The sequence below is a fragment of the Diadema antillarum genome, unplaced genomic scaffold (genome assembly GCF_040938485.1).
Source record: "Diadema antillarum isolate AM-2024a unplaced genomic scaffold, OU_Dant_1.0 scf00000015, whole genome shotgun sequence".
In the NCBI taxonomy this organism is placed as follows: Eukaryota; Metazoa; Echinodermata; class Echinoidea; order Diadematoida; family Diadematidae; genus Diadema; species Diadema antillarum.
In genome coordinates this window covers 1,306,348-1,442,062 of record NW_027270904.1, presented here as the reverse complement: position 1 = coordinate 1,442,062, position 135,715 = coordinate 1,306,348, and the positions used below count along the sequence as shown (strand labels likewise).

The 135,715-nt window shown below is 38.3% G+C and overlaps 4 protein-coding genes across 5 annotated transcripts; 3 read left to right on the top strand and 1 right to left on the bottom strand.

Moving 5' to 3' along the window:
• The first annotated feature begins 10,795 nt into the window (after positions 1–10,795).
• On the top strand, positions 10,796–34,179 carry LOC139723674 (uncharacterized). 2 transcript variants are annotated; one of them, XM_071634908.1, is made up of 15 exons: positions 10,796–10,889; positions 12,537–12,713; positions 13,353–13,541; positions 14,537–14,881; positions 17,754–17,850; positions 19,327–19,451; positions 25,451–25,585; positions 26,739–26,827; positions 27,776–27,875; positions 28,631–28,812; positions 30,256–30,334; positions 30,788–30,916; positions 31,464–31,591; positions 32,399–32,544; positions 33,157–34,179. In XM_071634908.1, exons 1-15 carry the CDS (start codon positions 10,869–10,871, stop codon positions 33,261–33,263), a joined length of 2,049 nt encoding a protein of 682 aa, XP_071491009.1. In that variant the 5' UTR covers positions 10,796–10,868; the 3' UTR covers positions 33,264–34,179. The 2 variants fall into 2 exon arrangements, with proteins under 2 accessions (XP_071491009.1, XP_071491003.1); XM_071634902.1 differs by having other exon boundaries at positions 13,350–13,541.
• Positions 34,180–42,102: 7,923 nt separating this feature from the next.
• LOC139723663 (uncharacterized) lies at positions 42,103–71,508 on the top strand. Its single transcript, XM_071634892.1, has 14 exons — positions 42,103–42,343; positions 43,797–43,961; positions 44,988–45,152; positions 46,398–46,610; positions 48,437–48,580; positions 50,744–50,843; positions 52,197–52,291; positions 53,109–53,246; positions 55,147–55,310; positions 56,252–56,330; positions 58,616–58,741; positions 64,145–64,278; positions 67,626–67,807; positions 70,938–71,508. Exons 1-14 carry the CDS (start codon positions 42,314–42,316, stop codon positions 71,018–71,020), a joined length of 1,818 nt encoding a protein of 605 aa, XP_071490993.1. The 5' UTR covers positions 42,103–42,313; the 3' UTR covers positions 71,021–71,508.
• A 4,752-nt stretch (positions 71,509–76,260) lies between these two features.
• Positions 76,261–104,002, bottom strand: LOC139724293 (importin subunit alpha-7-like). The gene is made up of 13 exons (XM_071635440.1): positions 103,991–104,002; positions 101,917–101,997; positions 96,783–96,879; positions 94,910–95,001; positions 94,155–94,286; positions 93,018–93,106; positions 92,103–92,202; positions 90,047–90,210; positions 89,224–89,302; positions 88,804–88,929; positions 87,460–87,587; positions 86,692–86,867; positions 76,261–85,782 (listed from the first exon to the last, which is right to left on the bottom strand). Exons 1-13 carry the CDS (start codon positions 104,000–104,002, stop codon positions 85,598–85,600), a joined length of 1,461 nt encoding a protein of 486 aa, XP_071491541.1. The 3' UTR covers positions 76,261–85,597.
• Positions 104,003–118,267: 14,265 nt separating this feature from the next.
• On the top strand, positions 118,268–130,086 carry LOC139723653 (centrosomal protein of 57 kDa-like). The gene is made up of 9 exons (XM_071634882.1): positions 118,268–118,376; positions 120,512–120,749; positions 121,193–121,372; positions 123,707–123,948; positions 124,749–124,826; positions 126,041–126,217; positions 127,082–127,305; positions 127,955–128,099; positions 129,645–130,086. Exons 1-9 carry the CDS (start codon positions 118,350–118,352, stop codon positions 129,903–129,905), a joined length of 1,572 nt encoding a protein of 523 aa, XP_071490983.1. The 5' UTR covers positions 118,268–118,349; the 3' UTR covers positions 129,906–130,086.
• The last annotated feature ends 5,629 nt before the right edge of the window (positions 130,087–135,715 follow it).

Below are 135,715 nucleotides of genomic sequence, written 5' to 3'. Positions count from 1 at the left end.
AGATTCATGTACTCATTTATGTTATTTATTTCACACTCTTCCCTGAAAGTTGTCTGTATTAAAACAGGTGTTTTTTCCCCTTTTGGATAGATCTATTTGACTTCGGAGACGTGATCTGCTTTGGTATAAAATAATCTAAGACGCACGCCTGTCCTTGTCTGTGTTCTGCCATTTTTCTGATACCCCTCTCAACCCTATGTCTTGCATCCCCCCCCTCCAATAATATTGTAAGAAGATGTGTGTTCGTGCTTTTTATTTTTCTCCCATTAAACAGGTCAAATTAAATTTCCAGTCAGTCCAGTTGTAAAAATCAATGATTTGTGGATATGATCATGTAATACATCTTCCCCATCTGACATATACTCGTTCAACATATTAGAAATTTGGAAGACAACATCACCTTAATTATATATATTCCTGCTGTTATCATTATCATTAGTAGTGTGTAGTACAATGTAGTTACCACTATTGCACATATTGGTATAGGAAGCAATAGGCCTATAGGCATATATACACTGTATATCTGTATACATGAAATAAAACAGAAATCGAGTTCATGCTAATCACCGACAATTTATTTCACCACACCAATTTTTGAGCGATTTGCAACAACACTTGAGAAAGAGCGAATCGCTCAAATATTTGTGTGCTGTAAATAAATTGTTGGTGATCAACATGAACTTGGTTCCTGTTTTACTTTCGATATCATGATATTCCTGCACCAACATGTAGACTACCCGGTACTCAATCAATCAATCAATATATATATATATATATATATATATATATATATACATATATATAATTATCTATGTATGTATATATATATATATATATATATATATATATATATAATATATATATATATATATATATATATATATATGTATTCACACACTCACACACACACACACACATTACAAACATGAACTCCTTTCAAGATTGTCTTCCCACAAAAAACAGGAAGTTAAGTTGGACAGAGTTAATTTTCCTGATTTTTTACAATTTATTTGACATTTATCAAGGTCAAAGTTGATTGCTGAGAATCAACCACGGTACAGTGATATACCATTTGCTTGAAGTACACGTACCATTATCATACCTAATACGGCGGCTATAATCACAGGCAGTACATGCGTCAGGAACATGTTATGCAAATGATAGGCAAGACCACCAGTGTCCCAAATTTGTGACAACTATTGTAATCACAAAAGCAAATGCATATTATATACATCTATAATGGACATGAACTAGGGCAACAACATAAAATTCATGAATAATGAACACTGTCTGGCAAGATTATCTAAGGCAATACATCAATATAGTGCACAATTTCACTTGCCCTTGATAGCTTCAAGCGTGATTCAAAAAGAAAATCCTAATGAGTGTAAAAACGCACTATGGTATAGTATGAAAACATATTGTGTTGATCCGCATGCACTATATTGCAATATAAATCTACGAATTATGGACACTGAAAAGAACACCAAAGGCATTCCTGGTAACAGTACTAAAGGCAATACATTTGTAAATGTAAGATTTCACTTGTACTTGTTAGCTCAGCATGATTCAAAATTAAATCCTTAGTAATGACTTTAACAAAAACTACCCCACACACTGTATAGTATGAAAATATAATTTGGTAACAACATGTAAGCAAAACAAGTATCACAGATATATACAACAAATATATATCACGAAAGCAAATGCCTGTATAATCAACTATCATGCAATATAGCAACAACATAAAATCCATAAATAATGAACACTGTCGGGCAAGAATATCAAATGCATTCTTGGCATAACTATATCAACTAAAGGCAATACATGAACATCTGTATAATGCAAGATTTTACACACACCCGTTTGCTTCAAACGAAATTCAAAGTGAAATCTAAAGAGTGTGAAAACATACTACACTGTATCTCAAAGTATGTACATGTAGGCAAAACAAGCGACTTAGTGTCACAAATATGACAACTACATGTCTTGTATATCATAAAAGCAAATGCATGTACAATCACTTAGCATACAATATGGCAGCAAAATAAAACCATGAATAATGGACACTGGCAAGAATTAAAAAAAAATATCAAAGGCAACACTGTATAATTCATGATTTCACTTGCACTTGTTCGCTTCAAGCGCAATTCAAAATGAAATCCTTATGAGTGTGAAAACATACTATGGTATAGTATGAAATGTTAACGTGGCAACAATATGTAGGCAAGACAAGTCTCGCAAATACATGTATGAAAAATATTGCATATTGCGAAAGGAATGTTTCATGAACATGCATTAAATTGGCAATGTGGCAACAACATAAAAATAAATCCATGAATAATGAGCACTGTCTGGCAAGAATATGAAAGGCATTCTTGGCAATGATAACAAAGGCAATACATTCATATACAAATGTAGTGCAAAATTGCACTTGCTCTTGTTAGGTTAAGCACCATTTAAAATGAAATCCTGCAATATAGTTTGAAAGAACAGAAGTGAATGTGATAAAAACCTAAAATGGCAATAGACCTCAAAACGCTTTATCCTGGCAAGGAAAGCGCATTATTTAGAAACAAGACACTAAACAGGTTACTCATCGCATTCTTCATCAGCGACCAGGATGCGATGTGATGGTAGATTAAAATCCGTTTCTGAAGCAGACATACACAGAAGGGTATATGTCTGCTCCTGGACGGACGGATTTCAAAACTAAAACTCAAATTTCAAACACCTAACATGCAAAATTAAAATTTGTTCTTCTGCATGTACCCTCATGAGATGCTGTGGAAAGTTGAATAAAGTTGGTACAGCATCTGCCCGCAGCCTTGTTATCTGGCCGGTGTGATCGAAGTACTTCTCTTCAAAGCGGTCAGAAGGTAGAGTATGGTTTGGGAATCCAGTGGTCTCTTCTCATGTTCACAATCCATCTTTGGCGAAGAGCAACACCCCTTCTTGGAAATCTAGGATTTTTAACACACAGAGAACATATGATACATGTGGAAATTATTACCATATCAGAATTGTATAGACCTCATATTCATAATCATAAAACATGTGTACCTACAATACAACTATGGCAAGCATGATGATGATTGCATGCATGGACATGGTCCATGGAAAGCTCCTGATGATACTAGAGTACACAGTCAGTCTAGACAATCTAGTATCTAAAACGACTGTAGTGTTGTCACTGACACTGACCCACCACTAGTAGTGTGACTCTAGCTAGACAAGAATAAATCGACGTGTAAAGTTTACACCTAAGCTCAAATTTACATATAAATAGATAGTACTTTTTTCATGTACAAAGCTGCTTGCCCCAACACACAACGTACAGAGTGTATAGCCCCAGGGCCTAAATTAGGCCTACTTGATCTTTTTTATTTTGCATATTTTGGTAGTTGGTGGTAAACAGATATGTCGACGGCAAACACAAAATCCAGTGTCTGGGACTACCTTTGCTACTGCGCTCACAAGAAAGCCAACATACGACCGATCCGCCTAATTGTAACGTTACTTGGGAAATTAATTACTTGTTATTCTCATCTTGGCTTGGTGTCAAACTTACCTGTTTCCAAATCTTTTGTCAAGTGATTTGTGCAGTTTACAGCCGCACAATACGGCATTTTAATGCCTCGCTCAGGGTCTCGGAACGTCAGAAAAACACGTTGCAACATGCAGTCACTGTATGTGGATGGCGTCTGCTGGGATTTGCACGCAAAAAAGTTCCGCTAAGCAAAATGGCGGACGTCACGTGACAATGAGTCGAGCGACGGCGACAAAACGGGTGGCGAGTGATTCTTCTATGTGTAAGAGTTCTGTGGGCTGCCTCCTCACTGGACTACGCCCTCTTGTGGTATAATCTCTTTGGACAGCTCCCCACCGCGGCCGCGCCGGGCAGCCGCGCTGGGCGACCTCGCTCGGCTCGCGTGCCGACTGTACGCGTTACAATCTGTACATACCACGCGAATTTCAGCGGTCCGAGCCGCATATACATGGTCATTGTAGCACAACACTGATTGACGGAATCGCGAAGCTTGGAAGTGGAACAGAGCTGTTACCATTTTCAATCCATAGATCTGTTTTGTGACATGAAGTTCATTATCCGGTCATCAACATGGTTAAGTCGGGTGCTTAGTAAGGTACCAAGGGCCTTTATAGGCCCAAGTCGGGGTCTAAGGCTCACTAGTCTATTGGACTAGGTGTTAAAACAACAACAACAACAACAACAACAACAACAACAACAAGAACAACAACAACAACAAAACAAGCATATGACACATGCACATTTCATCTTTAGGTCTAGCAGCTAAAACAATCTGAGTGTCTCTGTTAAAATCTAAATTAGATCTAAACTTGTCATTACCAGTAATACAAAATATTGGGTTTTTTTTTTTTTTGTTACAAAATACAAGGTCACGAAAGTGTTATCAAACAAGACTATTCATCACTTTCACCATTCATATATTTATTTTTTTTTATTACCAAATCTGGTGTAACAAAAGGAGAATCTTTTTTTTTCGGGGGGGGGGGGGGGAGGTACTTCTCCATAGCTTACAACACGCACTTTACCAACCACTACAACAACCAACACATGCAATCTACAATCAACGTCATTGTATTAAGATTTGTTTCTCATTTGGAGGACAGTCAGACTAATGCCAAAACTCCCATTTCCTTATATTTATTCTTCTTCCTCCATTATCACTTTTTGTACATGGTTACAGCAAGTGGGTAAAACAAACAAACAAGCGTGCATATCAATAATATGGAGTTTTCCACGCTTGCATCCACATAATATCATTATGGCTGTGGAAGGGAAATGATAACAAAAACGCACATGGACCTTTCTTTCTGAATATTTTTCACCATATCACTGCAATTGTGACATGTTTTGTGTGTGTGTGTGTGTGTGTCTTTTTTTAAAGAAAATGGGGTTTCGAGTGAACCGCATGAGATTCATGCATCCTTTAGCAGAGTATATCCCTGCATTGGTTCCTGACCAGATTTGGGGGTCTTACGATGATTTCCGTCGCAAGGAGGCTCTGCTAGCACTAAAACGAGCACATGAACCCCCCATTTTTACAATTCTTCTGCATTAAGTAACCCTTCTTCTACAATTTGATAAAGTTTCGTAAAATTGACATGGGTTTTGAATGTACAGCATGACAATCACGAACCCCACCTATAATCAGGACACCCATGAGAGGTTTATAACCAGATTTTGGGGTCCGGTGAGGTGATTTCTATCATCTGGGGATGCTACCAGCACAAACATTAGGACATGAACCCCCACTTTTTATTGTTTTTCTGGAATCAGTAAGCCTTCTTCTATAATTTGGCAAAGTTTCGTGAAAATGACATGGGTTTTGAATGAACAGCTAGCATAAGTTTTATAAACCCACTTGTCGGGGTATCCCTGCATAGGTTCTTGACCAGATTTGGGGGACTTACGATGATATATGTCGCATGGGGGCGCTGCTAGCACAAAAACGAGCACATGAACCCCAACTTTCAATTATTTTTCTGGAATTAGTAAGCCTTCGTCTACAATTTGGTCAAGTTTGGTGAAATTGACATGGGTTTTGAATGAACAGCATAAGCCTAATGAACTCATCTTGTCAGGGCATCCCTGCATAGGTTCCTGACCAGATTTTGGGGACTTACGATGATATGTGTCGCATGAGGGCGCTGCTAGCACAAAAACGAGCACATGAACCCCCACTTTTAATTATTTTTCTGGAATAAGTAAGTCTTCTTCTACAATTTGGTGAAGTTTCGTGAAATTGACATGGGTTTTGAATGTACAGCATGAGATTTATGAACCCACCCTGTCAGGGCGACCCTTATGTTCCTGACCAGATTTGGGGGTCTTACGTTGGTATTAGTATGTCGCATGGGGGCGCTGCTAGCACAAAAACGAGCACATGAACCCCCACTTTTCATGGTTTTTCTGGAATAATTAAGCCTTTTTCTACAATTTGGTGCAGTTTCGTGAAATTGACATGGGTTTTGAATGTACAGCATGAGATTTATGAACCCACCCTGCCAGGGCGTCCATGCGTAGGTTACTGACCAGATTTTGGGGTCGTACTATAGTATATGTCGCATGGGGGCGCTGCTAGCACAAAAACGAGCACATGAACCCCCACTTTTGATTGTTTTTCTGGAATAAGTAAGCCTCTGTCTACAATTTGGTAAAGTTTCGTGAAATTGACATGGGTTTTGAATGTACAGCATAAGTTTTATGAACGTTGTCCTTTTGCTCACCCCTAACAGAAAACGTCGATGAGAAGGATTTGAGAGATTTCGGTGTTTTCTGCCGCTTGAGGGCGCTGCTTGCTGAAGAATGAGAGTGTAAACCCTAACTTTAAAACCTTTTCCTCGTTTTGGGTACCCTTTTCTGCAATTCTTGCAAATTTGGAGAAAATAACGTGGATTTTGAAAGAATTATGGGGATTTACGTTTGTCATTGCAGATTTTGTTGCCAATCATGGTCTTGATCATGTAACGCTATCATTTTGGTACAGGACGGCAGATTAGTCATATTCTTCAAAGTCCCGTAGAAGAAAAACAAGCACATGAACCTATGGTTTTATTTACATATTTGGGCTTCGGATGGGTCAAGGTTACGGTATGGAAAGTTTCAAGAAAATGACATGGATTTCACTTTAACTGAGGAACGTCCTTAAAAGCATATAGATATAACTTCACCTCTTTCTTACACTAACCACGGAGCTCGCCATGCTTGATCTTCCTAACAAGGGGAGGGGGACAGGCAGAGAGATACAGATAGACAATGAATTACGTTTTCTGTCAGTTCGAGTCATGTGATCATGAGGATATATGCGTATAACGTATGCTTAGGTTCGTGAATATATTGTTTGTTTGTTTATTTATTTCAATATGATATTAAAAAAACACTATCAGCCTCAGGGCCGTTTTTCAGTGAGTCCGTATATGAGTTGACAGCATGTAAAACACCACAATATGATACAGAACAAAAGATAACATTCACATTACGAGAAAGAGCATATAAGCAACAAAAAGACTACAACAACAGAGACTAATTAAATTTTTGAAAAAAGTCATACAGATAAAAAAGAACATATTACAATATCATAGATTATGTTACGGTATACCAAATCATGAGAGTTGGCACAGCCGAAAAAGAAAAAATCTAGATAAGGCCTATTAAATAAAAAGAATAAAACTTGGATTATGCACATCTAAAGTTACCTGATTAAAACGGAGTTTGGAAGATGATGTGATCAAACTGATGTTTGACAAACATCGAATTTTTTAACGTAAACAATTGATATACGTGTTGAAAATCACTGATATTCAATTTAATTCAACAATGATGCATTACAACAATATATACACAAGCTAGCTGTTTATACCAACGGCATACGGTATTGTAGTGTGTTATGTCGTTATACAGTAATTCACTTCAGTATGGCGCCGCTGGGCATACACGCATAGTGTATACTGAGTATCAATTCAAACGATCATGCCGAGGAAGAAAATATTCTTGCTACCGAAGGCTTTTAGGATGAAATATCAATACATCTAAATATGCCTTTCACCACTTGTCACTCAAAATCCACGATGACCGAGAAAGAAAATAACAATGGTAACGTAAGCATAGAACATACAGTACGTTGTAGATAGTACATGCAGGGGGGGGGGGGTGGGAAGAGACCCTACCTCCCTGGTACATGTATACAGAGATAGACAGTCAACAATAGACATACTGAACTCTATGGTCGGGCGTTGTGGCGTGCGCCTGTAATCCAGCTACTTTGGAGGCAAGGGCGGGGATATGGCTCCGTCTACCTTCACGTCCAAGAGCACCGGCGGGTTCGAGTCCCGAGTGTCAGTGAACAATGTTGTGTGTAAGCATTCCGTCCCCTCTTGTACGAGGCAAAAACACTGTCCCTCGGATAGGACATAAAATGGAGGTCCCGTGTGTGAGAGAGTCACATCTCATGCACATAAAAGAACCCACTTCATTCATTCATCGCAGAGAGTAGGGTGCCAACCCAGTGAAGCAGTACCCCTACCCACCCTCACAAGACAACAGGCGAATGATGCCAACCCCTCGTGGTATGCCCCAGGTGACTAGCAATAGTCAGCAAACGGTATCAACCAGGTACATTGTGCCCCACACTTGAATGAATGACTAAACTCAATAAGTTGATGGCCATTGATGGCAGGGCTGTTGATCTAGAGATCTAAATCCACACAATCTCACCGTCGGTAAATAGCGTATGAAAGAGATGTTTGCCTAAATTTATGACATCAAGTACGTTTTCTACGAAATTCCATCTACCTACAAATAGCATCACGTACTTTCCCTGCAAATGTATAATCACAAATGGATCTCAGATAGAGCCGCAATTGTACAGCAGCGATCGTTTTTTGCAGCTGCGACACATTACCACCCAAATGTAGCTTGCTGCAGGTTGGGAACTGCCAAATAATATTATACATACCGTGTAGTGGATTGATGCTTTTGTATCTCACAGAAGTAGAATAACCCAGAATCGGCGGAGCGTTGAACCCACAGAACTCTATACACACAGAGTTCTGTGGTTGAACCAGGGAGGTGATCACTTCCCCTGGTTGAACCATGATGGCGCTAAACTCGTCATAGGTTTATTTCATGAATCCGAATTCACTGTCAATGAGCCGCAGGAATTTGTCCTTTCAATGTACTGTGGCTGCGTTTATAATCTTTCCCCTGTTTGAAACGGCTTTCAAAAGCCGGTTCCAAAGCCCGTTAGAAATGGCTTCGAAAATGTGTCAAATTCTCAACATAACGTAACCATCAGGTACAATCTTTAACGAATATGATATATTTATTATATAATGTATATATATATATATATATATATATATATATATAATATAATTATATATGAAGAGTTTGTTTGCAAAAACCGATAAGTCCATATTTGCCAAATGGAGATATTTGCGATTAAAGGTCAAGAAAAATAAAGAGAACAATAAGAAAATGTTTGCTTCTTTTGGCCATAACTTCAAAAATATACCTTTATAATGTAGTGACCAATATGTCATTTAAAAGGTATTATTTTGTACTTTATGACAGAGATCGTACTTCAAAATCTTGAAAAATGGACTTATCGGTTTTTGCAAACAAATCCTTCATATATATATATATATATATATAACACAAAATATCAAAGTTAATTTTTTAACATAAAACTGAATGTATAATGTGAATTGAACAATCAACACAAAAGCCCTAATGGTCAAATTGCATGTTTTTTTGAATAGTTCATCTCGACAAATTGATTCTCCCTCTCTCTCTCCCTCTCTCTCACACACACACACACACTCTCTCTCTATGTATATATATATATATATATATATATATATATATAATTATATCCTCTCGCTCAACCCTTTTCGATGAAATAATTAAAATGCATGCAACCATTTTCCTCACTATCTCGTTCGCAGTAACAGCTAAAATCGCGACCCACATACGGACATTAACAAAGACTAAAGACTAACAAGATGGTTAAAAGGATTAAACATGACTGTGTGTGTAAGTGCGTGATCTAAAGAAAGAAAATCAACCTTGGTTAATCAATTATTTAATAGTCCAATAGACGTTTCATATATAGCCGCGACCGTGAGAGAACAGGCATGGGCATGTCTACACACTGAGTCATATTGTGACGTAAACATCGACTCCGACCTCACATCGTATTTACCAGCAGGCGGTATATCCGCTCAGCAGCGACGAGGGGAGAGAGTGCACAAACTGAGTGCCCCGGTGAGTACATGTTAGTACGTGTGAGCGGCCTGTGCTTGCACAGTTATACGGGACACACCACTCGTTTACACGTGCCTCGGTGACTAGAGAAGGAGTGTTCGGCCATCTAAAATCTCACGTAAGTCCGATTATCACCATTATTGGCTTAATTTATTCTCATTTTTCCTCTGGAGCTTGAGGGATTGGGAAGCTTGACAAAAACAGATTTGAATCACGTTCATTTCCGTCAATTTCGCCCTGCAAACGGTGCAAAAAAGACAGAAAGAGATGGTCATATGGTGCTATACATTGGTTTCGTGTTTTACATAGTGTACCAGTACGTGTACCTAGCTCTCTATATTAATGTAGTCGAAATTAGCGTCCAATGAACAGCGAGGAATAGTTAGACTCCGCTCAAGCCGTAGTGTGGTAGTGTGGGCGTTGCAATGAAATGCTGTGAATCGTCCGTAGATAAATGAGATCAGTATAGACTTTCTGCCCAGACGGGTCTTCATCAGTGGCTCTGCAAACTTGTCAGTGACCGAATCGGTATGATTACCGCAGTCAAACCTGTCTAGTGGCCACCCGAGGGAGACGAAAAGAATTACCGCTATATAGACAGGTTGCTTTAGTCATGGAGGCAAGGAAGGAAATATTACCCCTGAATGACAAAGCGAGCCACAAATTGGAAAGCTGACGAGCTCAGTTGACATTATTTTGCTCCATAATTTTGCTCCTCCTAGCTCTTAGTCCGTTAAATCGTTACGTTCGCTTTGCAATATGGCTCAAAATGCCTTGTTCTCACAACACTCTTGATTCCACAGAAAATGGAACCAATTATTACCTATTTGGAATTATAGAACCTACAAAATTTATACATAAAACAGCAAGAAGACTGTACTAAATTTAGATCCACTGAAAAACTTCATTGTGCTGTTTTTTCTACAAATTACTTTAACATTTTGTGCATTTTCACTGTGTATTTTCTCGATTCAGGTGTCACGCACCACGCTCCGCACACCTGCCTATACCAACACGGAGAAAGACGGTTTATGTGGTGGAAAATATTAATATTACAATGACGAGAGCGAAGTCCAAGGTAAGCGAGCTTTGAATGCTGTCACGCAAGCAGGCACAGAAGCAATAAAATATATACATGGGTTATTGTGTGTATTTTCAGTTAATGCAGGCCTGCACATAGTATTCCCAGTGCAAGCTGTCATACCACACATTACTTTAACAAAATCCAGGACATTGGCAGCTGTGATGACTGCATACTGACAACAATCCTGCAAAATTAATAGGACTGTTGATATAGATTTGCGCAGAGGAAATTATGAATCGCAGAGGCAGACTTCGCGATTAATTTTCTGGTCATGGTGTTTATTTCTGCCGTTTGTACCGTGTGCCCTATAATACCGACACTGAGAGATTCATTACATCACGTCTCAGGACGCATATATTCGTCTGACCTTGCCATAGCGATACTATGATAATGTATGTACGTAAATGGTGTTTCCTTTTGATGGCGCATGATTATAATGTTCACATAATATTTGCCTTTAAAATTCTCTTTTGAGGGCACACATGATACATGCATACACAACTTGTGATTCTCATCGTTCAGTGTCGTATTGGCTATAGATTTCATCCTTCTCTCTCCCTTCTCTCTGATCCTTTGTTTTCCTCTTGTTTCTCACTTTTCCATAAATCCGTGGAAAGGAAATTAAACTATTTTACCACACTGGAATCGGTAGTTTTATACCTGACTTTTGATTACAGACTGGTTGTTATGTTCAGTAAAGGTCTGGCGATAACACTTCATAATATGATTCTCATTACAACAGCGATGTGTGAATTTTCTGTGCAAAGCGACACTCAAAGGGTTTTACGTCCACTCTGGAAGACCAAGGCAATGCTCTAATGAGTAGAGACTCGAATGAAGGGCCTCAAGATCTAGAGTCCATCATGAGGTTTATCCACCGAGGCACGAATTAAGGCTCATCAAATGTGATTGTGTATTACTGTATGAGTACCTGAACATGCAGAAAGGATTATAAAAAAACACAGCAAAACAAAACAAACCAAAGCAGTGATCTTGACTTGACCCAGGAGGGTAAGCTAGGACTTTATCCAGAGAGGGAATTACGGTGCAGTTATAGTGAATGCTGACACAAAGAAATCATACAAAGAATTAATAAGGAAGTCACATTATTCAGTCGTTTGAATTTGACAGAGGAGAGTAAGTCAAAACCACTATGGTCCACGTGTCTGCCACCCCCGTTCATGTACAGCTGTATATCTGTCTCCATCAGTATTTGGCGTGACGGAAAAAATATACTGACTAATCAGTGGCGGATCCAGAGGGGGGCGCAAGAGGCGCACGCCCCCCTTTATTTATCGTTAAAAACAAAAGAAATAAAAAGATAACAATGAAATGAAACCCGGAAGTGGCAACAGAAATTTTGATAGTCACGCCCCCCCCCCCCCTTTACAAAATTCCTGGATCCGCCCCTGCTAATGCTAGCTTGGACAAATCTATCTGTTGCTATCACATTTACTAATTGGCTTTGAGTGAAATTCAAGTGAGATCCGCTTCAGTATGTCTCAAGATGAGTGCTTTTCGAAACAGGTTTCTCGATATGTCAGCTATGTATTTCGTTGCCTTTACCAGGTACTCCAAAGAATATTTCTGATGAAAACACGAAGTTGTGACGTAAAAAGGATTCTTGATCTTATCTTTAAGGGTGCGAAAAGGGGTGGCGACAAGTCTCCCGCAGTTCAGCAGCGTCGAGCCACGAGAGGAAGAGCCATGGTACTACAGACAGCTTCGAGTAAAGCCAAGGCGCGAAACTCTGCAGTAACGAGCGGGAAGAAGATACAAACACCTCGAAAGAATCGACCACTGGCAGAATCGAGTACAGTAAGTGCATAAAGCATAGCTTAGCTAGACTTTTCAGAGCGTCACACGCTCTCACTAAATACAGTAAGCATCAATGCTTGGACATAAAAAATGGCTGTTCTTCTTGGATTCTGTTAAATTGTTACTATGTTAGCATACTTCGTGTCATTCAAAGCATCTATACGCCATAAGTGCGTAACGTTTTATCGTTTAAATGATGATAAACAGATGAATTTCAGTCTTTCGTCTGTTTGCTAATCCCTCCTTCTGACCTCTTCACTTTTTTTTTGTTCTCCTTTTCGTGTTCCCATACCATGTATTGTTTCTCCGCTTCTACTACCTCATTTTTCTTTGTCATTTTTTCTTAGCTATCCTCTTTGCTGTAACATGTCTAATTATTATATTTTAAATCTTTCTCCGCATCTCCCTCTCCTCTTCATCGTATTTATATAAATGATGATCATTTGAATATCATTATATCTTTTCTTGCTAAGTGTAGAATGAAATTAATGACAGTCCCAGTTATACAATAGAGTGTTGTAAAAGTACTGTTACGTTCATATAATTGATGTATACTTGTGGTTCTAATTGATATACCTCGGCTATTTTTTTTTAATTCATTCATGTTTTTCTTTCTGTCATCATCATAATCATAAGAAGACAGGTACTACTGAAAGATCGAAGAGATTGAAAGCCAAGCAGACGAAAATAGCAGTAAAGAAGAAGACAGTGGCGAAGACAGAGAAGAAACAAGCAACCAAACGGGTGGTGCTAAGAGGCATCGATCGCTTGAGAGAGCTGGAGAAATCCAAAGGGAAGAAAACAGCGAGTTCTCCAGATACGAGTAGTGTAGGTCCTGATTGCGTAACAGTACCACAGCTCCAAAGTAAATCGAACACAAAATAAGGCTTTGTTTCATTCTAACTTTTGTAAGCAAAGAGTTTATCATAGAACCGCGACAACTCCTGGGCGTAAGTACCAAAAGGATGATACTCCTGAGGCGGAGATAAGTATTATATGTACTCTTCTGTCTCCCCTCCCCCCCCCCCCCCCCAAAAAAAAAAAAAAATGAGAGAGAGAGAGAGAGAGAGAGAGAGAGAGAGATTAATAAAGCATCCGATGATAAATAATGGGGGAAATCATGCCATTTGACATGGGAATTTCTTTAAAAATCACAAATACTGTTTCTTTGTGAATGTGCTAATAAATCTAGCAAATTGAAATGTGTGATGCTTTATGCAGAGATAAGCCGATAGAAGGGAAATAGAAAACCTGTGCCATGACTGTCTAGTGCAACGGACATCTTATTCTCATAATTTATTCGACAAAAAAGTCAGTAAAGACAAATGCGAGATAAACGTAATATGTGAACTACTCTCTAAAAAAAATCGAGTGAAAATATTCACTCCTAAAAGAGTGAATACAAAAAAAAGTGAATTTTGAGTGAAAATGTTCATTTTCACTCGTTTTAGAGTGACCTCAGGGATCAATCCAAAATCTTCGAGTGATCCCTGAGGTCACTCCAAAATGAGTGAAAACGAAGAAAATGAACATTTTCACTCAAAATTCACTCCAATTTCACTCTAAATTCACTCTTTTTTGTATTCACTCTTTTAAGAGTGAATATTTTCACTCGATTTTTTTAGAGAGTACCTCTTACTTCTTCACAGTATGTTTTGAAGCATTTTCAACCACACATAAGGCATTTTCACTCTATCTCACGCTGCACAGCGTGGTACAAAGATATTGGAGAAATCATGCCATGTTTGAAGAGAGCAAAGAATTTGATATATATTTTCATTACTTTTAGTTTAAGTAATAATTTTTGTATAAAACACCAACAGATGGTCACCAGGCAAGTGCGGAAGCGGCTGGCGGAGGCCGCCGGACTGCCCAGCAAGAAGGCTCGTGGTGATGTCGACCATCACAGCACACGTCCTGTACAACTGGAGAGCAGTGACCCCGAGACGACGGTCACAAGTAACCAAACCGCTGCGAGAGAGACTAGGCAAAGAGGAGTCAGGTCACAAAAAGGAAAAGCCGTATCTGAGGGAAAACAAAGGACCAGTAGGTCCAGAAACAGTGCAGCGAAAACAAAAAGAGGAAAAACGGCTGGATCAAAGACTCGAACAACCAGAGGTTCTGGGGACGAGATTGAAAGCGAGACGGAGAGTGGAGTTGATTCAAAGGTAAACACAATGGTCGATAATTGTTCAAGTCTAGAAGAAATTATGGTTTTTGCAATATTCAGAGACACAATTTGCTACTCTTCGCTTGCTTGTTGTCTCGCCCACCGGAGGTGGAGGCGAGACTGGGATCCAAATGGCGTCCGTCCGTCGTCCGTCCGTCGTCCGTCCGTCGTCCGTCGTCCGTCCGTCGTCCGTCGTCCGTCACAAATGTTAAAGTTTACCTGCAAGACTCTCTTATGATGCATAACTTGGCAACTATTACAGCAATGGCAGCCACACTTGGGTGATAGAAGCACTAGGGGTATCTCCATGTTATGGTGTTGTCGACGGTCATGTGATGATGTCAAAGGTCATTTGAGGTCATATATTAAAGAGTATGTGCAAGACTCTCTTTTCTATGTTAAAGTTTACCTGCAAGACTCTCTTTTGACAAATAACTTCTCATAAGATGCTTGGATTACAACCTAACCATGGAGCTACTAACAGTTAGTAGCTCCATGACCTAACTTGGGTCATAGATGCACTGGGGGTGCCTTCATGTTATGGTGCCGTTGGAGGTCACAGGATAAGGTCAAAGGTCATTTGAGGTCATACGTTAAAGTTTACTTGCAAGACTCTCTTATCACACGTAACTCGACACATGTTGCTACAATGGCAATCAAACTTGGATGATGGATGCACTTGGGGTACCTTCATGTTATGGTGCTGTAAGAGGTCACATGATAAGGTCAAAGGTCATTTGAGGTCATACGTTAAAGTTTACTTGCAAGACTCTCTTATCACACGTAACTCAGCACATGTTGCTACAATGGCAATCAAACTAGGGTGATGGTAGATGTCTCTTGGGAAGTTGAAGGTAACTACAAGGTCAAAGGTCACAGACAGGGGTCAACGAACTTTTAGGGCCCAATGTTAAGTTTTTAGGGCCCATTTCGTTTATGGCTCACAACTTTTGATCCCTTTGTCCGTTTGTGACCAAACTTGGATGGAAGATGTCCCTTGGGAAGGTGAAGGTCGTCACAAGGTCAAACGTCACAGACAGGGGTCAACAAACATTTAGGGCCCAATGTTATGTTTTTAGGGCGCGTTTTGATTGTGGCTCATAACTTTTGATCCCTATGTCTGTTTGTGACCAAAGTTGGATGTTAGATGTCCCTTGGGGATTTAAAGGTCATCACAAGGTCAAAGGTCGCAGAAAGGGGTCAACAAATTTTTAGGGCCCAATGTTAAGTTTTTATGGCGTGTTTCGATTATGGCTTATTACTTTTGATCCCTTTGTCCGTTTGTGACCAAACTTGGATGGTAAATGTCCCTTGGGGTGTTGAAGGTCACCACAAGGTCAAAGGTCATAAACAGGTCAATTAACTTCTGGGAGTTATAAAAAATATTTATTCCTTGCACGCGAATGGGCGAGACACAATTTGGCACTTGCCTTGTATTTCATGGGAGTTTCTCTCCCACCTCCCCTAGTACGTATAGTTCGAAGGTGTGCTCTTTATTGCCTTCAAAAGGACACTTGCAATATTTAAGACTTGTGATGAATAATGGAATTGGAATGTGTTAACGATGTTAGGTTGGTCCTGTAACGAACCTCATTTTGCTCATAAAGTATGATGATATTAAGATGGAACGAGTTGGTGTGATTTATTAAGTTTAATTATCCCTGCAAGGAGTTGTTGTTGTTGCAACTGATGACAAGTCGCCCTTCATCCGCGTAAATAAATGAGGATTTTTTTTTTTGAAGTGTTTCAGTATAGCCGCTAGACATGATAGAAATAATCTTCGGCTTGCAGACATTGGTGGGAATCAAACCCGCGACCTCGTGATTGCTATGGATAGGCAGGTGTCATATCCATCCACTAGACTGATACCGTGCTTTTGCCCGACATTTAATTAGGTATGCCACGTATACGTATGCCCGGTACCCGTTTCTCCAAGGGATTAGAACCAGTGGCGGATCCAGAGGGGGGCGCAAGAGGCGCACGCCCCCCTTTAATCATTGTTAAAAACAAAAGAAATAAAAAGAAAAAAATGAAATGAAACCCGGAAGTGGCACCAGAAATATTAGATGCGCCCCCCTTTACAGAGTTCCTGGATCCGCAACTGAGAACCATCACTATCTATGAGAAAAACGACAAGATAGATGATTGCAATAACTGAATGACTATTGTAGAGACTTATTTTGAACCGAATTTATTTTCTCTGAGCTAAGTGAGCTCAGACAGATTTTATCTCTTCCCATACCATCCGCCATGTCATACCTCTTTCACAATGGTACACTCCACTCTCCTTCTATACCCACCAAGGCGCATCTCCATGTCCTACTAGTACCCGAGCCATGATTGTTAGAATTTCCATCCATTTCTCCTGATTAGTTTTATCGGAAATGAATATTTATTTGTGCAACCTTCCTTGTAACTGATTTACATAAAGGAGTCATTAATAGTAATTCACCCTCTGTTGAGATCCTGTGTTGAGTCTCTTGAATATTCAGATCCAGTGTTGACTTATTTGTATATTATGAATATTCATTGAATGGCAAGTGCCTTGATAAGATATGCAATAAAATTGCTGGGAAGAACAGTTCGCCAGCAGATCCCATACAAGCAAGACCATGTGTCAGCTGTGCCTTGACTACCACCAAGTTGTATACTGCCTCTAAGAATATGAGAGCGAACCCGGAGCCCTACACTATCAAGACACCTCTTCTACCTTTTTGAATCAACCACGTTCTGTCTTTCCCTACTCTTATACCTAATTGTTTCTCTATGAAGGTCAATATTGAACAATTGTTATTACCCACTTGAATTGCAACTGTTGAAATACTTGAAGTTCCCTCTACTCTTGTTTGTTCTTTTAAAAACGAAATTAGGCTGGTGCTTTAAGGAAACTCGTGGCAAGACTGGACACCAGAAGCAAGCAGAAGCAACTGGATGCGGCCAGAAACCTCAGAATACGCTACTGTCATGGTACCTCTTTTTTCACAAACTTCAAGATTTTGATGACGTCATGTAATGGAACTTATTTTTGTACAATACTATTCCATATGTGCATGATGAGCTGAATAGTCTGCTTTCTTTGCACTCCTTTTAACATCTACATGTTAACATAAAAAAAGCAGACATGTTTGCCTGTCTGTAGAAATCTCAAAAGTCTCTACATTAACCCTAACTTACCTGGGCTATTTAGCGAGCTTGAATTCCTGGGGGGGGGGGGGGGGGTGGCCTTATGCCCCCCCCCCCCCCCTTCAGATCTCGGCCGTTGATCGCGTGATCGCCCCAAAATTTTGCATGAACATAAAGCCGGATGTAATCTACAAGACCGTTAAGTTACATTTTCAAAAAATTTGCATTTTCTATTTGAAATTAATTAATTATGCAAATATATGCAAAAACCTAATTTTCGTCTGTAATTGGCTTATAAAAGCTTGTGGAATGCTGATTTTTGGTGTAAATATTCCTAGTGACATTCCAAACATTTGTGCTTAAAAGAACATTCAGTATCAAAATTAATTTCGTATGTTTTTTATTATTTTATCAGTTTCTTATGTATTTCTTTGTTTTTTCGAACTTTTGTTTTTGTTGTTTTTTTAGCAGAATTTGTGTTACACATTTTTTGAAGCATAATTATACTAGATTAAATTGATTTCAGCCATTAGAATTAAAAATATGAATCTTTATACGAATTAATTAAAAAAAAACACAATTTGTATTGACTGTGTACACAAAATCACGTTTTTGAGCAATATTGAGGTTGACGAAAATTTTTTGAAGAGGCGTGGCTTCGGAACGGTATGCCCGGGCGCGACAAATTTGTCTCAAAAGTTGCGCGAGACTTGAAAGTAAAAAGTCAGCGAGTGGCGCGGTCAAAAAATTTTGCGCGCCGGAATGGTCGTGGAATTCGTCGAGGGGGGGGGGGGGGCATGCCCCCCCCCTCCCCCCCGGGTAAGTTAGGGTTAAGTGATGACCCGGTAGAAACATTTCTCTGAAGAAAAAAAAAAGGTATAGATGTTCACCTTGTATGCAATGACTGGCGTGCACTCCTGTTATTGGGTCTTGGATATGTATACCGTCGATCCTCTCACAGCATGTCGTTTTCATATCATTTAATTTCTTTATTTGTCCAAAGTACGTCTAAAACATGGTGATATAATCAGTTCTCAGTTTGTAATTGACAGAGCGATTGGAAAACACGAAATCTGCATGAACATTACCTCTATTCATTCATCATTTTGATCATTTGATTAATTTCTATTACGTCAGTGGATATTTTAGTTTCACACGAACATTACCGATTGCAAACTCTTCCACCTAAATGCATAGACACGTATTTATAAATGAATACGATTAATGAGGAAAGGGCTGTCTTGCACGAATCAAGAATGATAAATTGTCAGAAATATTCATACTATGTATATGAATGTATTTTCTTTCTATTTCTCGAAGAGATAACATCAACTTATCACATCACAGGGTTCTACAACAAAATAACAGAACAACTGATTAAGCTGGGAGTCGTCCCCAAATTGGTCGAGATATTCCGAAAGGAAGATATGACATCGCAACTTCGAGTAAGTAAAGTCTTCCCTGGCCATGGATTATAGTCATCTGAAATATAAGATTTCATACAACTTCGTTTTCACTTTTGAAGGGTTGTGATTTATGTTTCCTTTCGTACTATTAATCCTTTCTGTGCCAGTGAGTGAAAGCTATGGTCACAAAGGTTCATACGTACAATGCGTTCGTACGAATGTCACTGTTCGTACGAATTCTGGAGTTCGTAGAGATTGGTAGATGGGTCACAGATTCTTTACGGCCTTCTTACGAATTTTGTACGAACGCTGTTTAATTCGCAAGAACAACTTAAGACCTTTTAGAGAAACGAATTGATTTGAAGTTATACAATGGCCCTAGAATTCGTACGTTTTTAGTAAGAATGCCTTGAGTTATTCTTTCGTCAGACTTACGGCCATCTTACGATTTCTTTTTGTCATAAAATGGTCGTACGTGCAACTCACGGCACTCCTCAAGTCTTTCGCAAGAAGAATCTACAATATTTTTTGGTATATTTTTTTGTCCAGTTGTTAAAAAGACGCTGCAGTGTCCTGTCGAAAATTCTGTGACAGTTGAAAGTTTTATACTTCAAGATGGCAGTAGTGCCAAGGAGACTACAACTGCACCTGCATCTGCAAGTAGCTTTCCCTCTATCACTCCTTCCTCGTTATCTCCCTCCTTTCTTTTCTTCCCCTTCCCCCTTTCCCCTTTGATTGCCTTCCCTTTTGGTCCCATATTTAAAAGAGATGCTTTCTGGTCGAACACCTAGAACAGAGTGAGGATTTGAACTCCGCGCGTTTGGCTTTATACCCCCTAAAACTCAGCAGTTGCACAAATTGTGTATACCTACGCCTTACGCGTCCCTTACAAACGCCTTACAAACTCGAAGACTTGTTCGTAATAACGCCGTACGAATCTCCGTTCGTCAGGCATTATTACGAAAGACGCAAGAGCCCTCTACGAACGACTTAAGGCGTTCTCACAATCATCGTAAGAATTTAAGGCTTCTAAAATTGTCTCTCGACCCTACAAAACCTTGCACAGTTCTTACGATGTTCGTACGACGTTTGTACGGCCGCCTTACGAAGAGAGGGTTTCGTACGAAGTTAAAAAAAATCTTGGACAAGACCATCGACCAGGCTACGAACTTACGAACGGTCTACGAACAGTCTACGAACGCTGGTTTCGTACGGCCTTCTTAAGAAGATCTTACGAAATTGTCTAAAAATCGTTCGTACAGCGTTCGTAGCAGTTAGTAGAGGCTACTATGTAATCCCGTGAGATTTTTGTGCCAAAATTGATTTTTTTGGCTAACTTTGTCAATTTGGGGGTGCTGAATCCAAAAAAGTTTAGTTCCATTTTTTCTGACCACGTCTTCAGCCGCCATTTTGAATTTCAAAATGGCCGCCATAGTAAACTGTAATTTTATCCATATCTCATTAAGTGAGTATTATAGAAGCTTCAAATTTGGTGCAAAGTGCATGGTTGTGATGTCAGACACTCTGGTATATCTTTTTCTGATATTGTGGATTGTTTTGATACAATTTGTAGGCTGCCATCTTGAATTTCAAAATGGCCGCCATAGCAAACAGTATTTTGAACCATATCTCATGCAGTGAGCATTGTAGAAGCTGCAAATTTGGTGCAAAATGCATGGTTGTGATGTCAGCCACTCTGATATATCATTTTCTGTTATTGTGGCTTGTTTTGATACAATTTCTGGGCTGCCATCTTGAAATTCAAAATGGCCGCCATAGCGTTTTTACCCATATCTCATGTTGCAATTATTGTAGGAGCATCAAATTCTCAGTAATAGACATGCTAGTGGTGTCCAACGTTCCAATACAGCTGTTTCCTATTGTCGATCATTAGATAGGCCACCATCTTGAAATTCAAGATGGTGGCCATAGAAAAACATATGATACTGTGCTAAGCGCCCTAGATAAATTTGCCAAAATTGTCTTAGTTAGACCGAATTCACTTTCAGGTCACGCAGAACGACAGCCATCTCTTAATTCAAAATGGCCGCCATAAATTCAGACTGTAAGGACGAGGTTCCAATGATGTCATCAAGCTATCCTGAGGGGCAAAAACTGTGTGTGTGTGTGGGGGGGGGGGGGGGGAGGGGAGGGGTCCCATACCATTTCCCATAAGTGTGGGCAAGCGTGTAAGCGTTACATCCCACGTCCCATAATAGCGCCAAGCGGGTATGTGATTCGCTTACACGTGATTTGTTTTTGCCTCTCAGGCAAAACATTATTTGGTTTCGTGGAACCTCGTCAATAGTTACATTCAATCCCAGTTATTAAATATTTGTACAAAAGTAAGCATTGATACAATTAAAGGTGATCTTCAAAAACTTGATGCTGCCTTGAGAGAATGAAGACAAACACGGAAAAGTCTCGCAATGTCAAGAAATGCCATGGTCACCCTACCAGGCATCCCATTCACAAGCTTGTTTGTTGACCACAAAATAAAACAACTCATCAGGGAGCTCATAATTGCTGGATGTATTTCTGGAATAACACAGAATGAATAAGGAATGCCAATGAGTAGGTTTTTCCTGATTGCCCTTGTGTGGGTCATCCTCAATTATCAAGACTTCCAAGATGCTTACTGCTGTACCGCCAATGACTCTAAAACCACCAAGGAGCAATAATAGCTCAGTTCTGTAGCACTTTGGATGCATAAGAATTCCTCAACAATTTAGAACTCCATCACACGAGGGTAATCTCAAAAAGTATCACTGCATTGAAACTGATGAACGTGGTGTTTGGCAACCAGGTATCGGAAACATTCAAGGAGGATATTCTAGAAAGAGATGAAAATGGATGTTTTCATGTTCTTTACTAAGAATTTGTATCTGAAAGAATTTAAAAAAAAATCTGTCTGGGATAATATGAGAAAGGCCAGTCATTCAGCTCTTGCAATTGAAATACACGATGTAAGATAGGATCAAAAGTCACTAAGCTTAAGAAGACCACTACCTTCTTATAACACTTCTACCGGTACAACAGTCTGATAGACCTGTCATTATCCAGTCATTACTGGAGGATACAATTATCGGAAGTTATAAGTTCTACCGTTCTATCAAGTAATTCCGCAATCACTCTTCATCTCACAATTTATGGCCTTCTCCTCATTCTGACTAACAAAGGTTCATTTTTCATACCCATGCCTTAGAAACCCACAAAACTGAGCCAAATAATCAGCCTGAAAGTTGAAATACTGATCAGTCAATTCCATCTGACACAGAACGGGGGAAAAAAAAAAAAAAAAGGTTCATCAAAGATGCCATGGGAGCTGTCACCCGTCACAATGAGGAAGCAGATATCCTCATTCCGTCGCATGTATTAAATGCTACTTCAAGAGCAACAGGGAATTTCAGAGATATTGATGATTATTACGTATAGACACTGACATTTTCATTCTCCTAATGGATCTTTGCTTTACTTTTAATACTGCATCGCGTGTTGTCTGCTCCATCACTGGAAAAGGGGAGATGATTAAGTACAATTGACAATGTTGAGAGATTATGTTCTGCAAATTGTTGCGAAAAACAAAGGTCTGCTTGGTCATGCCTTTTATGGCACAGGATGAAGTTGAAAATTTGAGGATGTCTCAAAGAGCAGATGGATCAAGAATTCTCTAAGCCTTGAATCATGCAGAATATCCAATGACACAGTCCATGCCTTCCAGAAGTTGGGCGTGGATGACTTCAACCTGGACAATCTCCCGCTTTGCTTTCGTAGAGTCTTGATACAACACATCCAGAGAACAAACCTTGTAAACCTTCAAAACCTAATTTGTGCCTCTACTTACTATACAGGGGAATTTAATATGGTACATTGTAGTTATTTCCAGCGGATATACATTAACTGTGCAATTAAATGCTTTGAGCTTCCTACACCAACGGTAGCCACATAATTCATTATCATGTTCATAATAATGACAAGAAATGCAGAAGTCATTGTTTCTGGAAGAATTTAGAACCAATTCTCCCCTGTGTACAGCCCTATATACAAGTGCTGTGACTTTAAGAACACATGCAGGGAATGAGCCTAGAAGACATTAACTAAAGTAAATTTCCAATAAATTTTCTAGTACACGGCTAATATTGTTTATTTAAGTTCTACAACCAAATCGTCTAAATGGAGGCATCTAGTCACCCAGACACAGTTATTGAGGCACTTTTGAAAGTCATTTGCTTTGACACCAGAATCACATGATTTCCCATTCACAAGTTTTACCCAAATGCAATGCTCTTAAAGGAATGTTTCCCATGGCAGCCATTTTGCATTTCAACATGGCAGTGTACCTACAGGAAGCAGTCCCTCCTATGCAATGATAACACTATTTATTGAAGTGATTGACTTACACATACAGGTCCTACATGAAAGTGCTCCAGCATGCTTGAGTTTGCAGGGTAAAGATCTTACAGTACCAAATATGGGTCGAAATCATCTTGAATTTCATGAGTGGCAGCCAATGCGAATAATCCATTATTACAGAATGTATATGATTATGTGTGTGTGTCTGTGTTTGTAAAATAATGTACAATATACACCACCATAAACATTGATATGCCTAAAAGTTGCTTGTCGACCACAGATATTAGCTGAAAAGCAGCCATTTTGAATGATAAAATGGCAGCCTCAAAAATGATCTGCAATCTTAGGGAGGGGATCAAAGTACATCTGAATGTTCAACATCATGAGCCCGGTTTATGCCCGAAATGTGAACTTTCTGTATTGTTTACAGCATGAAATACGGGTCGAAATATACATTCTGGTATGGCGGCCATTTTGAATTTCAAGATGGCCACCTATGATATCAAAATGGACCATCATTTCAGATAAAGATGTTTCAGAAAGTATGATAGCAAACGCATGCTCTTTGCCAAAGTTAGAACCTTACACAATGCATACAATATGAGATGTAGGCCCAATTACATTTGCTATGGTGGCCATTTTGAATTTCAAGATGGCCGCCAACCAAAATTATCCATCATTTAAAACAAATATGTATATATTAGCATATCTGACATCATAAGCATGCTTTTTGGCCCAAATTTATACTTTCCATAATGCTTACAACCTGAGATACAGGTAAAAGTGCATTTAGCTATGGCGGCCATTTTGAATTTCAAGATGGCAGCCCTCAAATTGTATCAAAACAATCTACAATATCAGGAAATGGTGTATCACAATGTCTGACATTATAAACATGCTCTTTGCATCAAATTTGAACCTTCCATGATGTGCACATTATGAGATCTGGGTCAAAATACAGTTTGCTATGGCGGCCATTTTGAAATTCAAAATGGCGGCTGAAGACGTGGTCGAAAAAAATGGAACCAAAGTTTTTTGGATTCAGCACCCCCAAATTGACCAAGTTAGCTAAAAAAATCAATTTTGGCACGAAAATCTCACGGGATCCAATATTTCGACATAGCAGACCGTACTAAGTTCGTAAAGGCATTTGTGACCGATCCTTATGATATGCACAAGTTTGCACACAAGCCTATGAATAGATAATTGAGCTGGCACTCAGTGGGTTTCTGGTATAGTCATCATCATCGTCATCGTCATTGTCGTCAACGAGTGATATTCTATTATGCATTTAATGATTTGAAATCGATATTGATAAGGTCAATCTCTTTTGAAACGCAAATTTCCTTGCATCTTATCATGGGCAAACAAGTCCTATCCTATGTTACGAAGTGTTGAAAGGAGTGAAGCATTTTGCATAATATGTCTGAAATGCACGAAAACTTGAAATCTCAAAGATTATTTGCGAACAATTTGTCATGTACATGTCTATGTTATCATTTTATACTATTTTACATTATATGAAATTACGCGAGGGAAAAGTTATGATTTTCGTCGATGTATGAAGACTCTGTCTACTTTTTTTTGCAATCTTTTCCTTTCAAAATTGACTACTAAATGCATGTTTATTATCATTTCAATGTTGTGATTTTGTTTTTCTCTTATTATGTTTAACCGTCTGTTAGTATGAGGCTTGCTGGATCCTCAATAATATTGCTGGAAGTATCTCGAGTCACACAAGAGAAATCTTCCAGGCCAACATCATGCCTGATTTGGTTGCCATGGCAAGCATAGAGGAAGATGATCCGGCAAGAGAGATTGTAAGTAAGAAGACGAATTAGGGAACTCCCATTTCTGTCTCTTCGAATGCATTATGCGAACATTACGCCAGACATGTTAACTATTTTGATCAAATGGACATGTTTTTTTTTTGTTAATTCTATCCTGTTTATGGAAAAATATATTTTGGGGTATACTTTATGCTCCTGTGGTGTTACAAAGAATAAGAAAAAATGTTTAGCAGTATCAAACTGTAACAGCACCCGTCATTAAGAAGGTGCGATTTTGAATAATATGGCTATGAATAATGTGAGATTAAATATTTTCGGAATTGTAGAAATTGATGGAATTGTTCCGTCGTTTATACGTCGAGAGAAGTGTTTTAAAATCAAATCGTTCTTGTTCTGAGCATCCTTTATCAGTCTAACGTTTGAAAGCAAAGAGGTCATTCATTCCGAAATAGTATGAAATCAAAAATTTCCACAGGCGTTTCTTATTATGAATGAAATTAACAAAATTGATGATTTGAAAATCGGTGCAATTTTCCTTGGATTATTTGACATTCAAATGTGAAACGCAAAATTGCTTCATTTTTTTTTTCACATGAAATTCATGTAACAAATGTGATGTTTTATTATAGACAATCTACATAACACACTTGCTCAGACACCTGTCACTGTACTCGAGCGCAGGCGGATCCAGCGGAGAGCGTACCGGGGCTCGTGCCCCTCTTTATTTCTTGTCAAAACAAATAAATAAAAATAAAAAATGGGGGGGGGGGGGTCGCGTGCGCCCCTTCAATTTTGTAAAGGCGCCTCCCCTTTACGGAATTCTTGGATCCGCGGAAAAGTAAGTTGCAGATAGAACTTAGATCCAGAGATAGAAGATTCTAGTTTGGAGTACAGTCAGGCGTGTAGATCGGAGGAGTGAAAGAATCTTATCCGAATATACGAATAGGTACCTTACTGCTAGGATACTAACACTTAGTCTTTTTTTCAGTAAAGAGATGTAATACTTGCTGAAGAGGCTGCCCTTGGTAAATTGGATTGTAGCTATCTTTTTATTGGTACCATCATAATTGTTATCATTAATGATACTTTTTCTGTTTTCGTCAAAGTCATCGCAAACATCATCAAAGTTATTTTCAGGCATGAAGAATCAATAAATCCATGATGATATCGCTGTTTTTTTCAGGCGCTAGCCACTCTAGGAAATCTATCTGGAGACTGTGCGACTTACAGAGATGCCGTTTTGGATTCAGGTATCGTTCCTCCGCTGATCAAGTAAGTGTCTATGTTAATGTTCGAGATGCCTGATAAGCAGGATTTTTTTTTTTTACGGTTTCCTTCCGACAGCATTAACATGCGAAACGGGTTACCATAGAAACAATGACGACAATCATGTGTCAATCACACAAACAAGGAGGTGAAAACAATCAGGGGGTGGAGTTTATCTTTCAGCGTGACAACATTTCGACATCATTCTCCAACGGATCAATTGATGAGTTTTTATCCTAGCTACAGTCATGTAATTTACATCAGACGCTAGTGTTGTCAACCTGCTGACATTATATGCAATAATTATGTTCTTGCAGTGATGGAATTAGCAGTTTGTCATCACGCTCATGCACATGACATAAGCTTGCTAAGAAGTTTCTGTAACAACGATTTACATGTGATGAAACTAAGCCAAACTGGCCTTTTTTTAATTTAAATCTTAACTTAAATCACACGTAATTCATATAGATCCAATAAGTAGGCCTATAGTGTTTTTATTTTGTTCCTCCCTTTCTCAAGTAAACTTGTACACAATCTGAATGAATCCATTTACAGCTGAAGGTACGTGTTGTACAATGTACACGTTTGACGCAATACATAATATAGAGTAATAAGTAATTTTGACAATTATGGCATTGACATGTTTCCAGTGGTGATGTTATGATGGATCAACGCCTATATTTACGTACACAGAGGTCTTATACCATGTTAAAACTGTATCGTTTTCGAAGCCGTGTAGCCTTTAGAGAACTAATCACTACGATCTCCTCATATATAGATGTATGTGTGTATACATATATTATGTGTGTGTATGTTTGTGCATGTAAATATATATCATTCATCAGATATTATGTATTATATATAATATCTGTCACCATTTATATAACTGTCTATATTATATTTAGACATACACAATGACATAATTATCATAATTATGTATATTTGATCACACAGTATCTTGAGAACATCAGTGAGAAACGGTACCTTAAATGACGCAACCGATCTAGTTGGAAATTTGGCGAGGGATCATGGGTCCACAGTCGATATACAGAAGGTATGAACAATAATTTGATATTCTGCTCTCTAACCTGTGCCGCCGAACCCTCCCCACCCCCCTCAACATATCGAAAGAGAAACCGAAAGAGTTCTCTACACTGTCCTGGTTGCCGTTTGAAAGACTTCGTAAAAGAGAAATACCACTTGTCCTGTGAAGAGCGGTTACTTACTATGAATTATATCATTGTGTCCATTACTTTATTTTCATTATGTCACCATTCATTAAAATGCAATGCCTCTGTCAAAGTGTCTGTCCCTGGATAAATGCAATGTTTTAATTCAAGCTCTTCAGTCTCCAAAGAGTATAGATCAGAACTTGTGGCGTTAACTTATAATACGAAGTGCCGCTATCATATGTGTTGTCAAATAGAGAATCACACAGCGAAATTTCGTATGAGGTTATGTAATTTGTTGTGCAGATACGGAAGTTAGAGGATCGGGAAACGCTTGTGTCAGATTGCCCCCCCCCCCCACCCCTCATAATGATCAAGCTTTATAGATTTCTCGTGACTCTTTTTCTATGTAATAATAATATTTACTTACGTTGTGTACATGTAGTATTTCAGGGGCGGATCCAGGAATTCCGTAAAGGGGAGGCGCCCTTACAAAATCAAAGGGGGCGCTTTAAAAAAAAATAATGATAAAAAGGGAGCGCGCGCCCGGTGCGACTCCCTCTAGATCCGCCATTGTATTTGTATTAGCACTAAATAGTTGATAGCAAACAATTTTCTCTGCTGGTTCTTCATTGTCCAGGTAACTCCACTTCTGGAACCACTGAAGAGACACCTGAATAAGGACGGCTGGATGTCCCACGCTAATTATTCGGCCTGTTGGGCCGTACAGCGCATTGCAAAGCAGACCTGTTCCAGCCACGTTGAAGATTTTTCCGAGAGAGGAGAGAACAGCATTTGCCAACTGCTCGTAAAGTTGTGCAGGTAAAAATAATGAGCAAGGCTAAAACTTAAGCTGCGGAATTGAACCCTCGGGACACTATACTAGAGCGATTGTTAGCAGCCGGTTGGTCAGATATATACGAGAAGACAAGCTATGTTGTAGGTGTTATTGGATTAATTGTGTACTGGAATAACGTAATATATTTTTGTATAAATATACAGTATTCAATATATATATATATATATATATATATATATATACATATATATATATATACAGTATATATATATATATACAGTATATATATATATATATATATATATACACACACAGTATATATATATATATATATATGTATATATATATACATTATATATATACAGTATATAATGTTCATCTTTTTTTTTGAACGTGTTGGACTTCGAATGTTTTTTATAAAAAGAAGGAGTCTCGAGTATGCCATTCGTAGTTCCAATAATGTTTTTATAAAAACTTTGTTGGAACTACAATGGTGTACTCGAGACTCCTTATTCTTATTATGTATATATATTTATATATATATATATATATATATGTGTGTGTGTGTGTGTGTGTGTGTGAGTGTATATATATGTATATATATATATAAAATTATCATATCATATCTTCTTCTACTAATCATAGACCTGAACATGCTGTTACTCTTTGCTGCCTGCAAGTGTGTATCATTCGTTAAAATGCATGTCAAATTTCACATATTTCTTTGTACATTCTGTTGAAAAAATGAGAATAAAGTTTTATTTCAATTACATTGATCTGAATTGAATAGCAAAGGTAATAATGGCAGAGAAAATTACTGCAAAGGGGAAGGAAAGGCAACATGTCTCAAATATCTTGACAGGTGCATGGGTACAGTCCAAACAATCAGTGCAACAACTGAAACTCCCTTTAGACCAAAGAAGACGCCAACGTTTAAAACAGACTTAGTATGGGGTGATGATGATGACGATGATGATGTTTACATGCTGATATCATTAATCTGAGATAAAGAGGCTTAGTTGGATATTACGAAAAAAGAAAAATCACGACGAATAGAGGAGATCTGAGAGGATTCAAAGAGAGAGGGTGATGATTTTCATTCTGCTGCCTCGCCTATCACAGATTTATGATATTCGGCCAGTCTAAAAAAGAGACATGTGACTGATTGATCGCATTCTGTTGATCTCTCTATTTCAAACCGTCAATGAAAATCATGAAGATGTTTTGAGATTCTGGATTAGCGTAGGACCATCAGATAAATAATATCAATAGGCATGTGGGAGATGATGGAGAGGTTTGTACAGATACATTTACGTTGACATTGACGTGGATAAAAGTGAGGAATATTATTATGAACCAAAATAACTGTCGAGTTAAACATATTTCACCCAAAAGAAAAAAAAATGATTATGTAAGTGCTCATTGTGTATTCATCGGTAGTCATGTTCATTCTAATTCTGTTGCAGGGAAGGTTCAAATAACGTTATTGCTGCAGCTGTAGCGGCTCTTGGAAGCATAGTCTCTGGCAATTCTGACAGAACACAGGTACGTTTCAGGTTTAAACAAAATCGCAGCGAAATTCACAAGTCTACTTTCTGAGCTGTGTATATGATGAATGTACTCCTTTTGGTTGATTACACAATGTTAGCTAAAATGAAAGATAAAGAGGCAATCTTATGGTCTCACAGTTAACAGACAATTCTTTGAATGTATTGTTCTGACTGAAGCTCTATGATTTGAAGCAAGGTGCGCTATACTCATATTCCTTTCTTTCACAAGATGCATACTAGTATCTTTTCCTGTAACTGATGAGAATAAACTGACATTTTTCTCTTTTATGCTCCTTAGCGGCCCTGTGGTGTCTTCATTTTTATCATCACCTTATTTGCGTGTCGATGGGTCACCTTATTAACGACATGACAATGATTAATTCTTTTTGAGTTATATACTGAAACTTACACAAATCATTATTTGCACTTTTTATTCATTTCGACAAAGGCGGTAATCGACGCAGGAGCTTTGGAAAAGTTCGGTCACATACTCGACAATAATGTGAATGAATTGATACTAGAGAAGACGTTGTTTGCTCTTTCTAATATAACAGCCGGGACTAAAGATCAACTGCAGGTACGTCAGCAGTGTTTAGTGTACGTTACGTAATACGATTCCGTGAGTCAAAGTGCTTCATATGGTATACACGTATATTATATCTTGGTATATTTATCTAATCTATATCATATATATATATATATGTATATATATATATATATATATATATATATATATATATATATATTATATATATAATAATAAATAGCATATATAATAATATATTTATTTACATAGGCTGCATAACAAACCACGTATTTAGTATATTAGCAGGTATATACATAATTATGGACAGAGAGAGGAGAGAGAGAGAGAAAGAGTCTGAGAGAGAGAGAGAGAGTGTGTGTGTGTGTGTGTGTGTGTGTGTGTGTGTGTGTTGTGTGTGATAGACAATTACTTATGAATACAGGGCATTGGTATTCCTAATTCTGCCTTCATGATCATGGGAAGACTCGAGAATGACCGCATGTATGATCACGTCTTTGCCTGGTCGTAAACAAAGGTTATTCCATTTTCAGAAATTTTCCGTGACTTTTCTATTTCACCTGCATACTACTATCACCAGGCCACGATCAAGAGCGAGATTATTCCGAAAGTTCTCGGAGTTCTACACGGGTTGGGATCCAAGTCGAAGAGGGAAGCTGTTCTTGTCCTTCAAAACTTCCTGTGGAATGGAGACGCCTCGCATGTTAGGTATAGGTTCCTGACTCCTATATAGTCAGGGAGGTGGTTACCTCCCTGATATTATAGTCAATACCATGCTGATTATATACGGACATTAATTGACATTGATTTTTCTCTGCGCCTGTTGCCAACATTATATTCCAACCACCAGAGGTTGAAAGAGAAAATTGATAAATCATCCATACATATACTGCCGATGCACAAAACAAAATTATTCTGTTTTACTTAGTTTCAAAATCATTTTCTCTGCTAAAGGGTGAATTTACTCCTTTCATGAGCCAACGCAAACATAGTTTTCTAGCATGAAAAGTCAAGATTCCCTATGAGGTACAATGTATTGAACGTAATCGCCTGTGATGCCTGTTTCAATTACTGTGGACAACATTGTACGCAATTACAATACTTTGTTCTAATGACCGTGTTACATGTATGAAAAAAAAAATGCAGAAATAAAATCAATCAAAACTGCATGTATAGCTTTTCAATTCAACATATTGTTTATAATCTTATGATGGTCAACAAAAAACAGATGTTTTAGGTGCAGTGGCGGATCCAGCAGAGGGGGCGCGACCGGCGCACACCCCAACCCCTTATTTTTCGTTAAAAACAAAAGAAATAAAAAGGAAAAAAAATGCAACCCGGAAGTGGCACCAGAAATATGTTAGTTGCGCCCCCCCCCCCCCCCTTTACAGAAGTCCTGGATCCGCCCCTGATGTGTGAGTGTATATGTGTGTGCGTGTTTGTCCTCGCGTGTTAGCCTGCAAATGTGGTTATATTCATTTTTGTCTCCTAACGATGCTCATTTTCCTTTTCAAGATACCTGATCGACATCGGAGCGATTGCTGCTATCGGTAATCTTCTGAGTCCGGGAGACACGTCGGTCTTGACGGACGCTCTACAGTGTATTCGCGCCATCATCAATCATCACCCGTCTTTCCGGAAAGACGTTTTGGACGCCGGAGGTACGTAAATCTGGCGATACAAATCCGCCTGTACAATGCAAAGTGCGTTCTTTCACTCGTTTTTTTTTCCCCTTTTCTTTTTGCTTTTGCTTTGATATATAACCTTTCGAGTCCATCTTGAATGTGATGCTGCAGTGCATGTGATCATTTGGGAGTGAATTAAGTGAAAATATTTGAAATAATCCTGAAATGCAACCACACTTTAAAGTATTCCAAAGTTTGGCAAAAGTAGAATATTTACTTTTCTATACCTATATAATTTTTCATATAATGTGACGTACATTAATATATATGGATGATGTGTGTGAACTTTTATAGATTTTTTACATTGCTAGTCATGAAGGGTTTTAACGTACTCCACGTACTGCATGTATATGTGTATATGATAATTTATCAAATAATTACAAAAATCAATAAAAAAAATGGTTTCATCTAAGATGCAATAATCTTATAATGTTAGACTGACAAGAAAATTATGAACAATATTTATCGTTTTGTTATAAGTATTTGTCTAACACTTGTGAATGATCCATTTGGCAAGATTTCCTTTTTATTTGATTGTACGTGTATTCTAAATTTGAAATCGCATCTTATGCTTTTTATTCTGTACAGTGGTCTTGAATCTGACAGCGTTACTCGAATCAAACGCTGTGGATTTCCTACGCCCTGAGATAACAAATTTGATATCGGATTGTGAGCGTGGGGAAAATGATAGCTGAAACGCACAAACGCACCAGGAACAAGACTTGCCTACCTGTTTATCAACGTTTTCATGACTATTTTTGTTCGTGTCATTCTACGTCGTTAAAGGGATAGTAGAGTATTGGTTGATGTAAGGATTCAACTTTTAACTTTTTGCAAGATTCTTAGAGAAACCACTTATGAAATGTTTGATTACATACAATTCCAAGAGCAATTCAAATATTATTAGATAAAATCGGTTTTGAAATGGCTGAGATATCCAAAAATATACTAAGACAAAGTGATCCAAATAAAAGGTGGGTCCCACCTTTTTCTAGGATCGCTTGTTTTGGAGACCTCAGCTATTTCAAAACCAATTTTCATCAAATAATCTTTGAATTCGTCTTAGAATTATAAAGTTTGTATGCTTTTCCATATTTCATAAGAGGTAATTTCTCATTATCTAAAAAAAAAAATCATCAAAAAACGTTGGAAACCTGAGGCCCCATCTCAACAGAAACTGTACCATCCCTTTACTTCAAGAATGGTATCTTCGTCAGGAATTCTATGAGGGTATAGTAAGCAAAACCAAAAAAAAAAAAAAATCTAGTGAACACTTTATACACCTGCTGCAGTTAGAGAGGGTCCCTGCTCTCTTTACCATAGACTATAGACCTGATTCTTCTTCTAAAGTGGTACATGGTACACGTGTTATTTTTCTGAAATAGACTCATACCTAGTAACGTATTTGTCAAAATGTATAGAATATTGTTTTCAACTACTGTGTCACATCCTACCGAAAAATAGCGAAAATTTCGATGCCTTTTTGTGAAGATGTAGAAATAACTTTCATGGCAAATGGAATGTGCATTATGTACAGTGCGTATCAAAAAAAAAACGCAACAAGATTTGATTTCAAATTTGTGACGATTGTGTTATTTTTACACCAAAGAGAGTAGCAACATCGTAAAACCACATATCTCCTCTTTCCAATGATATCTTATTCATTCATACACGGTCATGGATGGCTGAGTAATCATTCTTTTTTGACAATGGGTCAAATTGGACTTGGGACCAAGTTTAGACACTGCAAGAAACGATGCACCGTATCAGAAATTTAACTTAACAAATGGAATAATGAAATTAATGATCGCCACTTACCATTGCCTTCTTTCGAATATATCCTTTTAACATTGTTACGAATTTGCCCATGTAATCACTTAACAATGTGGTCTTCATGTTTTATGATCATGTATATGCGATCACACGTGCACGATCGCGAATGTTTGTAAACACCGCCGGTTATGTAATCCCCTTTTGAGTTATTCGTTTTGAACTGCAGCCTATGCACTTCGCCCAGCAATGCCCAGGTTGAGTTTAATGTTATGAATATATTAAGCTGGGCGTGCCTGACGGAATTTTCCATGTATGTAATAATGCTCATGTTAAAAATCCATTGCTCGCGTCAGTCGACAATCAGACTCCGGTTAGAGAGGACCGTTATAACTTTCTCAACGTCCCGTCCATGGTCTTGGGAGAAATTGCTCTCCCTGAGACAAGTATCCTGCGGACTGAGTTAAAGTGCTAAATAGCAGGATAATCCAGGAGATGCCAACCTGCTTCTAGCCCGTTTCCCTTCGACGACGACGGCGTCGATAGGTTTTCGTCGACTTGGCCAGGCGAACCACCAGGCGGTCTGGAGCCAACGCCCACCTGTGATTCCTGTGATTGCTACACGGCGACTAGTGGGAGCCACGCCGAGGTCGATCCAGGGCGTCGAGACTGTGTGAGTGGCAACGCGCACCTGGCAGCCAACGCCCTTCTACCCGGCGTAGTCGTGGAGCGGCAAGCTGTACCGAGATAGCGTCGCCCGCTGGTTCGACGACGTGCCCCGTGCATCGACGCGCTCTCGACGTGATAGCGTCTTGCGTCGCCTCCCCGTCACGTCGCAGATGAGTTGGGCCCCGACGTTGGTTCTGTTAGGGTAAAACCCTGGCCAGGTATTACATAATCTGTCTTTAAGTTATTTTTTGTTGAAACGATCCGATCTAACATTCAATTGTTATGGTTAATTTCGCTGTAATGTTTTGAACGATTATCATTATTCTGGTTGGAAACTGATTGTTAAGTAAATTCCTAATAAAGCTCCGGAAGATTTGTTCATTTCAATTCACTGTGACCGCCTTGCATTCATTTGTGTGAACTTGACCGTAACAACATTACATCCCATGCCCCTCAACATGGCCACCATTCCTTTCCACACAGAGATTAGCTCTTCTCTCCATCTCTCTCACAGCCCTGCGAATCATTGGGGCTTGGTGGCGTAGAGCTTCAAACTCATCAGTGATTCTCTGTCTCAGAGTTGCAATGTCAGGTGGAGGGGTAGTGAACACTTTGCTCTTGAGATAACCCCAAAGAAAAAAGTCACAACAAGTCAGATCCGGAGATCGTGGTGGCCACTCCACATCATGATAGACGGCAATGACCCGATTTCCAAATACCTCAGCCAATCTGTTTCTTACTGCAACTAGTCGATGAGCTGGTGCGCCATCCTGTGCCCACCATAGGCGTCTGAACACACCCCTTTGTTGCACAGGAAAATTTTCCATCAATTCAGGAATCACATCTTCATTTAAAATTTGTAAGTATGCATTTCCGTTCAAGTTGTTTTCAAAGAAGAAAGGCCCAAGGAGCAAACCGTTTCCACAGAGTCCAGCCCAGACATTCAGCTTTTCTCTACGAAAATCGACGTCAAAGTTAAATGCAGGGGGATTACCTTTAGGAGCATACTGGCGAACATTATGTGTTGTTACCTTTCCGTTCATCCAGAAGCTACTTTCGTCTCCAATGACAAAATTGCTTAGGAACCGGCCATCTGCTTGACACTGATCGATAAACCACTGGCAAAATTCTAGTCTTCGTGGCAGGTCTCCAGGCAGAAGTTTGTGCCTTGCATTCATTCGATACGGGTGCCATCCGAGGTCCAGTCTTGTGATCCGATTAAATGTTGCAGATGGAAGTCCCAATCCATTTCTTCTGGCACTGACATTTCTTGGATTCTGCTGAAGGAGATTTCTTACTGCATCAATGTTTTCCTCAGATCGTCCTGTTCGCTGCCTTCCAGAGTTTCTTCTGTTACGATTGAGGCTGGTCCCTGTAGCCTGGTACTTGGCCACATTTCGCAATATCGTGCTTCTGGGTGGAGGATCACGGTCAGGAAATCGTGCTCGAAATGCGTCTTGCACAATCCTTGAGTTCTGGGTGCGAGCATACTCACCACAAATACTCTCTGCTCTGTGGTCAACTGAGGCATGTTGGACACTGATGACAACTTAATGAGCAAATTACTAAACATGCTTGTTGCAGGGCTAGTGCCTATGAAAAGCAGATCACTGCAACAAATATTCAATATTGATTTTATGTAAATTCTCACCTGGACAGTCAAAAAAAAAAACAATGGAGCATCCAGATATTATATGTCTCACCTGTCTCAACATTCCACAAAAGAAAAAGAAAAAGGACAAGGAGAATTGAAAGTTCCTGCTGGTCTCACTAACTGAAACTTGGTCCCAAGTCCAATTTGACCCATTGTAAAAAAAGAATGATTACTCAGCCATCCATGCCCGTGTATGAATAAATAAGATATCTTTGGAAAGAGGAGATATGTGGTTTTACGATGTTGCTACTCACTTTGATGTAAAGTTAACACAATCTTCTCAAATTCGAATTTTAATCTTGTTGCGTTTTTTTTTTATACGCACCGTATATGCCAAGACCGTAGTGCTGGATATAGTAGCAAATATTGATTCCTGTTTTCAAGTGTTCAAGGTTGGAAGATAATAGGTTTGTGAGAGTTCGAAAGTACACTTTGAAAGAGTTGCATTGCAATAACTATACCATTTATGTAAAAAAAAAAAAATCTTTTAGTCGAGTGATATACCTTTATATTAAATATACATTGATATGTCATAGAATGAGATATAGCTAGATCAGATACATGAAAACAAACGTGTATATTACATACAAAGTAATATATTCACTCAACACCAAGAATTTCTTTTTTGTGTTAATAGTTCTCGATATATAATATAGATATAATTATGTTAGGTGTGTGCATGTAGCACACGTATTACAAGACCAAAACTCGAGCAGTTGCTTTTCTTCTTTCTTTTTTTTTGTCTGTGTGTGTGTTTGTCTTAAAGAGGCAAATTTGTTTATATAGAATTTGACGTGAGTGCTGTTTAACTTACAATTTCATAGGCAAGTATTTTGAAGTTCTAACTTTGCTCATGAAAACAGAAACATGTAAGAATTATCATAAATTTCCTTTCATAACGTTCCCATACTATGTTAATTGTGTTTATTGATTAATCTGTTTCTCTGTATGTACACATTGCATTAATATTGTTACAGCAAAAGTCATTTAAACAGTTTCATTGTCATTGTGATCACGTCACAAGAGAAAGAAAGTTTGAAGACTTCAGTATTTGATCTCAAAGTGAACTTGTTATTGCCAGTGCTGTATTTTATCCAACACATTATACCCTTGATGTTGACTCCTTCTTGTTCCAGGCAAAATACTGTGAACAAGAACTCCAGTGTAGGTATGCCTGGTGGACGGGTTTTTACATCATCTTTATGCTGGTACACAACAACAACAACAACAACAACAACAGCAACAAACAATCGAATAGCATCCCACTTCATTTACATCATACAATAATATACAGTTCAAGCATCAGCACATTGTCATCAATAATTACAAAAATGTCTCTTTCACCGTCTTTTTTTTCACATAAGGCTCGCTAAAAACCTTTTAGTGAATGTAATTATGCAGATGTACTGTACATACAAAATCAAGTGTCTTTTGATGAATAACCACAATTTTTACCGTACGATTTACTTTACTATATGCGACTTCCGTTATAACGAAGTCCTCGGAACCGACAGTATTCTTTCGTTCTATCGAAATTTCGTTCACAGAAGGGAATTTTGCGTTATAGACTTTGATCATAATGATTTTTGGGCCTGAATTATTACTACATTGTAACGAAATTTTGTTGAGATATAACCGTGTTCGTGTATATATAACGGGAGTGTACCTTTAACAACAATCGTCTTACGCAATATCCATTTTGCTAACTGTCGAGGATTGATTTTCATGTTATCTGTGTTAAAGATATGTGAAACATTATTGTCAACTTATGAAGTGTCAACATAGGCAGGAATTGTCGTATTTGATATCATTCTATATAAAACACACACACACACGCACACAGTTAAAACATAATTTCTATACGGTTGCCGTCAGTGAGGTAAAACATCTTGTGAAATAACTTATTTGGTTTCATAAAGTGTCCGACAGCTTTCATGTTGCGTGTGGAAGGGAAAAGGCAAGCTAATGAACAAGATCATCAATGTAAAGACTAACCTGTACATAGGCCCACTATTACTTTATTAATTTTGTCAGCTTGAAAGGTCAATACAGGATCAATAGTATGATTATGAACACGGGTACATGTTTGATGGATCAAAACAACTCCCATTTTCCAAGGTTCTAAGATTTTTCCTTTACTGTACAGTTATCTTGTTCTTTATCCAATGTGACCTTTAGAGTTTAGACATGTAAATTGTTTCAAATTGTCTACATATATTGTACATTAAAATCGTAGTAGCGCCACCGGTTATTGATAGACTAATATAAAGCTATTGATTATTATCATACAACCATTTTGATAAAGAGTGCTGTGTATAGTAATGCAACGGGGCAATATAAAACCAACTGCTACTCGAGTATCTGGTTATGCTGGTCCAGCTCCGTATTTTGGTGAAAGTTGGTATAATACCCAGCAGTTTCATGTTTTGTATTGACTGACGTTATTTTTCACTTCTCAATAAAATAGCGTTGTTAGAAAATTACTTTTGAAGTAAAGCCTAATACTGCTGTATGTTCTCTTTACTTTGATTCTGGAAACGTGAATAACCACACACACACACACACACACACACACACAAAATCACACACACACAGAGCAACAACAAACAAAATTTCATCTGGGTTGTAGACATCCTTAACATGCGTTTTTGCTATGTAGTCGTATTAACTTAAACAAACGCCAGCCAAGTCTTGAACATCAAAGCAAAAACTATAGATACGAAGACAGAAAAAAAAAATAAGTCAGACATGAGATTGATGGGCATACCTGATAAGTAGTACACACACATGTATATATATGTATATATATTATATATATATATATATATATATATATATATATTATATATATATATATATATATATATATATATATATATGAAGGGTTTGTTTGCAAAAACCGATAAGTCCGTTTTTGAAGATTTTGAAGTACGATCTCTGTCATAAAGCACAAAATAATACCTTTTAAATGATATATTGGTCACTACATCTAATAGCATATTTTTGAAGTTATGGTCAAAAGAAACAAAATTTTTATTATTATTCTCTTTATGTTTCTTGACTTTTAATCGCAAATATCTCCATTTGGCAAATATGGACTTGTCGGTTTTTGCAAACAAACTCTTCATATATATATTCATATAATATTATATAATTATATATATATATATACATACATAATATACTACGCGCATATCATGTAGTATCAGCCATTTACGAACTACATATTGAAAACTTTCGCCCTAATTCACGCAGAAAATCCGACGTAGCAGACGCTGGAGAAAGTGAGTGCGTGTGGGGCGAGTGGCTAGTCGACATGTTAATGGGGGTGGCCTGCAGCACCGTGCGTGGAGGGACATCATGTTCACATAATTTCACGCGTAGTGTGTTGTGTGTAGGCGGCAGAAATCGGGTTAAATCTACAGTTGAGATACAATCTAGGACCTTATCATTCCTTTGCAACATTATTTCAGTTGATTACCTGTGCACAACACGTGTTTATAAGCACCCGATTGCAGACAGCAGATGGCAAGCGACCGTTGCAACTACTTACATTATTACCACCTCCGAAGAAAATGCACCAGTCCGACTAGAGCCATCATCGAAAAATGAAAAGGAATGTGAAATATATTTGGTTGTTTTTGCTCCCAATCTTAGCAGTTATGTTGCTCATAAGGCTGCTACGTATCTAGATAATGTCTCACATACAACTGTATCTTGATATTGCATTGAAAATGATATTTGGCGAGAAACAAAAGCTTGAAATCACAGGAATTCACACTGCTGACGACGGCAGACAGTGAAGGTCAACGGTTCAAATTTTCGTTGGTAGTCTCGTCACGTGATAGCTCTGTGTGGATTGTACACGTTCCCTATGACAGCAATTGTGACTGGGTAGTCTAGCTTTACTGCTTATTTGCGTCAGGACTGCTCAACCAATGAACAAGATTCTTATATCACAAAAATGGGCAGAATCTCTACTTTCTAAAACCGTGCGCCCCAAGTTCGTGCGACTTTCCGTTCTCGAGATATTCCGTGTGGAAGAATTGCAAGACGGCAAAATGTGCTCAAATTCGTCAAATTTGGACTGTTCGCCATAGACAAATCTACTCATAAGGTACTTTTCTGATCAAATTTGCGTCACGACTGCAAATGTTACAATAATGATATATACACATAAATAATCCCTAAAGTGTCTACATTCAGAATCCGAGCGCCCCAAGTTTGCTTCTTAAATAGCTTAAAAGTTATGGCAGATTTTGTGGAAAAATGCGTCGATTTTTTGACCCGTTTTACGTGTTGTAGCGTTCGCGCGGAAGCGCGGCTTCGCAGATGACCGAAAGTTTTCAATATGATAGGTTTGGTTGATCAGAAAACACTTCTGTTTCAAAATACACCTCAATTTTAGGTTGAAAACAAATGAGAATCTACAAATGGATGTTGAAATTGAGCTTACGTATAAATTAAAAAAAAGAGATAGCTATATAGTCCATGTCCAAGTAAGTTTGTCTATGTTATTCATTGATTCATTGATTCAATTCGGTTTTATCATTGACCGAACTTACTCATCGAAAAATTCGAAGACGAACAATGCTAGTTATTAACATAAAAATGAGATATGAAATAAACAAGAAAATCAAAGAGTGCGTTCATAACAGGATTGGGAAGTTGCAAAGCACATAAAACAAGATGTACATAGAGTTAAAAATCACATTAAAAACACATTAAGAATAATTGTACATAAATGATTAACAAAATACCTATCGTTTTACCAATTATAAAGGAGATTTAAGGAAGAAAAACAGCGACGGAACCACTGGGGCAAAGAGAAAACAGAAGAGAGAGGGGGAGAGAGAGAGAAAACGGAAATGATTAATATATCTGGAAAAAAACATAGACAAAATGAAATATAAAAACACATGAGAAAAAGTATAGAGAGGGGGGAGAGACAATAAGAGAGGGGGAGATATGAAATGAGATACAGGATATCCTTTGTGAATTATTTTCACATTAATTTTGTTATTCATTAAATTCATAAACGATTATCTCTGCATGTCACAGTGGAGAATAAAACAAGATAACAAAATTAAACGCCCTCTGGCGGCAATTATCATTATTATTGCTTTGTTTTCTTTTCTTCTTCTTCTTTTTTTTTCAATTCCTCGACCCGATCCATTGCATTTGACTCGACGGTGGCCCTGGATGAATCATATCAGCGTTTGTATTTATGTACTGCAGCCTAGTATACTGACTGCACCAAGCGAGTTTGCTGCTGCGCTGCTGCTTGCATGCATGCTCCGACAGGCCAGGGCAGGGTCACGGTTGTTCTGCATGCAGCGGGTCTGAGTATAAAACCGCTGCTGCATAGATGCAGTGGAAGCACCGATCCTACTTCAGTGACTTCAAACACCTAGATCTAGTCGTAGCATAGTACTTAGTAGTTGATCTACTCTCTACTCCTTTTCAACACGGTTTTGCTTGCTACTGGCAGATTTCGTAAACCGAAAGAACGAAGACGTACGCAGCTGTTGGCTCCTGTTGAACACGCGAGTCTTGGTGTTGCAATTGGCTCCTGTTGAACACTCGCCAACTCGAGTCTTGGTGTAAAATTTACGACCTTGACTTTGCAGCAGTCCTTCTGCAAGCATCACAATGCGGGCGAAAAAGGGGAGTTCGCAGTTGGTAAGCTTCGACCTTTGTCTGAGTATAGATTTACGATAAATTTACATCTAAAGTTACTCTTACATGAAGTGCTAGTGCAGTGGTAGTGCAGGGGCAGATCCAGGAATTCTGTAGGGGTAGGGGAGGCGCCTTTGCAAAATTAAAGGGGGGCGCTCGCACTACCCCCCCCCCCCCATTTTTTTTTCTTTTTATTAAATTTTCTAATTGAGGGGGCACGTGCCTGGTGCTCACCTGTGGATCTGCCACTGTAGTGTCATGAATTTCGATAAAGTTCTCCCTATTTCACAAGTAGGCCTCCTCTTAATTGTACCGGTAAATTTTACTGAGTTTTAATTTCCTGCAAGCTCGTCTCTGCTGTCGAGTACGTAATTTAATAGTATTGAACATCACACTACACTTTTGGATGGAGTGGTTTTAGTACCAGTGCAGTGCCACTGGTAAAAAACCAATTATTTTGAACCTTGAACTCATTGAGCAAAACTATGGGCCCACTGTACTACACGCCCACTGTACTATGATCCCATCTCTTGTCTACCACATGTGCATTAGTGCAGTGTGACATTTATGGATTTACCTAAAACCTATAGAGTCTAAATGTTAAGGTAAACATCTGGTAAACTACAATGTAATGAACTTGAAGACTGAGGGCCACATATAGACAATCTGATGATTAGACAATTTACCAGTAGGCCTTTCTTGTATTCAAACATTTTAAATGAATAATAAATCTTCACTTTCTTTTGAATGAACATAAGATTCCACCCCATTTCTAGTCCATGCATCATCACTAACCTTTAGTGTGAGTTTATAGCTCAACCAGACGCCCTGTGGAAGTGACTTGTTATGTGACTTCTGTACAGCTAGCAGCAGGACTTTGTAATTATAGTAAAAAGTGAGTGAGCCATGCAATTAATTAAAACAAAAATGCCAGAAATGGTTGCAGCAGATCCAGATGTTCCACAATTTCTGCTCATCACCGATGATTAATACCCATACTGAAAATGCTAAAAGATATATGGAAATACAGCTCCTTGACACCATGATTCCAATATCATTTACCCTTGTACTGTAATACATCATGACATCAATCAAATAATATGTCAATTGGCAATCCAGTAGTGACAATACATGGATATAACCATAACTTTAACTATATATAAACTGATCCTCTGATTTTGATCAAGCAAATTTCAATACTAATTCTATATCTTTACTAAATGTGTATTTGAGATAATTTTTCTTTATTTTTTTTTCTGGTTGAAATAGTCATGGTTATAATTTTCAATATCAAGAGCAGCAAAGTCATCAACCTGGTAATCAAGTAGGAAGCAATATTGCTGCACTCACTGGTACATGACTAGATGATCTGTATTAGGTCTATAGTTGTCCCATGCACTTTTATGTTCTTCAATTTCTTAAAAATACTCTTTATTTGAAATATTCTGTGTTATAGACCCAGCGAAAATCTGGTAGAGTCAGCAAAGGAGCAGACAGTGGATCTAAAGGAAAAAGCCATGGAAGTAAGCAAACACCATCAACTACTGGCAGGCAGCGTAAGTCCAAGGAGACAAAGAATAATCAGTCGGCACAAACGAAAAAATCTGCTGCTGGAAGCAAGGTAACCAGAAGGCAAAAGTGTTTCACTGTTTGGTTGAAATTCTCATACTTAATACAGATGTTATGTGCATATGTTACAATATTTGTAAAGTCTCTTTCCTTTTTCATTCCATACTGCTTTTATTTTTTTTCCTGTTATTCTGCATTACTAGTAAAATCACATGTTTGCATTTGAACTTTTTATATCTTGTGTATGTTATACTGTAAGAGTGTAAGTTTGCAAGATTAATTCTGTGTGTGTGTGTGTGTGTGTGTGTGTGTGTGCTAGGCCAGTTTTGCCTGTTTACTCTTTTTCAAAGAAATTTGAATTGAATTATTGAAATTGATCAGGTTTATTACCATCCAAAGAACACACAGACAGATGAAAAGTCCGAAGAATTATAATTCCCGTTTACAAAACAAATTATATATAAATACATGAAGATACCGTATACAATGTACAATACAAAGAATATCATTATCACTAAACAAAGATCAAAATAGTTGACAATCGTTACCAAAAATCTACGAATATAAAACAGACACCCCAACAACCTCATACATTGTCGATTACACTGTGTAATACTCTTTATACGCATATCTCCATCTATTTTTCTTTTGTTTATATTTCATATCAAAATCAGCCTCTCCTTTTAGTCAAATCCAAGAGGAATGGATAACATTCGGCGATTTACGTGAATTTTAATAACACAGATTAATCCACACAGGTTTGTATCCATCAAAAATATTTCAGCTTACACAAAATTTACGTTACCAGGCCCTACTCATCAATAAAGAAGAACTAGTATTCCTTTACATATTTTAGTATGGTACCTCTGAAGAATATTTTCATGTTCAGCATAGCACAAAATCCAAGTAAATGTTCACACTCTGAAAAATTCCATTGATTTACTACATTATCATTCATCTCTTCATAAAGTAACACTGTTTTTCTTTCTTTATTTCAAGCACATTTTTGATGATTTTCCCTTACCGTTCGTAGACAATGAGATTAAAATTGATTCGAAGCAAACTGTCATTCACACAGGGTAAGGGAAGAAAGGGAAGTGGTGTGAGGGCAGCTACAGGGCGCAGTAGAAGTAAAGGATCAGGGAAGCAGGCTAAGACTGTCTCTGTGAAAGACTTGAAGCAAGCTTCGAGGAGAAGCAAACAGACCACCAGAGGCAGAAAGGAAGCAGCCCCAACCAAAGGGGTGAGTATATCCATACAGGGGTGGATAAAGCATCTTCAAGGAAAATGTCACTGAACCCGTAGTCACAGGGCTGCCAACCTTGAGGGAGAGTTTTGAGTGAGACACTGCAAGTGACCAAACCCAGTTGATCAAAGGGACGGTGATTGGGGGTTGGGGAGATGGTTTGGAAGGGGGGCATCTTCCCACCCCCTCCCCTTCCACTTGAGGAAGCTTTAACAATTTTATGTTGTAAATGTTTCACTCTGGCGCATTCCTCAGTAAAAGATTTCGACACACGCATAGAGAGTGTCTGTGGTAAAATCTCGAAAGTTTGGGCTTGGGACTGTTTATTAAGAGTTCAGATAATCAGGGATTTGATTTTGGGGACATTCCTTGTTTTACTCTTGTTTTAGGGGTTCAGCGTGAGAGTTGGCAGCCCTGTAGTTAGTTCTTTGCCTGAAAAACAAAGCAAAACAAAACAAAACAAAACAAAATATGGCCTGTGACAACATTTCTAGTTTCTCATGTAAATTCTACTCACCTGTGCATCAAACATCTGGAGTCTACTAATTTCATTTTCAAGGGTCTGTGTGTCAAACTGTCAAGCAGGAAGTTAAAAACTTTTTAGTTTGTATCAAACCCTCTTGATTGGCAAAATGGATTTTCTATAACTTTATGGCAAGCTAAATAACATAGGACTTGGTTCAACTTCTTTTTTTTTTTACCTCACAAGCTATTGCCAAAAAAGTGGAATTAAATAAAGATATTTTGGTTTCAAGATTGCCCCAATGCCATACGAGTGGAGGATACCGCATGCCGTCAATGTACCATCCAATTTGCAGGTGGTTCATGAAGTTTGTTTGTTTGTTTGTTTGTTCATTTTCCATCTGAGAAGATGGCTGGATAGCCCATATTCAGCTACGTTAAGCTGGTCTTCCATGGGGTCCAGTTGGATGTGAGGTGGGACCACTTCACCGGGTTAAACACCCTGCTCTTTGCGATGAATGAATGAAGGGGGATCTTTCACGTGCATGAGTTGTTACTCTCTCATACACGGGACCTCCATTTTATATCCTATCTGAGGGACAGAGTGTTTTGCCTCTTGCTAGAGGGGACTGTATGCATACACACAACATTGCTCAGTCCAGACTCGGGTTCGAACCCGAGCCGTGTGATCGTGAGGCAGACGCGCTACCGACTGAGCCAACTCACCAATTTAATGAAGTCATTAAATATTGCATAACATGGCCTGTTTTGTACCAACAGGCAAGAAGTGTGAAAGTGGAGTTGGCCAAGCAGAAGAAATCAGGACAAAGGAAGACGCAGACGAAGCAACAGCAGAAGAAGGCAGCGACACAGAAAGGACGTGCAAAGGCAGAGAAGGAGAAGAAAGCGCAGGAAGCCACGGTGCGTCGAGGAATCGATCAGCTTCGAGCTCAGGAAGAAGAGAACAAAGGCAACACATCGTTTTCACCAAGTGTAAGTTACACAGGTTACTTCACACTCATTCATTTTCAAAATCAAAGCATAAAACTTAAAAGACAAGTTCACCTTCACATGCATGATGATTGAGTAAATGCAGCAATATTAGTTGAACACATCAAGGAGAGTTTGGGGAAAATCCGACAGTCCGTTCCAAAGTTATGAATTTTTAAAGTATCTGCGCAGTCCCTGCTGGATGAGAAGACTACTACAGTGTATGATGTCACATGCATACAACAATATAAGGAAAATAAAAAGAGAATTTCAAAAGAACTTTTTTTGGAATAAAGTGCACATTTCTTCAACTTGTTACTGATTTATGTTGAGGGTAATATTATTCCCCCTGCTTTCTGAAAGAGAGAAGTCGAGTGTTCTTTTGGTATGCGAGAAAAGTGAAAATATGTTGAATTTTCTTTATTCTTTCATTAGATTGTTGTACACACGTGACATCACAAGCTATAGTAGTCTTCTCAACCTGCAGTGACTGAGCAGAAAGTTCACAAATTCATAATTTTTGAACAGATTGTCAGATTTTCCTCAAACTCTCACTGATGTGTTCTACTAATATTGCTGCACTCACTCAACCCACATGTCTATGAAGGTGAATTTGTCCTTTAAAGAAGTTGTCCTAGCTACTAAAATGCTGCTTGTCTGTTGAGGCATATATGAGACATTGATTCTTTTTGGTACTTTGTATTTCAGATTTATTCACATTTTCAGATGTTGATGAGAAGCCTTGTTCACTCTTGTAGTTACATTTTATCTGGGCTAAAGGGTATTACAGGCTAAAGCTTAGATCTGCCTAATGTATCCTAGTCAGTATCCTCATGCCATGCATTTGGCCTTGTTTTATAAGTGCAATATTGGATACACACAGGCTGCTTTATTATGGAAAATATAGTTAATGAGGGGCTCCATGCAAAGTAGAAATGCTGATTGCCACTATTCTGCAACAGTTGCTGTGTCCTGCACATGCCATCAGCATCATATGGAGCTTTTGAGAAGGTGGCACTTTTCTGGGTCATATCTGCATAAGGTACAAGAAGTACTCCCCAGTAGTAAAGGGAAGGCTCCATCATTTCAAGAAGTTATTTGCCTGACTTGAGGACGAAACATGTCTGGAGCCCTCCAAGTAGATATCTGAGCAGTTACTGTATATTGTAAGAGTCTTGGTGGGTAGGATAATTACAGTGCACTCCTGTTGTAACGAACATGGTTATAACGAAATTCTGATTACAACGAAGTAAGAATTCAGGCCACAACATTATCCACTCTATATTTTTATTGTTTATTTGTTCAGTTATAACAAAATTTCAATATAACGAAAGAAAACTGCTAGTCCCAAGGACTTTGTTATGAGAGTCCACTGTATAACTGATATGAGGGTATTTTGAAATTGCAGAGGAAGCTTGTGATGGCATGGGACAAACATTTGTTCCCCTTGTGATGCACTGTTCCTGAAGATAAATATTTCCTCATATCATCACGGAGTCCTGCTATGCAGATACATGATAAGAATCCCACTGGTTCATTGGACTCCCCGGAGATGTGTTTTAACTTCGAACAGCGCATGTCTTTATCACATACCGGTAGTTGTTTTACAGCTGAAAGAAGGGGGGGGGGGGGAAGACATGTTGTGATTACTCATTTCATTCATTCCCTGATTTTATCATCCCGTGAATCATTAGTAGTTGATAATTCCTTGGGTACAGTCAGATCACATTCAGTAGTCAGTCTTGAAGCTGTTGTCCACTTACGTCCCTTACTTTTTTCCAGTACACTCTGATGCCAATTCTGATTCCGTCCACTGTTTTGTGGTGCAGGTGGTCACCAGAAATGTCCGCAAAAGGCTTATGGAGCCCATTAAATCCGCTAAGAACGATGCTGGAGCAGATGGTAAGGATGCAGGAAGTGCCAACGGTGACTCTTCTGTAAAGCCTCAGGATACAGCAGCAGCAGATCAAGAGGTAATGACTTCCTACTTGCAGCCAAGTGGGAGTGCAAGTGTCAGACCAAAATCCCGAAAGGTACCATGTCAAAGGGACTGTACAGTACTGGTTTAGGTGAGGATTCAGGTTGATAACTTTTTTTTTGGTGAGATAATGAGAAACCTCCTATGAAATATGAAAGAGCATGTAATTTCAAAAAGAATTCAATGTTTACTTGATGAAAATTTGTCTTGAAATGGCTGAGATATCAAAAAAAAAAGCGATCCTAATAAAATTGACAAGCCACGACTTTCATGAGGATCTCTCTGTTTTACCTTATTTTTAGATATCTCAGTCATTTCAAAACCAATTTTCATCAAATAAACTTGATTCCCCTTAGAATTGTATGCTCTTTAACATTTCGAGGGGTTTCTAAATATCTCGCAAAACGTTACAAGCTGAATCCTCACCTCAACCAGTACTGTACAGTCCCTTAAAAGATTTACAGGACAGAGGACATTTTTAGCTCTTATATTATCCTTTGGTAGTTATTGAACAATTATCAGTTACTGCAAAGTGTGAAGGGGTAAGAGTGATGTATGACTGCTCAGCTGTGTGGAAGATGACCTGCAACAAGTTCTTTGAAGGGTAAAAAAAAAAAAATTACCTGTCACATATTGACCAGCTCAAGGCCGTAATATTCAGAGCTGAGGACACTTTTAGTGAGCTATTCCTCACACACTCACAAAAAGAACTGTAGAAAAACTAGTTCCAGTAACTTGACTTTCTTTGTAGAATGCTGAACAAAATGACAATGCTTTATAGATTGTGATATTTTTGTTTTTGTAGTTTTAAGTTAAGATGATCAAATTTGTATTATGTTAAATATCAGGTATATATATGAATGGAGTGGATGAAATTGTGTCTATCAGCCTTTGGTTGCATATGTGCAAGGTCAAAGGTCAAGGTCAAAATTTTAAAGATTTATGTATTTCACCCATATTTCCAGTTGTATGTAATGCCCCAAGGTAGGTTTGTTTGTCTGTTTGAAACTCAGTGTATATAATTATTAGACAAAGATTCCCTAGGGCAAATTCTGGGCCATGGGGTCAAAGGTTAAAGTTAAGTAAAAATATCAATTCAGGAGAAGAATGACTGCGACTGTGGTGTGATGTATATTTTTGTCAAAATTCAAAGACACACATTTTTGTACGTTCACACATATACAGTACACACATACACACACACACACACACACATATATAGCCTTCAAGATTTTTATACAATCATTTATTTAGACTTAAAAATGCATTCACTCATGTTGTTAAAACTCTTATATATTTACATTAATTTGACACACATATACACACCTGTATGCATGCGCATCACACCCAACACAATGTTGACTTATACAAATCAATATTTTCCTTTTTGGCAATGAAATTAATATTGTATTGCTGTATACACTGTATATCTCTTGTATATCTATCATGTCTATGTATATGTTATACGTGTGCTTTGTATATATGTGTTCTATTTTAAGTATGCAAGCAAACATAACAAATTTCCAGAAATGGACAATGAAATTGAGTTGAATTGAATTGAATTGAATTGAATTGAATTGAATTGAATTGAATTGAATTGAATTGAATTGAATTGAATTGAATTGAATTGAACTGAATTGAATTGAATTCAATTGAATTGAACTGAACTGAACTGAATTGAATTGAACTGAATTGAAGTAAATTGAATTGAAGTGAAGTGAATTGAGTGAAATTAGCTCATAAGTTTAATTTACTCATTCTCTTGTGAGTTTGGATCGTTTTTTACATGGTTTCTTGAGATTCAGGCCAACAGTGGAACATTAAGGTTGGTTTTGCTTACCTTCATAAAGCTTAATCTTGCTAACATCCTTGGCATTGAGTTTTGTGAAATTATCCACAAAAAAAAATGTATGAAACTCAAGTAATAGTACTTTGTTTTAATAGTAGATTACTGTTGTGGTAAGAGGCAAGTGTTCTTGCCTTTGCAACTGTGGAATCCCTCTGTCATGTGAGCTGATCATAAAGTTTGAAATGAATGCGTCAGTTCCCTTAAACCCCCCCCCCCCCCTCCTTTTCCCAGGTTAGCATTTTTCTATTAAAGGTAGATAAGATGTAAACTTACTGCTCGCTTGTTTTCGTATGTGTTCATTCACTTCAGGCTTTCGATCTGTCAACACTTCTCAAATATGGCATTGATCAAGACAACCTTAAAGGGCAGCTAGGGGCTTTTCAGAAGCTGCATGAACGTATCGAGTCAGGTATGTACATGGGATACAGTGAAAGATGCATATAATGAAACATGTGTGCTTTTTGCTACCATGACAGCATGCCAAAGTCATGTCAGCTGTGTGATTATAGTCTTTCCAAACTTTTCAGAATTTCAGGTGTCCATGGCTGTAGAATTTCTCACATTTTCTTTCCCAAAATTTGTTGCAGAAACGATGAGAAAGCCAGCGATCAGAAAAATAGTTGATCGTACACTAATGAAGGTCATGGGCACGGGTCTCGCCACATGCAAGACGGACAATAGGTCATTGACCTGTTCCTTCGTCGTGATAACAGCTATCAATTTGGAAAGTGGATGATGCATGGAGGATGTGAATATGATTGTGGAGAGAATTCTTGTCAGTGTATGTGGCGGTACAAAGACTACAAATTAAGACTTGTGTATGCAAATGAGGTTACATTGAAATTGGAAGGCAGGGTACTAATAATATGTACATTAGCCTGATTGCCCAGGGCAAGTGTAAATCAAAGTCGGGCAAGTGTTTTGAAAAGAAAAAAAAAAGAAATGCCTGATCGAATTGAGCAATCAAAAAGTTTGGAAGCCACCCTTTTTTCACCTTCCCCTTCCCCTCAAACCCACGGAGTTAACCATCATATGAAAGCCCAAAGATATTAATGATGCAACACACTTTAATTTCATTTTAGCCACTTTCTAACACCTATGTGTAGAAGCCCCAATGCAATGTAATGCCAACACAAGATCACGCCATCAATTTGGTACCCCAATGTTTTTAAGTATTAAAGTATTTAACCTGTGAATCAACATGTGCTGTTCATTCAAATTATGTTTTATCAAGCCCTTGACTTACAAGTGACTTTCTATATAATTTTCTTATACTTTTGGACTTTCTCTTTCATTCATGCTCAGGCAAGTGTTTTGCAACAGTTTGATAATCTCATTGCCCAATTGGGCAAATGGTAAGAAAAAGTTATTTAGCACCCCAGAAGGCCCTTCAAAAAGCATGTGCATGTGTTTAAATTGTAAGTGACCAACTGTAATTTTTGTGAAAGGCTTTTCTCAAGGATGCCAGTTTTCAGGCAAAAGCCTGAATTCAGGCCCTGGCATTTTCAAAGTTCAGGCTTTTTCGTGTACAAAGGAGCTTCATGTAGATGTATTTCAGGCCTTCTCTTTCATTCTAACTGGCATCCCTGTTTTCTGAATTGCAATGATTATTTAAGGTGACTCTGTATTAAGGGCAGAGAAACATTTTTATGATGAATTTCCCAGAAGATTTGATACTTTGAATGAAATATATCCTGATTTGGGGGTTGTTTGTTCTTTCCTATCACATTTGTGCTTTTGTCTTGACCTCCCCCATCCCCAGGTCAACTGTCGGAGAATGATATTGCGGAAATTTTCCGGAATGACTTCGTAAGATGTGTTGGCAAGATCAATACTCTGTGGGATGATCCAGATGAGGTAAATAGTATTATGACTCCATGCCCTCCCAGCTGATTTGAAGTTGTTGCTGGTGATGTTACAGATTGTTCATTTATTTGCAATGCTCTGCTGTGATATATTAACCCGTTAAGGACGAGTCCCGAGTATACTCGGGCAAGTGTCTGTGGGAAACACGTGTTGTAGCAAAATCAGCCCATCCTCAACGGTTTAAATGCATGAGATGGGTGTCCAGAGCAGAGACAATTTGCAAGCAATCATTTTGGTGCACTGGTATCAGAATATATTTTTAAACATGCTTAAGTTCTGTTCCACCTGATTTCAATTCTATTCTCCAGTCTTAACTTCACTGACATTGTGCAAGTAGAGATGTTCACAAAACTTCAAAATCTCCTATTAAAAAAAAAAAAAAACCTCTGCCATAACCATGGTTAGATATTAATGTCTTTTGAGACAAGTTTCAAATAACTGGTAGAGGAAGATAATGTGATACAATGTATCTGATTCAGTTTGTCGGTCCTAAAGGAATATGAGTAGGCTCTGTTTTCTTTCAAGAACATTTATAACTGATCACTGACCATTAATCCGTAGAAGTCATTTTCACCAAAATTTGAGATACAAGGTCTTGTCACCCCAGCGACAATCTAAACATTGATTACTACGTAATTGCTGCTTTGTCTAGGAAAGGTCTTCTTTTTTTTCAGGGGTTCTTCTCTCTCTCTCTCTCTCTAAGATTCATAAACCACTTTAATGTCCACATTAGAGTACATACATATTTAATATCAGCTTTATAGTGCAATATTGCGTATGCTTGTTTGCATTTTTTGTCCTTTACCAGAAAAAATTGAAGCTTGCTGCCAATGCATGTCTCAGAAGCTTCTATTGCCGATATCGTCAGAGCTTTGATATAAATTTGCCTTCAGGCACCAAACTGACATTGGATTTAGCTGCGGATAACAGCTCTCCTGATGATGAGGTGAGTTTTGTAGTGTATGGTTTATGTCACCTATTTGCTGTAGGATATACCTGCTGCACAAAATATGAATAGACTATATGTATGTGTTTACATAGGGGTTACTAGGATTTAATTCCAACTTTGTATGTTATTGAATAATTGATCATTCGAAGTCCATGATAGTTGTAGATGGTGCAGCTCTCTGGATTCTGCTATTTGCATGCAGCAGAGTCACATTTCTTGTGTGTGCTTCACCAGCAGTATTAATTACTGGATCTCATTCAAATTTGCTCTAAAGGGATTTTAGATAATAATATGGTAATTTCTGCCCTCCCATCCTTTTTGGTTCATACTTTAACTCTTTATGTGCCACGTTTGCATGCCCGACTCAGTCGACGGCATGCCAACTTCGCATATTCTGCTCAAACCCACAAATCCACCCAAACCAATTGATAAATCGCCAAATACCACAGGACAATTAAAGCGTTTCTCGGGATTCTGTTCCTCTCACATTAAGCTTGCATTTTTTGTGGGGATTGACTAGCAAGTAGTATTCTGTCCTGGATTCGCATGTAAATTCTAAGTTTCTCTGTATACTGTTTTGAGTGCAAAAGTCATGACTTCACAGTAATATAAATGTTGGTGATTTGAAGGGAAAAACAATCATGTCTGTGTTATACAGTTCACATCAAAGCAAAGCCTGGCATGTTATCCTCAACTTTGTTCACCACATGTCCATCTTAACAGAAATCTGTTAAAAGTCGCATGGATTTAAAAAACGGAATGTTTTCTCAAAGTATGACAACGTTGGTGTCTCAGAATAACGTGGCACACAGGGGGTTTGCGTCATGGCACATGACGTTAAAAAACGGAATGTTTTCTCAAAGTATGACAACGTTGGTGTCTCAGAATAACGTGGCACACAGGGGGTTTGCGTCATGGCACATGACGCAAAGATAAGCTCCACATACACAATGGCCCAAGATGTTCAATCTCTCTAATAAATGTCATGCCTTGATATGCAAATAGTGAATGTTTACTAGTGCAATGGTGCAAGATTTCACATGTGGTAAAACACTGAGGTGCTCTATTCAACGAGGTTGTGGTCCACTCAGATTCATGGCAGAGGAGGTAGCTTCGTCGGATTATCGGTCAGTGGGCAAGTTGGTGTCTAATTTGAAGAGCATGGAGAGAAGAAATCTACCTGCCTACACTGTTGAAGAGACTTACATGTACCATAGTTACCATCAATATACAAATAGTGAATAGTCACGTGTGCAATGGTACAATATTTCGCACAAGGTGAAAGATAGAGGCACTCTATTCAACAAGGCAAAGGTGAGTTGAATGGTGCGCTTCATCTTTCACCGAGTGCAAAATCTGGTTCCATTGCACGAGTAAAGACCATACACTATTTGTTTTATACAACACCTCGAATGTCAACAGATGTGGTCCACACAGATTTTTGAATTTAGCACAGAAATGGCAACCATTTTCTGTAAAAGACGAATGATAGTAGTTGCACATTCACATTCACCGTGTACATACGTACGCGAAGCCAATCAGTTGAAGTTCTTAACAAAAATGAGTGAAAGAAGTGTGCGCTTGTAAGCATGCTTGTAATTGTTGAGAGCGCGTGGCAAATGTTTGTTTATAGTGACATCAGAGCCGGGTGATGGAACAAAAACTTCGAGTCAATTGTGAGTTTAACATGGGAGTCAATGGAAATGGGTGACATCAGCCTTGCGCTATCCATTTTTGCTCATACAAAATTGCGCTGCTGATAGCCACAGCGTGGGATGGAACTTTTCACTAAATGTCACGTGATGGGCAATCGACCAATCGGATAGCTACATTCTTTTTAGGCGTTATGTAATATTTTCATGATTATCACATGAAAGTGATTTGTTTGTCTTCCAAGAATCTCCCATGTTTGCCGATCATTCATCGACTTCTGTACAGCAGCAAGGAGGAGGTGCTGGCGGATGCCTGCCATGCCCTCCGGTGTATCTGTGATGCGTCTCAGTTTTTCATCGAGAAGGTGCTGAATGCTGGAGTCTGTCAAAGACTGGTTGATCTGCTATCGTAAGTGTCCCCACTTTTACAGATTAGCTCTTATTTATTAACCGTGTTATATTATAAACACTAATAACACTGAACAATTAGTAAATGTACACGTAAGTCATCCATTTTACAAGAGTTGGGAAAGCTTCTAATTTCGTTCATCGTGAAAACATGCAATATTATACAAATAGTGAATGATCACGAGTGCAATGGTTTTATTTCGCAGGAGGTGAATGATAGAGGCGCTCAACAAAAATGAGTGATAAAAGTATGCGCTTGTAATTGTTGAGTGTGTGCGGCACATGTTTGTTTATTGTGACATCAGAGCGCATGCAATAGAACATTTTGATTGAACCAAAATTGCACGCTGAGACAGCCAGAGCGTGCAATAGAACCTTTCACTAAATGTCACGTTATAGACAATCGACCAATTGAATAGCTACATTCTAAATAGGTGTTGTATAATATCATATGTGACGTGACTGGCAGCGATTTGAGATTGCAAAATGTTCCGTATGAAGGGTTTGATATGCTACATGAAACATATCAACTTATAACCTCCTAAGTGATGTTGAGGGTATCGTCAATCAACACAAGTATACCCTCAACACAAGTCAACATGCATTGGCAATGCATACGATGTAGGTCCTCTAGGCAACGCTTAACACTGGCGCCGGTCGGACGGTCCCAGACCGATGAAAGTTTTTTTGCCAATAACTTTTCAGGAATTGCCAAATTTACTGGTCTAGCATGACCTGGGCCAGTCAAAAAAAAAGAAAAAAAGAACAGTACCAATGAATTTTAGGTTCAGACCAATAAAAAATGGAAAAATTAGATATCTGCTGGTCCGACAAGGACAGGTCGGTCCAGTAGAAAAAATGGGTTAGTGTACAGCCCTGCTTTATTATAGGTCTCCTCTGAATTTAATGCTATTTCTTTTTTTTTTTTCTTTTTTTTTGCAGGCACACAAGTCAAAATGTGTTGGAGCATGCAGTGGTAGCAGTTGGGAATATAGTGTTTGGCACTGACGATCAGACCCAGGTACTTGTATATATATTTTCCTTCAAGGTCCTTTGTTAGAGGCTACTTTGAGAGTAAATGCACAATCATGTTGCTTTTTGTATGCCTCCGCCACGAAGTGGTGCCGGAGGCATTATGTTTTCGGGTTGTCCGTCTGTCCTTCTGTCCGTCCATCCTCCGTCCGTCCATCCTTCCGTCTTTCCGTCCTCCCGTCCATCCTTCATCCTTCCGTCCTTCCGTTCGTCTGTCTGTTCGTCCTTCCATCTGTAATCAATTTTGTGGACAGTGTAACTAAAACTTCTTTTGAGGTATCCTAATGAAACTCGGCATGTTTACGTGTGAGTGGGCGAAGTTGTGCCTATCAACTTTTAGTGCACATGCTCAAGGTCAAAGTTCAAGGTCAAATGCTCAAAAGTTCACTATTTTCCTATATCTATGCAATGCCTGAAGTTATTTTCTTGAAACTTAGTGTAAACATGTACTACCAAATGAAGATTCTCCAGAGAGAGTTTCGGGTCATGAGGTCAAAGATCAGAGTCAAGTGAAAATGTTAAAAATATCACTTTTTTCTCCATATCTCGCTAATGGTTCGAGGTATCTTCTTGGAACTTAATATGCATGTACTGACTGGAAGTGATTATCTACGGAACTTGGGGTCATGGGTCAAGGGTCAGGGGTCAGCAGTCAAGGTCAACTCCTCACAATTTCACGACTTCCCCTCATATTTGTGCAATGCCTGCAGCATTTTTGTTGAAACTTAATATATACATGTATTACGCCTACCCAACAGAGGTTCTCTGGGAAGTTTCAACCGTGAATCAACTGTTGATTCATGCCGTGGGACTTTATAAGTGCCCTTTTTGTCCCCGCCGAACGAGTTCGAACAGGGGACTATGAAACAGGCTCCGTACGTGTGTGTGTCCGTGTGTCCGTCCGTCCGTCTGTCCGTCCGTCCGTCCGTCTGTCTGTCTGTGTGTCCGTGTGTGATCAAAATGTTCAATTTGCTACTTCTCTGTCATTTACGAGCCAATTTTGATTCTGTTTCCTTTATATGATAGCACTACATGGGAGCTTTGAAACTTCTACACAGAATTTCAGTTGTGACCTTTGACCTTGACCTTTGACCTATATTGTACATTTTGCTTCAAAATGCTACCCCTTTGCCATTTCTAACCCGATTTCGATTCCGTTTGCTTTATGTGATGGCACTAGGTGAGGGCTTCAGAACTTGTACACAGAATTTTGACCTTTGACTTCTTTGACCTTTGACCTTGATTTTTGACCTATATTGTACATTGGCTACAAAATTCTACTCCTTCGCCATTTCTAACCCAATTTCGCTTCTGTTTTCTTTATGTGATGGCACTAGGTGAGGGCTTCAAAACTTCTACACAGAATTTTGACCTTTGACTTCTTTGACCTTTGACCTTGATTTTTGAACTATATTGTACATTGGCTGCAAAACGCTACTCCTTCGCCATTTCTAACCCGATTTCGATTCCGTTTGCTTTATGTGATGGCACTAGGTGAGGGCTTCAAAACTTTTACACAGAATTTTGACCTTTGACTTCTTTGACTTTTGACCTTGATTTTTGACCTATATTGTATATTGGCTACAAAATGCTACTCCTTCGCCATTTCTAACCCGATTTCGATTCCGTTTGCTTTATGTGATGGCACCAGGTAAGGGCTTCAAAACTTCTACACAGAATTTTGGCCTTTGACTTCTTTGACCTTTCACCTTGATTTTTGACCTATATTGTACATTGGCTACAAAATGCTTCTCCTTCGCCATTTCTAACTCGATTTCGATTCCGTTTGCTTTATGTGATGGCACTAGGTGAGGGCTTCAAAACTTGTACACAGAATTTTGACCTTTGACTTCTTTGACCTTTGACCTTGATTTTTTACCTACATTGTACTTTTTGCTACTAAATGCTACTTCCAGTGGGGACATATATTACACACCGCGTAATTTCTACTTTTCTTTGTTTATTCTGCACACAGTGAATTGTTTATCAGTGCTCATGATTAGCCCACTTCTCAAAAGGGCCATCCCCCACTTCTTGAATATCCATAATTTTAATTGATTGGTGATGATCATTCATTCAATTTTGGTGAGTTATGTGTTATTTTGTAATTTGACTCTCTCATTTTGAATTCAAACTTGACCGAAGAGTTGAAGAGTTGTATCTTACAACTCTTTTTTTTTAAAATATTTTTGTAGGATTATGTATCACGATACATCATATGCAGTAAACTTTGCAATTCTATATATTTTTTTCTACTATTTCTTGTCTCTATAGGTTGTTGTAGATTGCTCAGGTGTACGTCAGCTTCACCAGCTGTTGAGCAACTCCTCCGTAGACATCCGCAAACAAGCATGCTGGACATTATCTAACATGGGAGCTGGCACCAAAGCACAAATCCAGGTAATACCGTATGTCCCCCCCAAAAAAATTACAATGATACCCTCTACAACGATAACTTTAAAAATAGTGAATCAATCCAAATACAATTTCAGGGTATGAAACTATAACTCATTGCCAACATCTTATTGAAAACTATATTTGATTTGCGTCAGTGGTCAAAGAGAAATGAGGAATTTTGTTGAGCATGTAAAGAATCTCTTCCCTCCAAGTTCTGTCTATTGTGTTCACACATTAATTTGCAGTTCCAAGAGCATCCAAGTGCTAAACTTGGAAGAATCCGACTCATGACATGCTTTACAACAATCCACATTTTTCTGTGACCACTTAACCAAATTGAATGGGGTTTTCTGCAAATTAGAGCTAAGTTGTTATATTTTGACCCTGAAGTAGCAGTTAGATGGTTTAATCATATTAGGTGTTATCAATGCAAAAATCTGATTGTAATTTTTTGGGGGACATACTGTACAGTGTATTCCCAGCAACTTGAACTTTTGCTACTAATTCATAATGACATGCATGTCAAAATATCTTATACCTCAACCCCGGCAGTTGATATGCTTTCATTTTGGATTTTATGCTCCTCCTTATGGCTAGTCAACTCAATTCAGCGTTTGATTCCCTTAATGATGATGAACTCTATGATTTGTTTAGATGCTCCCCTACAGAATTAAGTCGGATAAATTCACGTTCTTCCGCTACTTTTGATAACCTCATTGCCAATGTTAATTTATCTTCGAAAGATTTATATGATGATTACGATTGTGAATATGATTCCTCCCATATTTCTTCAAAGTATGTTACAGTTGATCAATTCACAGATCTTGTCAAAAGTTTTTCAGAAAGTACATTTTCAATGTTACATCTGAATATCAGGAGTATAAATAAGCATTTTGATGATTTACAGATATTATTAGGTAATCAAATGAAAAAACAAATTTCTGTAATAGGTTTAACGGAAACATGGTTATCTTCTGATATTAATTTACCATACGCATTAAATGGTTATGAGTTAATTGTCAATAATAGAGTGAATAGGACGGGTGGGGGTGTTGCGTTTTATTTATCACAGAAATTTGAGTTTACTGTTTGTGAGGAATTACAAATTATGAATGATACTATAGAGTCCTTGTTTGTGGAAATTTCCATTCCGCAAAATAAAAACATTATTGTTGGTATTGTTTATAGACCCCCAAGTTCTAATCCTAAAGATTTTTTGAGTTGTATTGTAAATTTATTGAAAAATCCCCTGTTGGTAAATAAAAATATTTTTATAATGGGTGATTTTAATATTGATTTGATTAAAAATGACGATAATACGTCACAAGAATTTTTTGAAATATTTTTGTCAGCCTCATATTTGCCATTAATTTCGAAACCCACACGTGTTACAAATCATTCCGCCACCCTTCTTGATAATGTTTTCACTAATGTATTGCAAATTTTAAACTCTTCTATTATTTTATCTGATATGACTGATCATTTCCCTATTATAGCGTGTTTTGATCTCGGGTATTCGGTAGATAAATTTGGTTTTTCTCCAACCAGACGTAGAGCTACACCAGAAAATTTGGCTAGCCTTGGTGCCAGCCTAGAAAGGGCTGATTGGTCTAGTGTTTACGATAGTGATGACGTTAATATATCATTTAACAATTTTTCAGGGATAATTAGTAATTATTTAGATGAGTATATACCTAAATCAAAAGATAAGTTAGTTAATTATAAAACATCCCCCAGATTTCCGTGGATATCAAAATCTCTTCTTCGTTCAATCAATAGGAAAAATAGGCTATATTATAAATTCGAAATGGAAAAAACTGAGAAGTCAAAAGAAAAATATACTTCCTATAGAAATACTTTAACTAAGATTATACGGTTAGAAAAGAGGAAATATTATATGTTTCAGTTAGAAAAATATAAACATGATATGAAGAATACATGGAAGGTTTTGAACCAGGCCATGAATATATCAAAAAAGAAATCAAATATTACAACAATAAGATATGGCAACAAAATATATGAAGATCCAAGTGACATAGCTAATATTTTTAACTCTTATTTTTCAATGATTGGGGAGAATTTGGCTAGAAGGGTACCACAGTCAAATACGCATTTTTCAACATTTTTAGGTCAACCAAACCCAAGTTCTATCTTTTTTGTTCCAACTACGAAATATGAAGTTATTGATATTGTTACTGCAATGAATGACAAGCGAAGTGCTGGTTACGATGACATAAGTAATTTTATTTTAAAGGGAATTATATTTTCAATCGCTGACCCACTTTCACATATTTTTAATAGATCTATATCATGTGGTGTTTTTCCTGATTTTATGAAAATAGCTAAGGTTTTCCCTTTATTCAAAAAAGGCGATAGTTCTGATATGAGTAATTACAGGCCCATTTCTTTGCTTTCATCTTTATCTAAAGTTTTGGAAAAATTGATATTTAAAAGAACAATTAATTTTTTAACTTTTCATAACGTTTTTACAAATTCTCAATTTGGGTTTCGACAAAAACACAGTACCATTCATGCCCTTTTGAAGTTTATCGACCACGCAGCGCATACTATTGATAATCATTCCCATCTTATTGGTATATTCCTGGACTTCTCCAAGGCCTTTGACACAATAAATCATGAAATTTTATTTTACAAGTTGTCTCATTATGGGATAAGGGGGAAGGCCTTGGAGTGGTTCAGGAGCTACCTGCAAAACCGCAAACAATACGTATCTCTGAACGAGAACGTTTCAAGTCTCGAATTCATTAAGTGTGGCGTCCCACAAGGTAGCTTATTAGGTCCTTTACTTTTTATCATTTATATCAATGATTTTTGCAGATCATCCGACGTGTTGTCATTTATACTTTTTGCTGATGATTCAAATGTTTTCTTTTCACATCAAAATCCAGATGAACTCGTGCACATTGTTAATTCCGAATTAAAAAAAGTGACCCAATGGATAAGAGCTAACAAATTATCTCTTAATCTTTTGAAAACTAAGTATATGTTATTTAGTAACTCTACAGAAGTTTTACGTAAAGAGATTATTTTTGATGACATTCAAATAGGACGCGTATCTCATATAAAATTCCTGGGGATTACAGTAGACGATAAATTTTCATGGAGGCCGCATATTATTAACATAAGTACAATAATATCACGTAATATTGGAATTATTAATAGACTTAAGTTTCATATTCCATTGTCTTCTTTGCTGACGTTATATTTCTCTTTAATTTTACCTTATCTTAACTACGGTCTTTTAGCATGGGGTAACGCTCATCAAACTTTACTAGATAGATTACTGGTATTACAAAAAAAGGCACTTCGTGTTATTTGTGGCGTCCCGCCACGTTCCCATACAGATCCATTATTCACTAAATATAAGATTTTAAAAATTAAAGATTTGTATTTTTTTCAGCTTGGACAGTTTATGTTTAATTTCAACACAAATGCACTTCCCTGTATATTCAATTCAATGTTTGCAAGGAATCAATTTTTCCATAATTATCCCACCAGACAATCTTCTGAGTTTCATCTACCTCTTCTGAGAACATTATTGGCTCAGAATACATTTATATACACAGGCCCTAGATTCTGGAATTCATTAAGTAGCGAAATAAAAAATTCTCCTTCTTTGTATTCCTTTAAGCGTAAGTTGAAATCCTTTCTGTTAAACCCTCTCTGATGTTCGTTTTTGTTAATCAAGTTCCAACAACCACAGAGTTTATCATCCAACCATCAATCAATTGATTTCTGAATTCATTAATTTATGAAATAGCCATTATAATTTCTACACAGCTGTATGCAACCACCGGCTGTTTAAAGAATTTCTTCAATTCCCTCTTCAATTCTCTCTTTCGTTTCTTTGATCAGCGTGTAGGCATTCTCCTTCTTTCTTCCTTCCTTCATTTCATTTTCCACCTTTCTGTCTAGTCGTGTCATGTTATTGTGTGTCTCCCGTTTGTTTCCGTCTTGTGTAAATCATACTTGTGTCCAGCATATACAAATAAGTATTTAGTTAGAGTTTCTTGAGTGGTTCACAATCTACAAGCTTGCTTTTTAGTGGACCTCTCAGTTCTCCTTTTTTTCAACTGAAACAAAGACTTATATTATTTTGCGTATACATAAAATGTTACTTTATTATTGTATCATTTGATATCATTTGTAAGTTGTGTGTATACGATTGTGATAATAACCTAATTCATACTGTGTTGTGTTTTGTTGGAAAAAGGAGAATGAAATAAAATGAAATGAAAATGAAATGAAATGACAAAATGATTTCACACTCTCTTTTCTTGCACCCATTGGTCATTATCGTCATTATGCCCCCGCCAAACGAAGTTTGAAGGGGGTATATAGGAATCAGCGGACGGTCGGGCGGTCGGTCGGGCGGTCGGTCCGTTGCAAATCTTGCGTCGCGAACTACTTCCTCAGTTTTCAACTGATTCCCATAAAACTTGGCACAGATGTGTGCCTTGGGTTGTAGATGTGCAAGACGTATTTTTTGACAGTACCCAAAAGTACGTTGCCATGGTAACGGCATATTATGGGCAAAAATGGGTACAAATCTTGCGTCGCGAACTCCTCCCACAGTTTTTGATCAATTTTTATGAAATTAGGTACAGATGTTCATCTGAATATGTTAATGTGCAAGACACATATTTCCGCAGTGGCAAAAAGTGCGTTGCCATGGTAACGGCATATTAATGGCAGAAGATCAAGGAAAGATCTTGCGGATTTAACTCCTTCCTCAGTTTTTTCACCAAAGCTTATGAAATGTTGTTTTGACCAAAGCTTATGAAATGCTGTTTGGCGGGGGTATAACCAGTCGCTGTAGCGACATTTCTAGTTATTATTGTTATTATTATTGCAACTCTAGCTGCACACTGGGACTGGTCCAACAGTCCAGGACCAGTGAAAATCACTGTCGGACCAGTAAACCTTTCGGGAATGGACCAGTAAAAAGTGGAAAAAATGAGAACAGCTTGGGTACATCTATTCCCGCTCATATGTCTCTGACTCCACTAAAACTGGAAACTTTTGTGTGCATTTAAATTTTGTGAATTTCTTGAGAGCCAAGATTCACAAAATTAAAATGCACGCTGAAGTTTTTGTCTTTACCATAAAGCATTGGTTGCCAGTGGCAATTCGGCAATTCACAGAAGTTTCATGCTGTAAAAAAGTCCTTATCTCCAATTCGCGAAAATTTCATGCCATAAATATTTACAGTAGTACATGTGTTTTGACAGTTATTCAGATGTGATTAGATGTAATAGACAGTCCTTTATCTGTATACACCAGTTTAGCCTAGATCATGGGTTCATGTATTTGTTGAGTAATCTGCCATTATATTGTATGTCTGTATATATATATATATTTTTTTTTTTTTTTTTTCCTCCCCAGGCCATGATTGATGCCAACGTCATCCCAACGGTGATTGAACTTGTGGAAGATCAGCCGTTGCCAGTGCAGAAAGAAGCAGCCTGGGTAATTGTACAAATTACAGCAGGCCACACTGCATCAGTACAACAGATACGGTAAGACTTGCAAAGAGGCAGAAAGATGGGCAGATTTTAATTTAAAACACACACAATGTGGGCCTTACTGTGATTAAATTTAGGAGCTTTAGATTTGCGGCGTGGACGTTTGAGACGACGAGTGCGTTGGACATTCTCCTCTCTCCATGCGTCATGCTGAAAAGCAGCTTCAGATTACGCTGGGACCCGACATATAAAAAATAAAAGGGCGCCCCCATATGATCAGTGCATGAAGTAGCTCTTTATGTCATGAATTGAGCAGACGTAAAAATAGCCCAGAATGCATAGTGAAAAACTCAAATGACGCGAGCTATAAATAGATTGACTTGATGCGCGCTTTTGCGCATGCTCAGAACGTGTTTTTTTATCCTCTGTACATCCCCGTCGTGAAAATCTAAAGCTCCCTATTGAAAGCAAGAGAACAGTTGTAAAATGGGTGTTTGGCGTGGGTGTGAGCCAAATATTGTTGATCATAGGGGGGAAAACAATTCTACAGGTTTTTTTTTTCTTTTTTTTTATAGGAGACGATCATGGATTAACCACAGTCCACAATGTGATATGACTTACGATGAATTAGGTATCAGAAAGAGAGACAAATTCTTATTAAAGGGGAATTAACCCCATAAATACATGTTGATAGAGTAAATGGAGCAATATTAGTAGAATACATCTGTCATTGAAAGTTTGAGGAAAATCGGGCAATCCGTTCAAAAGCTATGACTTTCTGACGTTTTGGTGACAAGACCGCTGGATCAGAAGACTACTATGGATCATGACATCACATGGACTACCATATAAAGAAAATACAAAGAAAATTAAACCGACCACTTCCTTCTAGGTCCGCATTCTCCATATATAGCCCGCCTCTTCTCAGATCACGCTTCACTTCTGACGAAGGACAGTCAACCTGCCCGAAACGTCAAGTTCCTCGGTTCTCCTAGTTATTCTTATAACTAGATTTCTTGCGCTACTTTCACTAGCACCTTTACTCAGTGTTTCATTTCTCTTTCCTCTCTCTCTCTCTTACACTTTTGTCTGTTTCTACACTACTTATCTTTTCTTTTCTTTTCTGTTCTCTTCTCTTATTTCTTCTTTTTGTTTTATTTCTTCCTTCCATACAACCCAACGGTCCTTTTCAGGACCACTGCTTAATTTACACATTTCTCCACAGGTTATTTCTCTTGTCTTCTCTCCTTAGGTCTACACTTTAACCTCATTTTGATTTCTTTTTTTTTTTTTTTGCTTTTCTCCCACAGGAACCTTTTCAGGACTTAACTGTCATCAATTTTCCTTTCCAATTTTTTTTTTTTTTCTCCCTCTCAGCAGCATTTCATTCTAGGATCCATACTAGCTCCCTCTGATTTGCGTATTGAATTTCAATTTGTTCTTTTCTACTTCTTTTCTTTGTCCCCCCCCCCCCCCCCGCCTCTCTCTCTCTCTCTCTCTATCTCCCTTCTATCAACATATTCTCATCTCTCCTCTACTTACCCTTCCTTCGAGGGATTATTCGTCCTTTCTCCATTGATTCCGCATTCCATAGCCACACTGTTCGCCGACTTCGTTTTTTCTTCTCTTGGTTTCATGAATCTTTACTGCTCTCTCCTATCTCCATGATTCTCCAACATTCAACTCCTTCCTCTTCCTCTTCCCTTCTATTTCATCTTTCCCCTTCTAACGATGTCCGAACATCCTACTTGATTCTCACACTATTCTTCCTTACCACTCTCTGTGTTCCTTTCTCTACCGTCTCCACTAGTGCAACTTCAACCTCTAGCCCATTACTGTCTCCCACTCTTCACTTTCTGCCCTCCTCACAACCCCCATATGTCGCTTCCCTCTTCGTTTCTCCTCTTTCTAGGCTCTTCTGCCAAACAGCGATCCGATTAAGGACTACATACACATGGTGTCACCGCAAATCTTTCTTCCTCGAAAATTAAACATTTTGTCACTTTTCTAGCATAATGAAAGAGCACTAGGCTTACCTCTTTCAGAAAGCAGGGGATATGATATTACCCTTGACATATGTCAGTAACAAGTTCAGGGAATGCGTACTTTTCATATGAAATGATATTTTGTGGAATTTTCTTTATACTTTCCTTATATGGTAGTCCATATGTGATGTCATGATCTGTAGTAGTCTTCTGATCCAATGGTTTCGTCACCAAATTTAAAATTTGAAAAATTCATAACTTTTGGATCAATTTTCCGATTTTCTTCAAACTTTCACTGATGTGTTCTACTAATATTGCTGCATTTACTCAATCCACATGTATATTTGGGGTTGATTCCCCTTCAAGTTTAGTGATCAGTGTTGCACTGCATTACAAGGCTTGACTTTTAATAGCAAGAGGCAGATCAAGTGACTGTCATATGTTACGTATTTGTCATCCAGTTTCTCATACCAAAATAACCTGATTTTATAAAAAAAAAGAAAGTATATATATATATGATATTTATACGAAACAAATGCCAAGCAAATACCACAATTTCAAATTAAAAAAACAAAAAAACAAACAACATACAAACCCAGAACTCCTATAACTTTCTCTACTGATTGAAGTCACTTCTATATGAGGTTTAGAGAATGGGAAGACTCTGTGGTAGCTTACCCACTAGTTTGTCACTATTTACAACAGACAAACTTTATGATGGTTTATACCTGACCAATATGACTGGTGCAGCATTTATTTCACTCAGGCCATTATCATTTTTGTGTGCAGCCATCGTCAGTTTTATCTAAATGTGGATAGAAACTGAAGACTCTTATGAATGGTAGGTGGGAGGTGACCTTTGAACCCATGGCTTGAACATGCCCACTGGTATTTGCTTCAAATTCATGACATTCTTCTGTTGAGATGTTTTCATCGCTACTGATCAACGAATTGCCCTCCATTGACATAAATAAGCACCGAATTGATCAGTGTTTTAGTAGTAGCCATGATAAAAATATCATGGGCGTACATACTTGAGCAGGATTTGAACCTACAACCTCCTGATCTCCGGACAGGCGTCATCTCCACTAGACCACTGAGCTTTCGCGCGACAGCAAGTGTTGGTTTTAATCCTTATAGCATGCAGCGGGTACTGTATATTTATTCAAATTCATGAAATTCTTCTGGCGAGATGTTTTCATCACAACTGATTGACGAATTGTCCTACATTGACGTAAATAAGCACTGACTTGATCAGTGTTTTAGTAGTAGCCATGATAAAAGAAATCATGGGCGTTCATACTGGCGTATGTATGTACGTAAACACTAATCAATTCAGTGCTTGTATATGTCGATGTAGGGCACTGAGTTTGTCAATCAGTTGCACTCAGGTGTTTGTTTTTTGGTGGAACACAGGCATGTGGCCAAGCTGGGCTGGGTCAAGCCGTTCTGCTCCAACCTCGACTCGAAAGATATAGAGCTCCTGAAGATTACTCTTGAATCTCTCCAAGCTCTCCTCAACAAATTAGGAGAGAAGAAGAAGAAGAAAGGGCGGGGCAAGGCTGGCTCGTATTCAGACGAAATCAAGGCATGTGGGGGTAAGTATGGCATTTACGATGGTTAGCATGCCAGTAAAACATCGGAGCATGTAGAGCAGGTGTGTACACATGTTTGAATTGGATTTGGGAGGGCATGTCTAACTATACCATTGAGCAGAATAAACATTTGTGGAAATACATCATGTGCAATTTGGGGAAGACAGTATTTTTCATGAAACCGACAGTATTTTTAGCAACAACCACAGTACAATACAAAATACTGCAGAAAAGTAACAGTTGGAATCTCAGAATACATACTACATTTGCAAAAGAGAATGTCCATGTGTGCAGAAGTTCCATGAATAGGTGTGCAGTAATCCCAGGCTATGTGTTCCCTTGTGATATGACAGGTTATCCACAAAAGATCTGTGTGTTTTGGGATTTTAGAGTGTTTTTTTAGCTCATCTGAGCCTAGTGAGCTATTGCGATCGCTCTTCGTCCGGCGTCCGGCGTCCGGCGTGCGTCCGTGGTGCGTAAACTTTTTACATTTTCATCTTCTTCTTGAGAACCCCATGACCGATTTTCACCAAACTTGGGTGGTAGCATCCCTAGGGGGATAGGATCTCAATTGGGCGCCATGCTCTACCCTGGGGGCCCCCAGGGGAGCCCAAACCCCCTCCCCCCCCCCCAATTAAGGAATCTTTAAAGATCTTCTTCTCTAGAACCAGAAGTGATGGAGCTCAGTTACTACTATGAGTTAGTACATTGATGACTGTAGTTTCAAGTTTGTTCATGGGGGAATCAGGGGTGCCCCCCTTGGGACCCAGGAGAGGGGGTAGGGGAGGGTCCTAGTGTGGCCTAAATTGTACTTTAACCCTAACCCTAACCCTAACCCAACCCCCCCCCCCCCCAAAAAAAAAAAAAAAAAAAAAAAAATTAAAGAATCTTTAAATATCTTCTTCTCTAGATCCAATGGTGATAGAGCTCAGTTAATACTATGAGTTAGTACATTGATGACTGTAGTTTCAAGTTTGTTTGTGGCAGAATCAGGAGTGCCCCCCCCCCCCCTCCCCAGGACCCAGGGGAGGGGGGTAGGGAGCAGTCCTAATGGGGCCTAAATTGAACATTTTTATCTTCTTCTTGAGAACCCCATGACCGATATTTACTAAATTTGGCAGGTAGCATCTGTACGGGGATAGGATCTCAATATGTCAGATGGGCACCATGCCCCACCTGCGGGCCCCCATGGGGCCCTAACCCACCCCCCCCCCCCAGGTAAGGGATTTTCAAAGATTTTCTCCAGAACCATAAGTGATTTAGCTAAGTTAATACAATGAGTCAGTAGATCGATGACTGTTGTTTCAAGTTTGTTCATGGTAGACTCAGGGGTGCCCCCCCTTGGGACCCAGGGGAGTGGAGTGGGATGGGTTCAAATGGGGACTTAAATTGTACATGTTCATATTCTTCTTGAAAACCCCTTGATGAATGTTCACCAAACTTGGTAGGTAACATGCCGCGGGTTAACATCTCAATTTGTTCAACTGGGCACATGCTTCCAAGCTGCATAGTCCAACCTTCTATAAAGTACAGTGTACTTAGCAGGTATTTTTACCAGTGTGATGGAATAAGCAAATGGACACCATGCCCTCACCTCTGAAAGCTGCCCCCCCCCCCCCCAAGTTTCCAATGTTCTCAGGTAGGAGTCTGCAAGAATGCATGGAAGGTGAACTTGCGATATGCAGGTGAGCGCTAGACCCCCGGGTCGCTTGTTTCTAATAATGTTGACTTTGTTTGTAAGGTTCATACAGACTTTTTTTTTCAAGGCTGATGTTATATTATATTTGTGTGTGAATGTGAATGTCTTTGATTGCAAAATGGTAGAGTGTGAAGGTAGCTGAACTTTGACATCATAGTATATTTTCCTTCAATAAGAGCAGCATGTTTTATGTAGCAATGTTCACTTAAGTGCACTGCTGATTCAAACATGATGATGAAATGTCTCATGTTCTTAATGCTCATGACTCCATTCAAGGCCAGCTATAGGAGACATGTTGTAGATGCCTTTATCCTATTGCTTGTTTCGGGTGATGCAATGTACATGTAATGTTGCATAATGATACACTAAGGCTGCGTTTATCTTTAAAATTTCTGAGGCAGAATCACGATCCTAAATGCGTTTGAGGCATTTTCAGGGGTTAGATAAACGCAACCATGTTTTCAAATGCGTTTAGAAACGACATTTTGAAATGCCTTTCAAAGGGCGTTTTGAAACACGTTTGAGACCATGAACGCCGTTCTGTGAGTAGATAAACGCAATGCCATTTTGAAATGCGTTTATATCTCAAGGTCAAATCCCAGCTGTTTCCGGTTGTGTTTTCTACCCATTATTTGTGTGTGAATGATGAGGCATGTTTGGTGGTATGCAGTTGACGGTTACTCCCCGGGTCAAACAGCGCAAAGCAGCTGCGCAGTGACACCACTCGAATCGCGAATGTATGATGGTTAGATAAACGCAGCACCCCCAGAATCGCGTTTCAAACCACGTTTGAAAACACTTTTCCAAACGCGTTTTGAAGTGTTATTCTCTCTCTCAAGTTAGATTAACGCAGTGTAAGTTGTTACTACCCCTTCCCATTCCACTATGACCGGATACATCTCTTCACCTCCGGCCAGTCAATGACCCCTACCAATACTCTCCAAAATGGTAATGACCCCTACCAATACTCTCCAAAATGGTAAATTTTGTTATAATTTGATTTACGACCAGGCTGAGTCAAACCCAAACATCTGTCCTTCCCCCATTGATTACTTAGAATTGTTGTTCAATCCAAATCCAAAAATACTACTTCCTTTCTAAAACTAGTCCCACCTTTGTTACTATAACAACCAAAATTTTTGTCCAATTAAAACCTCCTACCTCATTCACCCATTTGCCCATTCATAATATGTTATAACCAATGTAAATAATTCAGTATATAAAGTAAATCATAACACACAAAAAACTCAAAATTTGATGCTCAAAGAGAGAAGTCATGCTGTATTAAAGACACCTCTCAAATAAAGTGCTCTCCCAAAGTATACTCAACTGTGTACCACAATACTTCATTAAACATACCTCTATAAATTTAACTGATCTTGCTACACAACAGTAAGTTCTCATCCTTCCTTTCCACTATTTGCTTTTTCACAGGAGTTGACAAGATAAAAAAGCTGAAGAATCACAGTAATGATGATATCAGCAAGAAAGCGCGTGACATCATGGCCTATTTTTAGACAGAAAAGGATGCTTTAAATGATGGTTGATGCAGAAGAGGTGTGCATAGGTATCTACTGTATGTGCCATATATTTTGCCAGCATAATATGTGGCAAATTGGAACTTGTAAGAAAATTTTGTGAATGGTTGAATTTGCAATCAAGAATTATGGGGACATAATAAGAAACAAGAACCCTTTTTGGAAGAAAACATAGGGATATTTGTTGTTAGAGATGATAATCAGTGTTTTTGTTTTATAGGAGGTTGCATTTTTAGTCGGTATTAGTCCTGCAAATATCAGGCAAACTTCATACTGAAAACATGTACAGTACTTGCTCAGCATCTCAAGTACGAGGTATGTAGCCAGGAACAAAAACAATAGTCAGTGACTTTGATTACCATGACAGCAGCATTTGCTAATTTTTACATACTGAAAATCATTCTTTGCAGCTAATTAATCATTGTCATATGGTTTCCTGGTATTTCCTGGTGTTTATAGGTTTCTTAAAATCTGTCCAAATATCTCATTGTTATATTACATTTAATGGTTGTTAGTGGAGCATTCATGATATTATCTTTACCTGTGTATAGTGTGTGCAGCTGATGCAGATTTTCAACTTCATTCTTCAGGTTTTAAGGGTTTTTCAGTCACCTTTTGAAGTTTTTTGATTCTTAGGATGAAATGAAATTTTGCCTTTTTATGGAAATGAGACAGTGATGTTGATAACTTTGTATGAATCATGATAAGCACTAGATTAGTTGTAGTTCAGTTTATCGAGCTATGTTGATTCAAGTTGTCTGTCCTCTGTGCATTCTGAAAGTGTGAACCTAGAAAGAAGCTGGGATTTGTTTTTGTCCCCTTTTGTAGAATATGATAAAGCTTTTAACAAGAGGTTACACCACAGCATCCTTCACTTGGCTATTTAGAGTCATTCATATTATATGTTACTTCAATAGATGTACGGGAGATATGGTATTTGTCACAGCATGGTAGATTTACGTTTTTCTTTCACACAACCGCATAGTTCAGTTTGCATTGTTTTGTGTGCGTCATAGAGGTTTAGAGAGACTGATGGCTGTCTCTTGTGTTACTGTATACGCAAAATATTTTGCGAGGTTTATGCTTTCAAGAATTTTGCGAGTCAGGTGCCATTTGCAGAATTGAAGACACTCGAAAAATAATTATGATCCCGTTATGAATGTGACGCACACGTATCAATTTCTTCATTCAATGCAGTACTCCACCATCGTGAATGTAACGACTCGCGAAATCGTCGAAAAGTCCCGATTGGCAAAAATTTAGACTCACTAAATATATGGCGTACAAGGTAATTTAATGTCATTCATAATACATGTGCAATTAGAATTTGCCAAGATTTACTCAAGTAGTGGAGATGTGTATTTATATGTGCATTGATTGGTACATGTATAGCTAGATCAGCATAAAGGGAATAACCCTGAGAATGATTGTTACCATGTACAATGTAGTTTCTTTAAAATCACAAATAATGGTGTAAATGTCAGATGACCAAAAGAGTATATGATAATAGAAGACAACTGCATAAAATATATTGTTTTCACTCTGACATACATGCCGGAATGGTGAGCATCTTAAGGCACCGTCAAGACTTGAGAGCAGAGCTAATACAATCTTACTAAAGATGGTTATGATCATTTTATCACGTAGTTGTCATTCGTTTGCACAAAATTTGTCTCCCCTGGAAGAACATAAAATGTTCTTCCCATACAAATAGTTGAACAGGTCAAATGTCAAATAATTTCCATATTCTCTTTTCCCATTCTCTTACAAATATTTGACTAAAACCATTTACATGTAATATGAGGAAATGCTGTTTCAGGGGCAACAGATATTGCCCCATAACAGAAGTCTGAATCCTTTGTATTTAGTGAACTGCAGATATAAGACTCCCATCATTATGACAAATATGACTCTTAACGAAAGAAACTAAAAGTTGTTTTTTAGGAAATACCCATTATCAAAAACTAAAGCCGTTTCTTAGCCTGTTTCAGGAAATACAACGTATACAAGAAATGTCTGTCACAGCGACAATATGGAGATAGCTCCATAAATATCATTGCAGCGTTAACTTCATCGCTCTTTGTTTGTGAATGAATGGATGTAAGGTGTGTTGGGTAGTGTGGAGAGTCGCCATTGCCACCTACAACTGTACCGCCCCTTCACTCCCTGCCCCACTGCTGTCCAGATAAGAAGTCCGCATTCTGTGACGTGTCTTGCGACAAGACACTGCTTTTGTATACACTGTGGACCTTGTGCATATACATTTGTACAAGACAAACATATTTCACTCCCTTGCCCGTGATATATTCAATTTTGTAGCATATTATACCGTATAGCACACATTCCAATCACAGAAAGTTCATGTCTGAGTAACCTTTTTTTTAAAACTGTGCTTTCTGAAACATCTTTTCCTACAATTCTCAGTCAATGTTGTGCATCATGTTCTGTGAATTTCGAATAACTTCTATAACAGATTCTCTGAAATGTGGATGCGTATACTATTTTTGCTCTTTCTCTTTCTCTGGGATCATTACACTTAACCAAGATTTTTATGAGAGTGCCTAACATTACCTTTTCCTCATCTATTGTAGTGAGTATATAATCAGATAAGACAAAATATACGTACAGTTTTAATAAGTGTTTTCATGGTACTATTTACCATTTGCTGATAAAACAACAACCCAGCTTTAGTGCTTCAAAAATAGTTCTGAAATGTGAGTTAGGGATAGAAACAACCAATGTAAAAATTGGTTGTTAAAAAAATCAGTGTTAAGTATTGATGATTATACAAAATGTGAACAATAGTTATGATAAAATTGCTTGTAGACTAAATTGTCTACAGTTATGGTTTAGTGAGGAAAATAGTGATATCTCCTTATATTTTAGGCTTTATTGTGAAATTTTCAGATGGTAGGGTGATTTGTAATACAAGTACAACTGACCTACGCATATGTATCAAGTATGATAACTCAAATATTTTCTAGATCACTGCTCCCAATGGTGAACAATGCCTTTAAAAAGGGAATGCCTGTTGCTTGGCAGTGTCTCAAGGTCTTAACCCTTTCTGTGCCAGGGACTTCAGACAGTGTATACAAAGCTATGGGGTTTTCTGTGCCAATCAGCACTTGAAGCACACAAAAGGTTACCGACAGTCCTGGAGCCCGTTTCATAAAACTTGTTATCACTGACAACTGCCACATTTCTATGACAAATTTGCTCTCAGCCAATCAGATGCAAGGATTTCAATAGCTTGTCACAACTATAACAACTTGTCACTGATAACAAGTTTTATGAAACGGGGGACACCAATATTGTGTCTTAGATTCAGTAATTACTGCAACATCAATACTTTACGTAGTTTTATAGTTAACTGCCAAAGGAAATAATTATGTTAGGAATTTGTCTTTTTTAAGGAATAACTGGACTGTCAAAAGATGTAGGCTTGACCATTCTATTAACCATGTCATCAGAATTTAGTTTGTCTACTCTTGAATCATAGTAACTGTATTTCAAGCAATAAGTTATTCTATAATGTAGAGCTGGTATGTTGAGAAAATTGATATTCTATATGGAAGAGATTCTGAAATTTTGCATACAAAGTCTAAATATATTAAATAACACATTTATATTTTGTACTCTTTTAGTATACATATAGTATAATTTTAGAGAATGTTTATATTCCTGCTAGTGTGTAAATTGTGGCTGATTTGGATGGTAAAATTGTTTTCCTCCCCATAGCTTATAAGTACAATTAAACATGTATTGTGCAACTCAAGTCATTACTACTGCAATGATTACATACACTTCGCCTTCTGGCCATGCAGTTTGCTTCAATAGAAATCTATACATGGTGCATCTACATAATGCCGCAACGACATAATTATTTCAAACGTTAGCAGAACTTTGCCATAGATTAGTGCAATTTGACATAGAAAGCAAGTTTCATACACAGGTTAAGCAAGTAGATGTCTTGCTCAGATATGATTTTTTTTTTAAAAATGAAAATAGGCTGAAATATTAAAGTGGATTATCGAAGAAAAATGGAAGTCTTTGTTGGTTGATGTGTTCTTATTTGTGTACATTGTATTGTTGAAAGATGCGTCCATCAGTGATCTCTATGAAATACATGTATACTGAGGTGTGTTTGTTAAAATATTCTTTTTTTGTGTGTAAAAGAAGTGTGTGTACATAAATTATATTATATCAGGGTTAATACAATTTTTTTTTTCTCTCTCTCTCTGACGGCAAATCAGGGCTACTATAATCCTTACATGTAAAATTTGATGGCCCGTAAAGAAATGCGTTGGCCAGAAGTAAAAGGAAATACATAACAATCCATCCATTTTGAAGCTCTGTTGCCCATTTGGGCCTCCACAAAATAACCTTTTTGGAAATTTGGTAGAAATTTGGTGGCCACAGTGGCACACATCAATTTGTAGTGGTTTAATGGCCCAGGGCCATCGCTATAAAAGTTGGGGACTGTGTGTGCATGTACAGAATGTACGTACATTGTATGTTCACAACAGTAGTAATAAAGGAAACTCAATGAAAGACGTTTTAACAAATTTTCGCTAAAACATCTTTCACAGGGTTTCCATAATTACTACTGTTGTGAACCAATATCTGTATCTTGTATCTTCTTAAGACTCCGAACAGAAACCTTTTGCTGTTATTCTTTTATATACATATATATATATATATATATATATATATATATATATGTATATATATATATATATATATATATATATATATATATATATATATATAGGTTTAGGGGATTCCATTTAAATTGAGTTATACATCATTTTAAAGCTTAGAGTCTGCTCTTTCAGAATCTGCTCTTAACTAAAAATCCATGTCTGGCGACTTTTCGTTGGTTGTGTTATGCAGGGTCACATATGAATAAGATGTCAAAATGGTATTTCTCATCTTATCTATATAAATAAGATGTCAAAATGGTAATTCTCTCAAACAACAATTATTTGCCTGTCACTGTGGCTGTCTTTACTGTGTCATGACATCAAGTAAATCCTTAAAACTCATAATTTTTTGTCTGTTTTCTCTTGATGTTGTCTTTGATTGCTATCTTATCTACATGAATAATATGTCAAAATGGCATACCTCTCAGTTATTCATCAACTTACAATTTCCACTCTACATGCAACCACATTCAGGGAAAACAAACAAACAGTGCACACAAGTCAGGTAAACTTCGAAATCTTTTATTATCCCTTGGATCTTGTACAAGGAGAGCAGTTTTACTTTTCTTCTCTCTCTTTTGTTTCGAGCTATGAGGCAGTATGCAGAAATTAAATTGAAAGAAAAACACAAAAAATTATATAGTGCATATAACTGCAATGCGAGGTCAATGATCTGCTCAAAAACTAATCTGATGTAAGCAGGACCAAGACAATGAATATAAACTACAGTGTTGGAAAATACACAAAGTCAACTTGCAGAGTTAATATCTTTCAAATATGTGTATTCCAGTCAGGTTCATATCTGAACTAAACACATTGTGGCTTGTGCTTTGGTGTGCTCTCTTTTTAATCTAGAAATATCAAATAAAGAACAAAAAAATGTTCACTTCTAAAATCAGTTACAACTATTAACTCTGCTTGATTGTAAATTCGATCCACGACTTTCAGGTTTATTCGGCACATTATTTGAAAATAACCACTCAAATGCAGTGCACTGACATCAGTAATAATTCATGGTTTTCCACTTGTGAAAATGTAATGTTTAAAAACAAAATGGACATACAGTGTGAAATGAATCTAGTACAAACTGTTAACAGTTAATACATCAGTATTTTTCAGAGTCAAAAGTCAAAAGCTTAAATCCAGTCACACATGGTAATCTACATTCTCAATTCGCCTTCCCCATACCTTGGCTTTTTAAGCTTTGAGAAAAAAGAAGAATTACCAAGTCCATAAAGTGCCAGAAAAACTCCTTACCTGCCTCTTATTTCATGTAATGAAAGAGTTCTTCTTTTACTTCAGGATATCCACTTTTCTGTAAATCGTCTGATTTCCTACAAATCGTTTTTGCTTTCTTGCGAATCATTCTTCCATCCTTGCAGATTTAATTCATTGTAGACAAGTATATTGATAAAGACGGGAAGATTGATCCTTGGAAAGGAAAAAAAGAAGTTTATTCTATATCACAAGTCCGTCCCGTACTCTAAATGATACTATGAAAGGCACGTAACATAGCTTTGGATGCATCCTATAGGTATTTCTGGCATTTCTTCAATTCCTGATTTCATCTCAAATAGTGTGTTTTTGGCCATTCGTATTAAACATGAACTTTTTGTTTTCCCATTCAGTGCGGTACATTGTTTCACTGCTTTCATACCAACACTTGATAAGGAAAGAATTTCAGGTTTCTCAACATAAACCACTTGGGGTTCTTTACAATACTATGCAAATAGCATGCGCTCTCATACAAACATTTTGAGGCACATATGTACAGGTGTACATGTCATACCTGCAGAAACCTAACTTTATACTACATTGTACAAACACTTTTATAATCTTACATTTGTAGACAAAAACTGGGTAAAGTATATCTATGTGAATGGCAGAACGGGTCTTTGCAAATGAAAAGTCGGTCTATGTTTCAGTCTGCTCTGAAAACACAGAAATTTTCTACCAAAAAACCATTGCGCTCAGTTCAAGCTACATTAATGTACATGTAATTGGCACAGACAAACAGTCCTGTTTAACCGGTCTCAATAAAGCACCTTTTAGTGTCTGCACTTCCCTTTCCAAGAAGACTTGCAAAATGATACGAGGCCCACAAATACCTTGAAGTTCCTTCATTTCACAGAATTTCAGTGCAGCAAGGAAAGAAAAACTGTTTAAAAAGATAAACCCCTGACAGAAAACAACAAATATTAATGCTGTAACTTCAGAGGACACGATGGGTATATCTCCCAAGTCATGCATGTTTACAGTACATGCAACAATTCTGAATATTCCATGGATAAGGTGGTAGAAGATACATTTTAACACATATAAAAATCACTTCTCGACTGTCAAGTACCACAGATCACAGTGGATGGAGAAAGGCAGAAACTGTAGATTTTTATTACACTTGGAAGCATGTATATTTGTTATCTCAGGAACATATACAAAATGGTGAATGGCTAACTATACTTTTTTTTTACACTTCAGTTTAATACAATACTATTTCTTGAAATCAAGCAATCCTGCGCTTCAGAGGAATAAAATGAGACAAAGAATGTATGACAGTATACCAAGCTACCAACCCATATCATCTTTACTACCAAGAAGAACAGGTTAAAAAGCTATTCTCAAAATTATGCACTTTGATTGATTATACAACAACACCACGGGTAGTATGTGCATTTACCCCCAAATATTTGTTGATCATATTTCTGTGCATATATTTATGTGCAGTCAAACCTTGCAAAAGCGTTCAGCTCACGCTAAGTTTAACATGCATACGAACGACTGTATATCTGTATATATGTCTCCAATTATTTCCTGTCCACAGTATTTCGAAATGTTTTCTGCCTCTTGTAACATGTCTTGATCATTTCGTAATATACTATGTATGTTTCATCATTTCAGTATCATCACTGTATCGGACGTAGGGTCCCATGTCACGCACACATTGTGCTGGGTTAGTCCTACATGTACCATGTTCATGGAAGCTAAAGTCAAGATACTGAAATGATTATGTACCTTCTCGATATTTTTTTTCTCTTTTCTTCTCTTTGCTTCAAAGAGTTGAATGTAAAAATGTTAATCAGAGCATCATGAAGCCTTGCCTAATACCAAGCATTGATTCCAATAATGTTAAATAATTGCTACATCATGCCACTAGTGCTGCAACAAAATCATGCTACATAAACATTAATCACATGGGCTGGCCTTTATACAAAACTCACTTAATAGCAGCTACACAAAGTGGCATGATCACACTGTATACTTATTCTGGAGCTGCCCTATTCACACTGTATACTTATTCTGGAGCTGCCCTATTCACACCCACAGCTTATCAACATCACAAAAATTACCATCACACTCTCAGAATCAGGCGAATTTCAAATGCCTTCCAAAAATGTGGGTGAACATTTTGCAGAATAGACGTCTGGTGTTGAAAACACCTCAGAATATAACTGTGACCAACACTAATATTCTCTTGCTTCATACACACACCTCATTATATCACAGGTAACTTGAGCCCTAGCAGTGACATCATCATATTTTCAAAGGCCAAGCAAAGGCTTTTATGATGCTCTGATTAGCAAATGTTTTAACAAGTCCGCCAAAGTCAAAGTATGTCCACACACCTATCACACACAAATGTTCATATGAGTTTATAGATTAACAACATCAAATCAAATCCATAGTATCTTACTATTCAGTCACCGCATTCTCACGATGCACAAATAACTTCACCCTGTGTTCTCGTGCCTTGGGTAGTGGCACACCAGTACAGAATTGTGCACAGGGCCTTATTGGAACACTCAGCCTTACAAATCAAAATGAGGAGAAAAAACAATTTCTGTAAAGTTCAGAACAGTATTTCCACGCAGTCTCTCTTGCAGAAACCAGTATGGGATAAAAGTCCATCATTAGCTGAGGAAAGAAACAAATTAGACATTTAGACAATTCAAAAAATAATTAAATAAAGTACAGAAGAAATGCCCTAATGCTCCTCACCTGGTGAAGGCATTGTTAAAACATCTATAATTTGATCTAACGCCAGGGGACGTTTAGAATACAGCCATTGTTCCAGAGCCCCATCAGTTATCAATGCAAGTTACTGAATATGGTTCCACAAACTACATCATTGTATGAACACTAAAGCTCCCCTAAAATGCCACATTTTTCAGGAGACTTTTTCCTCAACAGTTGTCCCTCTCTTGAATTTACATGAAGTCTGAAAGAGATTTGTCACGTTTAACAAGACGAGGCCAAAAAATGAACAAATAGAATTTCATACAATCATGTCTAGGTGTCTCCACTTCCATCCAACATGTAAATATGATCTGCCGGATATCAAATATTTGTGAAGGAAGTTACTGCAAAGAACATTCATGATGAATATATTTCATTGAATCTTTTACTCGATGTCAATTTAAAAGAAAGAAAAAAACAACAACAAATATTCATAATATGGAATGGTAGCAGGTGGAGACATTGTGATGTCATCAAAAAGAAAATTGCACTTTTAAAAAACAAGAACATATACCCAATAAATGAAACCATCGTGGTCATGGAACATGTATTCAACAATTATGACTCCTTCATCGCAAATGACTGTTAATTTCATTAATTTCATACATATTTCTCAATAATTTCAGTGGCTCACACACAAACACACACACATTATATATATGAATGACTAGGAACGTAACACTTTCACGCATGGTCTAAGTAGTATTTGGCTGTGAGCAATAATCTGCCCAGCACAATCGAGTTCCAAAAACAGTGACATGGAAAAGTTTCATGAAATACCACACACACACATAGCACCAGTGTTGATTTTATTGACCTTTCAGCGTGCATTTCTGCTCTCTTCACTCATATTCAATGCGAGCAAATCAATTGTTTGACAATTATTTCAATTTGCTCAAATTCGTTACATCAAAAATATCGACAATAGATAGTGGCAGTACAAAAGAATATCACTGGAATAAACACTGGTTAAATAAACAAAAACAAAAAAAAAAACTTTGCATAGATCCAAAGGCCATAATATTTGTAATAATGAGTTAAATATCAAAAGACATTTCTTCCTTTCTTTACACTGGTAGTTTGGTATATCATTTCACCATATGGCTGCGCTCAATATTTCAATTATGGACATTTTACATTTGGTACTCAAATGCACGCACACTCACATACACACACACACACACACACACACACACACACACACACACACACACACACACACACACATTCAGGTAAACATACAGACATGATTACACACACTCACATTCTAAGATACCATTAAACACACATTCACACACTCACAGTCACATATGCATGCTATCACATGCACACAATATAGAGTATTTCATTGCATCACATCATACCCATACAAAGTCCAGTCCGTTGTCATAGTATCGTCCGAGTTTTGTCACAACAGTCCGGTCGGTCCATTTATTTTTCTTTGTCGTGTTCAATGTTCATGTACTGTTTTCATATTTCATGTGCAAAAATATAAATTTGGTAGAAAAACATCTTTATGTACATGTTGATGTTAATGTTAAATATGCAACTGAATAAAAGATAAAATCAACAAAAGATCAAGTCAACACAAGTGTAGAACCAAAATGAATCACATACAAAAGAAATTTGGGCCACACTTCATGAGCATGTGGATTTTTCGCCATTCAACGGGATTGGTAAATCCAACTATTGGTTTACTAGAAAGAAAAAAAACCTTGCTCAAAATGGGTGACAATCAATTATTGCTTCACTTAGCAAAACAGCTATTGCTCAAATATTACACAGACAGAAGTATTACCAAAAGTTGAACATAACTGACAAAAAGTTACTTCAACTACATATCAGAGTTCTGGTTCCACACAAGTGAGATAATAAAAATCAAGAATTTTGCCCGCATTATTTGTGACCGGAGTTTACAATAATGAGTTAGATTTGGCTTAAAACTACACATCTGAAGATTTCTTTATAATGAATAAATCACACAATAACATACATTGCCAATTATCGTTAAATTTCATGTTCGCTGGGCAAAATTCTCAATCGCACAGTGAAAACATTTGTACTGATGTATATGTTGAGAGGTAGAAATCTTTAACATGTTGTCAAACATGATTGTTTGCGTTTTTTATTATTAATGTTTTCTTTAAGAAATACATGTAAATATCTCATGTTTGTCTATATATGTTTGTATTCTCGCAACAATACGAAAAAAATGTCAGTACATCATTAAACTTGTACATATATATCTTTGTAACATTTTGTACATATTCATAATGTATTTCTCTGTATGTATTGCACTTGTAAAATATTCTTTTTGTTAAATATATGTATAAACATGTCTTTGTTTATTTCACTGAGTGAAAGCAAGAACACTTTAGCCTCCCCATGAAATCCACCTTCGCAGCATTTCCAAGAAGTTTGGGAAAAAAAAAAATGAAACTGAATTTGCACATTGACAGTCAACACACATCGAGATGACTGTAACATAAAGTTTTGGCATACTTGGTATGTACCATGGATATTTCTGATCTTCCAACTACTTATCACAAGACAATATAATATTCTATCGGGGCAGTATCCATGAAGAAATACCTGCGAGAAGAGTATTGCAAGAGATTATCAATAGTTTGACCCCGATGTATCCACACATTGCCCCTCTGACCAAGACAGATAGTTGCAAATGCGAGTTACAGAGGATATATCATATCGTTCTCTAACAGACGATAAAAGCAAACAATATATTGGGGTGGTCCTGGGGAGGCTACACTGTTCAAATGGACATATAATCTGTGTTAAAAGAAAAATAACACACACAATACTGAATAAAATATTGCTCTTTTAAAAAAAAAAAAATCCATGTTCATGTTAGATGTGTCTTTAATGCCATGTTCATGGTATGTTTGTGTAGATGTCTTATTTATATGTAAAGGTGACATAATCCATGCTTGCAATTTTGTCCCCCTATATTATGCACAACATATTAGGCATGGTGGTAATCAAGCATTGTCAGAAGGAATCCCCACTTCGCCGTCTTTTTTCAAGGAGATTTTGAGAAGACAATTCTGATTCTATATCTACATTGTAACTACATCCGTCTTGTTTCCTTCTATCTATACGTCTCTACTACCAAAGATTATTAATGTTGCGATGCTCTAAACAAAAGATGAACTCTTCCCCATTACTGCTACCAATAAGAATATTTTAACAGCCAGGCACTCTAAAGCCAGGACTAAACCAACAGTGATTCGCCAGGACATCCCAAACTTACACATGAAGAAAGAAGTTGATAATATCATCACTGACTTTAAAGACAAGAGTCTTCAATACACACATTGAAATTCAAGGCTTTGGACCAATGACGAGTGAAGCAGCAAATTTATAATTACCACTTGCAGCTGCGTCATTTACGATGTCAAGAAAAACAACCACCACAAAAAAAAACCCAGGCAAAAGTCCTTGTGCCAGTTATTTTTCAAAAACACAGGAAGATCCTCACCTTTATAAATTGCAGAAGTTCCTCCCTGGGAATCCCTCATTAAATCATGAACAAGAATTTCTCGCCCAATTTCTAGAAAGCAAGTTTCATGCTTAGCACAAAATAAAAGTAAACAGAAATACAATATGCAATGCCTACATGATGTGGATGAGACGCTATAACACCAGTTGAACACAATGAATGCATGTATGAAAGGAATATAATTTATCATTCACAGACAAACAGACATAAAACAACAGGTTTATGTTTGTTTCACATGTTTCTAGTGAATTCAAGCAGGCTGGTATTAGAAAAGAAAAAGCTAGGTCCTTATATACACACAATCTTGTCGAAACTGTCATAGAGATCAGAAGAGAGGCTTATGTATATGTTCAAAATGACAGCTATTTTCTTCAGCAGGTTATGCATACCAGTCGCACTGCCCACATCTAACTGAAAGTTTGAAATATGAAAACCTCTTTCGATGGGAGATGAACTTCAGCATTTTTCTTTTTTTTTTAATAATGAAATCATGACTCGACCAATTACCCTGATGAGAGAACATATTGAATGTGATTTCTGCTAGTCACCTTCCAGTTCTGCACCAGAAGAGACTGAAAGTGGTAGTGAGTACTTATAAATAGCAACTCTTAGCAACATCACTACTTTATAGCTTCAATGCCTACTCCTCTCTTTCATAATGCTTGCATGAATTTACTAACTTTCCTTCAGAGTATCATAAATGTGTTACATAAAAAGAAAAGAGAAGGTATGTTTCTCTTTTTTTTATTAAGTCAATTTCAGAAACAGCTTGCATCACTTCAAAAAACAAGAAACAAAAAATTTCCCTTTAACTTCTTTATACCGAAAGGATGTCAGTGAACCAGGATTGCCACGAACCTGCCCAAGCCAAATGGAGAATTACCTTTGCTTTCAGTGTTGGCACAGGTGGCAAAAATACTATATTCTTGTCAGATCACCTATCATATATGACCTATAACTCTCCTTTCTTTCCTCGTCTCCCAAGCTTTCATGCTCTTTAACCCTTCACATGCCCTGACTCTTTATCATATACTCATTGTCAAGTCAGACAGCCAAATTTTGTTATATCACACACCCCAGTCCCTCAGAAAGGTCTCGGTGAGAGAATAGGGATTAAGGGATTAGGCAATCCCCAATTATCCACAGGTATTTTCAAAACATCTGCGACAAATTGGCAAAGGAAGTCTTCCAGCAGATATGCCAATTGGTGCATGAAGTGCAGTAAGGGTTAAGCAGTTTCCTCTTGGTTTGAAAACTCAAGAAGTTTTGGGTCTGGTATTCCCTCCACAACCTGTATGACTAGTGCTAAGCATCCGAAGGCTAGTTATGGTATGAGGAAATGTGGCGCGCATGTTTTATTTACATCCTCCTCCCATTTCTCTCTCTCTTTCTCCCTCGCACTCTCTTTCTTTTTCTCTGGAAATTGCGCAAATATGATGACATCGCTCGCCCAGTATGGCCAGAAGAGACTGGGGAAGATTCCAGCGGACATTTTGCAATATGTCACCATACCGCTACCTCTTTGTCTTCCTCTCGCCTTAATTCAGATGGCTGAAACACACATGCACTGGTCTTCCCGTCCCCACTGCATTACTGCTGTTGATTTCCTCTAACCCAAAGCAAGAACTCCTCCCAACGAAAGCAGATGATTTCTGCCAGATTTTTTCCCTTTAGCTGCTACTTAATGCCACCCAAAGTAGAATGCAAGCAAAAAACAAAACAAAACAAAACAAATGCTTTTCTACATCTCTCTTTTCCCATATTTCCAGAATATTGTCTTGCTGCTTTTCAGTGTAAGCTGAAGAAATACTTTTCTATATCTCTTCTTTTCCAACATTTCCAGGACATTGCTGCGTCTGGAAAGAGGAAAAATGATATCAACATAGCTAGTAAGAAATATGGCCAACTTAAAAAAAAAGAAAAGAAAAAAAGTGGCAGCAAAATTGAGTATGATCGCATCATTAGAGTCTACATGTGATTTTTAAGTACTATAACTTGAGTTAATTGTCTGCATGGTAGGTAGTTTAGCGACCCATGTCACAAACTGACTGGGTCTGCATATCTTGTGACATAAGCCGTGTCGCTAACCACAGAAACCAAGGCCAGTTACCTTTCATAATACAGGCTGAAAGGCGATAAATTTTTGATAAGGATTATCATAATACCTCCCTTGTCAATAGGTAAGAATCACATATACAACTATGCCAAAACTAGCCTGAATGACTATAACGGGAAGTGATTAACAGTGAAAAGATGAAAGTTCCCGCTCTCTTACAGACAATTCCTGCCGCAGAGAAAAATCGGCAACAAGGGGGTACTCATCTAGAACTCGAATCCTTGGACATTGTCCTGGGGATTGAAGTTGAACTGCTGGGCGGCCGGATCAACTTCCGGTGCCAGTTTCTCATCCTCCTCGTCTGCGCTGAAGAAGTGCTCGATGATCTCGAAGGCTCGCTGGTATATCTCCTGGTTCTCGTGACTCTGGAGGAACTCGATTTTGTCAAGTCCTATGACAAAAGCATATCAAACAAGGCACAAAAATTAATCTCTCCAAGGGTAAAGTGTAACTTTTAGTCATTTAATCATGGAATTGCTAGGGAAGTTTATTTTTTCCTGAGCTGCAGCTGAGAAGGAAAACTACAAATTCAGCAAAAGTTGAAGCGAAATGTGAAAAATTACAAGAGATAAGGGAGCTACGATTGTTGGATGTTGAAAAAGCAAGGCATCTGATAATAATAGCCATGATATTCCTTCTTCTTCTTTTTTTTCTTTTTTTTTGGGGGGGGGGAATCTTTATTCATGATACATTAAGATCTCAAATAGACAAAAAGGATTATACATACTGATACATGCATACATATAAACATGTACACATATATACACACACCAAGAGACAAACAAACACAGAGTTATGTGCCATTAACAGCGACATGACCTGATCACAGATGCCATGAATACATGTATGCTTCCAGATGATGCCATTCAGATCAAAGGTCTTATTCCTTGCTGCATAAGAACCTCAATATGCAAATACAGATGTTCACACTTTCCCTCTTTAAAGCCAAAACATAGTTCTGTTATGTCTGCAGAACTGTCGATAATTGCTAAAAAATGTACATGTATGCATAAAAAATGAGTGAAATAATACTGCATAAGACACAAATTAAGTTGTGTAAGGACAAAAATGCAAAATATTAACCAAAAAAGTTAGCTGAAAGTCCACCATCTCCAAGCTTACCTGATCGCAATTGCTACACAATTTTTCATCATCGACTATAAATCAAATGCATTATGTATGTAAAAACTTTGCATGCATGTTACTTTCCTGAATCTTGCATGCAAAAATGTTTGGTTTTACAGTACAGTGACACAGAACAGTGCAAGCCTTGTGTCAGAGAGTTTCTGTTGCAACAAACCTCCACATTCCTCGACCATGAGGGCGTATCTGTTGGCCGTGCCCGTAGCCTTGGCCTCTTGCTGACCGAGCTTCAGGACATTGTCAAGCCCATTGAGGGCCACCTGCACGATCTTGGCGTCCATGACGGTCAGCAGGTCACACAGTGGCTTGATGCAGCCCTGCTCCACAATGAACCTGTCAGACAGAAAAAAGAAAATCCAGGTCTTGGTGGGATATCTTTCCAGGGTTTCCATCACTGTACAAGCTCAAAAGCATAAATCCACAGTACATAACTTCCTCTTCTGCTGCCAATTACAGTCATAGCAAACAACAGGCATTTAAATTTTGTTGGTGCTGTTGCCACATCACATTTTTCCCCTTCCCAATTTCTTGATTGTATAGCTGTGCCATAAAATTTGTCTTGCAATGACAGTGATCGAGGATCAAATACATACCAACCTACTGCCACTAATATCACTTTCTAAGGACATCCCCTGGAGTTATGGGTGTTTGGAAAGCAAAGGCCTATTCGTTTCTCACTCTTGATATGGTTGATAAACTTTAAAATTTGCTCTTCATTACATCACATGCCAAAACACTAAATTATGTTAATCACGAAATAAAGAGAAGGCTATTGTTCTCACTTCAATCTAATTTCATTTGTCTTCCTTTGTTGTTCACTTTTTATATGCATTGAACTGAGGGTAAAGGGGCGGGGCATGGGGTGAGGTGGGGGATGACTCCTTTCCCTATGCCAGCTACCAGCGGTGGGAGGCAAGTTTCTTACTTGATCTGTTCTGGTCGTCCACCCGAGGTGGCATTGGTGATGGCCCAGGCCGCCTCCTTCCTCGTCTTAAACTCTGCCTTTCCCAGGATGTCAATCAGGGTCGGTATGATGTTGGCATCAATCACCGCCTGGCAGGATCAATTGGTGGGAAGAAAAGTAACATTACGATCGTAAACTCCTACGCCAATGGTAGTTCAACATGCCCAACTATCTTTATGGCATTTGGTTATCCCCACCCCCCCCCCCATAGAAAAAGTCTTTATTGGAAGATTTTTCAAACAAAATCACTGAGGCAAACAGTGTCCATCATAAAGACATTTGTAACACATCAGGGATTACTGAGATTGCACAATCCCTTTTCATTGACAATAAGAATCGCCTGTGCCAACTGGCGAGGAAAGCACATTATGGGATGTGCCACTTAGCAAACAAAACACAGAAGGATTTAATTAGGTGAAGGATGAATATGGGATCTTTTTTTTTTTTTCATTCATGGCTAAAATAGTTTCATCTCAAGGCTGTACTATTTTTATAACTGTCACTCTACTAAGAGCAAACTCTTCACTTTGGTGCATTGCAGTGCTAGCTTGCATGCATCTTCGCCTTGCTGTTGCAATATGGCTCATTAAACATTTCACAAAAACATTTCACATTCTCTTTCTTCTTTGTGATTTTTTCTGTCTGCCTAGTTTCACAAGAGCATTTTTAAATTGTTTGTCTTTGGTTTGGTTTTGGTTGTGGTTTTTGAAGAGAAGGGAAAACTGTTGTTGTTTTTGTTGTTTTGTTTTTTTTGGGGGGGGACTCAAAAAGGGTTTTACATGTATATGTTGAGAAAAAAACCAAATCAGTTGAAAACTTGCAGGTTAACAACTTAAAGAAACAATCTGGAAAACACGACTACGATGCTTCGTCCACTCACACATACATGTACACATTCCAAGTTTCATTTGGATACCTCAACCAGTTCTGAAGACAAATTGTCCACAAAATTAATTACAGATGGATGGACAGACAGATTGGAAAAATAATGCCCCTAGCAACACTTTGTGGAGGGGGCATTAAATAAGGAAAAAAAAGAGTACTGCAAAACATGATATATTCGCGTCATGAAAATTTTGTGAATTGGAGCCGAAGACCTTCCTTGCAACATGAAATTTTTGTAAATTGCCACTTGCATTCAATGTATATAGTGTGAGCACGACCTTCTGCATGAACTTAATTTCACAAATATTGGCTCTCGCAAAATTCGCAAAACTAAAATGCACATGAACATTCCTTGTTTTACAGTGTGTCACACTGGTCATAAGACGCCATAACTGGGCTTTACACAGCCCTAAATCACACCTGGATCTGAGCCCTGTTACCAGCGGTGATGTTGGAAATGGTCCAGCAGGCTTCCTTGCGGATGGATTCTTTGGAGCTGCTGAGAAGGCTCAGGAGGCAGGGCAGGGCAGAGCAGTTGAGGATCACCTAGACAGCAACAACAACAACAAAAATGCAATCAGAACTCTCCCAAAGTAATAAATATCTCAAATATGGATGCCTTCATCATACTGGATATATAAACTCCCCCACATACCTCAGCATGACTTGCCGAAGTGATGAACGAGAAAAGCACTCGTAGAGCGCAGGGTTCATTACTGATTTACAAGTGTCCAAGCTCTTACACATTTTCAGACGATTAGGAAGTTTATTGGTTTTTACACGATCACAATTCCTGATAATATAAGGAACACAAACTAAGTAAAGGAAAGAAAGGCTTACCTGTGTTTGGACATCATCACCAGTGACTATATTACCCACGGCCCTGAGGGCAGCAGACACAACACTATTGGAGGAGTGCCTGTGAAAATGAACAAAATTTCAGAAAGAGAGTTTAATACAGGTTTGGGAAAAACAAGAAGTTGTCATTCTCATTTAAATCATCAAAAGCACACAGAGTATGCAAGGTTCAAAGTCATTGCACTTTTGATATTCTTTCATCTGAGGTCTTAACTTTTTGACTTCTGGTATAATTTCTGCTGAACATTGTATATAATATATATATGAGAGATAAAGATCTCTCTGATTATGACATAAACAGAAATATTTGCAATGCTACACAGTTGTAGGAAAATTTAATTTTACTGTTAAAGTATATGCCATACATCTTTGCAGGGTTTTCACTTTTTAGAATTTCCTGAGTCAGCTGATTTCACGAATCAAAAACATGCAAAAATATTGACTCTTGATGCCGACATGAATGCCATGCAACACTCATACATTTCTCCATCTATGATTCTACTCCACGACTGCGAATACAAACACCCGCAAAATTGTCAGGAAGTCCCGATTCGCAAAAAGTTAGCCTCGCTAAATATATGGCATATATGGTATTTTGAGGAGGGAGATGAAAAGACAGAAGGATGCACAGAAGACAAAGGAAGGAAAGAAAAGAAAAAGAAAATGAGAGAGGAAGAGAAGAATGAAGGAAGAGGAAACAGGGGAAGTAATAGGGGAAGAAGGAGGACAAAACAAAGAAGAGGAAAACAAATATACGGGATTGGTTTCAAAGCAAAGCTCGGGATACTTCTCGCTGCAGACTTACATGAGGAGTTCGACAAGTCTCCTACAGACTCCACTGTCGATCACAGCCTGGATCTTTTCATTGGGACCGTCGGAAAGGTAAGAAAGGGCCCAGCAAGCATCGGCAAGGACGTCTTGGTCACTGCTGAAGAGAAGACGGGAAAGGACTGGCAGACACGGGGCAACCTGCAATGAAATGATAAATTTAAAGGCACATAGACCCGGTGGTTAAGTCGAATGCGTATGCGGGCGCATGGCACAAGTTTCCTACAGAGACCTATGCTATCGACTCCTTTTTATCGCTTATGCTTTGACCCATTTCCATGAGTCCGAAGAAGTCCGATCCACTGCAGTCAGTGGTCCGATCACAGTTCGGCTCATGATTTGGCTGACAATGACAGCTTCAGCAAACTTCTTCTGTGACGTCATACTAAGAAGCATGCACCCTGGCATCACTACAAACTGCATGATGCGCAGAAGACAACGAAGGCAACGTTACCTAGCAACACCTACGTGCTTTACTCTTGATGACAGCTCAACTTCAGCAATCTTCATATCAATGCTAACGTGATCGGCACTATCATCCAACAGCGCCACTGCAACTGCCGGGTCTGTGCGTCTTTAAAACTATAAAATGATGATGGTAATAAGCATGTACATGTGTAGGTCTGGTTCCTTCCTTCCATACTTTCGATCATTAACAGTAAAACCCTCACACACATGAAATACTACACATTTAAATGTACATTGTGGAAACATCTATATACAAGTGTAGATCTACATAATTACATACAGTCATACCTGTCTAAAGCCAACACCCCAAGGGAAACAAAAAAAAAGCAGCCGTTGTAGACAGGTGGCTGCTATAGACAGGGTCGTTAACATGGCTTTTCTTGGGGGGAGGGGGGGAGGAAATTGTGTACAGTGGCCGCATAAGGCAAATGGTCACCATAAACAGGTTTGACTGTACATAGATTTTAAGTCATTTTACCTTTTGAATGTGCTGCACAGCAAACTAGAAAACGCACTTCGAGAGAGCAGACTTCCACCAAGCAGCTCATTTCCACCCATATACAAGTATGCTAAAAATCATGACCCCTTTTCACACAGTTTTATAAAGAATCCTTTCTACAGTCTCTACCTTAGCTTTCTCCTGTGCCTTGAGCATGTGCTCAGAGCCTGTATGTTCACCTCAAATACGTGCAGCTTAAGTTCTGTTTGTTGGCCCTATTTGCTAATGGTAAAGACTCCTTCAACTTTTTTTTTAAAGGACAAGTCCACCTTCATATACATAAGGATTGAGAGAATACAGCAATATTAGTAGAACACATCAGTGAAAGTTTGAGGAAAATTGGACAGTTCTTTCAAAAGTTACGAATATTTTAAGTATCTGCGCAGTCACTGCTGGAAGAGAAGACTACTACAGTGTATGATGTCACATGCGTACAACTATATAAGGAAAATAAAAAGAGAATTTCACAAAACTTTACTTTTTGAATAAAGTGCACATTTCTTCGACTTGCTACTGACGTATTTTGAGGGTAATATTATTCCCCCTGCCTTCTGAAAGAGAGAAGTCGAGTGTTCTTTTGTTATGAGAGAAAAATGGAAATATTGTGAATTTTCTTTATTCTTTCTTTATATCGTTGTACTCATGTGACATCACAAGCTATAGTAGTCTTTTCATCCAGCCGTGACTGAGCAGAAACTTCAAAAATTCATAACTTTTTAACGGATTGTCCGATTTTGCTCAAACTCTCACTGATGTGTTCTACTAATATTGCTGCATTCACTCGACCCACATGTCTATGAAGGTGGACTTGTCCTTTAAATTCCTGGATCCAGACAGGGATTTGGATCACTACAAAAATCTAATCATCTGTTCCATGAGTCATCACACTTTTCCTGTAAAGTTCATCAAAATTCATTCGCAACATTTTGAGTCACTTCACAAAGAGACAGACAAACAAACCAATGCTGGCAAAAACATAACATCCTTGGTGGAGTTAACCACTGTAGACGTCTGTAAATATACTGAGAAGGGCATTGAGGAAAAGAATTCCGACACTTAGCCATACCTGCTTGAAATCTGGGGGCGGGTTCTTTCCTCTGCAGAGATTTGACAACGCCCACACAGCATTCCTTGTCATTGAAAGCCTACTGGATTCTGAAAGTACACTGAATGAGGAAATGGGGGGAAAAATGAATCCATTTTGATGAAGGCTATCAAGCACACACTGAATTCTGATAAAATGCAAAGTAATTTCATCTCAAGGTAGAGAGGAGTTTATCTAAACGAATGGAGTTCCTGGGAGGAAAAAAAAAGAGGAAAAACAAGAATAATAACCTTGCTGATAGCCTCGGTGCAGTGACATAATATTGACAAAAATAAAGAAGCAATAAAGTAAAGGAAGACCAAAACATTTTTGAATATAGTAAAGCGCACTTGTGAATACCACAGACAGTCCTGACAGAAAAGAAAACTTTCAATGATACAAGGATCTTGGACAAATCAGGGCAGTTTATCAGATGAACGTACAGTGAAGCACTGAGTAATAAGCATCGATATACAAAGATACTTCAGATTGATCCGTGTGGTCAAGTGAGTATTTGTAAATCATTTTGTACAAATATCCCAACTGAGTGACTATTCTGTGCTTTATGGAATTCTTTGGCAGAAATTCACGCTGTTTGAAATGAAATGGTTTTGCTGGGACTTCTTTAGCAGTAATCCAAGCTGTTTAAATTGAAATGGTTTCATTGGTATTGCTAACATGAAAGAGCAACTCTACCCAAAGAATTGAGACTAGCCTTCATTTATGTGACTGAATCATTAACCTGTAATGCAGAATATCATAAAGTGAACAAAACATTTCCATTTACATTCTTGCCCAACTTGAGGCAGTATAATTATGTCAAGGTGAAAGAATGGGTCAAAAATAAAGTCCTATGCAGAGTCTCAACCGTACTGATAAAAATCGCATCACACTCACGCTAGTAGATGGATAAGGATACCACAGTTGAGAACACGATCTCTGCACTCTGCACTATCTCCAGCAATGTTGCCTAGTGCCCACACAGCCTGGGAAGGAGAGACAAAAATCACAAGAGTATTCAGACTGAGGATAGAGCATGTCTGTAAATGTGTAAAGCCACATGTTTTCAAACTAATCAAGTATTGTTGGTCAACCAACAAGCAAAATCAAAGCATGTATTGCATCTCTGAAACACGATCCTCCAGTGGCATCTGGCCAGTTGTGATCTGGAGGCCTCTGTCATCTTAGTTTTATTTTATTTTGGAAAAAATGTTTGCAGGTGTGAACAGTTTCACCTCTGAAACACAACTGAGGAAGTGGAAGGGAGCTTGACCTCACATGTAAGACAGGACAGCATAGGAAGACATGGGGGTCCAGTAGTACCATTCATTGCTAAAACTAGCTCAAAGCTGTGGAAACGTATTGAGAGTACACCACAGTACTATGTGTACAATGCTAACCATGTAAATTTCATTGACCATTTGACCTTTGAACTTCACCCATATTTGAACTTGATCAGCACCTTTGGGTTATGTGCATGTGGTGTGAGTTTGGTGGTCATAGCTCAAAGGTGTGGAAAGTTAGAGAGAGTACACCAAATTGTTGACGACGCCAACACCATCACCACTGACAGAAAAGTGACACCTATGTCTCGCTTCCACTTCGCGGGCGAGACAAAAATTTATGATGCATATTTCCATTACGCATTTATATCCATTAGGCATTAATTGACTTGGTTACTGTATATGCTGTTATTTTGCGAGGGCTTAATCTTTACAAATTTTGCAAATCACAGCTGAATCGCAAATTTAACCACAAGTGAAAATGTTGCCATGCGCTGTGGTACTAGTGCATTTTACGATAGCACCAGTGTCGATTCACGAAAACAAGATCTCGTGAAAATGTCTGTGATCTCCTCATTCGCAAAAATATGTACCCGAAAATAACAGCTCCTACAGTGTGTAGACTGAAAGGCATCAATAGAGGTCACCATACATTTGGATTGCAGGGACCCTTTGAATATGAAGAGGAGCCAGGTGTCACTAGAGACCTCTGCCTCCCCCCACCCATCGCCACAAGAGGCTGCCGACTCACCTGTTCCTGTACGTCCTCATAAGGGGACTGTAGCAGTTGTATAAAAATTGGGACAGCGCCAGCATCGATCACCGTCCCCGTCTGGGCCGTGGTGCCCGAGGCGATGTTTGTCAGCACCCAGGCTGCCTCAAACTGGAATGGAATTGGATAGCACGACAGGATATTGGTGAGAAACCAGCCTGACAAGGCATGCATATATCAATATGTACCCATGGGCACCACAAGGGTGTGCACAGTTTGGGTCTGAGTAAAGCATCTTTACAACCAGACAGAAAATTCTCAAAGTTCTTCACTATTTGCTATGAAGAGAAAAAGAAGTCAGCTTCATGATGGCACTAGGCACCTATGAAAAAGATATCTTCCAAGTACATTGAAGCTTCATGACATGTATTACAACATGTGTATTCATTAAGATTTCACTAGAATAAACTAATATAAACTTTGGTCATACATCTCCATTTTCTAGGATTAAGAACAGTTATGTTCTGCACAGATAAAAGAATCAAGGAAAAGCTGGTCCATTTTCAGATCATGCCATTTTTCAAAAGAGCAGAACAGTTCAATACAAAAACATTAGGGCTTTTCGCAGGTTTTCAAAATGTAATTCAGAGCTTGCTGGTCTGCATGGCCAGAATCTGTGTCATCAAGGAACGAGGAACAAAGTTTTTATCAGTATCTGATTGCTTAATTTCAGTTTCCGCATGCACGTGAACTTGTGACAAGAATTCCGAAGGAAGAAGAAAAAAAGGACTAACCTGTAGTGTACTGTTGGCTTTGGCTTGGAGGAATTCGACGAATCTCGGAACAACTCCCATCTGGATGACCTCATCGATAGGTGGGTTTGGCTCTGTCGGCAAAACAAGCAGCAAAAACATAAATTGATATACAGTATGTCCCCCAAAAAATTACAATCAAATTTTTGCATTGAAAACTTCCATATGATTAGACTGTCTAAATGATACTTCAGGGTCTTAAAATATGGCATCAGGGGCCCGTTGCATAAAAGTTACTATTATGGTAACCTTGCCATCCAATGGTAACTTCCATGGAATTCTTGATTTTGATTGGCTGTTGAGTGTTGTTGCCATGGTAGTTACCACTGGATGGCAAAGTTACCATAATTGTAACTTTTATGCAACGGGCCCCTGAGCTTTATTTTGCAGAAAACCAAATTCAATGTGTTGAAGTTGTCACAGAGAAATGTGGATCTTTGTAAAGCACGTCATGGGTCTCATTCTTCCAAATTTAGCACTCATGGATGCTCTTGGTAGTGCATAATGTTTGAACACAGTGGACAGAACTTGGAGGGAAGGGATTCCTGACATGCTCTACAAAACTCCTCATTTAAATGTGTCTTTGACCACTGAAGCGAATCGGATGGGGTTTTCAGTAAGAAGTGGGTAATAAGTTGAAATTTTATTTGGATTGACTCACTATTTCTAAAGTTACCATTGCAGAGGGTCCTGTTGTAATTTTTTTTTTTTTTTTTTGGGGGGGGGGGGGGGACATACGGTATACTGTATACATTATCAGTTTGCAGGGCTTCATTTTCACAAATTTTGTGAGTCAAGTGCTATTCAGGAATTTACAAACATGCGTACATCTCAACTCTGATCCTAACATGAATATGACTTACACACATACAGTTCCCTGTTTATAACTGTACTCTACGATCGTGAATTTAACCAATCGGGAAATTTTCGGGGAAGCCCCCATTTGTGAAAACTTAGCCTCACTAAACAATATATCAAAGTGCAGTTTTACACCATGTTCTCTGTGTTGGCTGTGATTGACAGAGTGAAAGTCATACAAAGAAAATGGTACAGGTCTCTTTTCATTTGACCTACATCAAGAAATCCAATATGCTTTCACAAGACTGTGACATTACACCAGCTAGTACACTGTACATGTGTACATGTATATTGGTTGAATGGATGGTGTTCTGACCTCAAAAATCTCTCATCGACCTGCACATGAAACTTCATTTAATTTCCCCCTCCTTTGTATAATACGAAATAAAAGAGAAACATCGTGTCCCTTTTGCACCAAAAGTTTTGTTGTGTCTCAATACCATTGTAACGATGACATGTTTGATGTGGAGAGGTTTGTAGTTGCCATGGATCTACCAAAATAAGATTTTTTTTTTTCCATTTTATTTCTATTTATTTTATTTTATTATTATTATCATTTTTTTTTTTTTTTTTTTTTGGGGGGGGGGGTATATATTGCAGGGCTTGACACTAAGGTTTTTTTTGTTTTGTTTTGTTTTTGCTTTTTGTTTGTTTGTTTTTTTTGGGGGGGGGGGGTTGTCTGATGGCCTGTTTGGGCCACTAAAAGAAAAAAAAAAATTTGGTGGCCAAAAATGATATGTAGTGGCCAGAAATAAGAGTAAAAGAAACAATCCACTTCAATCTTTGAATCAGGCCACCAAAAGACAAATTTGGAGGCCTGACACCAATTTTTAGTGGTGCTGGGCCACTAGGCCAATTAAATGTCAAGCACTGCATATTGTAATACTTCACATAGAGAGTTGATGATATCAATGCCTTAGCTAAATTGCGCAAGTGGCTGACTACCAATATCATAGTTTGGGAAGAAAGACAGCAATGGACGAGTCACAGGTCGTACCTTTCGATAGAAGTTTCCTGAATCGCTGCGTCGCATTGAGCTGCATTTCTGGGTCATCCGACAGCACATTCTCCACCATATCCTGGGTGACAAAACCCTGCAGGTCAAGGGGAAAGAGGTATGACTGTGAAGGATCAAAATCGGCACATCTTTGCAAAATTTCTGTTTTCTCAGAAGAAAGGAAATCATCAATGTGTTGACAGTAAACTTGACGAGGCTTTGCTTGTGTGACACTAGTGTTTAAAGGTATCGTATAGTTTTGGTTGAGACCTAATTTCAGGTTTCTAACATTTTTTGGTGAGATAATGAGAAACCTCTTATGAAATATGAAAGAGCATGTAATTCTATGAGGAATTCAATGTTTATTTGATGAAAATTGGTTTTGAAATGGCTGAGATATCCAAAAAGAGCAATTCTAATAAAGTGTGGGACCCACACTTTACTACTATCGCTTTGTTTTACTTTGTTTTTGGATGTTTCAGTCATTCCAAACCCGATTTTCATCAAATAAACTTTGAATTCCTCTTAAAATGGTATGCTCTGTACTATATCATAAGTGTTTTCTTGGTATCTCGCAAAAGTTTAAAAGCCGAATTTTCATCTCCACCAATACTGTACCATCCCTTTAAGGGTATTTTCTGTAATAAACACTCTTATCTGGGGTCACAGATGTTCCATGTCATTGTACCATGACTTGCAGTAGGATATGAAAACAACTTGGGGCATTCACCAACTTTTGATTTTTTCATCCACCTCTTCTGTCAGTTTCCTTTTATAGGAAAAACGACTCTGAAGACAAGGTGACATAAATAAAAATGAATACAAAATGGAGGAAAAAATTGTAGCAAAATTTATCAAGCAGGAGCAAATACCAGGGTAAAATGAAGGATGTAATGATTTGACTATATTTACAGTAAAACAGTGTCAATTTTTCATAACTATACCTTGCTCGGTTCTGTAAGAAAAGAAACATTTCACCATTACACTGGTCTGAAGGGGAATATGTGTATCGTATGTGTAAACATTCTTTCACATCCAGTGTGAACCAATTTTATCACCAGTCCAGGGTTGGGACTGCGCTCAGTTTCCTGGGTCACAAAATGCCCTCTGATAGCTCTAGGGCTTTTTCCACTGAAGAATAAGCATGTAAACCATGGACACACTCTCTATACCTCATGCATTGTGTGTGCAGTCAATCTGCTTTTTAACAACCTGTGTACGACAATATTGCTTTATGTACACTACTTGTATGTAGTGCACGTTCAATGCACACAACTCTACCGGCACGAAGTTGTACTCATTATTACCCAACTGTGTGTGCAACACAGGGAATGTCAAAGTTCAGGTAGGATTACAGTTACAAAAGCTGCAAGTCATTTCTTTCCTTGTTCTTTTCAAACCCTACAGTAAAATAGGGAGGGGGGGGGGGGGAGAGCCCTTTTGAAAAGAGTCTACATGCACATTACACAGTATGTGTCAATAACAGGGGATTTTAGACTTGCATTGCGTAACAAAGTAAAATACTTCTGTCATGGACTATGAATGTACTTTGTCCCACTTTTTTTTTCCCACGTACATAACTAAACAAAGCACTTTTGGAATAGCAAAGAGGTTGTTAATAAAAGTATACAAACAACACTCATTCTGATAAACAAATTGGTATGAAAAAAGATCCCAACAAAAATTCAATCAAAATAACATTTGGCATCAACTGTGATTGTAGATGGAAGCACTTCGTCAAAATATTTCCTGCTACTAAAAGGAGGTACATTGTACTAAGGGTATAAACAAGTTGCTGTCAAGCCATCTCATCACAGAACAAACACTTTCCCTTTTCCTAAAAATATCCTTCACACCATTTCCCCTTCAACAATAGTACAATGAATCTCTCTTTTCAGCTCATTTCTTTGTGAGCTAAGAATATTTCCAATCACAGGTTTTTCCTCAGCACAGAGCAAAAAATGCCAAAAAGCAAACTGCTTTGCTCTGAATACCTTGGCATTCCTAAAGACGAATCCAAAGTTATACTCCTGTGATTTTCATGGAGTGTTTATCAATTGGCTGTTTTCTTTTCCAATATCTGAGCAATATTTGTTTAAGTGATAGTACCTTAAACACTTTAAAAAGATTTCATAGTTTGAGTATGAAGTGTACTCTTTAGACTTTATGAATTATGTTGAATGTAGAAAACTGAAATTGAATGTAAATATTGTGACCAAGACGCCCACCTAATGCTTAAACCTTGGCTTTCATTTTAACCCGTTGAGGACAGACAGATTTTGCTACAACATGCATTTCCCATAGACACCTGCCCGAGTATACTCGGGACTTGTCCTCAACAGGTTAAAGCAGCATTGAAATACTCACTGTAGAAAAATGCCCTGTAAAGCTTGATTGTCTGTAATTCCTGCAACTGTATTCAGCAGACTGGGTGACTTTTCATTTGAGAAAGGAGTCATAATTTCAGCTGCAACTGATGTATCTTAAAGGTATGCTGTCACATCCTTTTGCAGCTATGGCTGTACTTTTTTTTGGGGGGGGGGGGCATAACAAAATAAAGATACAATAAAAGCAAGATATTTTCGCATCATGAAATTCTTGCGATTTTGAGCCGATGACCTTTTTTGTAACATGAACTTTCACCTCCACTTTAATCTCACAAATCTCGGCTCTTGCAAAATTCACAAAATTAAAATGCATGCAATCATTTCTGGTTTGACAGTATTGTAAAGTGATGCATCCAGGTGTAGACAGGTAGAGAAAAGTGGCACCTCTGGCACTCTTTCAGAGCTTCATATAGCAAATGGACTGAGTTTTTAGTACATCAGAAAACAAATTAGCCCTTGAAGGAACATTGTTCAATCAATTCCACAGAATATTTCTAGTGGACACTAGCAGGTAACCAGAGGTGACCACAGTGCTCATTGATGCTGACTTGGCTCGAATGCATTTTCGATGACACGAAAGAAAATCTACACCATGCAGAGTTTACATGTATCTTCAGTTCATATGTTTGCTCCCATACTCTACACAATTATTAACAATGTAAAAGGGAAGCAAAAGGGAAGTGAAGGGGGAAAGTAAACAGGTGAGAAAAAAAAAAAAAGCTTCACTCAGCCTCGACACATTTTCAACTTGAAAAGGATGGATGAAATTTCCTAGAGTGGATGAATCACAATCTTGAAAATTACTAATTTCGACATGTGCATTTAATTTCAGAGGTCTGTAACATCAAAGGAATATAAGCAGTCATCTGAATGAAATTTAAATTCAGTGTGTCAGAAACAGAACATCTATCATGAGTGATGGTGAATAATTTTGTGGTCATCCTGTTAACTTTGCACCTCTCCCGTGATCCACTGAGGGTGTACATCTCCCCATCTCTCTCCCCCCTGACCTACCCCTCTCTCTTTCTACGTATTTCCACCTCAGCGGTTCCTGCCCAAGGGGGAAGTAGTAGGAGTGAAATGCAATGTGCATCCTGTGTGATTCAGCCCCGACACGGGGAAACATTGATCACATTCAAAGCAATCGCTTCCTCGGACTGCATGTGGCGAGGGAAGTGACGTCTGTTCACATGATATCTATAATGTACACACAGCCTGGAGCCGTGCAAGCAGTCACGTTGGCTGGCAATCCAACGGCTGTTACAGCTCAATAATATTCTCTCCCAAGACTTTTTGCTGTTTTTGAGTCACAGTCATGATTGATGACTGACTTGTTTTTTTCAATTCAGTGTGATAACACCTACTGCTCCTGTTTTCCCTTTACATTGCAACCAAATTTCATGTCTAAAAGCCATTTCGTAGTTTGACTTTGCACATGAGCCAGAAAAAAAAGGGTGATTTGCCAATGCCATGACAGGAAAGTTGGTTTGATGTAATGATAATTCACATAATCCTTAATAATACTTGACAGGACATACATGTGACAGCAATAAAGTGTTCATTAAAGCCTAGCATTTGGAAATAAAAGTATAAATAGTTTGTTACTGCATGCAATGAATATGAAATAATTCTTGATTGAGTGGCTTCTCTGGTAACCTGGTCTATGCAGATTCATTCATTGTTTGAACACAAATTCTATTTAGTTTCCTACGTCCGGCAACCTTACAGTTGTATGCATTATGTGTCTCTCTGAAATGATGGAAGTGCCTATCAAACCAACTGAGAAAACAGAAAGGTTATTTTCCAAAAAGTGCACATTAACTATATTTTACAAAATGGTCTCCAGTGATTCAGATTATTACATTGACATGATTCTTTGTTTGCTGGATTTGTTTTGGTTTCATTTTCCAAGTCACACTCACTCAGTGACTACTGTAAAACACGATATTTTTGCGGCATGAAATTTTCACGAATTGGAGCCGACGCCTTTTTATATATTTTATATATATCTTAATTATACTACATCCAAACACCAAGCTCACATAAGATTTCAGACCCCTTTCCTACAATTGTAATATTACAATACATTGCATTTAAGCCTTATGTTTCACGAGCATGGCGTTTCACAAATCCAGACTAGTATGTACTGTAGAACCAGAAATGTTCATGTGCATTTCAATTTTGCTCATTTCGCAAGCCAAGATTTGTGAAATATGAAAATGCACACAAAAGTTCTTGTCCACATTACATGTACTGAATGCCAGTGGCAATTAGCACAAATTTCACGCCACAAAAAAAGGCAGTCAGCTCCAATTCGGGAAAATTTCATGCTGCAAAAACATCTTACTTTACAGTATTTAAGTCAATATCATAAGTGATTATTTCTGAAATTGAGAAGCACAGCAATGGAATGGTGTCTAAGTATCATCCCTTTCTAAGAAGCAATGTCAGGACCACTCCTCCCCCTCCCCTTTCACAATATTTTCTATCTGTGTCATCAGAAGCAATATTTCAGCGAGTTTGTAATTCTGTGAATTATCAATTTGCTCATGAAGTACACTGCCATTTGTATAAACCACCTTGACATTTCAATGTTCATTGCTATTGCATGATACGACATTATCACCTGGTTACACACTCTTGACTATTTGAGAGATGTGAGCATTGCTGTGGAGAAGCGTTACAAAAACAGAATATATTTATAAACATTTCAAAACATTAAATGAGAATAAGAATAATCAGCTCACCTGTGAGGAAGTTATGAAGCTCTCCTGAACCGTGATATCGGGAGGTTCCAGAACAACGTCAACATTCCTCCTCTTGAAGAGCTGCAAACAAAAGAAACAAAAACAACAAACACTGTATCAATATCTCCACATTCTTCAATGTACAATCTCACTGAAGAGACTGTGCTGTATTATTGGAAGGCAATGTCCATTGAATTACACAGCACGAGTCCATATATAGAGCTGGGTAACCTCTGCAGACCAAAAAAGCAAACTTGGTGCACACACACAAAAAAAATACACATTCCAAAAGCATAAAACATATCATTTTGGGTCCAAAATTGGGAAATGGTTTGCACACAACATACAATGTACCAAATAAATATGTTGGAATATTCATATTTTCCAGCAAATCAATGTTTATCTAATTCATCTGGTACAAAGAAAATAATGCCTCCGACGACACTTGGTGGTGGAGGAATAAACACACTACAAATTATGGTATTTAAACATACTGCATCTGACAGCTCTGTAGATGTGCGTGTACATAATCTTGTATGTGTAACACAAACTCCAACATAATGATCCCACTTTCATTCATTCAATGAGCAACAGCGATTTTAATAAATCAAATGGTTCAAGATTACATGCTTACACAGCGTTCAGGAACACAATATTCATATCATAATATGCCCATTCTTCATAATTCCTTTCTGACCTGTGCCCTGGGCAGTACAACATGACTACAATGTACAATCACTGCACAACATAATAATGCCTCCGGCACCACTTCGTGGCGGAGGCATAAAAACAGCTTCCAAAAGTGTACGAGGGCAGTAATACTGCAATGTTTTACACAATGAGCCCATGTGCATCATTGCAACCAAGCTGAAAAATTGACCAAACTATTCACTATATTAAGATTTTATGCATACGCTGTAAATCTTTGTAACGCCTAAAATAATGCCGGTATACAGCAATGCTAAATTCAAAATGCATCAACTATGGCTCTAGCTCTTTACTATTATGGGCTGTCACATTGCCATGGCCCTATTACTTTTGGAATGCAACCTTAAAGGAGACCTCCGGATGATTTTCAGATTTTTTACATTTGAGCAACTATAAATCAGCTATACTGAGGACAAAGTTTCAGAATTTATGATAATTGGGATGATGAATAAGAATATTTTCTAAATTTAGAACAAATTGCAATGAACAAGGATTATGACATGGCAGAGTCACCATAAGAATGCATGAGTTGGGGCTCAAGGAACCAGAACAAAAGAAGAAGGCATGCAAAGATTATGCACAGGTGAACTCGCAAGCAAGCAGTATTGTAATGGAATTACACTGCTACATTTCTGAAATATGTGAACCTCCTATGTCATCATACTTGTTCAGAGTAATTTGTTGTAAGGTTTTTCAAAGTATTGTTTCTCTGCTCAAGAACCACAATAAATTCCACAAATTATACATGGCGTTGTCGATTTATGTACTACATGATGTGAAATTATGAAAATCGTCTGGAATATCCCTTTAAAGCAATGGAGGACGGACAGATTTTGCTACAACAGGTATTTCCCATAGACGCCTGCCTGAGTATACTGGCGACTCGTCCTCAACGGGTTAAAGATACACTGTATTTGCCTGCAGCTTTTCTTCTGAAATTTTCTCTCATGGCTGAACTAAAAGCAAATCCTTGTGAATTTTTTTCTCTCGCTTCATTTCATGATACATCTTTCGGAATTTCACGTCTTCCTCACTTCTCTCTCTTAGCTCCAAGCTTTTCCAACCTTCTCCTTTTTCCTTGAATTGTGTGTAGCTTTATCACTGATCTCTATGTGGGTACACACAGCCAAAGAATCTCAACTGGAGTTGAATGTTGCCCATGAGCATAAATTTTGATGCATATATTCACTGATGGGCAAGCAGGTTGTGTAAGTCGTGGTTTTGAACGTACAAAGTACCCCGCTGGCCTGCGAACGAGGATCAATTCAAACCAGTGACCCTTCTTTCCTCACGCTACTGAGTCTATAAACACATACTGTACATAACAATTTGTGGCGAATGAATTGTTCTGAAATGCACTAGGCACCTTCTCCAACATGGTGAGGCAAGATCAATATTTGGAAATGAAAGAAAGAAAGAAAAAGGCATTTTGTCATGATAGTTTAAAGAACACCTTCACACTCCATTGCAACTGCCAAAATGACTAGGCATATAATTCCAGTTTCACCACCTCCCACAGTACGTATGACCTTTTCTTCCTCCCATATCTGCCATGTAGCAAGCCATGCGTGTGTTGATGCAGTAATTGTATACATGCCTGATAGGCACAGATACTGTACATCCTTCTGAGCTATCAGGTAAACAGGGAAACTCAAGGAAAGGTCAAAGGTGAAGGAAAGAGCAGGGCTCAATAAGGCCTTACAGCACAGGCATGCATATTGCAGGAGAGTTGGGCTTTGATGTACAGTGTATAATGTGTACTAGGAAACTATCAAGGTTTCGAAAGAGATTCATGTTGTAATACAGTTCCTGTGAATCATAACCTATCACCAGGTACACTGTAATGCACATAATATGACAAAACAAGGGTTGATGATAAATTGTATTTTGTTTCCATATAATCAAAGCTTTCATGTAAAATGTAGGCCTACCATATGAAATTGGTACAATGGTAGTTCACAAAGCCTTGTTAACTAAATCACTAAAATCACCCTTTTTTGTTTTTTGTTTTTTATTGTACATCAAATATTAAACAAGAATCAGAATAAATACACCCAAATAATGCAAATCCCACACAGCAAACATAAATAGAATTAATCATTTCTCTACTCTTGTTTCATTTATGGTAATATTCCCACCCCCCAATTGCCCCCCCCCCCCCCCCCCCAAAAAAAAAGAAAGAAAAAAGTATCATTAGTATCTAAATAACATGCTCTTTGTTCACCAGCACTACATGTGATGAGTTGCATCTACGTACATTTGTTGTTGTGCACCACCCAGGTACAGCCCTGTCTCGTTTTGACAGCGACTGGGCTGTGTATACTTTACAGTATATTGTACGGGGGAGATCTTTGCAGGAGGAAATGACAATGAACCTTTCGTCTGCCCTGTTATGAACATCATACTATTTCTCACCAAGTACTGTATACCAGTACATTATACAGCTGCACATTGTGGCACTGCAATAGGGTGGGACATGCCTGAATCTACAATATAGAGTTTGCCAACCCTACTGTCAACATAGACATGGTGTAAAATATCTCACTGGCACATGCAGGGACATGTACCCAATTCCATGTGTGGCTTGCATTGTCTACATTATTAAAATCCCTTGTGTGATGTGAGTGCCAATTGGCACAAAAAAAAAAAAAACCCATAGCATTGTGCACACTGTCCAAAGTCCCTGGCACAGAAAGAGGTAAAGCCCAAAGCATATTTGGGGGAATACCACCCGGATAAAAAACCTGGAGTGCGCAACTTCATGTCCTAACTAGAAATGTCGCCATAGGCGACTGGTACACCTCCGCCATAATGCATGATTCTCCTAATAGGTCTATAGTACATGTGGACAATGTGTGATTACATTTTCACAAAATTGGCAAAATATTAGAATGACAAGTTTGTCACAGATGTGTTGAATGTTCACCTTCCTTGACCTAGGTTTAATTGGATGAATACAAGAGCATGTATTTGGGGATTTAAGGACTTTAACTTGACTTTGACCCCTTCATAAGTTTATAAATGCATTGAGTAATTTTCAAGGTAGGGAGAAAAAGTGCAATTTCTGTATTGAATAGTAAATTGTTACCATTTTCATTTGGCCTTTGACCCTAAGATTCATACGATAATCACTGTCAGGCAGAACATGCATAAATATGTATTAAGTTTCTTGAAAGATAACTTGAGCCACTTCTGAGATATGGAGGAAAAAGCTTGTTTCTCTCAGCACTTTCACTTGATCTTTGACCATTTGACCTTTGAGGCAAAAAAAAAGAAGAAACTTTTCAGAGAATCTCATACATGTACATGCATACACCAAGTGTAAAAAAAAAATAATCCTGCTGGCATTGCATAAATATGACGGAAATAGTAGACTTTTGAAGTGTTGCCTTTGACCTTTGACCCCATGAACCCTAAATTCTCTAGATAATCACTGCCAGTCAGTACATGTATATATACTATGTTCCATGAAGATACCTTGGAACAATTTCCAAGGTATGGAGAAACAAGAGACCCGGGGGTCACGCGCTCACCTGAGTATCGCAAGTTCACCTTCCATGCATTCTTGCACACTCTTACCTGAGAACATACTTATGGTGGAAAAACTTATGGTGGGGGTAGCTTTGAGAGTGGGGGCATGGTGTCCATTTACATATTCCATCACAATGGTAAAAAATACCTACCAAGTACACTGTACTTTATAGAATGTTGGATTATGCAGCTTGGGGAAAAAAAAGACTTAAAGCCCTATCACTTTTAATTAGAACTAGAGAAAAATATTATTGAATATTCATTAATCTAGGAGGTTTGGATCCCCTGGGGCCCCCAAGGAAAGCATGGTGCCCATTCAAACACTTTGAAATCTTACCCCCATGGGAATGCTACAGTTGTACTTGCCAAGTTTGGTGAAAATCCATTATGTTGTTTTCAGCAAGAAGATGAAAATTTAGGCCCGCATTTGGACCCCCCCCCCCCATCCCATCCCGCTTCCTTGGGTCCCAAGGGGGTGGGGGGTAGGGCACCCCTGATTTTCCCATGAACAAACTTGAAACAACAGTCATCAATATACTGACTCATTGTATCAACTTAGCTCAATCACTTCTGGTTCCAGAGAAAATCTGTAAAGATTCCTTACAGGAGGGGGGGGGGGGGTGGGGGGTGGGACCCCTGGGGCCCCCAGGTGGGGCATGGTGCCCATTTGATGGAATTGAGATTCTATCCCCCTAGGGATGCTACCTGCCAAGTTTGGTGAAAATTTGTGATCTAGGGTTTTTAAGAAAAAGATGAAAATTTACAATTTCCGTCCAAATTTAGGTCCCCTGGGGCCCCCAGGTGGGGCATGGTGCCCGTTTGATGGGATTGAGATTCTATCCCCCTAGAGATGCTACCTGCCAAGTTTGGTGAAAATTTGTGATAGGGTTTTCAAGAAAAAGATGAAAATTTACCATTTCGGTCCAAATTTAGGCCCCCCTGGGGCCCCCCAGGTGGGGCATGGTGCCCATTTGATGGGAATGAGATTCTTTCCCCCTAGGGATGATACCTGCCAACTTTGGTGAAAATTCATAATGGCATTTTCAAAAAAAAAGATGAAAATGTACAATTTGGACCCCATTAGGACCCCTCCCCACCCCCCCCCCCCCCCTGGGTCCCAAGGGGGGCACCCCTGATTCCGCCATGAACAAACTTAAAACTACAGTCATCAATGTACTAATTCATAGTATTAACTTAGTTAGCCCTATCACTTCTGGTTCTAGAGAAGAAGATTTTTTAAGATTCCTTAATTTTGGGGGGTTTGGGCCCCTCTGGGGGCCCCCCAGGTGGGGTATGGTGCCCACTTGAACAAATTGAGATTCTATCCCCCTAGGGATGCTACCTGCCAAGTTTGGTGAAAATCAATCAAGGGATTCTCAAGAAGAAGATGAAAATGTAAAAAGTTTACGCACGACGGACGACGGACGAAGAGCGATCGCAATAGCTCACTAGAGCCTTCGGCTCAGGTGAGCTAAAAAGTGAAGTTTTAATATTTTTACTTGACCTTTTGACCTTTGACCTTTGACCTCATGACCCCAAACTTTCACCAGAGAATCTAAATTGGGTAATACATGTATACACTAAGTTTCAAGAAAATATCTTCAGGCATTGCATAGATATGGTGGAAATAGTGAAATTTTAAATATTTGACCTTGACCTTTTGACCTTTGACCTTGAGCATGTGCGTCCAAAAGTTGATAGGCACAACTTCACCCCCTAATACACATACATGCCAAGTTTCATTAGGATACCTCTAAAGGTTTTTAAGTTACGCTGTCCACAAAATTCATTACGGATGGACAGAAGGACGGACGGACAACCCAAAAACATAATGCCTCCAGCACCACTTCGTGGCGGAGGCATAACAACATGTGACACACTGTATCTACGAGACTGCAACAAAGCATGGACTGAATCTGCAGGCACAGACCACATTGTTCTGACCTGCACATTCCTTTCCATTAATATTAGGTTTATATGCAAAATACATTAAAACTGGTAAAACTGCAAAATACAGTGATTTCCATGAAAGACAAATAATTTGATATTTTCTCAATAAGCATACAGGGCTGTAGCACATATTTTAATTTCTATTAAAAGAATATCATTTCGTAGAAAACTTTTGTTTATCTGAAGCATGTGGCTGCAGACTTTATATACACGCTGTATTCATCTCAGTGAGTTTAAATGCACAATCTCCTGCATGCCGGAATCCATACAAATAAACTTCAGGGCATATGTTCTTTCAGCCAGCACTTTCTGGTGACCAGCACCCTTGCCAAATCTGCATTTCACGCTGATCTTACTATCATTGGTCATTTCAAATACCAGTACATCGCATCTGACAAGTTGTCATACACTGTAGACTAAAAACTGGAAGTTTAAAGTTTGCTGATTATAGCTTTCCTGATGATACAGTAGGTCATACATGAAGGATTGCATCAATATTTTTATTTCCATAAAGAAGCAGCTGAATTTTTTTATTTCTTAATTTAATCAAATCACTCACATTTACAGTCAGTGGTGTCAGAATTATTCACATTCTGGGAAATGTTCTTATACTTCCCCTTTTCTCTGGTTATACACAGGATAATGGTTTCTCTCGAGATACAGAGTTCAATTCAGTTTTATTTACCTGCTTTCAATTGTCAACACAGCAAAGTAAAATTCAACAAAGTGTCGGCATAATCATATGAATTATGTGCATCAGTATACACTAATATGTAGTAAAAACGGTTGGAAAAACATAAAAAGTAGAATATGGAGCAATGTCATATTGAAGGAACATGTAACAAGAGGAAACACTTCATGGATAAAGTTTTGAGAAAATTCAGATTGGCGCAGCAGGGCATTCATACATGTATACTGATTACAGTACCACAGGATTCTAAAAATAGGGATTAAGACTACAGTAGTTCAAGCAGATGATAGAAATCTAATGAGTTGTATAACGCCAGACCTACAGGCGAGCGAAATGCACAGAGGGGTCACTCAGTGATTCTTCTTCATATTGGCACAGTTACATAGGAGGTCGGCTCTTTATTAATTCCCTTTCTCTTGCATGCTTTTCTTTGGACAGCAAATTCATTTTCCAATAAATCTGCATGTTTCTCCATTCTGTTTTCCCACAATTTATTGCATTTTTTTCTGGTATCTCAAAGAAAATCTTACACATTACAATTAATGAATACAATTGAATGTTCCTCAGTTGTTAGCCATTATAATATTTCTCCTCAGTTGTTAGCTATCATAATATTTCTAGCATAATTTATTCACTTTTTCAATCATTTCTAGAGTTACATTGAGGAAAAAGGGGGGGGGGGGAAACAACTTACAATTTGTAAGAATCAATCCTTGACCTTCACTGGATCTATCGCCAAAATCACACTTCATCACTGTACCAAATTTGGGTGAATTTCATGAAGTGTTCCTCCAAATTTTGATCTTAACTTCTGACCTTTCACCTTACTACCTATTAAAATGTCTAGTTTCTCTCTGTATGATTGCACAAAGATTTCTGACAGAACCAGGGTTTACAGAACTTTACTGACAAGCTATAATCTAGCTAATTTGATGATTCTCAAATTATTTAAAGACAAAATTGCACATCCTTCAGAAAATATAATACAAAAAAAAATCAAAACATGAAATGCCACATGTAGGGCCTACAGTGTAATTTCTTTCCCTCTAATACCAATTTCCAAATTAAATTGCGTGGAATACAATTTTGCTCTACTCTCTACACGTAGTGTACAATTGTAGAACTTTGCATGCATATCATGCGTGTGTCATTTGCAAATGAATCAATCAGCAAAGCACACAGTCTAGTTTATTGGGCAAGCTGCTGTAGGAATTACTCCTCCAGAGGTTCAAGGTACATAGTGGCAGTATGTGTTGACTCAGAGTGACTGATTACATGCTGAGTCAATGTCTACAAACCTACAAAGTACAATGTATGATATAAAGGATGCAGTGGTTGTTAAGTGACTTCTGCCATTTTCCCCATGATGGAGTATTTTCTTTTCTTTTTCTCTTTCTTTCTTTTTTTTTTCTTTTTTTTTTTCTTTTGGGGGGGGGGGGGGGGGTTCTCCTTTCTTCCTGCTCCACAGCCTTTCTCATCTCTACCTTGTTCCAGAAAAGTACCCCTGTCCACTGTAGAGGTCCCATGACACAAAAGTCAATGTCTTATTAAAAGGTAGAATTCTTCCAGTGAATGAGGCCCCAACATTTCATTTGTGAGTACATCCAAGTATGCAAGTACAGTCCTCTTAATAATGATTACCTTCAATTTCTTTGCCATCTCTGTGATCTGTTCAGCTTTACAACTGCAGGCATTACACAACTAACGATCTCCATGACCAGTGTGTCTCCACAGTTTAAAGGTGTTTACAGTATACTGTATACGCTATATATTTCGCGGGGGGGGGGGGTTATTTTCGCGAGTCGGGAGCTATTCGCGAAATTAACAACACGCGAAAATATTACCTTCCAAAATGAATCCCTTGCCTTGATGATACGAACATTTCAGTACTAACGTTAGTATACCATGTCATGGCTTACCGAACAGACCAACATATAGTTACTGGCTAAGCTTGTTTACGTACACGTCCACGTCTACTTAAGAATACTGTAGAGAGCCAATCCATTATCGCAAGGGGACCACTCGTCAGAAATCTAGCGTGATGGACTTAACCACTTCAAAAATGTTGAATTCTAACTTACTAGTTCGCAGAGTTTGGTAAGTTTTTTTCATGCAGTGTATAACTAGTATCATTCTTATTTGCTAGTAAGTTGAAAATTCACACTTTCTTTGCCAATTCATATTTTCTCTGGTTCCCCCATCGCGAATTTAACCACTCGCGAAAATGTGTGACAGCGGCAATTCGCGAAAATCTATGTACGCAAAAATTATAGCGTATACAGTACCTGAGTGCTGCACATGACTGTGTACTACATTTGTACACTTCACAACACAAACAAACAACCTTAAAATTGAGGATTTATAGTGCAATGATCAGCATACAGTGTACATTCCTCTTATTATTAAAAAGGGAAAGAAACCAGTGAGGAGAGAGGGAACAGCTCAATGAGTATTCATAACAATAACAAGGATTGAGGTCCCTTGGATTCAGATTTGTTCTTAACACACTATACAAATTGCTTCAATCACAAAACACTGCCTTTTTCTGACATGGAACTGGCTATTGTATTATTGTCCCAGTCATTTTCCATGCATCATGTACTTCACATTCTTCTATGAGTTTATTCAACTAATGCGTGTAGCATTTTCTGTTCTTTCTTGTTTTCCCCCCGAGTCAATTCATTATGCATGGTATTGGACTGTATTGTTGTATTGTATTGTATTGTATTGTATACTTATTGTATTGTATTTGTCCTGATATACAGTGTTGCTTTTTGGTTGAATGAATAATAATGAAATGAGTTGAAGGCTTTGAACTAAGTACACATACATGAGGTTCATGCATTTATAACATCGGCCTTATTGACTGTCACATTTTGGAAGAAGGCACTGGTTACCTGTATGAAAGACTCAAGTTCCTGTATAATGTATTATCCAGAGAAAGAACAATGCATACATGAAAACATGTCCCACACATACCAGCATCAGCATCAACAATCGCACTCACCACTCAGCTGTATGTATAAGTCTGTTTTTTACAACACATTTTACAACAAACTGAAAATCCATAAGGAGAAGGTAAGATGCGCAGAAACAGTCCAGTCCTCTGGACGGAGTATCAGAGCAAATCATTTTCATTTGAGGTAAAATCCTTGAGCTATCAGTATCATGTGATTCTTGCACAGATGAATTACAAGTGTACACATGTATATATGTGCATGTTTTGTGTGTGTGTGTGTGTGTGTGTTTTATGTGTTCATGCTTGTTTGTTGGTTACCAACTTTGTTCTATTTTCTAATGCAAAATTCTGATTCCAGTAGAAAACTTTGGTGTATCTTTCAGAAACACAAAATATTAAATTGCTTGTAGATGTCACATGTTCTGTATGTCTCCTCATCAATCAACAAAAATAAAGTCAGACATGCAAACAACCAAATAGCCAATTATTGAAACAAACAGATCCTATGAAGTGGCTTTCTACAAGTTTTTTGAGTGTGCTAATCATATCACTTTCGGCACTCAACACACATGAAACCAGTTTTAATAAAATGTTCACATTTATTTTCCCTTGAAGGTATAGGTTTTCACTTCATGCGTTTCTACAACAATGCATTATATATAGAGAACCATTTGCACACTAGTGGTTGCTTTGTTGTGCAAACCTCAGTAAGCTATAAGTCATTCCGGTGACTAGGAAGATTATTATTATTTATTTATCTATTTATCTAATTTTTTTTTTTTTTTTTTTTTGGGGGGGGGGGGGAATAAGAAAGAACTTATCCACAAAATATGGATATGTCAATGGAAGTGTTCACTTTGAATTCACTTTTCGGCATCAAAATCTGTCATCCCACACTCACTGTTTTCCAGACATCCTAATTGTTTTCATTCAGGACCAGGACCATTTTCATCTCCGCCATAACAAAGTATATCTCACCTGTTCTTCCTCTTCTGTTTCCTCAGCTGGATCCCAACTTCTTCCCTTCTCCTCCTCAGCTCCTCCGAGTCTAGAGCCTTGTTCTTGAATAACCTGAAGTGTTCTTTGTTTGAGCTAGCCATGGTTTGTGTTCTTCTATTCTGGGGTATAAGGTAAATTGTGGAGCAAAAAATTAGACACAATAAATAAACGAATGAATTAAAGTAAAAGATAGAATGGCATGTGAGATCACAGGAAATACAATGTACATTTAGCTTTGATATTTGGAAAGGTCACACAACAGAAATTAACATTTTAAATTTTATGGTGGAGGGTGTTACAGTACAAGAGAAGGATATTAATCTACTTATTGGCACAACATAACCACAAAACAACTAAACAAGTATCCCAGATCCTGATGATTTATTATAGTTATAGCCATATATAGAAGTGAAATATCCTGTTTGCAGCAGGCTTTGTACAGCAGGGCACCTACATGTAGGCAGTAGGGACCATTTCATTCACTGATGAAAGGGCCCAATCAGGTGTCACTTCTCATAACACTTATAACTCCTGCTTGGGTTCTAAAGTGGAACTAAGCGCACATGATGGCTGTTCATTAGCTGTTTTATTGATGAATGAAAGTGCCCTGCCACAAACAGTTGCAATACTCTACTCTAGACTACATCATTACATCATTGATACATGCACAATATCAAAGAATCAAGACTTGTCTTTTTCTTTTCTTTTTCTGTGAAGCTGCAGAATCATTCAGTTAAGAAACCATACTTTATGGGCATGGCACATGTAGAGGTATGGCCACAGGCCACCATTGGCATTTACCATGCAATGATGTGTAGGCCCGAGCTAGGAAAGCACTCGACTAGATCTACTCAAATTGTTGTTTGTACCATCATAAAATAACATGATCACGATTCTAGACAATCACGAGCGAGTCATGACATGGCTCATGTCACATGTGAAAATGTGCAGTCACCACCAGTATCACACAACTGCAAATCAATGCATTATCATCATCAAAAAATCGTAAATTACATTTATTACATGACAACAACAACAACAACAACGAAGTGGATAAAGAGAAAAACACAAGGCTATAATGTCACTCGATGAGAACGATCTTTGAATGAATGGATGGATGATACGAGACAGCACGCCCGTGGCCGTGCATCCCCTAACCTCTACACCATAGCACCATTTACTTGCATGCACGACGTGCCATGCTATCGCGCAGCCTACGTAGTTCCCCATTGCCATCACTTTTGCACATTACGACTCAAGAGTACGACAGTCATACTCATACATTTGACTATAGATTTCGCATGCATACGGTCGATGAATACATTTATAAATTGCATTTTCACTTAATCAATTACTAAATAATCGAAATGTGTACACATCACGGCACTTACGCAGCGTAAAATGGAATTATTCGAGTTTCAGAAGGCGGGTTTCAGTCTGATCCACCCAGTTCAGTTTACTGCGGTGTCTTCGTACGTGTGCTTCGTTCCCTTTGCGTTACGTTTGTCGTGTGCATAATGAAATCTTGAAGTCTTATGTACAGCCGTTTTCTATTTATAATCTGGTATACTTGTGTAGGTTGCAGTATTGGCCACACTGGCACCCTGCAGTCTAATAGAAGAGAGCAGCAAAATGAAGTAAAAAGACTGTCTTTCCGTCTAACTACCGGCAAAAAATTAGAGCGCATGGCTAGTCTTTCACAGGAAAACTTATCAAAATTTCGAGTTCATTTCCGGCAATGGTCGTCATCCATCGTACTTCCAATGATAAGCATCCATCTCCTCGCGCTCCCTCTGGGCCTCAGCGAGTTTTCATTCTTTCTTTCTTTCTTTCTTTCTTTCTTTCTTTCTTTCTTTCTTTCTTTCTTTCTTTCTTTCTTTCTTTCTTTCTTTCTTTCTTTCTTTCTTTCTTTCTTTCTTCCTTCTTTCTTTCTTTCTTTCTTTCTTCCTTTTCTTTCTTTCTTTCTTTCTTTCTTTCTTTCTTTCTCTCTTTCCATTTTTTTTTTTCCCGGAGATAAGCCCTATAAGCCCCTACCTCAGTTTCGGATCTTTGTCTTTCTAAGAAATAATGATCCCCAAAACAGTTTAATCAAGATCAGACCACACTACTGACTGGACACCCGGGATCGATCCATCTATCTAGGGGAGGTATCTCCGTACGAGCGAATTGTATCTCCCTGTAGTCGTTCTGTGATAAGTGTCAAAATCATGTCACTAGGCTATATCTACGGGCGGAAGCCACCAAAAGATACAGGAAAAACTTCATAGGGCCTACTTACGAAATTATGGCGATCATAACGATGCTAACATTGTTGAGACAATGATACTAGATAGTGATGATGATGATGATGATGATGATGATGATGAAGAAGGCGTAAATGAGATCGTATGAATAGCATTAAGTCATACATAAATCATAAAAATGAAAATGATGATTTTTATGGCCTTGTTTACTCAGGGCAGCCTCTTCAATGTTATTGCTCTTTTAGAGCTCTTTCAGAGGGCCGAATGAGTTAGATGTAACAGTTGTATATCACACGTCCATAGGGCCTAGAATGAGATCCATATAGGGTCTTAGCACAGGGGGGCCGCGATAGAAGCGAGCTTTTTGCGGCGCAAATTTTTATGACGCGCTCAACTCGACCCCCGAATAATTGACTGAATTGGATATTGCAAACTGGAAACAGAAAATGTCTCGCGCATGATGTGCATGCCTATGGGACCTATAGCTGCATATAGGATTAGCGTCGCAGATCTACATCTCGTTATAGGATCATCTTTACTAAATATTGTTATCATTATTTTCATCATCATTGTCGTCATCACTATTTACTCTCATCACTTATACAGATATCGTTATCATTTTCAGAGGCCTATGCAAGTTGGTATAGGTGCTGAATATCCAGCACATTTAGGATTTGAAAGAAAATAGGTCCATATAGAATTTGGTTTCTTGAATGGGAGGGAGGGATGCATGGTGAGACTGAAAATTATGTCAACATTAAATCAATCGTCATCCAGCATTATGCACTCCCGTTCTCCAGGGCGGATCATCAGTGCAGTTGGTAAGGTCTTATTTACCCCCTCCTCTTCCTGTTCCTCCGCCCGCCTTCTCTCCCTCTCTCTCTCTCTCTCTCTCTCTGCCTCCCTCTCGATCTCTCGAATACTCATTTCCTTTTATCAAGTCAAAAATATTACGCATGACCTTAAAACGAGATAGAAAACAGAACAGTTTGAATATCAAGGATATTTTCTCTTCACCGTATAACGCTTAGTACGAGTCGTTGGTAGTCACATGATCGTATACTCTTTACACCAACCAGGTCAGGGTCGAGGGTGATTACTGGTTCCAAAACGATTCACTCAACCATTAAAGGTCAGGACTGGACTATTTGGCCTATGGACAATACGAAGAATATCATCACAAAACAGTTTAACTCCCTTGAGTCTTGTCAATTTGAGGTACAGTAATCAGTGGCGGATGGGGGGGGGGGGGGAGGGGCTTTAATTTTTCTTTAAATAAATGAAATTTAAAAAAATGAAAGGGAGCGTGTAAGCCCCCACCACTTTAAATATATACATTGTAATGGCGGTTCTAGGGCAATATGCCCTTTGACAATATTATATCCCTGGACCTACCCATAACCCAAACTCTAACCCTAAACCTATACCTAACACTTATCTTTACTCTATACCCTATCACTAACAGGTATAAGCTCGGGGGCGGGGGGGGGGGGGGGGGGGGGATAATCATCCTCTGGGGTAACCCGGGGGTAGTTGCCCTGATACATGTAGTGGCACCAAATATTTGCACTGAAGCCCCCCCCCCCTTTTTTTTTTTTTGGTTACAGCTCGTTATTCCGAAGGTTCGATATTCCGAAGGCTCTTTATTCCTAAGATTCGTTATTCCGAAGGTTCGTTGTTCCGAATTTCATTTTTGGATTGACCAATCTTCGAAATAAGGAACCTTCGGAATAACGCCACAAATTTTCGGATTAACGAACCCTTTTTCATTTTCGGATTAACGAACCTGTAGATATAGGGAATTTGCGTGTTTCGGATTAACGACCCTTCGGAATAACGAACCTTCGGAATAGCGAATCTTCGGAATAACGAACAGCACCCTTTTTTTAAACCGAATTCCTGGATCCGCCCCTGGTAATAACCGATCAAACTCATTAAAGCCAACAAAATATTGAAGGTATACTCATGACTTTTATTTTTATTCAAGTGAATTATCACTAGAAAGGTTTAGATTGCTCTTTAATTGATGATGTAGTCCTCTGAAATATTTCAAACTGCCACTTAACCTTTCCATAAATACATCATTTACTTTTGTCATCATTGCAAAGTACTCTAGTATGTAATGTTTCACTCATGATTGAATTTATCGTATTCCATTTAGTGCACAATATGAGATGTGTTCTACCTTACGACTTGATCTTTACAAATAAATTATTGATATACGATATGGTCAAATGTGGGTTTATGTAAGTATCATGTGTTACTTGTTCTTGGATGGAAAACTTAGTATTATTGAATTGAATTGAATCGGGCCGTAGTAGCAAGTTCTTCATAAAGTAATTTGTGAGGTGCATAATGATTATATATAATTATATATATATATATATATATATATATATATATATATTAATATATATATATATATATGAGGAGTTTGTTCGCAAAAACCGATAAGTCCATTTCTGAAGATTTTGAAGTACCGTCTCTGTCATAAAGTGCAAAATAATACCTGTTAAATGATATTTTGGGAATTACATATAAAGGTACATTTTTGAAGTTATGGTCAAAAGAAGCAAGCAAACATTTTCTTATTATTCTCTTTATTTTTCTTGAACTTCAATCGCAAATATCTCCATTTGGCAAATATGGACTTATCGGTTTTTGCGAACAAACTCTTCATATATAATATATCAAAATTAGTGTTGTTTATCAAAAACAGCATCATTCTTCTGGTTGACTTTTACTTCTTTCATATTATCAAAGTGAATCGAATTAAGAATACCTTGGTATTACGATCTGATATCAAGTTGTATTTGGATGACCACACAAATATTAAGAAAACAACAACAACGAAAAGCTATATGTTGGAACGCTGTGTTAAAAAAAAATAAAACACTATGCATTATAAGTTTACAGTGTTTCAATGAATTCGATCAATTATTGTAACAACAGTAATATAACTGAACTGAAAACAAAACACAGCCTGTTACTAAAAGTGAAGAGTAGTGACCAGTGTGATGTAATCATTGAATATGTGGATGGTTGGAAAACCGGAAAGGGAGACATTCCTTCATCAGTGTGGAAAAAAATATCATGAGAAGAGAAAAGTCTGTAGTGTTTACGTAGGTCAGTCTGAATGGTTGGCATCTAGCGCCCTCTTGTGGTGTATTATTCAAAATGATATGTGCGCGACCTGTAATTTATTTGAATGTGGTTCGACGTGCGAAATCACCGCGAAATAATGATCCATTCCGGGGTAATTACCCATATTCTACAATTTGTTCTCATGATTTGGAGCTGAAAAGAGCCAAGTTACTTTGACGAGTTACTTGCCAACGTACGAAGAGTCTTGATGGATAAATATTCATCATATGCGTCGGTAAGTTATGGTTGATAATCACGGGGGTGCAAGAGTTATGTTCCCAGCAGTAGGCTAGTCCGATCCATAGTAAATGATGTTTGTTACATGTATCTTTGCCTTCATAGAAAATATGGCCAGACAAAATTTCAGCTTCTTTTTATGATGCAAAGATGTGAGAGAGCGTGCAGAGCTTTGAGGAAAGGCATTGATTTAGAGTAAATTTGAATCTGGTTTTAATGCATTTTAGCCCCAAAAATTGCTAACTCAAGATACAGGGCGTGCTGTAGATTAAATTGTTGTAACCAGGGCAGATTGTATGGCAGTGCCAGTGGCAGTGCAGTGAGTCGTCAGCAGGTCAGTGCAGCAAGATTAAGAATTCAAGTAACGTTAGAAGCCGATAGTCTATCTTGTCTAATCAAGGAGGTACTAGGCTCACTGACAATAACGGAATAACAATGTCAGTGACAAAAATAATCAATGATAAGAGATTGATAGGGTGTCTGGCCCAGAGTGTTTTTGTAACTTTTGAAATTCTGTGATTAGTGTGAAAGGCAGATTGTGAACTAGATCTAGGTTCTAGTCTATTTCATATAAAAGAGAATTACATCATTAAGATGTATTTCAAATTTCAGGGCGAAATGATGTTTCTATCTCGAGAAATTTACTTTTCAAACCACGGCAATATTAGTTATTACCTCTTTTTTGACGAGCACGCACAAAAAGGTGTCAAAATCATGTTTGCAAACAACGCTGAAAAGTTGCATTCGCATGTTGATCTCCAGCGATCGGATAATGAGCGCGAGCGTACACTACAGTGGTTAGAAAATATGCGTAACAAGCGTAGAAGCCACTCCCCCACTGCATGTATTGTCACACCGCATGTGCTGTGTGCATGTGTATGTGCTCGCTCAAAACTGGCTACCCTTCCACATGCACATGGCAGTTGTTTACTGCAGTCCCATGCAACCCCATCATCGCGAATGCAAGAGCATGCATGCTGAAATTTTGACAGCTCTGATGCCAGCATATACCATGTAAAAGCATGCGCCAGCCATGCAAGTGCCAGCTGCCACAGTTGATCTACAACCGTACCTTGCCAGCACAGGAAGTGTATCGTCCAGCAGCAACTTGCGTGAAAATATACAGCGTTGGGATTAATGATAAAGTACCACAATTCAAGGCATTTATTGCCAAAGAACCTATCGCAATTTTGTAAAAATAACCTCAAACCGAAGTTCAGTCACAAAAATTGGTATTTGTAGTACCTGATCTTACTCACAGTTCACTGTGCAATCGTGTCTTTTGCGCATAGGCCTGCGGAAGAAATGAGTGAGCTTTGGCTGCGGCTGTATGTGTACAATTTGTCTGTTTGCGTGTTTAACTCATATGATCATTTCCAATCCACATACAATTTTAGCTGTCCGATAAAAACGAGAGTAAATGTTAAATTGTCTTGTTTATGAGTTGAACTTAAATGTTACACCTACTGTCAGTTCCCTGGCTCACCTTTCATGCTGTCAACCTAAAAACTTTCTTGATCTGGTCTGTATTGTAACATGTTTATACAGAGCTCATGATTTGATATGTGTTTTTTTTTTTTTTTCTGACATCAACATGCTTCATATCGATAATGCTTTCAGGTTAAAGGGATTGTACAGTTATGGTTGAGACCTAATTTCAGGTTTCTAACATTTTTTGGTGAGATAATGAGAAACCTCTTATAAAATGTGAAAGAGCATGTAATTCTATGAGGAATTCAACGTTTATTTGATGAAAATTGGTTTTGAAATGGCTGAGATATCAAAAAGGAGCGATTCTAATAAAGTGTGGGACCCACACTTTATTACGATCGCTTTGTTTTACTTTGTTTTGTGATGTTTCAGTCATTCCAAACCCGATCTTCGTCAAATAAACTTTGAATTCCTCTTAAAATGGTATGTTCTGTACTATATCATAAGTGTTTTCTTGGTATCTCGCAAAAAGTTAAAAACCCAATTCTCATCTCCACCAAAACTGTACTATCCCTTTAATATAGTCATACTGAAAAAAAATGTCAACTGATTAGAATCGAATGAAAAGGTCATGTAAAGAATTGTTTGGAACCTTTTGAAAGACGAAGGTTTACAGTTTGTACCTCTTATGCTGTATACCAGGCACCGACAAGAAGGTTTGATGGAGTGGGTGGGCTAGAGTCGCAGCCTTCTCCATACCAAAGGACAATTCGCGGCATGGGAGGGGAAGGTGGGCCTTCTCAGGAGGACATGTCGTTCAATGTGGAGTCGGTGTCTTCGTACAAGGAATACCCCACTGCCAGACCCCTTTTGGCCGATCAAGTTGCCAGGCGCAGTTCCCCTGACAAAGTGCGTGCAGTACCAGAAAGCAACAGCAGAGGTATGTATTGTGTGGGATAATGATTAATGATCATTTCCCATTGTGACCTCACATAAAGTGGTCAATATCATTCACCTACATGTATCAAGATATCATTTAATTTGTTCAGTGCTCACACAGGTTATAGTATCTTATTGTTACATGGTTACACACCACAACTTAAACTTTTTTTTTAACCCATTGAAGATGGACTGATTTTCTTGTAACATGCATTTCCCATTCTCCCCAGCCCGAGAATACTTTGGACTAGTCTTCAATGGGTTAAGAACCATCAATTGCAAATCAGCAGATGACAAGTCTAATTTAAATGGTCAGTGAGGTTTCTTGCTTGCTGAAAGTTGTCTTGACGGGTGACTGCATGATTTTTTTTCTAGTTTTGCAGTGCCCCTTCTAGCTGTTTTGTTATTGCATTATATTTTCTGCGTGCTTATCGCAAACTTTAGCGGTGATATCAGCTCTCCGGGGTCTACAGGAGAAGATTCGGCGGCTGGAGGCGGAGAGGGTGCAAGCTGAGGCAAACCTCAAGTCCTTGTCGACAGAGACAAGCCAATACAGACAGACCTTGCTAAAACAAACGTCCGACAGGCAGTCTGAAGCATCCAAGACATCTAAGCAATACAAAGGTTGGTGCTTTGCGAGCTTGTCACCTTTCTATGCTAATTCATATATGCTTTGAGTAGTGTATATGGTTTAGTATTCTAATGTGCCAACTCGTATTTTGTTTTTTAACCTTATTGAGTTATTTTTTTACTTCATGAAGATATGATTTTGAAATGGAAAATAGGATTTTCCGGAATTCTGTTGAGCATGCTCTGTATGCATCAATTCCCCCTTTTTTTAAAGTAAATACAGTATTACCATTTCTTCCTTCAGAATATGTAATTCCTTCTGAATGTTTTTTTTATGCCTCCGCAACGAAGTGGCCGGAGGCATTATGTTTTCGGGTCGTCCGTCCGTCCGTCCGTCCGTCCGTACGTCCGTACGTCCGTCCGTACGTCCGTCCGTACGTCCGTCCGTACGTCCGTCCGTCCCGTTTTGTTTTTGTCCATATCTCAAGAACCGTGTGGTGGTTTTACATCAAACTTGGTATGAGGGTATATCCTTGGGGGATAATACTTTGTGTGGATTTTAGGGTTACAGGGTCAAAGGTCAAAGGTCATAGGTTATTTTGTGAAGAAAAAAAATTGAAATTTCATGTTTTTCTCCATATCTCACAAATGGTTCAAGGTATCTTCATGGAACTTAGTATATATGCTTGTACCGATGGGCAGTGATTATCTAGGGAAGTTGGGGGTCATGGGTCAAAGGTCAGGGGGGTCAAAGGTCAAGGTCAACTCCTCAAAATATCACTACTTTCCTTAAAATGCAATATGCCTGAAGGTTTTTTTTTTTAAAACTTGATGTATGGCATGTATTACCCAATATATATTTTTGGGGAAGTTTCTTGCCAAAAGGTCAAAGGTCATAAGGTAAAAGGTCAAGTGAAAGTGCTAAATTGCACTTTTTCCTCCATATCTCGAAAGTAACTCAAGGTATCATCATGAAACTTACATATTTATGCATGTTCAACCTAACAGTGATTCTCTTTGGAACTGTGAGGTCAAAGGTCAAAGGCCAGGTTTAGATAATGCTATTTTCCCATTTGATACTGAAATTATACTTTTTCTCAGTACCTTGAAAATTACTCAATGCATAAACTTATAAAAGGGTCAAAAGTCAAGTAAAAATCATCAGTTCCCCAAATACCTGCACTCTGACATTTTAATCATTCATCTAATTGAACCTAGTTCTAGGAAAGTGAACTTTCAGCACATTTGTGTCAAACCTGTCATTTTAATATTTTGCCATTTGTGTGAAACTGTCATCACACATTGTCAAGACATTGTACTATAGACCTATCAGGAGAACCATGCATTATGGCGGAGGCATATCAGTAGCTGTAGCGATATATCTAGTTTACCTTATTGTTCTTAACCCTAACTAGGCCTCGACGTTCCGTGCTATGTATCGCAATCGCAAAAAGTTATCGCCGCGACGTTTCATGACATTTTTCTTTCGAGTCTCCCGCATCTTTTGACACCAAATTTGCGACGCCCAGGCGCGCAGTTCCGAAGTTACGCATAAATATGTACATGCATGTCAGACCAAAAATTGCTCAAAAACGTGAATTTGTGTACAATTTCAATGCAAACTGTGCTTACAGGCAAATTTCATAAAAGCATGATTATTTTGGTGTTTTATTGATTAAAATCAATGAATAACATATTTTCTTGTTCGGAGCGATGTCGCGGACAAATTTCATCGAAAAAACAATGAAAAACATAAAGTCGAAAAAACAAGGAAATACATAAGAAATTCAAAAAAACAATAAAATACTTAAGAATTTTTTCTGATATCACAATTTTTTTTATTACATTTGCTAAGGACACTAAAAAGAATATTTACACAAAAAATGTGCCTGTTTTGAGCTTTATTTTGTGATTTATACCAAATAGTCTGATTTTATGCATCATCATGCATAAATTAGCATAATTTAGCATAAATGATGATTTTTTGAAAAAATAACTTCATGGTATTTTAGATTACATCATAGGCAATGTGTTTGCCAATTTTCGTCGCGATCGCGCAGTCGACAGCCGAGATCCGAAGGGGGGGCCTGGGAGGCCCCCCCCCCCCCGGCTCTATCAACTACCTAAATAGCCCGGCCTAGTTAGGGTTAAGTGTGCTCTTTGGTCTACAGAGATTTGCAGCCCTGCATCTAGACACTTGAGAATCCCTTTGCTAATTTGATTTTTGCACAATTAAATAGTGTCAGAATATGAGTATTTGAAGTTTGTTTTGTTAATCTTTGGATTGAATCAACAAAGGAAAACAATACAAAACAAGAGAATTGTTGCAAAGACACCATTCTAAAATTTGTTCTTGATCCCATCCCGTTCCACATGATGCATGCATAGAAGTGCAAACCCAGCTGTCTGGTGCGGAGCATCGAGCGGCGCTGTTGGAGAAACAGCTGGAATACATGCGGCGCATGGTGCAGACCGCCGAGTCAGACAGGCAGGCGGCGCTGCGCCAGGCCGACGCCCGCCGAGCGCAGGACTCCCTCGCCCAGCGGGAAGGCATCAAGAGCCAGGAGGAGAAGCTTCGGCAGATGGAGCGGGACCACGCCCGGCTGGCGGCCAACCAAGCCGCTTCAGAGGTGCAAATCTTACTCAGAAAGACATTGACATGACCACATAAGAATGCAGAACAATGTTCAGTTTTCCTCTCTGGTTATGCCAGTAATCTGAACCAATACCTTTTTTATTACTAAGTAAAGTAGTGGGAGTAGGCAACATACTGACAGTTTAGAGACCCAGTAATGTAGGGATACCATTGGATGGGAAGACTAGCCTGGCTTGGATATATTGTAGAATCCCTGCAACGACTTGTATACAGCTTTATCACTGATGTCTGCATAAGTACACACACAGCCAAAGAATCTCAAATGGAGTTGACTGTTGCTGATGAGCGAACATTTCAATGTACCTGACCAGTGCTACAGTGGTTTTCAAGTGTACCCCAATGGGCTGGGAATGAATTAGCCACCCATGAATCCCAAGCTACAGGATCTTTAATTTTGTGCTTCTTACATTTGCCACATGACTTATTAAACCAGACATTGAAAACCTGTCTGTACAATTTTGATAATGCAGAGAGAACAGGGTTGTTATTGACGGCCTGAAATGTTCTCCATTTTCTTCGTCAAGAGAATGTCATATTTTTTCTTGTATCAAAAATGATCAAAAAGTTTCTGTCAACATCTCAGAAATCACACTTTTGTTCATATTTTAGAAACCCATTGTAATGAGGAATATGGAGCTGGGAAAAAAAGAAGATCCAAATGAAGCCAAGGTAGTGATGTGTTACAAATTTGTTCGATAATTGATGTATGTTGTAAGAAAAAGAATGTGTACAGTTTGTATTTAAATTACACGATTAAATTTCTGTTTCGAACAGGGCAAGATAAAGGAACTTGAAGAGCGACTACAGCAAGAAAGAAGACAGAGAAAGCTTTTAGTAGACCAGGCAGCGGAGGTAAGGAATTACAAATTTTGTCTGTATATTTTTTTTTTTCCACCCAAGAAATTAAAGTGCAATTCTGTCAGAAAACTCATGTTGCCTCAATAAATAGATTGTAATCGGGTAAACAGAATGGTGGAACTTTCAATAAAATCAGATTTTTTTTCTGAAAAAAAGAAATGTATGGAATTTTATGTATTTTTTCTGAACATGGATTTTAGTTGTAACAGAAGTCTCACAGTCATCTGTGCATTAATTCAAACTGAATTCATTACGCATTTTTTTACGTGATATCAGTGGAAATATTGTACTCTTCATTTTAAATCATTACAATCTTGTGATGTCCCCGCAAAGATGACTTTAGGGAGAAATTGGTTGTAGTTGCTACATTGTCAACCCAAAATATGATATTTACATATTTTTGTACAGACCAATGTTGGAGTTTTGCAATAAAGATGAAGTGCCTTTTCCCGAGTGAGGGCCCAATCGCTGCTGTCAGTGGACTCAAACCAGGGACATCGGGCTTGATAGTCCATGGTTTTATCTGCTCAGCTGCAACAGTTTGTGCTGATAAGATATTAACCAACTGAAGAGAGTTATTTCTGTTCAGATAAATTCAGATAAGCTGCGATCACTCTGGCAAAAGATTATGAAGTTTAAGATCGTGATCTTTAAGATCTTAAGGTTTTGCCAGTGTGACCGCAAACTTTCTGTGACTTCCTGCGAAACTTCTCTCAAAACTTCTCACAAAACTTCCAACTCAAACTATTGAAATTACCCGACGCCTGCCAATCTTCTCGATCTTTGGACAGTGGGAACACTAGCAACTGAAACTTTGCGCAGTTTGTCACTCAAGGAGTCCACCATCTGCTTTTCGGGTGGTACTTGTGAAACGCACAGTCATTGTGATGTGCAGGTGTGCATTGTTACCTCACAATCTCATGAGCTGTCAGACGGCACACCCTTTCTTTTTTTTTGCGCATGCCCACTAGTGACCCAAACTTTGAGAACTTAAAGATTCAGAAGTTTGGCTGCCCGTGTGGACGAACGACCAAAGATCGCAAAGACTTCGCAATCTTAAACCTCACAATCTTTTGCCACTGCGACTGCTGCTACAGTTCTATCAAGAATTTTTTTTTTTTTGAGTGTAGGTATGTGTAGTGATTTGATTTGATTTGAAGAACACTTTATGATATGCATTTTGTACTTATCTTTGTTGTGTGCATTAGCTGAGAACCCTGGCAGAAACCAATCGCATCATGGCTGCCACGGAGGTAGCGGTTGATCGTCCCAGACCCACGAAATCCAAGAAGAAGAAGAGAAAAGCTCCACAGAGGACATCCCCCCGTCAGTCTCCAGGAACAGGGCATCACTGTACTGGCCACCTACCATTTGTTGTTGGAAAGGTGATTTATTACCCCTTTTCTGTGCTTATAACCCGTCAGCATTGTACACAATGTCCAAAGTTTCTGCCATAGAAATGGTTAACAGTAGTTAGGTTTTCACGATGCCACCCTGAACTTCCAAGTCAATTTGAACGTCCACTAACTTTGATCATTGTTGAGCCCCAAGAGAGTTTAACTTTATATTGGAAACAGTGCGAAGACTCTCGTACATGGCTTACTTCAAGTTGTCAGCGACACTCCTGACCACAAAATTTAATGTGGTTTGACAGATTGTCATGATTCTTGGTACCGATGTACTGCATGAGTAGATGCTCTGATGAGATTTTCAGCAAAGGAAACTCTGATCAAACACCAGCCTTTTGTCAAGGCCCTCTGGCTGTATGTTGACTATAACGGGCAAGTGAAGAGAGCCCAGCTGAACACGACATTGCGAGGGCCTTTTGAGATCTGCTTCACACATTATTATTCATTACACATGAACCCTAATGAATAGTCATTTTGATGGGTTGCGGTTGACCAATGGAATGGTGCAGCCCTCCCAACATCCTCTGTGCTGGCGTTATAGGGCCTGTTCACATGCATCACTGACCACCAGTAGAGGTCTGTGGCATGCATTCGCGGTATGCAAATCAGACTTGGGCAGACAGACACGCAAATTGGTTGAGTTTTGCTTCCCAATTTGAGGAGCAAACATTGGTAATTCAGAGGGCTAACATAAGATTGCGAATCAGATCTCAAAAGGCCCTCACGCTGTCCAACTCAGCTGAGCTTGCCTTTTTCGCCCCCATTCGCTCACCACCATACAGCGAGAGAGCCTTGGCAAAGGCTAATCAAACACTGTCCCTTTGCTCCATCCTTTCACAGTCTACTACCCCAAGCCACTCCGTCAATGCCAATCTGCAGAGTGTCATGGCTCTCCTGAAGACGCACAACACAGCCTGGTGCAACAACGGGCCATTGGCACGGCACTCCCCGCGACCCCAGAGCGCAAAGGTCAGGCGAGCGATGTCCACGTCATCGTCGGCAACAGACAGCGACCTTTCTGACCTGGTTTTAGGCCTGCAAGAGGAGTTTGCGCAGATGGGATTGTAAGTGTTCGGGGTGGGGTGGATTGGGGAGGCTGAGGGGAGGGGAGTGGAAGGAAAGGAATGTCTTCAGAATCCATACATGTAGTTTTCTTACCTAACGTTGCATCACCTAATGAACTTTGCTAATTCTAAAGCCTCTGTTTGCTTCACTATTCTGTACAATTATTCAGTCGCCTGCCAAGAGGAATATACACAATATTGTAAAGCATTGGTTCCATGTGTTTCAACATTTATTATTTGCTGATACAATGGGGGCAAGTTTAGCTTTCGATTGTACATTGCTTTGACATAATCCTGGCAACTCACAGAAAAAAAACCCAACCCAGACGGAGGTCCAAAGTTCGAGTCCTGCCAAGTACTCCGTCCTTGGACGAGATGTTTTTACCATGTCTCTCTTGACCCAGGTGTAAAAATGGGAACCTGGTAATGCTGGGGTAATAAGAATGCCAGGGCCCTCCGGAAGAACAATGCTAACACTAAGAAAGGCTAGCCAGTACCCCTAGCCAATACCCGGGAAAAAAAGTAATATTATCATCATAAGCAGTAGTAGTATCTTCTGCACTTTGGATCTATGACCACACATGGTAACCATGGTATCATCTTTTAGCAAAATTTTGTTTCCACTTCTGCTGTCAATACTTACTCCCAGCGAGCACCAAGATCTTGCCAAGCAGATCCGAGAGACGGAGGATACGGACGTGAGGGAGGACCTGGAACGGGAGCTGGACCAGCTGGTGTTCCGGATGGAGGCCAAAGGGAACCAGATTGCAACTCTGAAGAGGCACAAAGAACAGGTTAATGGTGGTCGGCTTTACTCAGGTCTTATTATGCTCTTTTGGAGGGGACTTAAAGGGGAAGGCTAGTAACTGATCAGTGGGAATCAGTGGAAATGCTGGGAGATGATTGTTCCAATCCTTATGGGATTCATTCAAGAGTTCATTGTATATCTATTGTTGTGTGAAAATGATTTGCTTCAGAACGGTCTCATATTCAAGTAATGTGCAGTTTAATGCTTCCAGGTTAGCGTCCCTGGTCAGTGACGGAGCATTAATCTGCACATTACTTGAATATGAGACCGTTCTGAAGCAAATCATTTTCACACAACAATAGATATACAATGAACTCTTGAATGAATCCCATAAGGATTGGAACAATCATCTCCCAGCATTTCCACTGATTCCCACTGATCAGTTACTAGCCTTCCCCTTTAACCCGTTCCTTCCATGATTCTCTGAGTGTCTTTAATGCTCCCAAGCGAGATTCTTTTTGCCCATCGACAAAGAGGCAGACAGGTTGGTAATCCACCTGTGTGAAGGCAGTCAAGCGGTACATTGTATCCCCCTTTCTACGGTCAACTACATGTGCCAGTGAACAATGGAAATATCGATCGGGTGCGAGGTATGAATAGAGTGTGCGCTGATGAGCTCACAGAATCTTTTGTTCTACACAAAACCAGGCACCTAAATGGGGGGACTGGGGTCAGCGAACACAGAAATCTAACTGATCTCAGCCGTGATCGCTATGTACATGTTTGTACGAGTTTACAGCAGAACAAGCGAAAACTAAGTCAGGAAAAAGGTAAATAATACTGTGAAATACACATTTTTCAAACAGAAGGAGAACAAATGCTGATAGAATAAACTCTGATCTTTTTATCAAACCCACTTTTCTTGGCATTTTAACACAAAGAAACATGAATTTAGGCCAAGAAAGCAGGCACTCTTGTCTTCATCTTGGGAACCTGGTATACCAGGTTCCCGTAAGGAACGGGTTAAGGCAGTCAGTCCTGTGATGGCTTGCTTACAATAATTCATTGTTTCCATAGTGGTCATGTCAAACAAATCCTAATTCTGTTCAATTCAGTAACTGCAAAGTATGCAGATGCCAAGTTTTCACTTTTGAAATCTTTTGCTTTAGAAGGGAATGTCATCTTCAAAAGTTGTTTTTTCCTTGTGAATTTTAATGTAAGAGGATTGGGGGGGGGGGGCAGGCAGAATTATTTTCTTGATTGCTATAGTGTTTAGTGTAATTTGTGCATGGCAATGTTATTTTGAAAAAAAAAATTAACAAATTCTTCTATGAAAACGTTTCTGGCATTATTTGATGAAAATTGATATGTTCATGTGTGTAGGAATAATGACCTGATTACTTGACACACGACTCTCCTCAAGGAGTGGGATAAGTAAGCTAGTGTAGTGTGGGACTTAAACCTGTCTGGATGGTAGTCGACTTTTGAACATTTCCCACTGTTTCTGTGAATCTCATATCATGGGCCTCTACATGAGACACCATTTTATCGTGATTTTGTGTGCGCTATGTTTTGCCATTCATCCATGCAGGTAATAAGCAAGTCAAAGAAGACAAAGAAAATGGCCAAAGCGAGGCAACCACAGTCGAAACCCGCCCTGAACAGACGCTCTTCTGATCCTTCGAGTTCAAGCGGGGCAGAAGTCCAGGTCATCACGACCGTCAGGACAAAGGGCAAGAAGGCGGGGCCAGTGTACATATCCAACGGCAACAGCAAGAGTAACTCAAAGATGCTGCGAGATATTCGTTCATTGCAGACAACGCTGAGGAAAGATGATGTCAGTTGGGACTAAATTGGACTTTACGGAATCAAGACTGAAGTTGTCTTTCCAGAACTGTTGGAAAAAAAAAAGAGGAAAATTTTAATGTCATTTATGAGATTTCGAGAATGTTTAGAATTGGTAAGTGAAAGAATGTTTGAAAGAAAGTCATGGCAATCATCTTTTTTTCCCATTGAAAAGAAAATTAAGCTAACAACAGAGTTTCTCTGTTACACCCCCATCATGATAGATCTGGAAAAAAAAGACAATGATGGCTTTCAATAATGCAGGTATGTTCAAAGCGAGAATTGCATTAAAATCAGTGTTTGGACAATTTATGCTAATATTTTTGATTACCAATGGAAATTGTCCCCATCCCCTGTATTCCCGCATACCAATATTAATTGTGGTGATGGTTTTTTTTTTTTTTTTTTTCACACACTGGCCCAAATTCCCAAAGGTCGTTTTTATGTACCGTGAGTAGTCTGTGGCTTATGCGACTTTCATGTGTGTAACTGAACGTGATTTATAGTGTACCCAGACATCTGATGATGAATGTGCGCCGACACACACATCTGAAATGGAAGCCTATTTTGCACTTGTTTTAGTCTGTAGACTAAATTCAAACCATGGATTTGATTTGGGTTACCCTTGTGAATTTAGGCTACTTTGTCTGCAGTGAATTCTGACAGTCATGTTAAGAGTTCTGCCAGTCCATGTACTCTGGACTATATGGGATTATAGCAATCTACCACTCACACTGAACTTTGTTTCTTTGGATAATCTGCATCATTTCCTGCACTCTGCTGTGGGCAGTTGAACAGAAAAGCAGTCCAGATTTGTAATATATATATACTGAAATAATATGAAAGGTTACTAGGAAGAAGCGCACCAAGTATATTGTGGAAATCTTTTGCAAACTTTGAAAGGTGATGGTAGGTATTAGACACACTATGCGCAAGTACTCACTGGTGAGAAGCAGAAGAGCATTGATTCCAGAGACATTACATGGCATTAATGTCTTTCTGGTTCTCACCCAGCTGTGGGATAGGAAGGGAAATAATCTTACAATCATTGTGTGCTTTAGAGATTGTGTTGCAAGGTGATTGTATATTATATATAACATCAATGTTTCTTAGAATTTGCCATTGTGCCCAAACAGTTGGAAACTCTGGATGTAGAGCACAAGCATTATCACGATGATATTACAGGGTGGTCCACGAGGGGTTTCAGCATGTGGCTACAACATGCTCAAAATCTTGTGCAACATCCTCAAAAGCCAGCAATATGTTGTACAACATTTTCAAGAATTTGCGACAAGCTCAAAACGAAATATATTCACAAATGTGAAAAGCATGTGCAAAACATAAGAAACATCAAACTACCTGGTACTTAGATATTTGTGTGCAAAACATGAGAGAGAACATTGAATGTAAGCGGCACAAAGAAAGATAAGCTGCGAAATATTGCGTACTACATGTACGTGCTTGTGATGTGCGCTCCACGCACTGTACAATTTCTGCAATATTCTCAGATCTGAGCTTGCAACATGCTCAAATTTCAAGTTGTGGACCACCCTGATATTACAAATTTTGAGGAGATGCAAATTACAGTTACTCTCTGCTAGGTAGCCATGGCTTCAAATGATGATTCTGAAATAAACCATAAACCCTTTGTGTGCCGGGGATTTTGGACAGTGTGTGCAACACCTTGGAGTTTTCTGTGTCAGTTGGCACTCCAAGAACTCAAAAGGGTTAAACTAAATTACCATAATGTCCAACGATGAAAACAATGAAGGGAGATGATGTTAACTATCATTACACTCAAGTCACTCAGTACTACCTACTTTTTGTTCACAGCTTGACAATAGCGAGCTTTAGATTTGCAATGCATATGCTAAGACGATGCAGCCTCCCAGGTTGGACAATGGAAACAGCTGTCTCGCGCATATGCAGAACACCATTTTTTGCCTAATAGCGCCATCTTAGTGTTTGCGTCGCAGATCCAAAGCTCGCTAATGACAGGCTGAATAACTCTTTCCCCTCCATCTCTTGACACTGATGTTTGTATGTTTAAATCGTTTTGTTTGATCAGTTGCAAACATCTGGAGTTAGACTAAGCTTTATCACAGCCTGTTTTTGATTGGTTCAGCGGGACGTGAATGCATCAGTCAGAATAGTAATGTTTCAGGAAACACACACCGTTAATCAGATTGGGGTTGCCCCTCATTATGAACATCCAAATAATGGGTGACATTGAATCCAAAATGTCCAGGAATCTTTTCAGGGTACTGATGCTCGCTTTATACATAGCATATTTCTTCAAAGTAAAAAGGAATGTTTTGTTTAAATGTACACATTTTAGACAGGTGCTAATTTGAAAAAAAAAAATATAATTAAAGAATATCAAAATCTTCTTATCTTCCATAGACACAAATAGGAAAAAACAACATACCAGATTGATGAAATACATATATTTGAAAATCTGAGATATTTATCATGTTGAAGATACATGTATCACAAATGTGAATGCATATCCAAAGATATGAAGAGGAATACATGGCCAACAAAAATGGAAGAAATTTATCTGGTGCTGGTTTAATGCCACAGTACTAAACATACACCCAGTGGGGGCATGTTTCATGTGTACTCAAAGGATTGCTACTTCAGTGACTTTTAAAATATGAACAGTTATCAAATATATATGTTCATGAAGCATTTGTGAAACATGTTTGTATATTGTATAGCTTGTGTGTAATCAGTATTAACTCAGCACATCTTGGAATGCCTTACATGGCATGTTAGGGTGTATATTGTGTGCACATTTGACTAGTATACTAGTATTCTCCCTGTTTGCTTCCATTAAGCGGGTATAGTGGCTGTGTGCCAAATTTAATGTCATACAATGTAGAATGTTACAACATTTTCACACAGTATCTTTGCAAATGGATGATTTTAGCATTAACTGTCGTTGCACCTTTTGAATTAATACACATATACAGTGTACAGTACAATGTATAATGATTATAGTATGCTGTACAGGTAAGGCAGAAATTTAAAACATTAAACCATACAATGTTTCCCATTTTGTCTTTGGTGTGACTGGCACACTACACAGGCATGTATTTAGCATGAAACAGATACCAGAGCCATTCTTTACTCCCATTTTCATTTTCAACCTAAGATCCTGAACGAATTAATGAATTCAAGAAGCAACACCAGAGGCCTGTTGTTTATAATGTTTAACCAGAGAAAAACTCTGGTAAGAACTTGAAACTTGTCTAAGCATTATTCTGCCATTGACTTTACACAGGGAAAAATTCTGTTCAAAATCAACTCAAGTTTTTCCCGAGGTAAAAAGTTTTATGCAGCAGGCACCATGAATTTCGAATGTACTAGTATACAGGGCCCAGCATTCTTCACATGACTAGACATAAGACATATCCTTGTACATCCTCCTTGTTTCTTTTGTTTGGGGTACATAGTACAAAGTTTGCTCAATAACTCTAGGTTTCCCTAAAGTTCAATGTCAGATTTGAATTGTTAATGCAGTCAGTTTATGAAAATATTGTGGATGTAAATTGACAGGCATGCAGAAAAATGATAAACATGTTAATTATCACATCATCTTGGGCAGTGCAACACTAAGGATTGTGGTGAAGGTACAGTATTCAGAATGGAATTTCATAATCCTTGATATAAATTTCGAAGTACAAGTGTACATCGATGGAGACATTTTTCAGATTACTGCAAAGGCACAAGTCCACACTTGCTAATATTTTTCACTTTGCCTGCGGCAATTACCAGAACAAAACATTGAAGAAATTTCTTTTACTTGAATGCACAGCAGGAAGATGATTACTACATCTTGCTTTAAAATAAAATATTTCAAATTTTCAAAATGTTCAATTCAGATGACACTAATCCATGTCACAATGAACATTTAAATCAATCATGATTTGCAGTGCGTCATCCTTTTGTATTCTAGAATTTGTTTATACCTTTATGTTCAGCAGATTGTATACAACTGGCTACCAGGTTATTTATGATATAAATTTGTGTTCATATATTTATTGTGATTTTCTGTGCATTTATTACATGTATCCTTCACTGATATCAACTGCAAATTTAGTTTCCTCCTGTGTATACATCTGTCTGTGTGTTACCCAAGGATACAAAAAAAGGGAATTACACTATTGTATGTCACAGAGCCAGGCACAAAAACAGACAAAGACAATGTTTCAAATATGAATAAATTTTATTCATGGAAAATAAACAAATATTTGGTGAACATTTGCGGTGGAAATAAATGTCACTGTAAGACAGAAAGTTCCTTCATGCTCACAGTACTACAAAACAAACTCCAGTTACTTTTTTTAAAAAATTCTCATTTGTGGTGTGGCATCAAGTGTGATAGCTTGCCTACAGAAGGGACATGTATAAAAGTTATTATAATCTCAGCTAAATCTTTTCTTTCTTAGATATATCTTTGGACAGGGAAATGCTATATAATACTTGTGATTGGTCAATGGAATCTTGTTGCTGAGAGGCTATCACAGTATATCAGTTACTGATTTTTTTTACCCTTCAGTGATTCTTAATATGATCTGCAGAATAATATATGGATAGATTGTACAGAAAAAAGCAAAAAACAACCCCAAAGTATATCAAATTCAACAAGGGGAGAGAGAGAGAGAGAGATAGAATGCTCAAGTGTAGGATCATGACACCTCTCTGGTTTGTATCTATCTTCCCGCATAATTTTACACAAATTACTGCAACTCTGATGTTTCTTTGAAATACAGTAGACTCCCATAATACGAAAGTCCTTGGGACCAGCAGTTTTCTTTCGCTATATCGAAATTTTGTTATAACCGAACAAATAGAAAATGAAAACATATAGCAGATAATGTTGCTGCCTGAATTTTTATTTCAGTTTAACCGGAATTTTGTCATATGTGTTCATTATAATGGGAGTGCACTGTATCACAAAAAATCTTGAAGAGAAAAATACAAGAAACATTGAGTGGGTTATTTCCATCAAGACAAGAGTAATCTTCCTCAATGTCGGCACAACAATCAATCAACGAGTGTATGTGTGTGTGTGTTTGTGTGTGTGTGTGTGTGTTTAAAGCGAGAGAGGAACAGACGGACAGATATACATGAGCAGGGCTGCCAACTCGAGTACAATAAAAAAAACAACATAGGCCTACTGGTGGACATTACAAAACAAACTGATAGAAGAGTACAGATAAACAATATTTTGGCTTTTGAAAAAAAAGGGAAATACAACTGCATACCTGCCAACCCTGAGACTTAATAAATCTGTACAAACAAAGAAAAAATATTTAAAAATCTGAACTTTCATAAATTTCATATACTTTACTATCAACAGATATTTCAAAAAAATCAGAACACACTGAAATTACTGCATTTTCTTTCAGTGAAAAATCTGAATATTCAGATTAAAACTGAACAGTTGGCAGGTATGCAACTGTAGCATATAATATAGAATGCTGAAGAAAATGTTGAATTTTAGACAAAAATTACACTTAAAGCTAAAACAGTTCTAAGAAGGGCTTAAATTCATCTTTCACCATTTGGAATTTGATTGCAATACTGTATATCAGAAGGTTCTACTAAGAAACTTGCTGGCTGCTGCAATTTGCCTGGATGGTGAGTTGTTAGAGAGTGTTTTGAGATCAAAAGTGTGAAACAATAAAAGTCGGTGTACCCGACTGTCATTCATGAAGGGCCCTTCCCGCTCAATGTTGGGAATGTGGAAGGCCACAAGTACATGACTATTGAATCGTGCCCAAGCAGTAGTACATGATATTGAATCAC

Coding starts and splice junctions, on each gene's coding strand:
- LOC139723674 (XM_071634902.1), top strand. CDS start 10,869: ATGACGAGAGCGAAGTCCAAG. Junction 13,542..14,536: donor GTTCTCCAGATACGAGTAGT/GTAGGTCCTGAT, acceptor AAACACCAACAG/ATGGTCACCAGGCAAGTGCG. Junction 28,813..30,255: donor CTGCTCGTAAAGTTGTGCAG/GTAAAAATAATG, acceptor ATTCTGTTGCAG/GGAAGGTTCAAATAACGTTA.
- LOC139723663 (XM_071634892.1), top strand. CDS start 42,314: ATGCGGGCGAAAAAGGGGAGTTCGCAGTTG. Junction 43,962..44,987: donor AATCTGCTGCTGGAAGCAAG/GTAACCAGAAGG, acceptor TCATTCACACAG/GGTAAGGGAAGAAAGGGAAG. Junction 55,311..56,251: donor AGACTGGTTGATCTGCTATC/GTAAGTGTCCCC, acceptor TTTTTTTTGCAG/GCACACAAGTCAAAATGTGT.
- LOC139724293 (XM_071635440.1), bottom strand. Junction 90,211..92,102: donor CGCCCCCAGATTTCAAGCAG/GTATGGCTAAGT, acceptor ATTTCATTGCAG/GTTGCCCCGTGTCTGCCAGT. Junction 89,303..90,046: donor AGACTTGTCGAACTCCTCAT/GTAAGTCTGCAG, acceptor TCATTTTCACAG/GCACTCCTCCAATAGTGTTG.
- LOC139723653 (XM_071634882.1), top strand. CDS start 118,350: ATGGATAAATATTCATCATATGCGTCG. Junction 123,949..124,748: donor CCAACCAAGCCGCTTCAGAG/GTGCAAATCTTA, acceptor TGTTTCGAACAG/GGCAAGATAAAGGAACTTGA. Junction 124,827..126,040: donor TAGTAGACCAGGCAGCGGAG/GTAAGGAATTAC, acceptor TGTGTGCATTAG/CTGAGAACCCTGGCAGAAAC.